Source organism: Aquarana catesbeiana, linkage group LG10 (assembly GCF_042186555.1).
Source record: "Aquarana catesbeiana isolate 2022-GZ linkage group LG10, ASM4218655v1, whole genome shotgun sequence".
NCBI lineage: Eukaryota > Metazoa > Chordata > Amphibia > Anura > Ranidae > Aquarana > Aquarana catesbeiana.
The window spans coordinates 139542872-139664767 of record NC_133333.1 but is presented as its reverse complement, the minus strand read 5'-3'; the positions used below and the strand labels follow the sequence as shown (position 1 = coordinate 139664767).

General features: G+C 44.3%; 1 protein-coding gene across 2 annotated transcripts; it reads right to left on the bottom strand.

Annotated features, from left to right (window-relative positions):
* Positions 1–13959: 13959 nt before the first annotated feature.
* Positions 13960–79164, bottom strand: LOC141110926 (uncharacterized). 2 transcript variants are annotated; one of them, XM_073602726.1, is made up of 6 exons: positions 78979–79164; positions 67431–67517; positions 62392–62755; positions 52591–53226; positions 29414–30748; positions 13960–18531 (listed from the first exon to the last, which is right to left on the bottom strand). In XM_073602726.1, the coding sequence occupies exons 3-6, from the start codon at positions 62720–62722 to the stop codon at positions 16691–16693; spliced, it is 4143 nt and encodes a 1380-aa protein (XP_073458827.1). In that variant the 5' UTR covers positions 62723–62755; positions 67431–67517; positions 78979–79164; the 3' UTR covers positions 13960–16690. The 2 variants fall into 2 exon arrangements, with proteins under 2 accessions (XP_073458827.1, XP_073458828.1); XM_073602727.1 differs by lacking the exon at positions 52591–53226.
* Between the last annotated feature and the right edge of the window lie 42732 nt (positions 79165–121896).

Below are 121896 nucleotides of genomic sequence, written 5' to 3'. Positions count from 1 at the left end.
CGGAAAATTTTATAGCCTGCTCTCAAGCTTTGTGTGTCGGAAAATCCGATGGAAAATGTCCGATGGAGCCCACACACGGTCGGAATTTCCGACAACACGCTCCGGTCGGACATTTTCCATCGGAAAATCCGACTGTGTGTACGGGGCATTAGAGTCAGGTAACTAATGTACTCCTTTCTTCAGAAAAGTTCTAAAGTGACTCACTAACTGCTGTGGCTGGTAAAGTTATAAACCAGCAATTACACAGGATTGAATATTTGAACTAATCCAATCTTCGTGGACTCCAATTTCTCAGCCTGTTAATATCTCCTCCAAACCCTGTGGATGATCTGATCCTAAGCCTGCAATAGCATGATGCTTTGTCTCTCTCCACTCTGCTGATTTTAATCTCTCCACCTGTCAGTTTTTCTCCCATATTGTACAATCGGCAATTAAGGGGAAGAGGAAAGGAAAACTTCCATAGTATAAGCTTGTTTTAAAATTTGTTACATTTATTTAAAACTTCAAAAAATACACTCACATGTATCAACCCGACACTAGGGAACAATCGCGTGTTATCATTAATGAGATCTTCTCCTCCTGGCTGTGTTCCAAAACCCCAGAGCCTGATCTCTGTGAAAAGCTTGATGGTGTCAGCGTCCTAGCCTCCTCCCTACTAGTTTCGTTATGTTAACGTCCTCACGGAGCGGCAGGATGCATGACAGCACCAAACTCACTTTTAAACTCAAAACTGGGTCAACCCACATGTTATAAATATCACAAATCATATAAAAACTTTATCTGCATAACCATAAATGTATAAATACAGTGCCACTATATAAACAAAAGTATAAGAAAAGGGGTACCTACGTCCTATTTGGAATAGAAAGATTTGTGTTTGAGGCTAGTGGACTTTAATGGTACCATAACAATTAAGATACATGATTATATAAAACGCATAAAGTTTTATTAGATTAACATCAACATATTTAAAACATACATTTTTAAGAAGCTCTGTCTATCTAGACATAAAAGGTGCAACTGACATGAATGGTAATACCAGTTCACCAAATCTCAATTATGCTTGCATTACCATAAATGTTGTAATCTCATTGTCAGCTGACCACATAGTGATTATTGTTGTGTATTTACTATTTTCAGCAAATGTCATTTTTTTTAAAAAGCCCTTCTTTCACTGAAGCAGAAATGTCGGAACATGATCAGTCAGTGCCGGCGGATATTCAGTGCCCAGCACCCACAGATCGGCTTCTGCTGTGAGTAATCACAGCAGAAGCAGCCCGCTAGCTGCGCACGCATACCCCCTAGGCGGTAGTAGAGAATTGCATATGTACACTTGATTCTGCGCAGGAGGGCCACCCTGTACCAGTAAATCTGCTATAGGGCGGTCCTTAACTGGTTAAGCTAAAATCTCCTTCAGATAAACCTTAAAAATACCGAAAAGGGGAAAAAAATTGAGGGATCTGCTGCCCTCTACTGTCTGAGTTTGTGACAGACATGTACTTCCTGTCCCTGCTAGCTGGGTCAGAAACCCTGATTAAAGGACTGTGATATTTTATATACAGGGGAGTTTTCACACCCAATATTTCTCTTAAATCGCTATTTCCCCGCTTTCCCTGCTATGCCACGCCTACTAACGAGGAGATCTACTAATTAACCTTCTAATTAAACGTCTTCTAACATAACTGAGCCATATGACTGTAGCTCCCTCTAGTGTGCTAGATTAGGTAGTGATAGGGTTTTTTGTTAGTGTAGGTAAAATGTTTGGCTTGGCTGGCAGCCAAGCCTATGTTAGGTTCTGGGTCAGGGTGAGTGACTCACAGGGTCTGGTATGACTCAGCAGGCAGCATTTCTGGTACTTCTCCGTACTTCTGGAACTTGACAGAAACTCCACAGGCATACTTGCCAACAGTCCCAATTTTCCTGGGACAATCCTGATTTTTGGACCCTCGTCCCGATCAGAGCTCATCTCGATTAAAATCCCGGGATTTTTCTTTTGTCCCGGGAAATCAGGACTTTTTTTGGCAAAAACGGCAGCGGGCTACAAAAAGATGGCCGCCACTGCGAGGAGTCTTTCCCCCGTGTGTTGAGTGGAGAGGGGAGGGCGGGCCAATCGGCTTCTCTCTTCAGTGTACAAGTAGACAGTTCTCTTGTAGACTGAAGCCAATTGGTTGCACGGATCGGAGGCCCCTCCCCTCTCCACTGAACACACGGGAAACAAGCCGGGAACTCATGCAGCTGCCACCAACCCTCTGCCCCGTGTCCGGCGAGAGGGGACACAGGACTCAGGCTCCGCTGATGGGTATACAGGACTCAGGCTCCGCTGATGGGGACACAGGACTCAGGCTCCACAGATGGGGACAACACTGATGTAAGGAGGGGCTCCGCTGAGTGGACAACACTGATGTAAGGAGGGGCTCTGCTGATGGGGACAACACTGATGTAAGGAGGGGCTCTGCTGATGGGGACACTGATGTAAGATGGGGCTCTGCTGCTGGGGACACTAATGTAATGAGGGGCTCCACTGCTGGGGAGTGAGGACACTAATGTAAGGAGGGGCTGTGCTGAGTGGACAACACTGATGTCTCCACTGATGGGGACACTGATGTAAGGAGGGGCTCCGCTGATGGGGACAACACTGATGTAAGGAGGGGCTCCGCTGCTGGGGACACTGATGTAAGGAGGGGCTCCGCTATTGGGGACACTGATGGAAGGAGGGGCTCTGCTGCTGGAGACACTGATGTAAGGAGGGGCTCTGCTGCTGGGGACACTGATGTAAGGAGAGGCTCCACTGCTGGGGACACTGATGTAAGGAGGGACTCCGCTGCTGGGGACACTGATGTAAGGAGGTCTCCACTGCTGGGAACACTGATGTAAGGAGGGGCTCCGCTGCTGGGGACACTTATGTAAGGAGGGGCTCTGCTGCTGGGGACACTTATGTAAGAAGGGACTCCACTGCTGAGGACACTGATGTAAGGAGAGGCTCCCCTGCTGGGGACACTGATGTAAGGAGGGGCTCTGCTGCTGGGGACACTGATGTAAGGAGGGGCTCCGCTGTCCCGTGCACTGATGTAAGGAGGGGTTCTGCTGGGGGCACCTGATGTAAGGAGGGACTCTGCTGGGAATGCCTGATGTAAGGAGGGACTCTGCTAGGGGCACCTGATGTAAGGACGGACTCCGCTGGGGGCACCTGATGTAAGGACGAACTCTGCTTGGGGCACCTGATGTAAGGACGGACACTGCTGAGAATGCCTGATGTAAGGAGGGACTCCGATGGGGGCACCTGATGGCAGGCGACGTGGCAGGTGACACACTCAGGGCTCCCACTGGTTCAGCATTATGGTAAGGTGAATGATTTCATTTTATATTACAATGTAATAATAGAAATAATGCGCTTCAATCCTCCTGACACCATAACAACCATGGTGTCGGGATGATTGAAGAGCTAACACCAGGTGTTTGGAGTATCTTTATCTGCTGAATGTCAAACTTTCTGGAATACACGTAATTCTATTGTGGTGTAGGATCTGGGCCTGCTGTCCCTCCATCCCTCTTTCTTTCCTTCCTTCTCTCTCCTTCCCTCCCTCCCTATCTCTTTCTATCTCTCACTCTCTCTTTCTCCCTCCCTCTTTCTCCCTACATCCCTCGTTTATCTCAGACTCTAACCACACACCCTTTGAGCCACGCCCCTTTAAGCCACACCCAATATGTCACTTAAACCGCTATTAACCTGCTTTCCCTGCTATGCCATGCCTACTAACGCATGCCCCACCCCTAATTATAATAAGACCTACAGGCAAAAAAGTGTGCCTATAATTTTTTTTAACAATTTTGGCAACTAGTTACAGGGAGGAATCCTTCCTGGATCCATGGGAGCAAGTGTGAGGACAGCAGGAGCCAGTGAGCACGTCAAGGAGATCTACTAATTAAACTTCTTCTAACATACTTTGAAGCGTCCGCTGCATGTTTATTTAAGCCATAACGATCCATAGAACCTCCCAGTATAAGCTTAGCTTATTTTATATACCTTTGAAAAAAAAATCTTAGGGAGAAGGCAGCCAGGTGGCTGGTAAGTGTGACAGGAGACTAATGAAATGGGCAGCTGCAGCCAGGTGGGCTTGCAGTGCCTGAAGAGGTGGTGCTGGGATCAGTAGCCACAGAATAGCTGTTCACTGGGACTTTTTCTACACACCAAAAAGGGGCCTGCGGTCCCTGCCTGTAATGGGCAATTGCTGGAACTGACAGAGTGCCCTGTCAGATCCCATCCAAACAGTGTTCCAGCTGGGTCTGTGATTTTGTTCTGCAAACAAGATTGTACAGGTGGCATAAGAGGAGATTATATAGAGACTGTATATAGTTGAGTCCCCTGAAAAAGTTTACAAGTCCAGTGGGCATCCCATAATACCCCTAACCCCATCCAAGTTTATTCCCCTTAATAAAACAAAAAAAAACAAAGCACTGGACTGTTTCCTGCCTACAGTTGGCTTGTGAAGATGCGGGGTGCCTGGCTGTGCAGAGTGGGGGATCCCTTTCTACTTAGGCTCCTTAGGGGGGGGTTGCTACATGGTAATGTACACACAGGAGCTGTGGCTGCTGTATTTCACTCAGACCAGAGCAAGTTTTCCTATGTTCTAATAGTTCCACTACAACTGCCGATAGCTTCTTGAATGTGTATCTGATTCTTGTGACAGATGTCCTATTGTTATTATCTCACATGCATAGTGCCAGATATCTAGGTTTGTGCTCCTGTATGTGTGTCACGTTTCAGTATATTGGTATATATGAAGAGCAAGCTAAATGATTGTAAAAGCACTGGAGACTGACTGCCACATCCCAACTATACCAGAAAGGAGGAAAAAAATGCCCCCGGGACTTTAGAAGCAGTTGTCAAACCAGATAAGGAAATAAGAGAGTACGGTATATAAAATTAGAGTATTTTATTGTAATATATTAAAATAATAATGGTCATCGCAGAACAAAGTTAAGAACAAACAAGTAGCATAGATATAATATACAGAACTAAAATCTGAAGCATACAGTTGGTCTCGTGGTAGGAGGCCAAACCACAGGCAATTACACAGAAGATCCTGATTTTATATACTCTTTTACTTATCTGGTTTGACAACTGCTTCTAAAGTCCCAGGGGCATTTTTTTCCACTTTTTTACCTTCTAGTATATTAGTAGGTGAACCTGTTTATTGCATTAGAGTTTATATGCAGCTCCTGTCATTCAAGTTAACCCTGTACCACATGGTCTGGGATTCTATAGCCAATTTGAGCTCAGAGCTCAATAACCAGCATAGGCTAGGAAATCCAACAGCTCCTTGGTAGTTAGATATCCAGTTGCATGGCAGATTAGAAGCTACTAGGAACTAAGATGCAGAGTAGACAGGCTAACTCTGAATTCCAGTGCCACAACATCGTTCCTGCTGGTGAAAAGCTGCATTTCAGGCTGGTTGGACAATGGCTGGAGGATGTTCCAATCATTGCTGATCTTGTCTTCAGATGTCTGACACCAGAACGAAAGCAACACTGTGGTCATCCTTAGGGGCCCCTGCAACCTAAGTTTGCTGCAACATTCATCTGGAGGTAAACAAAAATAAACTTCTGCACATTATATATATATATATATATATATATATACAGTATATATACTTACAAAACCAGGAATTTAGGCTCAGTGTAAACCAGAGAGAAACCTCATACCTAGCCACACTTCGTGGCCCTGAACTTACGCAGATGGCTTTCAATAACGTATCAGAGGTTGATGCGTTTTGAGGGTATACCCTCTTCCTCAGAGCTGATTGTGTTCTTTCCCTTAGCTCTCTTAAATACTACCATAGGCGTGCGCAGCCTATTGCATTAGGGTGTGCACCCCAAAGCTCAAACAGACAAAAGTATTGGGACGCCTGCCTTTACATGCACATGAACTATAATGACATCCCAGTCTTAGTCCGTAGGGTTCAATATTGAGTTGGCTCCGCCCTTTGCAGCTATAACAGCTTCAACTCTTCTGGGAAGGCCGTCCACAAGGTTTAGGAGTGTCTCTATGGGAATGTTTGACCATTCTTCCAGAAGAGCATTTGTGAGGTCAGGCACTAATGTTGGATGAGAAGGCCTGGCTCGCATTCTCCTCACTAATTCACCCCAAAGGTGTTCTATCAGGTTGAGGTCAGGACTCTGTGCAGGCCAGTCAAGTTCCTCCACCCCAAACTCGCTCATCCATGTCTTTATGGACCTTGCTCTGTGCACTGGTCCTAATCATTTGGTGGAGGGGGGATTATGGTGTGGGGTTGTTTTTCAGGGGTTGGGCTTGGCCCCTTAGTTCCAGTGAAGGGAACTCTTAAGGCGTCAGAATACCAAGACATTTTGCACAATTTTATGCTCCCAACTTTGTGGGAGGAGTTTGGGGATGGCCCCTTCCTGTTCCAACATGAGTGCACACCAGTGCACAAAGCAAGGCCCATAAAGACATGGACTTAGCAAGGGTGTTGGAAAATTACCTTCAAGTGCAAAAATTCACATTACAATAGTAACTAAAATATCTAAAATTAAGTGTAGTGATCTAAAAAATAAAAATTCAAAAGTGCTATAATGGTGGGAACCTCCCAACTAAAAAAATTTTCACTTGAGATTAATCTGTATGGTAAATAGCTATAGGAGGGGTTTCCACCATCCTTGCTAAGTTTATTTTTATACAGTATGTCTTATTCTCAGCTTGATGTGTATTATATGTGAAGTTGCGTATCACAGAGATCGGTGTTGTGATAATATTAAAGTTTATTGAGATTTCCATATATTAGAGGATTCCACCATTATTGTTAAGTTATTGATCAGTAAGTTAGCACTGCACTTTTCTTTTTTTTATTTTGTGGTGTGGGAACACATAACAGTGCTTAGTGGCCGGCCTTTCAATTACACTTTTTTTATTTTACCTCCAGTACTTTATTGTAAATAGTAGTGTGGTGATTACCTATTATACTAAAATCAGCATGTGGCATTAATAAACATCAACAGATTTCATTTGTGCCCCACCAGGCCGGCACACCCTTGGACAATGTGCCTGGCTGCTGAGTTCATCACCCCCATCCCTGCACTCAGTGCACTGATGGGCACTTATTAACAGCACTGATAAGCGGCACTGATTGGCACTGACAGGTGGTACTCATTTGCACTGGTGTGTAACTGACTGGCACTGACAGGTCGCACTGATTGGCACTGACAGGTGGCATTGGCACTGATTGGCACTGACAGGCAGCACTGGCACTGATTGGCACTGACAGGTAACACTGATTGGAAGTACTGATTGGCACTAACAGGTGGCACTGATTGGAAGCACTAATTGGCACTGACAGTCAGCACTGGCACTGATTGGCACTGCCAGGTGGCACTGATTGACACTGACAGGCGGCACTGATACTGATTGGCACCGAAAGGTGGCACTGATTGGAAGCATTGATTGGCACTGACAGGTGGCACTGATTGGAAGCACTGATAGGTGGCACTCATTGACACTGACAGGTGGCACTGATTGAAAGCACTTGGCACTCATTAGCACTAACAGTTGGCACTGATTGGAAGCACTAATTGGCACTGACAGGCGGCACTGGCTGGCACTGACAGGTGGCACTGTTTGGAAGCACTGACTGGCACTCATTGGCACTGACAGGTGGCACTGATTGGAAGTACTAATTGGCACTGACAGGTGGCGCTGGCACTGTTTGGCACTGACAGGTGGCACTGACAGGCGGCGCTTGCACTGTTTGGCACTGACAGGCGGCGCTGGCACTGTTTGGCACTGACAGTTGGCGCTGGCACTCATTGGCACTAACAGGTGGCACTGATTGGAAGCACTAATTGGCACTCTCAAACTGACAGGCGGCACTGACTGGCATAGACAGGTGGCATTAGTTGGAAGCACTGACAGAGGAGAGGGGGGGTTTACAGGGGCGTACCTAGAGCATTTGGCACCTGGGCGGATCATATATCTGGCACCCCCCACATTAAAATGTAAAAACACCCCACTGTGCTCCACTGGACCCCTTTACATTATTCAACCCCCCTCAGCACAGACCCCCCCTTCAGCACAGACGGACCTCCCCCTTCAGCATAGACCCCCCCCCCCTATTCAGCACAGACCCCCCCCATTCAGACATACCCCACTTCAGCACAGACCCCCCCCTTAGCACAGACAGACCCCCCTTCAGCACAGATGGAGCCCCCCATTCAGCACAAACCCCCCCTTTACCACAGATGGACCCCCTATTAAGCACACCCCTCCTTCAGCACAAATGGAGCCCCCCATTCAGCATAAACCCCCCTTCAGCACAGACAGACCCCCCTCCCCCCATCCCATTCAGTACCTCTGATCAGCGTGGCACAGGCACAGCAGGTCCCCTCCCCCTGTGTACACATAAACACTGGAGGGGGAGGCGGCTTCACTCTGCTCGCTGTGCCTGTGTGACATCCGAGCAGGACCGAGCAGCTTAAGAAAGGGGGCGGGGCTACATACACGTAGCGGCCCCGCCAGACTCATCCCATTGGCTGGTATTCGGTAGCTGCTCGGTCCCGCCCACCCCGACATCATACATGAATTCTGACAGGTCCTCTCTCTCTCTCTGTATGCAGTTATTATACAGGAGGACAGTGTCACACTAAGCGATCGGCAATGTTATACTGCCTCACAGGTGGTGCGGGGTACACATTGCACATCAGCCCAGGCAGATGTCAGGATACAGAGGGCATGCAACTAAACACTACTCAGGGGATTAGGGTGTGCCCAGGCACACCCGGCACACCCCGTGGGCACGCCTATGAATACTACTAGTGTGGTAGGACTGAGTGATTCTTCAAGCCCCCTATCAACCAGACATGGGGGTCAGCCAATCAGCACTGGGTACCAATGGTACCCAGTGCGGGGTACCATTGGTATCCAGTGACAGTATAAAACGGTATATTAGGAACTGTTATTATTTTAATAATTGGTGCCATAGATAGTGCACTAGGCCTGCACGTCTTTATTTGTTTTCTTTTATGTTGTTTAGTGTTATTTGATTCCTCTGGAGCTATCTCCATTAATAATTGGGTATGTATCCACAATTCTACCAGGACTCTTGCTGGGCCTTTGCTACTATAACCTGTTCGTAGGTATATGTACTATGAATATGTGTACTATGAAGCTATATAATTGCTATTTGTCCTCATTTTTAAAGCGGTTGTAAACCCTTTTAGGTGACTTCTACCTATAGGTAAGCCTTGAATAAGGGTTACCTATAGGTAGTGGAAATATCTCCTAAACCTGTGCTGTTTAGGAGATATTTCACTTGTAGTGCGCCAATGTTGTCATCGTCGCATGCGCTGTAAAGGAATGGACCACTGTACTGTTTCTTTCCCCAGCGTGTGCCGTGACTGATGGCTCCTGTGTGCATGCGCGGGAGTGACGTCACGCGACTCTGGCCAGAGCAAAGAGCCGGAGTCCGTGGCCCCCGGAAGGAAGAGGGGTGAAGATGGACGTGGCCTGCACAGGGGACAGCGCGGGCTTCGTTTGCAGGTAAGTGTCATATAATGGGCTAGTGTGCGATGCATACTAGCCCATTATGCTTTTCATTTGCTGGCCTTGCGGGGAGCAAAAGAGGAAGTAAAACCCATCAGTGTTTACTTCCTCTTTAATACACCAATGATTGGACATATACATTTAAACTTTTGTCCATAAAAAGAGTGTGTAGTAGTTTGTGTAAGCAGATGCAATTAGCTGGCTGCCCACTAGATGGCTCTGTTCCCATTACAGCCTGTATAGAGGAATTTTATAGGAATAGGCATGCACACAGGGTGTGCTAGGTGTGCCTAGGCTCACTCTAATCACCCCATGTGGTGCAGATTCCTGTTGTTTAGACCCCTGATACTTTACTAAAGCCCCTAATGGGGCTCCTAAAAAAAATTGTAAAAAAAAAAAAAAAATATATCAAAATTTATTTTTTAAATATTAAAAAATAAAATAATAAAAAGTATTGACACCATCCACTGCCTTACTGGCACCAGTCTCTGCCCTACTGACAACGTCCACTGCTCTACTGACACCGTCAGTATATATACATGCACATACATGCATATGTGTTTGAGCTTTGGGGTGCACACACTAATGCAATAGGCTGTGCACACCTATGGTTATAAGCAAGTGGTAGCTTCCCTTTTGGCTAGAGCCCTCCTGTACTGACATCATGGGTGAGTCAGAGCTCAAATATAGGCTAGGTTGGGAGTTGGGGCATGGGAGTCAGAGACGCCATCATTAGGTAGATGTAGTCAGCAAGTGGAGGCCCTGGACAGGGCTGGAGGACAGGAGGGGGTGGTAGACCTGAACCCAGAAGAGTTGGCTGTAGACTTCCTGACCCTTATTGTGGTGAAGGCTAGGGTGGACTTTTAGGTCAAGTATTCCCTGGAGTGAGATTATCCCCCTGGAGGACCTGGGAGAGGTGTACCCAGGTAGAGGGTCTGCAGTGATCTTATCCCAGAGGGACTATCTGTAAATAACAGTGAGTGGACACAGATAGCTTAAGGCGAACCAGTGAGTACTAATGATCCCAGGTGGAGGGAGACTGAGCTAGGGAAGATGGCTTGCTATATGTGCTGCTGGATACTTTCATGTGTGACTGCTGTGGATCATCTATTATATGCGATTGACAATAAACTGTTGAGTAACCCCTGATAGTATGTCGATGTGATGCGACTGTATTTGTCATCTTTTAAATACCATCAGTAAAGTGCGGCAATCCTATTTATGTGTGGACATTCCTTCCTTGGGGATATAAAGGAATGGCGGAGGAGACCTCTGTCATGGAGGGGGAATAAGATGGCAGAGGGTTAAAGCCTCATGTAGGTGGGTTGTTGTTCTGGAAGGGAAGGAGAGAAGGGTCTTGTGCTCTTGGCGCCCTTAAAGAGGAATAAACTCTGATAGGTTTTACTTCCACTTTAGTTCCCTGCGAAGTTAAAGCATAATGGGCTACTATGCATCGCATAGATCCCATTATGTGTCACTTAACTGAAAACGAAGCCTGCAATATCACCGTTGTCCCCGCTGGCTGGAAGCGTCCATCTTCAGCCCTCTTCCTTCCGGGGCCGCGGACTCCGGCTCTGTGACTGGCCAGAGTCGCATGACGTCATTGCAGTCATGACACAATCCCTTTAGAAAGGGCACAGTCGTGCCCTTTCTAAAGTGCGCATGCACTGATGACGTTGACGAAAGCGTATATTGTAAATATGTCCTAAACTGTGTAGCTTTAGGAGATATTTCCAGTACCTACAGGTAAGCCTTAAAGTGGAGTTCCACCCAAAAATCGAACTTCCACTTTTTGGATCCCCCCCCTCTCCAGTGTCACATTTGGTACCTTTCAGGGGGGAGGAGGGAGCAGATACCTGTCTACTACAGGTATTTGCTCCCACTTCCTGGCATAGATCACAGCGGTGATTGCAGTGACCTATGCCACTTCCGCCGCCTACCCAGTCCTCCCCTGCTGTATTCTGTGAGACACAGAATACAGCAGGGACCTGTGAGGACACGCAGCGCGGCTCGCGCATGTGCAGTAGGGAACCAGGAAGTGATGCTGCACGGCTTCACTTCCTTATTCCCTTACCGAGGATGGCGGCGGCGGCAGCAGCTGAGAGCCGAAGGACGGATCGGCTTCGGCTGCCGACATCGCGGGCTCCCTGGACAGGTAAGTGTCCATATATTAAAAGTCAGCAGCTGCAGTATTTGTAGCTGCTGGCTTTTAATATTTTTTTTCCAGCAAAACTCCGCTTTAATATAGGCTTACCTGTAGGTAAAAGTGGTTGTACAGGGTTTACAACTAATTTTAAATAACCATTCACAAGTTCCCTTTCAGTTTGTAACCAAACTTATTCCTGGCATTACTATGATCTAAATTCTAGTACATTAGGAGCAAGATGTACTCTAATTGGTTTTGCTATGACAGGGGAAGTAGCCCCAGAAATGCATTCCGAGACCTGACAGGAAGTGGATGAAGTCATAGATAGCAGTCAAAGTATCTTCTAGTTGTCAGCAGCTGTAGTACAAACCAGCAGCCACAGCTGGTTGATGTTCTTTATTCTGCAACCCTTGATGAGCCTTATCATTAAAGGCTTGCAAGTGCATTTTAATGCTTTTAATGATCCAAAAAGTTAAAATTTTTACACAAAGGAAGCAATGCAAAAAGAGCAGGATACTTTTCATACAAGTACATGGTACAGCAGACACATACACTATATTTTCAAAAGTATTGTGATGCCTGCCTTTACATGCACATGAACTTTAATGGCATCTCAATCTTAGTCCCATAGAGCGTGTCTATGGGAATGTTTGACCATTCTTCCAGGAGCGCATTTGTGAGGTCAGGCACTGATGTTGGACGAGAAGGCCTGGCTCGCAGTCTCCGCTCTAATTCATCCCAAATGTGTTCTATCAGGTTGAGGTCAGGACTCTGTGCAGGCAAATCAAGTTCCTCCACCCCAAACTCACTCATCCATGTCTTTATGGACCTTGGTTTGTGCACTAATGCACAGTCATGTTGGAACAGGAAGAGGCCATTCCCAAACTGTTCCCACAAAGTTGGGAGAATGAATTTTTTCAAAATTTCTTGGTATGCTGACGCTTTAGGAGTTCCCTTCACTGGAACTAAGGGGCCAAGCCCAACCCCTGAAAAACAACCCCACACCATAATCCCCCTCCACCAAATGATTTGGAGGGGTGGCCCAAATCATTTGTCAATATAGATTGGACGAGCGAATTTGGGGTCGAGGAACTTGACTGGCCTGCACAGAGTCTGGACCTCAACCTGATAGAACACCTTTGGGATGAATTAGAGCAGAGACCTTCTTGTCCAACATCAGTGCCTGACCTCAAAAATGCACTTCTGGAAGAATGGTCAAACATTTCCATAGACACACTCCTAAACCTTGTGGACAGCCTTCCCAGAAGAGTTGAAGCTGTTATAGCTGCAAAGGGTGGGCCAACCCAATATTGAACCCTACAGACTAATGCCCCGTACACACGGTCGGACTTTGTTCGGACATTCCGACAACAAAATCCTAGGATTTTTTCCGACGGATGTTGGCTCAAACTTGTCTTGCATACACACGGTCACACAAAGTTTTTGGAAAATCCGATCGTTCTAAACGCGGTGACGTAAAACACGTACGTCGGGACTATAAACGGGGCAGTGGCCAATAGCTTTCATCCCTTTATTTATTCTGAGCATGCGTGGCACTTTGTCCGTCGGATTTGTGTACACACGATCGGAATTTCCGACAACGGATTTTGTTGTCGGAAAATTTTATATCCTGCTCTCAAACTTTGTGTGTCGGAAAATCCGATGGAAAATGTGTGATTGAGCCTACACACGGTCGGAATTTCCGACAACAAGGTCCTATCACACATTTTCCTTCGGAAAATCCGACCATGTGTACGGGGCATATGACTGGGATGCCATTAAAGTTCATGTGTGTGTAAAGGCAGGTGTCACAATACTTTTGACAATACAGTGTATCAGGGATATGAAATGTTGGGTTTAAATACTCTTTAATATTTACTGCTGATCTTCTGGTTGCAAGTTTGCCTGACCTACAAGCCCTTAAATTAGTCTGATCCATGGAACATTTCCAAAGCAGCTGATCAATTTTCACATTCTTAGTCCTCCTACCGTTCACTGTGACTAACAATTGACCCTCTTGTTTTTTAGGGAGAAAAAGATGATCACTGATTGATCGTCAAGTTATAATCAGTACTTCTGGATTTTGCATTATCTTGGATCAAGAATTGACCTTCCCTATTCTATAGTTTTACCGAGTACCTGGCCTTGAGTTCTGGTAGAAGTCTTTGTTTTCAAAAATCAGAAGACCCAAATAAATTCAACAGCATAATTTTGCAAATCTGTCTCATAAAAGTGCACCACAAACACACACACAATTCCACACTTAAAACAGCATGAGTTATTTTATTAATGTAGCAAATTACGTTTGGCAGTTATTCCAGCAAAACATTTTACTTTTTCAATGAAATGCTATTTTTATGGTAAAGTTTTTAACTGTATTGTGTATAAACTGTATGCTACTACACTATAGTAGTCCTTCTTCAATACTATAATTATGTCAAATTTTAGAAAGAAGAGAAAAAGAAGCAATGAAATGCTCTAATTGCTGATGATGTTTTCTACCTGAGAACCCCTTCCTTGTCATTTCCTGTACAAATAGTAATAGTTACCGGTAATCCAGTTGCTAAATAGTACCTCTTAGCTAGCAACCTGCGAGGCCAGGGTGTGATGCCATAAGGCGAGTAATTAAACTCAGAGCCTCTCCATCCAGCCTGCCATGGGAGATGGGATGATTATTTCCCATTAAAGCAACGGGGTCTGAGGAGACAAGGAGAAGGACATGTGTAGGCAAAGAGGACCAAGGTTTATGCGTCTGTACAAGAAAAGTACGCTCCTGAAATATTGCATACAGGTCAAAACCACATAGGTATGATCCCTGAGTTAATCGTTAATGTCCCAACATATGAATGAGCTTCTCAGCAGAATTCACTCCATGTTGAAAGAATACGCACTCTTTCACAACTTAAAGTGGAGTTCCACCCCCCAAAAAAAAAAAATTAGTAAAGTGCTTAAAAAAAATAAAAAAACATTTGGAGAAAATTTTTTTTTACTCACCTCTAAATGCCTGTTGCTAGGGGGTCCCTCGTAGTCTGCCTCCTTCGGTGCCTGGGCTCCTGATGGCACTTCACTCGGCGCAGGAAGGGAGATCGCCTCTCCACCCTCCCTCTTGTCAATCATCTGGGACCGGTTACCAGGAGACAGTGACGGCGCGCAGTGCGGCTCACGCATGCGTAGTGGGTGCCCAGCTGTGAAGCCACAGCCGGGAGCCCAGTTAAAATGCCGGTGCCGCCAAGCAGAGGGCGGTGGACGAGCGGGGCTTCGATCCCCCGCATCGCTGGACCCTGGAACAGGTAAGTGTCCGATTAAAAGTCAGTAGCTGCAGTATTTGTAACTGCTGACTTTTAATTTTTTTTTTTTTTTTTTAATGGGAACCCCACATTAACTATTCATTTTACCTATCAGCTGCAATGGTTGACTTGTTTTTCTGATGACTAGGAGTTTCAGACACAAGGCCTTCAAGGGATAGATAAGCAGCTCATCTCTCTCATATCCATCTACTTCCCCTAATAATCCTTAGGAGCAGTCAATGTCATAAGAGAGCAAATGAAATACATTGCTGCCAGGCTGCAGGCCTTGTTTGAAACTGCCTATTAGCAAAACAGGTTCCCTTTGCAGCTGATATACAGAAGATGATGAATAAAGCAAAAATACTGAAAGTGCACCTATCCTTTAAAACAGAACACAATACCAAACAACAATATCATACTGTATCATCATGAAAGATAACATTTTTTTTTTTTTTAAGTAAGTAATAAAGAAAATAGTTCTGTCCACAGCCAGAGGGCTGTAAATATTCAAAACTTGATAAATGCCAGTACTATGGTAGGTCATCTGAAACCAGGAAACAGCACAGTGAAAAATTGAGGGTAAATATAATGTAATAAGAAACAATCTTACAAAAAAAGACAGAGAGCAATACTTTATCCAATCATCAGTGTAATGTACAAAATTGGGAAAACTGGGCGTGAGGCTTAACGTGGTTGTAAACCTCTGAAATGAAGAAATGAACACAGCATATCCCGATATAGTGTGTACTGGCCTTAATCCAAAGCACCAAGTGTATTTCCTGTCTCCTCTCTCTTCCTCTGCTATCGCATGAGTCACTTGTGACAGGCTATGCTGGTACCACAGAACCCCAGGAACAGCTCCACCCCTCCTCCAGCACACAAATGTTGATTGACATCCTCTGCTGTGCATGTTTCCCTATGGGACTGTGTGGAGGGGTGTGTGTCCTTTCCATCCACTCATGTCTCAGATTACACTCAACTCTCTTCTCTGTGCTGTGCAGTGTGTGACATGGGGTCCCAGCCCCCTGCCTCTTAAGCTCAGAGATGCTGTGTAAAATGTGTGCTTTGGGAGGCTGTAGAGGAAAGAGGGCTACAGATAAACAGGTACAATTTATGTGGGAGGATTTGTGTAATCTCTGTGTATAACCTGAGGTTTGTCATTTCAGTGAGTATATGTAACGGTTTACAACCACTTTAAAGTAGAAATGAAGGCAACATTTTTTTTTTCATTTTGGGTAGTGTATAGGGGGGTGCGCGTTATAACCCCTGTCAGATTTTTTACTACCTGTGTCCCATTGGGGAGATTTTTGTTCACTTCTTTTCCAATATCCAAAACAGGAAGTGAGGGAAAATCCCTCTAAAGTGAGAGAATTCTTAGTTGTCCCCAGAGCTAGTGTCCCCATTGGAAGGTTCCTCTTTTCCTTTTCAGGGGACAACCCAAAATTTGGGATTTTACTTTCAGAGAAAATGGTAAACAGGGCAAATTGAGAGGGTGAATCTCCCTAAAGGTGACACAGACAGCAATAAATACCTGACAGGTGCTTTAATCCCTCTCCGCTCTATCCAAAACAAAACAAAAAATGCATACTTTAACTAAGTCCATATTTGCTGACTTATTTTAATTAAATTTTACACCCTTCTTACATTTTTCAAAACCACCTAAATTCAGAAAATTTTGAGTTTATTTGGATAGACACTGTTGGGAAATCATAATATGCAGCAAGATTGATCACTATCTGTCTGCCATGATTTAGTGCTTTCATCCGAACTATTGTCTGAACTGTCCTGCTGGTTAGTTGGTGTAATCGGATGTCCAGAAAGAACGGAAGGAACGCTAGGATCCCAATGTGAAACATGCTGGTTTGATTTTGAAGTAAATGTTTTTTCCTGCTCTGGTGCTGTACCAGCAGTGCCATTATAGTACTTGTGTATTCTAGGTGAGGATCTGCTCTGCTCAATCGATGAACTTGTATGCGGATCAGGGACGTTTGGTTGTGTTTGGAAAGGTTCAGTTACTGTTTGCTCACATGTGTAACCACAGCCAGTATTAGCTTTCTGTTGAGCTGATGAAGGTGGCGTTTTTGCTCCAACAACCCCATCACTGGTTTGTAAATGTTCTTTTTTTTGCGTTTTTAAACTTTGTCCATTGACAGCATTAAAATCAACATCTTTGTGTAGTGTGTCTGATATAGGAGCTCCTTTGGTGTCTACAGAAGGGTTCATTGGCACTTGTTGAATTTGCGATACCGAAGAAAATGCTTGTCTACCATTGCTAGCTGTCTGTATCCCTGTAAGGTTCTTTTCTGTGGGTTCATGCTGAGTTCCAGCTTTAATTTTGGTTTTTGAAATAGGAACCTTTTCTGGGGACTGTGATTTAGGAGACCCAGTCAGCCCACTTTTATTATTCAGATTTGACAATTCCTGCTTTGATGGCAATGGTGTAGACCTTCTCTGTTCAAATTCACAAACGCTTTTGGAACTGGATGTTTCCTGTTGTCCTTTAGAAGGCATAGATACCATTTGCACACTGGAAGAGCTAGGCGGTATGCCTTGTGCCTGCAAAGATGTAAAACGTGTTTGTGCTTGTGTCACCTGTTGTCTTTTTGGGTCCAAAAATGAAGGATCAAAAATGCTATTATTGTTATGAGTTGGGCCTTGTTGTGACTGGGAATTGTTACTTTTCTGGTTTGGAGTTGAAAATCCAGAAGTCACGGGATGAGTGTCTGTTTGTTGTGGCACCTTTTTTGAATGTCTCCTAGCCTCTGGAGCAGCCATGTTGAAATGAGCAGGCTGATTCGGTTGTATGGGTGTAGCATGTGTATTCTTTTTTGCATCTATTCCAGAAAGCTCAAAAACTACTTGTGTTGAATCTGTGATAATGTTAGGAGGAGGACCAACCAAGCCCCTTTCCATGGAATTTTTTTCTTTATCTACTTTTGTTTCTTCCATCAAAAAAGAGAAGCCTGTCTCTTCCAATACAAAAGAAAAGCCTGGTTGTTGTATGGGATGAGCTAGATCTGAAGTCTGAGGCTCTTGTCTATCATCAATTTTGCAGTGGGTTTTAGATGGATCCTGGTGTGCTTTTAACAAGCTTTGTGCACTGTTGTCCTTCCCCTGAGGCTGGGATGTTGCAGTAGAATTCGGTTTGAGGCAAAGATCATTGTTTGGGATATTTTCAGGGAGTTGATCAGACACCTTGGCCCTCTGTTTGAGCTCTTTTAAAATATTCAACCTCTGAGGTAATAAAGGCCATTGGGCATCTCTGCTGTTTTCTGCATCTCCAGCAGGATGAAGATTAGCTGGATGTGAAATGGTTGTTGTGTCCCATTTATTGTTAACAATTTCAGTAGTGTGACAAAGGGTCTGTTTATGACTAATATCTCCCGAACTAGACATTGGAACGTGTCCCCCGGTCAACTCTGTATGACTATACTTAGAAGAGGAAGGCTGTTGCCTGGATAGGAGCACTGGTACACTGTATTTTTTATGCTCTGTATTGTTCTTTATCAACAAAAGACTTGAAACAGCAGCTCCTTGTGGTGTGGAGTCTGGAAAAAATAAATAATTTCAATGATTATGTTTTTTAAGAAGCAATCAGGGATGTACAGTAATTTACTACCACAACACTATGCAAATATGCCCATTTGTGCATAAAGCTGGCCATACAAGGAGCACATTTTGGCTGGTTTCTGATGAACCCGATATTCTGTGCCCTGTTGACTCCCTCCTGCTCTACATCTTTTGCTTAAAAGTTTGTAGGAGACAGAACAAACCGCACCTGAATCCATCAAATGCAGGCACTGTTCCAATGCTACCAGCTGTCAAGGCAGCTGATAAGGCAGTACTGCTGGCCCTTCTGTATTGGGTCCGAGCCCTATTAGTTCAAAAGGGGGGCCTGAGCACCTGAGAAGCAGGAGGGCCAGCGGTGCTGCCTTATTGCTGACTCTTGTGGATCCCCCCACAGTGCTGCTGGCTTCCACTCCTCTTTCTCCCTCTGGCTGCGCTGCAGGAGGATCAGTTCTAGGATCTGTGCCCCTTTCCAGGTAGGCTCTACGGGGCTCCATGATTTCTAACAGCAGCCCTGTGTCAGAGTACGGTGGCCGCTTTGGAAGATTCATCCATCCACATTGTTTAGGGTGGATGGAGGAATCTGTTAACATTTTTGTTCAGCCTACAGGCTGAATGAAAAAAATGTATGTGTGTATTCTCAGCTTAACTAGTTAAAGCAGAGGTTCACACAAAAATGGAACCTCCGCTTTTCGGAACCCTCCCCCCCTCCGGTGTCACATTTGGCACCTTTCAGGGGGGTGCAGATACCTGTATATTACAGGTATTTGCACCCACTTCTGGGCATAGATAGCCGCAGAATCTGCGGGTATCTACGCCCCCCCCCCAGGTGTCTGCTGGGAAACACACGGGTCCCAGAGACAGCAGGGACCATCCGGATTGGCAGTGCGACTCGCGCATGCGCAGTAGGGAACCAGGAAGTGAAGCCACAAGGCTTCACTTCCCGATTCCCTTACCGAAGATGGCGGCGGCAGCACCCGAGAGCTGAGTGACAGATCGGCTTTGGGTGCCGACATCGCGGGCGTCCTGGACAGGTAAGTGTCCTTATTTTAAAAGTCAGTAGCTGCAGTATTTGTACCTGCTGACTTTAAAAAAAAAAAAATATGTCAGCGGCACTCCACTTTAAGGACCGAGCCTGTTTTTCATACTTGGTGTTTACAAATTAAAATCATTTTTTTTTGCTAGAAAATTACTTAGAACCCCAAACATTATGTATTTTTTTTTCAGACACCCTAGAGAATAAAATGGCAGTTGTCAATACACTTTTTTGAATTAAAAAATAAGACAACAGTAAAGTTAGCCCATTTTTTTTATATTGTGAAAGATAATGTTACGCCGAGTAAATTGATACCCAACATATCACGATTCAAAATTGCACCCGCTTGTGGAATGGCGACAAACTTTGATCCTAAAAAATCTCCATAGGTGACGTTTAAAAATTTCTACAGGTTATCAGTTTTGAGTTACAGAGGAGTTCTAGTGGTAGAATTATTGCTCTCGCTCTAACGATACCTCACATGTGTGGTTTGAAAACCGTTTTCATATGCGGCATGACTTACGCATGCATGACTTATGTCGCTTCTGCGTGCAAGCTCGGCAGGACCGGGCGCTTTACTTTTTTTTTTTCTTATTTAATTTACTTTTTATTTTAAAAAATTATAATTTTGAATGTTTACATTCCTTGTAATAGGAATAAAAGTGACCCCAATTGTTTTTACAAGTATATCTAATAGTGTATGTATGTTTCCTTTGACATAATTATGATAAGTGGTTTAAGCGGTAGTAAAGTCTGCTATATAATTTTATTTTTAGGGCCCCCCCAGGTGGCATAATGTGCTAGTATGAACAGCATATTAGTAAATTATGACAGACTTACCTGCCAAACAAGCCCTCCAGCGCTTCCATCTTTGCCCAGTCTTCCTTACGGCTTCAATGCCTTTGGCCGTTTGATAGGCTGGGCCGCGATGATTTAACTCCCACGCAAGCGCATGGGAGTCACATCGCCTTGGCACAGATCAGGGTCATACATGTTCCCTGAGCTGCACATGGTATGGCACGGCTCATTGTACTTGATGGCTGACAGGCAAAAGGATGCATTTTTCGCAGAGGAGACCAATAGAGTCTCTTCTGTCATAAATACCCTGCTTATCAGCAAATTTTTGAAAAAAAAGACGTGTACTTCCACTTTAAATGTTAGTTTCAGTCTTTGTCTGCATACAAGGTAGATTTGATATTATTGAATTAGTTCAACTTTTTCTCAGTTTGAGATATGTTTATAAGTAAATAGAGTGGATTAAACTAATAATATATCCTAGAAAAATAATTTAAAAGGACAGTTACAAACATCCTATCTATGCAGGTAAGGGATGTTTGTAGATTTAAACAAATTGTGCAACTCTGGCTAAAGATGAAAGATGCCCTTGCTATAGGTGTAGGCCATTTACATACCTTATGAAGCTTGACTGGAATACTCCCAGGGACGTTGCTAAGTACTCCCAGGACATTGCTAAGTGGGGCTTAGTCATCAGTGCTCAACCCCACCATCTCAGGAGTGATGGATGAAGTGTTTTTTGTAAACCAATTAAATACTTGAACCTAAATGCCTTAAAGCAGAAGTGTAATCTACTTAAATTTTTTAATTAAAATGACAGCTACCGAAATATATAAATTGCAACACTATGGTAATAGTTACTATTATGAAATACAAAATATTCTGCTCCGAGAAGATGACGGATGATGAAATAGGGACGGGACAGGGACGCTGAAATCACCATGCTCATCAGATCATACCTGCAGCTTGAATCCTCGTCCAGGGACAAATGGTACCATAATCAAGCTGTACTTCCCTAGTGTCGGGTTGAAACTTTGTAAATGTGAGTGTTCTTAAATAATTTTATTAAAAAGCTTGTGCATTTTATGGATTCACGCTATGAGAGCCTTCCTTCCTTTTACTTGACCTACATGACTGATTGGGACCTGGATGTAAGGACCCACTGAGAGAGGATCCTACTGGAAGCCAGCATCTTGCAGTCTACTAGTCTAAAGGGATCAGTAATAAGCACAGTAGCTGGTTTTACAAGACCAGCCATTAACTCTGGTGAGTTCATTTAGGTTGATCGGTGAAGAATCTCACTGGGTGTCATCTATATTGTTTGGAATATAGCACTCTCGTACAAGATTGATCACTTTGAGGCACATGCGCGGTGTGCAAGATGACGGACACGTGAGAGCAGAGCTCCGGTCCTTGTCTCCTTGTCCGCAGCTCCTGCACTGCTACTATATCATCCTAAGCCTCAGGAGCAACCCCACCGACAGCCAGGCATCCTGTGGGAAAGACTGACTTCCAAAAAGGTATATACTGCGGATTTATCCCGCCGTCAAAGATCCGGCCCAGTCACCTCATGGAACGCTTCCTTACTCCAGGATCTGACTCACAACATAGCCAAAGAGGTGGGTAAAATTGCACACAAGCTCAGAGGGTTGATAGATCTACTTGGGGAACGCACTGATGCTTTAGAAAACAAATTTTATGAACTAATTTAGTATGTACATGTTTTAGAGGAAGACAATGCTGCCATGAAACACACGGTTTCACAACTCCAACTACAACAAGAGGATTTGGAGAATAGGGAACGCCGTCAAAACTTAAGGATTCGTGGAGTCCCTGAGTCTGTTAGTGACAAAGAGCTGCGTTCATACCTCCTGGGCCTATTTGTCACCCTGGCAACCCACATCCCAGACATCGATTGGTACCTTGACAGAGCCCACAGATCCCTGGCTCCCAAGCCTCCCCCCTGGCTCTAACCCCAGAAACATTATTGTCCACTTTCACTACTATGAAAGCAAGGAAGCTCTCTCTTTCGCAATCCGCAAGAAATCTTGCATAAACTTTAAACACGCTAAGATTCATATTTTCATCGACCTCTCCCCCATCACATTGGCTAAAAGTTGCAGTCTTCGTCCTGTCACCACTCATCTACAGAAGCATCAAGTACCCCATCGATGGGGTTTCCCCTTTCGTCTGTCTGCCTCTAATGATGGTGTCCAGTTCTCGTTGAGAGACCTCTTTGAAAGTGATTCCTCCGTCTGCAATTTGGGACTCCCACCCATCCCAGAGGATGAACTCCAACCTCCTGTCCCGAACCCCAAACCACTCACGACACCAGCCAAGATCTGGACCCCAGTTCATCTGAGATCGCAGAGGGCCTCTTCAACCCCTCAATGAGCTAACCCTTCCACATTCCCAACATGAGAACGTACCACCTCCAGCGTTTTTTTTTTTCACTACCATAGACAGACAACGATTAGTTTGTCTATGCCACTGACTCCACTACGGGAGTCAAATTCCTCTACTTAGAGGTTCTTCTTTCCAGCTGTTTTGAAGTATTTACAGTTCCTGAAATTTTTGAAGTTTTTACTATACCTTTACTTATGCTGGTTGCCTCCCACTGAACTTTGTTACCTACTATCTCAGAGGAGAAGGGACCCCACCGTCAGATCTTGCAGGCAGCCATGCCCCTCACCAACGTCCTAGGTTCTCGCCTTGAATCCCTGAAGAATTTTTTCTCTTCAGGCCTCTCAAAAAAATGTTTTTATATGATTTTTTTCAATTTTTTTCTTGGTTTAGTCTACCTGATTTTCCAGGTCTTTTTTTTACCTTCTTTTGGTTTTCAGTGCTTTTTTTTTTAGCACCATTTCAACATATACTCTTTAATGTCTTTGTAAAATAAGCAAGGATGCCATGCTTAGGAGTGAGATGAACTGCTGCCACCCTAAAACAAACTTCACAAAGTGAAATCTACAATAAAAAGGTACATAGAGAGGGAAATGGCACTGTTCCATGCAACAGCAATTGTGGGTAAAGGTAAAACTCACACATATGGTAGATCAGGTGTAATGGAATACGATACAAGGGAGAATTATCCCAAACGTAGGTGAGAAGCTAGGTAAACCAAGTGTGGCAAGCCTTGTATGGGCTAGTGTAATAAATCCAGCAAAAAACACAGTAAATAAAATAATGTGATGTAAAAAATAGTATGTAACTGATAATAGGGTGTGAGTACCCAGTTTCTGTGCAAACAACATAATCAAATGCAGAGAACAAATCAAAAATCTAATAGATGTGCATCAGACGACGTCTTATGACGAAACGCATAAGGCGGGACTCTTGGTATGTACTACGTCACTTCTGGCACTTCCTGTTTCTCTCGGTGCGGTCTATGGAATTCACGCTGTTCAGACCCGGAGAGTATCCTGTTTTACCCTGCATATCTGTTGGAGCATTGTAGCTCCCCACCCTGTTTTACCAGGCTATTGCCTTTATATATTTTTTATGAATAAAATATTTCTTTTTAATGGTGGTACGCTATGAGGGTCTGTTTTTTCTGTTAAATTACATGTGGATACCCAAACATCCCCAGCTTGCAGAGGAGAAAGAAGAAATAGCATTAGTGTTTTTACTAATAGCTTGCATATACCCCGTGTTACGCTACTCACCCCAGGAGGGACTAGGAGGGACCAGGACTCTATGCGGAGACCCGATCAGCTGTACCAGGTTGTGGAGGAGGATACACCCCGGGATTGGTCCAGTAGGGATAGGAGTATATCCCATTCATACGCCTTTCACCCCTGCAGTTATAAGGCGCTCTGGTGAGTGCAATTACGAGAGGGGAGCACAGAAAGTCTTTTTTATTTTTGGCACTGGAATTTCGAACAGGCTGTCACCATTTATATTTTTGAGTTTGCACCAGTCACTTTGGGATTTTTTATCTTTATAGTTATTTTTATCTTTTTCTGGCATACGGACATTAATTTGTGCTCCTTGCACATCTATTGGACTTTTGATTATGATACTTTGTTTTTTTGCATATGTTGTTTGCACATTAATTGGGTTATACTTTAGTATCAGTTATACATCACACCATTATATATTTTTGGCACATCTATTGGATTTTTGATTTGTTCTCTGCATTTGATTATGTTGTTTGCACAGTTACTGGGTACTCATACCCTATTATCAGTTACAGACCATTTTTTATATCACATTATTTTATGTACTGTATTTTTTGCTGGATTTATTACACTAGCCCATACACGGCTTGCCACACTTGGTTTACCCAGCTTCTCAACTACATTTGGGATAATGCTTTAATGTCTTTGTGTTTATTGCACCACCGATCAAAATCTGTTTGTTCACAGTCTGCAGCCCATTAGCTATATGCCTATTTGATGTATTATAGCTATTAAGATCTATTTTTGCAATGTGAAGGGCCTGAATTCCATCCAGAAAAGGTGGCAAGTTTTAATGGAATTTAGGTCCTCTAGAACGGAGGTGATTATGATTCAGGACACCCATTTCGGACATGGTGGCTCCTTTAAGTTTGCCTCCAAACATTTCCCTTCTGCCTTTATGGCTTCCGATCCCTCTGGGAAAGCTGGAGTTGCAATTCTCATTAAACGTGCCAGCCTAATACATGTCCTTTCTTCCTATCTGGATCCCCAATGGTCGATTTGTTCTCCTGAGTTGTAGTCACCAAAATACCCTGGCTAATATCTATGCTCTGAATGTGGGACAGATTGGTTTCCTTACAAAGGTGTTTGAGAAGCTGCAGTCCTTTTCACAGCCTTTTATGATAATGGGAGGAGACTATAATGTGTGCATGTCCCCGACCAAGGATAGATGTGCTCTATTTCAAGACACCCCACGGATCCAAACTCAGAAATGGTCTGCCTCCTTCCGTAAATCGACTAGATCTCACAACCTTTATGAAACCCTACTCAGAAAGGAATACACATTCTATTCTCCCCCTCATAAGCTATATTCTAGGCTAGACCATTTCTTTGTAACTGCCCCTCTACTATCCTATGCAGTCTCATCAAAGATAAATCCTATCCCTTGGTCGGACCATGCACCCATTGATTTAGATATTGTTTTGTCAGCCACAATGCCCAAAACCTGTCATTGGCGTCTTAATGAATCCTTAAAACGAAACCCCAAGATTCAACCCCAACTACAACAAAAACTGTCTGAATTTTTTCAATTGAATGAAGGTTCGGTTTCGGAGATTTCCACCCTGTGGGAAGCCCATAAGGCTTTTTTCAGAGGTAAGTGCAAATCTGTGGGTTCTCGTTTAAAACAGGACTCCACTAAACTGAAAGCTGAACTCATCTCCCAGCTGAGATCCGCAGAGATGCACCTACTTGAATCCCCCACTATGGAACAATTGAGAGTTGTTATCACGATCTGCAACTGCATTAAACAAGTAAAACAGGCGCGATGCAACAATACCTCTATAAAGTGTTCCTTAATAGTCCAGAGGGGCAAAGATAGATATATATATATATATATGAAAATATATATATATATATATATATATATATATATATATATATATATATATATATATATATATATATATATATATATATATATATATATAGACGAGTCTGGCAGGGCTGCCACCGAGAGGACCAGAAGCAAGGTTCAAAAAAATCTGAGAAGAAACAAGAAAAGGGGCGCCTCTGAATATCGCATTATAAAAAACAATATCCACTCACATGAAAGACTGCACATCTGCGTTCAAGCATGTCTCTGGATTGGAAGAGAGGAGAGGGACTGCAGGTCTCAGCAAGTCCACATGCGGCTGGCAGTACATCAAATCCAATGAGAATGGTGTGAGGTGGTGGGGCACAGCGGTTTCTCCTTAAACCTCATCCAAGTAGCACACCGAGCAGAGATGAGGTCACTGCTGAGATAGTCTTGGCCAGGTGTGGGTTCCGGGAGTGGGGGAAGTGGGACGCCCGGTCCTGTCACAGGCTGTGCCGTGATGTGTGTTAGGCTCGTCTGGCATCTAAGGTATGGAGATGACATGGCCGCTCGAGGGGAGCCAGAACGAGGCTTAGGAAGCACAGCAGAGCGTGATTAATCCTTCAAAAACTGATGCTCTAAACATTGACATCCCACCGGACCAACTCAGTTGTCTTCAATACAACTTCAAATACCGTTGGTGCACCTCCACACTTAAATACTTGGACATCCATATCACACCCTCTTACTCTTCCCTATATCAAGCTAACTTCCCCCCTAAGTTCACAGAAGTAACATGTCTTTTAAATCAATGGACCTCTCTCCCTATATCTCTCCTTGGAAGAATTAACGTAATGTCGATTCCCAAACTCCTATACTTATTTTAGACGCTCCCAATCTCAGTTCCAATGTCGCAATTGAAGGCTCTCCAAAGGAAATGTCTCCCCTTTGTATGGAATAACGCCTCCCATAGGATTGCAAGCTCAGTAGTCCTAGTCTTAAAGAATAGGGGAGGTCTGGCTGCCCCAGACATCATTAAATATTACTATGCATCTCATCTCCTGGATATCTAGGAAGGCCCCAAATAGATGGGCTGAGATTGAAAGGGGGGTTACCATCTCCGTATATCCATGTTACATGTTATGGCCCTCCTCAACCAAATACATGCCTCAACTAAGATCCCTATGCTTGGCTCCAATGCCTTTTACCCTATCTACTTGGAAGAAATGCTCGGAGCAGTTCTCCCTCTCCTCTCCCTGCCCTCCGTTCTTGAATGTACTCTTCAATCCGGACATCCTTGATGGACTGTCCTATGTGCGGATGCTCCCATGGACTCATGCAGGAATCTTTCAATTGCGACAACTTGTACACCCAGTGACACGTAGACTCCTGTCTTTTGCAGACCTCCAAGCGAAACATCAACTCTCTACATCACTTTTGTACTCATATATACAATTTAAACACTTCTTCCTTTCTAAATTCCCCTTACTATCTCTAGAGAAGCCCACGACTTCAAACTTTTATGCGCCAATGGACCATATGAAACCAAACTAATCTCATCCATATATAAAATCTTACACGAATCCCCCTTTAATGGAGTCCACCCATAACTATATGAAAAAATAGTCCAATATAGTACAACGGCAAATATCTTTAATAGACTCGGAAAAATTTGTGAGTCCTTGTCAAAAATCTGTGTAGTGCAGAGAGAAACTGCAATTAAGATTTTGCTTTTCTGGTATAGAACCCCAGACACGCCCGCAACCCAACCGCCCCTAGACAATGCTGGAGGTCTAATGAAACTACGGGCACTCACTTCCACATTTTTTGGGAGTGCTCTTCTATCAGCCCTTTTTGGATTCAAATCCAAGAGCTCTTGCAAAATTTATTAAACACCTCCATACCTCTAAACCCCATACACTTTCTATTAGGCCTTCCTCCTTCGGGTACCTCTAAAGGATTAGAGAAGCTAACTTTTTTCATTCTACTAGCTGCAAAACGAGCTATACCTAGAAATTGGCTGTCCATCTCACCCCCCACATTCCATCAATTTCTCTCAATAATGGCTGATATACGTAGGATGGAACACTTGACTGCAATGATTGAAGACTCATTACCCTCTTTTCATAAGATATGGAAAGCTTGGGATGAGTCTGAATATTCCCACGAAAACTATACATATTGAATGCCAGGTTTCACCTATACCACATGTTATATTTCTGATGACACTTGAATTTCCTGACCCTCCTGGAGCTAACTATTAGATATGTTGTCTTTCAGATATTCCACTTTCTTTTATTATTTTGTATGGTATAATAAATATGCGTAGTTGATTCAAGATGGAAAACTTTATTATCTAACTATACCATGCTCTTGATATGTCTCACTCACTTGCATATGTAATGCTCTTTATATGTTGAAATGCCTCACTTTATGTACAGAATTGTAACATTTCTAAAAATGTTACAAATAAACAAAAAAAAAAAAAAAAAAGACTGATCACTTTTTCTTTGAGTTTTTATAGGACTTTCTATTTTTCATCACTGAGGACTTAGATTTTTTACTTTATGAACTTTTTTGAATATTTTTTATACTGTAGTTTTGCACTGCATTAGCACTTTATTTTTGCATATATTGCACCTTATGATATAAGCATATTGCACATTTGTTATATATTGTGTCACATCAATTTGCATTGCACTAGCACTTTATTTGATTGCATATTTTTTATTTCATAATATTAGCTATTGCTATAGTGTTGCATTTTTATACCGTGTTACTTGCTACTCAAATGGTGTACTAAAATATTTACCAGTGCCCATGAAATGCTGCCTGACCAGTGCCCATAAAATGCAGCCTGACCTGTGCCCATAAAATGCAGCCTCACCAGTGCACATGAAATGCAGCCTGATCAGTGCCATGAAATGCAGCCTTACCTGTGCCATCTCCACCTCGCACAGACTGACATTCCTGTATGCATCCGCCTGTCATTCAGATAGAAGACAGAGCAGCCCGAGCGGCCGCCGTGGCCGTACTCCATTCGGCCGCTTGGGCTGCTCTGTCTTCTGTCTGTGGCTGAGTGACAGACCCAGCGGGAGATCGTCTGGTGCTCGCGGGAGACGCCCGCCCTGCCGCTGGCCCAGTATTGTAACATGGCGGCGGTGCCAGGTCAGTAATCGCTCCATAAGACGCAAAGACATTTTCCCCCATTATTGGGGGGAAAAAGTGCATCTTATGGAGCGAAAAATACGATATTTCCATAATTGTAATATTAATTTCAATAGTCACTATTTTTTGGATAGGTTTTTCAACAGGGATGGTTTGGTTTCATAACACTATCATTATTTTAGGGGGTGACCAACTAAGGGATCAGTCTTTAGCCAGTGCTGCTCTCCTTTTTTCTATGGTTTAAATACTGTTTTTTGACAGTGGATCCAAATCAGAGCAGCAGCGGCTTATAGTTTTCTTTAATATTAGATAGTTTGTAGGTTCTAGTCTCAAATACTACCGTTGGTGCTGTAAAATACATTTTTTCGCATGGTGCAAGTGATACTTACCACTACATATGTTTGCTGATGGATTGTCTTCTGAAAGTACTGGAAACACCTTCATTTGGACTCCTACTCCTTTTATGTTTGCTACATCCTCCATATTCTTCAAGATTTTTCTCACTGAAGCTCCCCGGCAAGCAAGTGGTTGTTGGAACTTAAGAAGAAATAATTTTTTCAGCTGGAAGATGGATAGTCCATTGGAATGAGACTTCAATAGTAGCTGAAGTTTATCTTTGATGTTGGAACTTTGCATTACATCTTTGGGCGCTTCCTTGTGATTAGGATGTGCTATTTTGGCAGCGTGAGCTTTCTGCACATTGAAGGTTGGAGGGCACTGTAGACTCTGCACATTAATCTGATTCATCCTCAAATTACTTGCACAGGCTGAAGCATAGGACATATTTGGACGTAATCCCTGATTCACATTTTGAGGGCTGTTAATCGTTGCATTCGTTATTGGAATCTGCCAAGCAGGTAGAAATATTTGTTGACGCGCATTTTGAGGGCTGTTTATCATTGCATTTGTAAATGGAATATGGTGAGTAGGTAGAGATAATTGTTGACTGGTTCCAGTGGGCCTTGTATTACTTGGTTTAGTGACAGCCTGATTGACCTGTGGGGTCTTTATTTTTACCTGAAGACTTTTTGTCACACCAGGGGTAGCACTAATTGGACATTTGACAGGTATGGTTTTAGTGGTGGCATTAGATTTACTGTTAGACTTTTTATAAACAGCCGAAGCAATAATAAGGTCTTTGTTTAAAACTTTAATGCCTGGTACCTTTTGCAACATGTCAACCATATCTGTAGAGCCATTTTCTTGGCTATATTTCATCAAATCAGTTTTGTATTGCTTTTTTATGTGTCGCCTTAGGTTATCAACTTTCAGCCCACAGGGAAACATTTTCAAAAAATCAACCATAAGTTTCTCAGAGAATTTGACTTTTTTGACTTGTTTAAGTTGTTCTTTAGATTTAGGAATATCTGAAGCAAAGAAAACATCACCATTTAAAGATGTGATGCCTGGTACTTGCTTTAGCATACTTTGCATATCATTATACCCAAGGTCTTTGCTTAATGCTTCTAAGTCAGTGTGATGAGTGTTAAGGACATGTTGCTTCAACTTTTCAATCCTTAGTCCTGAAGGAAACACCCTCAAAACATCAGCAACTTTGTTAAAGAAAAATAGGTCTTTTTTGGGTGGCTCCAGCTGTGAATTGTTGTACTTCTGGGTTGTATTAGGGTTATTTTTCGTTTCTGCATTACCATCAATCGTCAAGATAGGCGTTGGATCTTCCTGAGATGAGATAGGTTGTGTGTGGTTAACTTTCCCGGTAAACTCTACAGAGCAAAATATTATTAAATATTAGTAAGGTTGAAAAAAGATATACTACATGAATTTTACCATGTACATTATAATATCCAGTGTACACATCACATACAAATGCATCATGCGGTCTGCTGATCTTTATGTGTTTTATAAAAGGTAGCAGAGCAGGTTGAGCCAGATTTATCTTTCCTTGTTTTAAGATTGGACGCTAAAGCAAACTGTTTTAAATATATAGTTCAAACATTGTGTACTGGATTTTCCCTGGGGCATTTTACCTAATTCGATTTGCCTTAATTAGTTTTAAAGGTAGCTTTTCATGGGAGTATAAAACACCAAATCTCCTTAGCTGTCAATAGAACAGAAGTCTTTTGTCTCTTTGAGGTTGTCTTTTGCTAAACTACTCAATCACACCAACTGTCTTTATCCCCAAAGCATAGGCAGCCAAACAACTAGTAGCCTCATGATAAAAACCTGGAAGGGCTGCATAGAATCTTTGAGATAACATACAGTAGGTAAAGGGGACAGAACAAATTGATAGTTCTGATTTCCTGACAAGATCAACATTTCTTTTGCATTTAACAAATAATATCATAAAATACTTTACATTTTTAACAGAACAAACCAAGCAAGTAAGAGAAGTTCATTGTTAAGGTTTACATATACTTTGACATTGTAGTTTAAGGACAGCTGTCATTTTTTTGGTAAATTCCTCTAATCCACCACTCCTGAGTTAACTTGCACTAACACCCACCACCCCAATGTTTTACTAACCTCTGTTTTAGAGCAATGCCCTGTGCAATGTTTACTTCTTGAGCCATAATTCCTCTTCCGCATTTCTGAACATAGACTTGGACCTTCTTGGATGCCGGAGCTTCTTCTTGGGACTGTCCCATACAAGTCTATGAGAGCTTAGTGCCAAAGAAAATGACTGCCAGAGAAGACAAACTGGATGGACTTGTGTCTTTTTTCAACCTGACTAACTATGTAACATTTCACAGAACATGGCCCAGGTACAGAAGAAAGTAAAAAACTGGGGTTCTTACTTATCTTTGCTAATTTTCAGTACAAAATGGCAGTGCCTTCTAATAGCTTGCCTTTGCCAGTACAGCATACTTACCAGTCCAGGTTCCCTGACCATCTCCCCACTGCAGGAGTTCACCACAGATAAGCCCAGTGGTGGCACTTACCAGGATGGATGACGTCACTGCCCTGCTCACATAACATATTGTTTGGGCCTGGTGCTTGGCCAATCAGGTTGGAGCATTATCACATGCTTCCCCATAACTGTAAGCCTTGCTCTGTTAAAACAATGGAGCAAGTGGTCTGATAAAGTTGGGAGGTGGTACAGCAGAATGGTGAGCATACCTTGCTGGGAAGGTGTGGGGGGGTATTTTTTAGGCAGAAATTGTCAATTTGGCTTGAATAAGCATAGTAAAAGTGTCTCTTCAACTCTTGCATACATACAGTGCATTTATAAAGTATTCCGGCCCTTCACTTATTTCAATTTTGTTATGTTGATACTACAATTGTTTAAATACATTTTTTTCCTCATTAATCTACACTCAGTACACCATAACGACAAAGTAAAAACACAATTTTAGAATTGTCTGTGAATTTATTAAAAGAAAAAAAATGAAATATCACATTGGCACAAGTATTCAGACCCTTTGCACGCTTTAAATTTAGCTCAGGTGTCCCCCATTTCTCTTAATTGTTGCTAGGATGTTTCTACACCTTGATTGGAGTCCACCTGTGGTAAATTAAATTGATTGGACATGATTTGGAAAGGCACACACCTCTCTATAAAATGCCTCACAGCTGACAATGCATACTGTATCAAAGCCATTAGGTCAAAGGAACTCTCCGCAGAGCTCAGAGACAGGATTGTTGCAATGCACAGATCTGGGGAAGGCAACAAAAAAAATTATGTTGCACTGAAGGTTCTCAAGAGCAGGGTGGCCTCCATAATTCTCAAATGTTTAGCACAACTAGGACTCTTCCAAGAGCTGGTCACCAGGCCAAACTGAGCAATCGGGGGAGAAGGGCCTTAGTAAGAGAGGTGACCAAGAACCTGATAGTTACTCTGACTGAGCTCCAGAGATCCTTTGTGGAGATGAGACAAGGTTCCAGAAGGACAACCATCAATGCAGCCCTCCACTGATCTGGGCTTTATGGCAGGGTGGCTAGACAGAAGCCTCTCCTCTTGCACAACACATGAAAGCCTGCTTTGAGTTTGCAAAAAACACCTGAAGGACTCTCAGAATGTGAGGAACAAGATTCTCTGATCTGATGAAACCAAGATTGAACTGATTGGCCTCAATTCTAAACATTATGTCTGGGGAAACCTGGCACTGTTATGTCCGGAGGAAACCAGACACCACTCATTACCTGCCTAAAACCATCCCAACTGTGAAGCATGACTGTGGCTTTTCCAGCAGTAGGGATTGAGAGACTGGTCAGGGTTGAGGGAAAGCTGAATGGAGTAAAATACAGAGAGATCCTCAATGAAAACCGGTTCCACAGCGCTCATGAACTCAGACTGGGCTAGGGGCTCACCTTCCAACATGACAAAGATTCTAAGCACACAGCCAAGACAACACAGTAGTGAATTAGGGACAACTCTGTGATAGTCCTAGAGTGGCCGAGCCAGAGCCCTAACTTGAACCTTATTGAATATCTCTGGAGAGACCTGAAAATGGCTGTCCACCGAAGGTCCCCTTTAGGGGAGGACTAACAACTCATGGAGACCCCAGGCAATAGGAGATCATAAGGCTCCCCTGTGTCCCTGCCCACATTCAAATCACACCCTTACAAAGCCCCACCTACATATTGCACTGCCTACATTACATGCATTCTTGGCAGCCATCCTCTACATATTGCATCTCAGCTGTACAGAAGGACCTGTCAGAAAATGCAGAAGCTGTTGGCCCTCGTGTTAAGGAATGAGCCAATATCCAATTCTTGTCTGCAGCTTAGGCTCACAGAGACTCCTGTTGCCATTGCTGGGAAGCCACCAAACACCCAAACGGTTCACAGGTGGTGGGCTTCCAATGGCTTCCCAACCATGCCTCTGGAAATCTCTATGATCCTGATCATTTTGTTATAGCAGCTCAGCTGCATAGAGGAGGCATTTAAATATCTACCTGCAGCATAGCCTGCATGGCAGTTTCCAGTTCCTTTCTGTAGAAACTGCTGGGCACTTCCAGGTTTAAAGATGGCTGCTTTATGACGCAACCAGGGGCATTTTATGAAAGCAGTGGGCCTGTGTGCAAGATCACACATTGGGCCCTAATTACATAGTTACATATGCCCGAAAAAAGACACAAGGCCATCTAGTTCAACCAATAAAATATATATAGTATCTCACAAAATGAGTACACCCCTCACGTTTTTTGTAAATATTTTATTATATCTTTTCATGTGACAACACTGAAGAAGCTATCCGCTCAAAATAACCCGACACACAGCCATTAATGTCTAAACCGATGGCAACAAAAGTAAGTACACCCCTAAGTTAAAATGTCCACATTGGGCCCAATTAGCCATTTTCCCTCCCCGGTGTCATGTGACTCGTTAGTGTTACAAGGTCTCAGGTGTGAATGGGGAGCAGGTGTGTTAAATTTGGTGTTATCGCTCTCACTCTCTCCTACTGGTCACTGGAAGTTCAACATAGCACCTCATGGCAAAGAACTCTCTGAGGATCTGAAAAAAAGAATTGTTGCTCCACATAAAGCTGGCCTAGGCTATAAGAAGTTTGCCAAGACCCTAAAACTGAGCTGCAGCACGGTGGCCAAGACCACACAGTGGTTTAACAGGACAGGTTCCACTCAGAACAGGCCTCACCATGGTCAACCCAAGAAGTTGAGTGCACGCGCTCAGCGTCATATCCAGAGGTTGTTTTTGGGAAATAGACGTATAAGTGCTGCCAGCATTGTTGCAGAGGTTTAGGGGGTGGGGGGGGGTCAGCCTGTCAGTGCTCAGACCATATGCCGCACACTGCATCAAATTGGTCTACATGGCTGTCGTCCCAGAAGGAAGCCTCTTCTAAAGATGATGCACATGAAAGCCCGCAAACAGTTTGCTGAAGACAAGCCGATTAAGGACATGCATTACTGGAACCATGTCCTGTGGTCTGATGAGACCAAGATAAACATATTTAGTTCAAATGGTGTCAAGCGTGTGTGGCGGCAACCAGGTGAGGAGTACAAAGACAAGTGCGTCTTGCCTACAGTCAAGCATGGTGGTAGGAGTGTCATGGTCTGGGGCTGCATGAGTGCTGCCAGCACTGGGGAGCTACAGTTCATTGAAGGAACCATGAATGCCAAAATGTACTGTGAAATACCGAAGCAGAGCATGATCACCTTCCTTCGGAGACTGGGCCGCAGGGTAGTATTTTAACATGATAATGACCTCAAACACACCTCCAAGACGACCACTGCACTGCCTGCCAAGCATGTCTCCAGACCTAAACGCTATTGAACATCTGTGGGGCATCCTCAAATGGAAGGTGGAGGAGCGCAAGGCCCTCTACATCCACCAGCTCTGTGATGTCGTCATGGAGGAGTGGAAGAGGACTCCAGTGGCAACTTGTGAAGCTCTGGTGAACTCCATGCCTTAGGGGTGTACTAACATTTGTTGTCAGCGGTTTAGACATTAATAGCTGTGTTTTGAGTTCCTTTGAGGGGACAGCAAATTTACGCTGTTATACAAGCTGTACACTCACTACTTTACATTGTAGTGTCATTTTTTTCAGTGTTGTTACATGAAAAGATATAATAAAATATTTACAAAAATTGGAGGGGTGTACTCACTTTTGTGAGATACTGTGTATATATACACACACACACACACACACACACACACATATATGGGATGCACCGATACCATTTTTTTTTACAAGCACCAATACTTTTTTTTTAGTACTTGCCGATACCAATTACCGATACCTACAGCAACTGTTTTGTTTTCACTTCAGCTGTCAGCAATGGTACAAAGCATTGAAAAGTTATTTACAAATGAAATAAGTAAATATTTTTTTCATTTTGCGCTTTTTCAATGTGAAATGTGTAAATATATGTTAATATATATGTGTAAAAATATTCACTAACAAAGCAAACAAAAAAAAGTTTTAATTGTTTATCGTTTAGAAAATAGACGTGAACAAAAAAAAAAAAAGCAGGAAAATAATTAATTGGAGGAGAATAGGGAGTTAATTAAGGCTGATTAGAGTAAATTAGGGGTTTATAAGGGGTAAAACAGAGGAACATTTGTTCATCCCTTTGATCTGCAGATGAAGAAACAGAAAGATTCAAAAAGAAACAATGTACTTTTTATTTTAGTGTTTCGGCGGCTGAGCAATGTTGTTGATAAACATTGCCGGCTGCTTTTTTTTTGACAGCTCCAATTACCGGACTTCTTTAACACTTCAACTGTCAACAGGGGAGACCCCACTGACAGCTCAAAGAACAGAGCCTGAAAGTATCGGTTTCAGGTATCGGTGCATTTGCACGGGTACCGGTACTTGTGCAAATACTCAGTATTGTCACCGATACTAGTATCGGTGCAACCCTAATATATCTATCTATCTATCTATACACACATACACACACATACATGGGAGGGGAAAAAAATCCTTCCTGAGGCAATCAGATATTCCCTGGATAAACTTATAAATGATAGTATCCAGTTATATTATGTACATTTAGTAAAGAGTCCAGGCCTTTTTTTAAAACAATCTACTGAGTTGGCCAGAACCAGCTCTTGAGGAAGTATATTCCACATTTTCACAGCTCTAAGTGTGAAGAAGCCTTTCTGTATTTGGAGATGAAATCTCTTTTCCTCCAGGTGTAAAGAGGGCCCCCTTGTTCTCTGTGATGACCTTAAAGTGAATAACTCAACACCAAGTTCACTATATGAACCACTTATGTATTTGTACATGTTGATCATATCCCCCCATTAAAGCATTTGTTATGCTCCGTACACACGAGCGTTTTTTCCGACGGAATTCCGCTCAAGCTTGCCTTGCATACACATGGTCACACAAAAGTTCTCTGAACACGGTGACGAACAACACTATGACGAGCCGAGAAAATGAAGTTCAATGCTTCCGGGCATGCGTCGAATTGTTTCCGAGCATGAGTAGGAATTTTGTGCGTCAGAATTTGTACAGACGATCGCATTTTCGGATAGGAACTTTTCCCGACTGAAAAATAGAGAACATGCTCTCAATCTTTTGCTGGCTGGAATTCTGCCAGCAAAAGACCGATGGAGCATACACACAGTCGCATTTTCGGACAAAAAGCTCTCATCAGAGTTTTGCTGGTGGAATTTCCGATCGTGTGTATGCGGCATTACCCAAAAAAAATGATCCTGTGCCTTTAAAGCATGTTATACAGCACAGTGCTGTGTAATTTGGCCCCCTGTATCACCTGAAATACCTGGCTGATCCTGTCTGGTTCTGCCCTCCCCCTGTAAATTGACTACGGTTTTTCATGGCTGCTGAGCCCTGACACCGTGGTAAGTTCACGTGCCTCTTTCATCCACAGCTCTCCTGTATCTCCTCTGTCCTCCTCTCCCCCCTCCCTGCCTTTCAGCTAGTGACAGTGCCCACCCCTCCGCTCATGCTGCTGAAATAACATTTAATTTCTAATACAATCCTCTGTGTTTAATAATGTAAGGAGCCCCTGTGTCTGTGCTTTATAAAAATAATGTTACTATATACCTGATTTCAGAGCTCCGCTCAGCGTTCACATGGACGCGTCTCTAATCCTCTTCTCCGGACATCAGCGGGGGATTCTCGGCCCCTCCCGCTGCAGCTGTCAGATCCAGAGAGGGTAGAGGTAGCCGGTCATGTGAGCGCTGAGGGGCAACCTGAAATCAGGTATATAGCGGCATTATTTTTATAAAGCACAGACACAGGGGCTCCTTACATGATTAACCACAGAGGACGAAAGGAGGCAAAAAAGTGGCTTAACAACCACTTTAATTTCCTCTTCTCCAGCGAGAATAAATTCAGTTCCTCTAATCTTTCCTCATAGCTGAGCTCCTTCATGCCTCTTATCAGTTTGGTTGCCCTTCTCTGCACTTTCTCCAGTTCCCCGATATCCTTTTTATGAACTGGTGCCCAAAACTGAACTGCATATTCCAGATGAGTTCTTACTAATGATTTGTACAGGGGCAAAATTATATCTCTCTCTCTGCTGTCCATATCTCCGTTAATACAAAAAAATGATTTTGCTCGCTTTGGAAACTGCAGCTTGACATTACATGCTATTATTAAGCTTATGATCTACACAAAAAAAAAAAAAAGATCCTTCTCCACCATTGACTCCCCCAGCTGTTCTCCCCTTAGAATGTATGATGCATGCATATTCTTAGCCCCCAAGTGTATAACTTTACATTTATCTACATTAAACCTCATCTGTCACATAGTTGCCCAATTAAACAGTGCATTGAGGTCGGCTTATAAGTTATACCATAGCTTGGTGCAGGGGCGTACCTAGAGCATTTGGCACCCGGGGGGATCCTATATCTGGCACACCCCCCCCTCCAGGGGGGCAGGCTGTGCACCGCACGTCGATGTGCTGACGTCAGCATCAAGTGACGTTACGTGTTGTGCCTCCGTGAACTGCGTCCCAGAACCCGGAAGAATTCTCCTCCCTCAGGTGGCCAGGCCCCTCCTCCTCCTCTGCAAAAATGCTGACTAACCCGAGGATTGTCATTGGGTGACTGGTGCCAGACAGGAATACATGTAACCGGCAGTGGCACACTTATGTGCTACTGCCAGTGGCGTCATTAGGGTTGGTGTCACCTGGTGCAGTAAAACATGGTGTCACCCCCCCCCCCCCCAAAAAATTATTTCCTGTTTTCTGAAAGTTTTCTATACACAGCCCCCATACCTCTGGACCCCTTTACATTACACAGCCACCATAACTCTGGATCCCTTTACATTACAAAGCCCCCCACACTTCTGGATCCCTGCAATCCATGTGTGTTTCCCGCACGCATTCAAAATGCTCTCCAGTTGTGATCTGCAGTGGGTGTCAATGTTAACTTAATGACACCATAAACGCAGGTCCCAAATATAATGCGTTTACCTGCATTGGATCGTTTGGTACAGTAGTACAATGCAATCCAGTTCCTGTGCGTCTTCTAACTCTTGGTGTGGTCCAGCATGATTTCAGCTCATTCAAATGAATAGGTTGAAATTGTACTACACCTGGAAAACATGTGAATCGCACAGGAACGCACAGTGTGATCCTGTGTGATTCATCGTGTGAACTGGCTCTGAGTCCTGGAGCCCAGTGCTGGAAAAAGTTCTGCCACCTGTCTCCACTTACTTGCCTGGCAGGGGTGCACTAGTGAGCAGCTGGGGCGATTGGCCTGCATGTCTAGCGGGGTGCCCAGGGTCCCGGATGCCATGATTGTCCCCTGTGTAGCAGCCAGCATCTCTTTGAATCAGGGGTGGGGGAGAGGGCACTGCATGTGCTAGGGGGCACATTTTCCTAAAACGCCCCCTAGCACATGCAGTACCCCCACACCCAAATCACTGCAGGTGTTAATTTATATTAGCTCCCCCCGCACAAGTGTCATATAGTGTTTATGTGTCCTCGGCCTCCTCCTCCTGTATGTGTAAACAGAAGACATCAGAGCGGAGGAGGGGGGTTCATCGGCATTGCACTGATGACGGCTGCCATAAAGAGCTGAGCTGAGATCATGTGGGACAGCAAACACCACGCACAAGCTGTGGGGGGGGGGGGGGTGCCCACATTAGCGTGCCCCTCCCAGGAAAGTCACTGCTCCAGCAGGATTCAGCGTTCATTCACTGGCAAGTGAAGGGCGGCCAATCAAGAAGGAATGGTTGCGCCGACCCTGCTGACACCCCCCCCCCACCAAAGGTGTGGCATTGGTACACCACTGGCTTGGTGTCATCTGCAAACACTGAAATGGTGCTTTTAATCCCGGACCCGATTATATATATATATATATATATATATACACACACACAGACACACACACACACACACACACACACACACACACACACAGTGGGGCAAAAAAGTAGTCAGCCACCAATTGTGCAAGTCCTCCCTCTTAAAAAGAAGATGAGGCCTGTAATTGTCATCATAGGTATACCTCAACTATGAGAGACAAAATGTGGAAACAAATCCAGACAATCACATTGTCTGATTTTTGAAAGAATTTATTTGCAAATTATGGTGGAAAATAAGTATTTGGTCACCTACAAACAAGCAAGATTTCTGGCTCTCACAGACCTGTATCTTCTTCTTTAAGAGGCTCCTCTGTCCTCCACTCATTACCTGTATTAATGGCACCTGTTTGAACGTGTTATCAGTATAAAAAAAGACACCTGTCCACAACCTCAAACAGTCACACTCCAAACTCCACTATGGTGAAGACCAAAGAGCTGTCGAAGGACACCAGAAATAAAATTGTAGACCTGCACCAGGCTGGGAAGACTGTAAAACACAGAATAACTGGCGCTCAGAGTACCCGATGCAATGTCACAAAATCAAACAATTCAGATGAATAACTGGAAAACATAGGTATATGGGACAATAAATATATGGGGAACGTACAAACACAAAAGGAAGTCCATAAATCTAGGGAATGTCCAATGAGTAGAAATAATGAATGGTGGGCAAGTAGAAGGGGTTAATCCAACACGATATGGAGCTGTCAACAAAGGGCTGCTCTTCTCAGGAATGAAGCCGACTCGGAGTCATCAAAGAAAAACAAAAAGAGAAGAGCGCCTCTAAGTAAAACTGTTTATTCAAAATGAAAAGAGAAATAGTAGCCACTTACATTACAATACACAACGATGCTCTACACAGGTGGATGTGTGTCAAGGATGTGTGGTATTAGGCAAAGGCAAGTCCCCAAGAGTGTCTCTAATCCGTGCTGCAATACGGCGGGGAGCCGGGACGGACACAGCCGATCCTGCAGAGGAATAGAGCAACCAAACTCGTGGAAACTGCGTGTGACGTCAGCTAGTGAGGAGAACACAACGCCTTTCAGAGCATGCGCAAAGTCCGTAAGGCGCATGCGCGCTCCTTTCTCAAGTGTAAAGATAGGGGGATGGATAGAGCAGTATTTAAATGCACCATCAGCTGACTGAAATAGCACACAGCTGGCTGTGTAACGGAAACTATACTGCATGACACAATAAAAACTAAAAGATGCTAAAAGCCAGAAGTGTTTGGTCTATGTTTGTTCACAGATTAATCTGGATATAAAACACTGTGTAATTAATAAAAACTAAGACATGAAATGCTTCAAAGGAATAATTGCATATAAACAATAGCGCAACATGACCTCCTGTAGACCCATGTTAGTGCGCCAACCTAAAAATAAACAATTATTGTTATTAAGTTCCTTGTTGTAATAAAAAGGTACAACTGGCACTAAAGGACAGTTGTATCGGGATAATATAAAATATTAAATCAATAGATGATTATGAAAGTGGGAAAATTATGTATAAGATAGCTTATATAAAACTGGATGTATATGCGTCTATATAAACGCACCCACGTATACGTCCATACAAAAAAGGTTATATAAAACTGAGTGTATATGCATCTACATATACGCGCATACAGCTATCAATAAATAGAAATAATAATAAGAAGATAAAATTTGTAATGATGACCTATGACAATTCTAGGAAATAGGCAATAATAATTAGCCAGTATACTCATGGCGGGACAATCAAAAGGGGTTTATAGGATGGTGTTGACCTCAAGTTCCTCGTTGAGTCCGTTAGGTGCAAGGGTGTCCAAAGTGTAGATCCAGAACGTTTCGTGTTCACATAATCGCGAAAAACGCTCTGCTTCAGATAAGCTCCTAGGTATAGACTCAATTACCCACACCCAGAGGCCCACGGTGGACCAAGCATGATGCTCTAAGAAATAGCGTGGCACACTGTTTGTCACATCCCAATTCCACCAGACGGCGGTGCTTTCCAAACCGTTGTCTTAGTGGGCGGATGGTACGGCCAACATATAACATTTTACAAGGGCATATGAGACAATAAACTACATAATCACTGGAACAATTGTGGAATTTGTCAAATTTGTCATTGTAAGTAAAGCTCTTTTGTTCATGATTGACAAACTGGCAAGTCTTGCATAAAGGCTTGTTGCATCTATACATCCCTTTTAAAGGGAATAAGACAAGGGGGATCATCTTTCTTTATACATTTTAGCTTGCTAGGCGCTATTTTGTTCTTTGGTGTAGGGGTCTGCAGGTAGAACTGGTCTTCAAAATGAAAATAATTGTGAGTTAAACAAAAAGAAGTAGCGTCCAAAATAAAGGAGGCCTGTCTGGTATTGAGCATGGGATTCAACAGTAAAAAATGTTGCACTGCTAGTAACCCTACATTGTGTGGAATGGACGTATGTAAGGAGTTCACGTCCAGGGATAATCAGGAATACCCACCAGTCCAAGTGTTAGAAGACAGGAGTTCCATAAGATGCGTGGAGTCACGTATGCAAGACTGAAGGCCCTGGGCCAGAGGTTGCAAAAAAGAATCTACATATAAAGAAAAGCCACTGGTGACGCTATTCATAGAGGCCACAATCGGCCTACCAGGCGGGTGTAGTGCGTCTTTGTGCACTTTAGGCAAATGGTAGAAATAAGGCATACTGTAGAATTCTTTGCGCATAAAAGCTGCCTCCTTTTTGTCAATAATACAATCTATAGTGGCGTGTTCAATTAGGGTCTCGGCTTCAATGCGAAAGGAGGGCAAGGGGTCACTGGAGAATTTTTTTTGTTTTGGTGTCAGAGAGCAACCTCATAGCTTTGTAACCTCAGTCATATAAATGGTTCTGTCGTGAATAACAATTCCACCACCCTTGTCAGCTTGCTTAATGACAAGATCTGGATTATCTAAAAAATGTTTGAGGGAGATTTTTTCTCCAGAGGTGAGATTGTGGTGACAATATTTTTTGTTAACTGATTGCTGGCATAGTTTTTGAAAGTCAGCAAACACCGCTCTATAAAAAGTCTCCAGGTACGGTCCCATTGACTTAGTGGGGTAGAAGGAGGATTTTGGTTCTAGTAGTGTATGTGCTACTGGGGGAGATGTTTGAAGATGTTGGGTAAGTAATTCATTATTAAAATCAATTGTGGCAAGATCTTCAGAATCAATGTCGCAATCATAAACACTAATGGAGCCGTCAGTAGACTCTTCTAAGTCAAATTCTATTGAAGCTGAGATGGGTAGTGCAGAGGACTCTGATGTAGATACTTGGTTTTTATTTGATTGTATATGAAAAAACCTTTTTAGAGTGAGGTTTCTGATGAACTTATTAAGGTCCTTAAAAAGCTGGAAGGAATTAGGTTGTATGGTGGGAGAAAAGGTGAGGCCTCTACTTAACAGGGAAATGTCCTCCTTGGTCAACTTATGAGATGATAGATTAAACAATTTTATCGTTTCTGTAGTTTGGCGCTGGTGTTTATGTTTTTTGCATCCTCCCCTACATCCTCGTCTGTGTATTTTATTTTTCTTTTCTTTTTCGTCGATGTTTTGAGTGGAGACCCCTGTCTAAAAAAGGAGAAAATGAAAGGGAAGCAGAATGGAGGGGTATTTAACCACTTTGAAAATCATCAAGCAAAAGGTCAAGCGAGGAAGAGGGTGGGTTAATGTTACCACCATTACGACTAATGAGAGGTGCAATGTCAGAGGTGGTGAGTGAAGGGGCACTAGAACAGGATAAAGCAGGGATAATGAGTGGAGAGGTAGTGGAACAAGATGAAGCAGGATTTGGGGATGTGTGGGATATGGAACGTGTAGGTAATGTAACAGAGGATGTGTCAGTAAGGTCACAAACTAAAGGTTGGATATTATTGAGCTCAACAGGGGTGGTAACTGGATTGGTAATGGATGGATCTTTCGAAGGAGGGCCTAAGGGTCTATGTCTAATCCTAGATCTATGTGTGGGCAATGTTCTTTGGGGTAATGGGCTAACCCTATGTGGATTAGTATCCCTAATGGGCTTATTTAAAGAGTATACAAGACCAATATTGTGCGTGGATACTGGGAGAGGGCCCTTTCGTTGAATATTATGCGTTTTATTAGACACCCTAGAGAAGGGCAAAACAGACATGAGAGCTAGTATGGAGTTATGGTTTTTCCAAGAGAAAACTTTTCCCTTGGAATAATCATCCAAATCCCTGTGGAATTTTTTCAATTTAGTTTCAATAAGAATATTCTCTTTAAGTGTATCTAACCAGGTGGGTGGAATTTTCTGTTGATAGGCAATGATTTCCAATGAAAGCATCTGTATATGGTGAACCAATTCATTGTATTTAAAGTGGGGTTCCACCCAAAAAAACAAAAATACATTTGGATATTTTTTTTTTTTTTTATACTTACCTCTAGGTGGTCCCTCGTAGTCTGCCTCTTCCTTTGCCTGGGCTGGTGACATCACTTCCCCCTCGGCACAGGAAGGGCTCGGCTCTGCTCCCTCCCTCCTGTCAATCATCTGGGACCCATTACAGGTCCCAGGTGATTGAGCGGCCAATCACGGTGCGCGGTGCTGCTCGCGCATGCGCAGTGGGTGCCAGGCTGTGAAGCCACAGCCCGGTGCCCACAGTTGAAATGCCGGCGCCGACGAGCGGAGGGGGGGGCGATCGGGGCTTCGATCCCCCGCATCGCTGGACTCAGGGACAGGTAAATGTCCAATTAAAAGTCAGCAGCTGCAGTATTTGTAGCTGCTGACTTTTAATTTTTTTTTTTTTTTAATGGACCCCCTGGGTGGAACCCCTCTTTAATATGTCTCTGACAAACAAGAACTTCTAACCACTTTGCAGTACAAAATTCAGCTATACCTTCCCATTGAGCGTTATGGGAGGTATCTAGGTATCTAGGCTGGGAAGACTGAATCTGCAATAGGCAAGCAGCTTGGTGTGAAGAAATCAACTGTGGGAGCAATAATTAGAAAATGGAAGACATACAAGACCACTGATAATCTCCCTCGATCTGGGGCTCCACGCAAGATCTCAACCCGTGGGGTCGAAATGAGCAAAAATCCCAGTACCACATGGGGGGATCTAGTGAATGACCTGCAGAGAGCTGAGACCAACGTAACAAAAGGCTACCATCAGTAACACACTACGCCGCCAGGGACTCAGATCCTGCAGTGCCAGACGTGTCCCCCTGCTTAAGCCAGTACATGTCCGGGCCCGTCTGAGGTTTGCTAGAGAGCATTTGGATGATCCAGAAGAGGATTGGGAGAATGTCATATGGTCAGATGAAACCAAAGTAGAACTGTATGGTAGAGACACAACTCGTCGTGTTTGGAGGAGAGAGAATGCTGAGTTGCAACCAAAGAACACCATACCTACTGTGAAGCATGGGGGTGGCAACATCATGCTTTGGGGCTGTTTCTCTGCAAAGGGAACAGGACGACTGATCCGTGTACATGAAAGAATTAATGGGGCCATGTATCGTGAGATTTTGAGTGCATTTCAGCATGACAATGATCCCAGGAGTGGCTTCGTAAGAAGCATTTCAAGGTCCTGGAGTGGCCTAGCCAGTCTCCAGATCTCAACCCCATAGAAAACCTTTGGAGGGAGTTGAAAGTCCGTGTTGCCCAGCGACAGCCCCAAAACATCACTACTCTAGACGAGATCTGCATGGAGGAATGGGCCAACATACCAGCAACAGTGTGTGACAAACTTGTAAAGACTTACAGAAAATGTTTGACCTCTGTCATTGCCAACAAAGGATATATAACAAAGTATTGAGATGACCTTTTGATATTGACCAAATATTTATTTTTCACCATAATTTGCAAATATATTTTTCTTTCAAAAATCAGACAATGTGATTGTCTGGATTTGTTTCCACATTTTGTCTTTCATAGTTGAGGTATACCTATGATGACAATTACAGGCCTCTCTCATCTTTTTAAGTGGGAGAACTTGCACAATTGGTGGCTGACTAAATACTTTTTTGCCCCACTGTGTATATATATATATATATATATATATATATATATATATATATATTTATTTATTTATTAATTAAAAAGCAGGGGTACTAACACTGCTTTGGGACTGATATTTCCAAGCCTGTAGACTTTACTTTACACATTAGTTTGGGGAACTGTGTCAAACGCTTTGGCAAAATCTAAATATACTACGTCCACAGCCATTCCTTTGTCCAAAGTTTTTGCTCACCTCCTCATAAAAAAAATAAATCAGATTTGTCTTACAACTTCTATCTTTCATGAATCCATGCTGTTCTTGTTCCAGCAAGAACTCCTCTATGTGGTCTTTTATTAAACTCTCCAGTATCTTTCTGACTATAAAGTTAAAGTGATTGTAAAGGCTTGTTTTTTTTTTTTAAATAACAAACATATCATACTTACCTCCACTATGCAGCTCGTTTTGCACAGTGTGGCCCTGATCCTCGACTTCTGGGGTCCCCAGAAGCAGCTCTCCCCGCTCCTCCCCTCATCAGATAACCCCCTAGGAGAAGCACTCTCCCGGGGGAGGGTTACCTTGCGGGCGCACTCCCAAATCCAACATTTGCATCCATAGATGTGAATGCTGGACTAGGCCCCGCCCCCTGGCGCCTGCGTCATTGGATTTGATTGACAGCAGCGGGAGCCAATGTACACTGCTATCAAACTATCCAATCAAGAGCCGGGACCCCGTGGAGAGAGGGAGAGCGCGTCTCCGCCGACGGAAATATGGGGCTCAGTCACTGCCAGGTGTTTTTTCACCTTAATGCATAGGATGCATTAAAGGTGAAAAAAACGAGAGGGTTTACTACCCCTTTAAACGAACAGGTCCATAGCTACTTGGTAAAGACTTTGATCCCTTTTTAAATATAGGCACCACATTGGCCCTACGCCAATCCAGTGGTACTATTCCAGTCATTAAAGAGTCCCTAAAAATTAGAAACAATGGCTTTGAAATGACAGAGCTCAATTATTTTAGGATCTGTGGGTACGGGGCATTAGAGTTAAGTGTTTTTATCTTGCCAGTATGTGTTTGTTGCTTACAGCTAACATTAAATGAAATCAGTTTATGGTCACTGCTACCCAGATGTTCTTTTATATATACACACACACATTAGTAATAAGCTCTGCATGGTTTGAGATTACCAAGTCCAACAGAGCATCATTCCTAGTTGTGGCCTCTATGAACTGTACCATAATAGGTTTATACAGTTTTACCCTTTAACTGTTCCAGCAGTGCCATTACTCCAGTCAATATCAGGGTAGTTAAAATCCCCCATTATTATCACCGTCCCGGCCCTTGCAGCCTTTTCCATCTGTGCAAGGAGTCTTCACCACCTCATTAACACTGGATGGCCTATAACAAACTACAGTATAATGATTAATTTTGAACTACGCACATCTATATGCAGTTCCGCCCATAATGCTTCTGTCTTGTCACACTCTCCATCAACTAGGTCCTCTTTCACACTCACTTTGAGATCACTTCTCACATAGAGACAGACACCGTCACCTTTCCTTTTTACCCTGTCTCTTTGAAAGAGTGCATAGCCAGGAATATTAATAGCCCAGTCATGTGAAGGATGAAGCCAAGGTTCAGCCATATGGATTAAATCATACTTCTCTTCATGCACCAAAGATTTCAACTTACCTATTTTGCTTGGCAGACTTCTGGCATTGGTGAACAAACACTTTAGTGCATTATTACATTTTTCTCCTGTGTTTTGCATAACTTTTTTAGTAGTACAAATAGCACTATAATATCCAATTGTTTTTTGTAACATGGGAACCTTCTTGTCACCTGCCATAACCCTCCCCCCACCTATCCCCATTCCACCCTAAATTAATGTCTGGCCGCACAATGGACCTGTCTGCCTGATTGAATTCTAGTTCACCTTCCCCCTCCATCCTATTTTAAATACTCCTCCAGCCTTCCCATAAACCCTTCCCCCCAGCACAGCAGACCCCCTTCCATTTAGGTGTAAGCCATCTTTAGCATATAGGTTGTACCTCAATGAAAAGTCAGCCCAGTGCTCTGGAAACCCTAACTCTTCCCTCTTACACCAGGTCTTTAGCCATGTATTCAGTTCTCTAATCTCCCCCCTGTCTTTCCTGTGTTGCGCATGGCACAGGCAATATTTCAGAGAATATCACTTTGGAGGTCCTTTCTAGTTCTTTAAACTGATTCTTAAGGAACTTCCACTTTTCATGTATTCTGTCATTGGGTCCAATATGGACCAAGACAGCTGGGCTGTACCCAGCCCCTCCCAGTAATTTATCAACCCGGTCCACCACACGCAGAAACCCTGGCACCAGGGAGACAGCAAATTATTTGGTTGAGGCGATCCTGCCGACAAATTATTCTATCAGTCCTTCTGATTATAGAATCTCCTATTACCACCAACTGTCTAAGCCTACCTACACTACCCCCACCACTACTACTAGATGGGCTGCTTTCCCGGCTGTTAGGGATAGCATTGACATCCAGGGCTGCCACCTCTGTGTTTGCCACCTCCACATCTTCACTCAACTTGGCAAATTTGTTTGGTGCTCAAACACAGGACTGGCCTTCATTTTCTATGAGCCTCTACCACTCCCTCTAACTACATTAGCCCACCTTCCTACATGATAATCCTGACTTGCCCCTCCACATCAACCCTACTAACTACCTGCTCAGTGAGCAGAGGACCCCTTTCAAGCTTGTCCTTTCTGCTCAGTGTTGCAACTTGCTCCTCCAGATCTCTAACGTGATCTTCCAGAAGGGCAACCTGCTCCCATCTGTCACAGCGGTATCCATCCTGGAGCTGTTGCACCATTTTTGCATACACGTGGCACACTGTGCATTGAGCAAAACCTTCAACCTTGCTAGCACTCATTTCCCAGTTACAATATAATTACTTATAGGAAGTTTAAGATGTTACATACAGGTTGAAAGACTTCTCTCTTAACTACTGTTTTCAACTCCTAGTTATAAACTCTCCACTTTAGTTCAAAATTCCACATGCAAGTCAGCATTAGCAGGGAGCCAGCTCAAATGTGAGCTGTATAGAAATGTATACACACCTGTAAACAATGAACCACTCCCTTTAATTAGTAGACTGAGACTAATGCTAGAGAAAGAAGTGCGGCATGCGCAGCTCGCGGCAGCAAATATTGGTTGTGGTTTTGGGGGGGCTGTAGGTAGCGCCTGCTGGTTGTATAATACAGCAAAGATGCTTCATGATTAAGGGGTTAAATGCCTTGTGAAACTGACAGAACAGAGAGAGGGGTGAGAATGAGAAAGGGGGTGAGAGAAAGAGGGGGAGAGATAGGGAGGGGTGAGAGAGAGAGAGGTGAGAAAGAGGGGTTGGAGAGAGGGGCGAGAATGAGAAAGGGGGTGAGAATGAGAGAAAGGGAGGGGAGAGACAGAGATGGGGTGAGAATGAGAAAGGGGTTGAGAGAGAAGGGGGGGGAAAGAGATAGGGAGGGGTGAGAGAGGGAAGAGAGGGGAAGGGTGAGAGAGGGGGAGGGGGAGAGAGGAGGGGTGAGAGAGAGGGGGAGAGAGAGGAGAGGTGAGAATGAGAAAGGGGGTGAGAGAGATAGTGAGGGGAGAGAGGTAAGGGGGAGGGTGAGAGAGAGGGGATGAAAGAGAGAGAGGGGGGAGAGAGGGGGTGAAAGAGAGAGAGAGGGGGTGAAAGGGGGATAAGAAAAAGAGAATGGGGTGAGAGAGGAGGATGGGGGGTGAGAGGAGGTTTAGAGAGAGGGGGTGATTGAGATGAGAGAGAGAGAGAGAGAGAGAGAGAGAGAGAGAGAGAGAGAGAGAGAGAGAGAGAGAGATTCAGTATGCATGCTATTCACAATTATGGCCCCAGGTTGCTCTCCCCTAGGCTCAGGCAGCCAGGATCTAGAGCTGCTGTGTTAAATATGCCGCCTCCATAGCCCCTTTCACAGCAGTGTGTGCACTGTACAAGGGTCCAATATTTTTTTATGCAATTGAACATACTCCATCCATAAACAAGATCATCTCCGGATAGTCCAAGCAGGGGACAACAAAAAAAATCAATGGGAGATCAGGGCTGCAGAGCCGGGTCTGTGAGCCCGGTAGTTGAGCAGCAGAGAAGGGGCGGGGCTTGCCATGCACGGGGCTCTCCACACTGTCTCCATCCTGTCCACAGGTTAAGGGTTCCGTGTGTGCAGGGAGGAAGATCACATGTCACTGATCTATAGTTTGATAAAGTATGATTGGTGCTCTGCAACAGGTAGCAGTGCAGTGGTGGAGCCTCTCATGGGGCCCCCTACTGGCTCCGGCCCTCGGGCAGTGCCAAAGTGCCCGAATGGTCAGTCCGTCCCTGGTCCCCATCCAACTTGACTGAGTTTGAGAGGATTTGCAAAGAAGAATGGCAGAAAATCCCCCACTCCAGGTGTGCAAAGCTTGTTGCATCATACCCAAAAAGACTGGAGGCTGTAATTGCTGCCAAAGTTAATTCAAAGTACTGAGTAAAGGGTTGAATACTTAAGTACATGTGATATTTCAGTTTTTTTCTTTTTAATAAATTCACAGACATTTCGAGAATTATGTTTTCACTTTGTCATTATGGGGTACCGAGCATAGATTAATTAAAAAAAAAAAAAAAAAAAAAAAGGATTTTAACAACTGTAGTATCAGGCTGCAGTAGAGCTGCACGATTAATTGTCAAGAAGTGTTATCACGATCCTGACTAAAGTGTTTCACAATTCTTTCTATGCAAAGAATTCTCTCTGCTCTTCTGAAGCCAAAGGTCAAAAGAAAGGAAGAGAAAAACTGTATAAACATTGTAACAATTTGTCAATTGAATAGACTTTGTGTGTAAGTGAAAAAAGTTTAACCACTTAAACACTAAACCTTTTTCTGACATTTGTTGGTTTCAAGTTAAAATCATTTTTTTTTGCTAGAAAATTACTGAGAACCCCCAAACATTATATATATTTTTTAGTAGACACCCTAGAGAATAAAATGGTGGTTGTTTGCAATATTTTATATCACAATGTATTTGCGCAGCGGTCTTTCAAATGCAATTTTTTTGAAAAAATTACTTTAATGAATTAAAAAAAAATAAAACTAACCAGTAAAGTTAGCCCATTTTTTTGTATAATGTGAAAGATTTTACGTTGTGAGAATCGTGAGAGAATCCTGATATTTTTATTCTGAGCAAAAAAATTGTGATTCTCGTTTTGGCCAGTATCGTGCAGCTCTAGGCTGCAGCATAACAAAATTGAAAAAAGTGAGGGGGGGTCTGAATCAGAGGCGTAACTAGAACCTTCAGGGCCCCGGTGCAAGAAACCATGATGGGCCCCCTGCCCCCCCCTCCATCCGAGCTCGGGCTTCCAATTTTGGAAGGGTGTCCATGGTCATCCTCCAGAACCCTGCCTCCCGTGGCCCTTGAGACATGCATTCAGCACAATCACAGCGGCTCTTTACCATGTGATCAGCTGATCACATGTAAACAGACTTGCCGGTTATCTGCAGCCCTTTCCTCCCACGAAATTAACGAGCTCACACCTCCCATGGAGCACACACAGGAGAGGGGAGGGGGGAGAAGACAGAGCAGATCGGCTGTGTCCTGTCTCATCCAGTGCGAGAGAGGACGGACTGAGGACTGACACGCTCTCAGCTCAGAGCCGTGCAACTAGCATAGCAACCCGGCTGGGGCCCCCGGACGGTGGCGGAATGCCAGGGCCTCATTGCAAGTTCAAATGTTGCGACCCTGGTAGTTCTGCCACTGGTCCGAATACTTTATGAATGCTCTGTATATATCAAGCATTGTAGTCATTTAAAAGGGTTGTAAAGGTTCAGGTTTAAAAAAAAAAACCAGACATGTCATTCTTACCTCCGTTGTGCAGTTGGTTATGCACAGAGTGGCCCCGATCCTCCTCTTCTGGGGTCCCTCCGTGGCACTCCTCGAGTGCTCAACCTCTTCTCGAGTGTCCCATTGGAGAAGCGCTCTCCTATGGGACACCCGTGCGGGCGCGCTCCCGTGTCCTGCTGCTGCGTCTGTTGACACAGACAGCAGGAATCAGCTCCGTCCCCCCAGGCGCCCGCGTCATTGGATTTGATTGACAGCAGCAGGAGCCAATGGCTGTGCTGCTATCAATCTATCCAATCAGGACACGAGACACTGGCCAGCGCTGGTGTGCTCGTTCCCGTCACGGGAATTACAGGGCTCAGGTAAGTATAAGGGGGGCCCCCGCCCGAACAGAGACAGTTCCCTATAGGGGTGTGCGGGCAATGGGGTAGCCAGGTTTGTCTCTATATGACATGTACTGCCCCATTGGTTCATAAGAATACATGATGTCCCTGGCTTCATAGCGGCTTTGGAGATAATGGGTTTTTGCCCGTTAATAGCCTTCCCCCTATACAACTACAGTTGTCCATCGGCACGCAAATGTTTATTTTTAGAGCATTATAAATACAAAAGTTATGAAATTGAATACTTGCAGTGTACTTGTCATTTATATTTCTGCTTTGTTGTAAGATTTTGATTCCTATTGTATGTAACTTTGTAACACTGTTATTCATGCCTTTGTTATTGTGAAAAATTTCTATAAAATCTTTGGGAGAAAAAAAAAAAAAAAGAAGTATAAAGGGGGGGGGGGGGGGGGGGGTCTTGGTGGTGCTGCTGCAATAAAAGGTTTTTCACCTTAATGTATAGAATGCATTAAAGTGGAAACCGCAGAGGGTTTACAACCCCTTTAAATCAGTATTGTTTCACTAGTCTTAAACTAGTAAAAGAAAATAAGATTGGTTACAATCATTGCCGTTTACCTTTATTTATTAAATACATCCGATATTTGATATGAGCTGATCAGTGAGAATTATTCTTTTTTGCAGCATTTTCATTTCTTACCTGTCTTAGAACCGGGATCATGTAAATACGCAGTGCAAATCTCAGAATTGATGATGGGGTTGTTTTTCTGAGATGGACTTGCTATACTTCCTAAATGTTCTTGGTTAGCATTTTTCTTTTTGCTGGAAACATCAGGTTGTGCTGAATGTTTAGCTGATGATGTTAAGCTTGAAGTGGAGGAAGGACCAGCATTACAAAGTTTTACTTTTGCTGAAGGCAGATCCTGATCCTCAAATAGATTTGATTCAATTATAATCTTTTTTCCTGAGGTATTTCGAAATTTAATGACTGGTATCTCTATCAACATGCTCAGCATGTCTGTATATCCCAGCTTTTGGCTATAAAGTTCCAAATCAATCTTATGTTGTTCTAGTATGTACTGTCTCAGTTTTGCAGCTCTCAGTCCTTTATGGTGACTTCTCATTTTTTGGGAAATTATTTTAACAATTTCATTTGACGGCATTTGCTTTTTTGTATGGCATGTGTGTTTGATACAGGAAGCTTCACTGGTCGAATAGTCCTCAGATTGTAGAGTGCTTTGTTTTGCAGGAGGCAACAACTTGTGACATCTTACTCCTGGTTGTTTTGGTTTGCATGATGGTTGCTCTTTCGGAAACTCATCAAGTTGATTATCCCCTGTGTGGAGTATTTGTGTATGGTTAGCTCTGCTAATCAGTTGAATATCTACAGACAAGTGTTATTACAAATGCCATTTTTTTTACATTTTCTCAATAAACTACTTGGATAGCTTGTTCAAAAAATAAACCTAAAATATGTTTGTTTTTATCTTGGTTAAAGCAGGGAATGGTTAAGACCCCTGTTTTTGTCATCTGGGGAAAATACCCTTTTTTTAATGCCCTGTAGATACAATAGGAAATAAGCAAAAAAAAAAAAAAAAAAAAAAAAAAAAAAAAAAAAAGAAAAAACAGTCCAAAGAAAGGGAAATCCATTTTCAGATAGTTACTTAAACAGGTATTGGAAGGTTTCTTCTCTATTCCTTTTCTGATAACAATGCAAACTTTTGGATTCTGCGTTACTTTTATTCCTAGTGACAATGGTCATCAGGGAATATGGAAAGAATGAATCAGCAAAAAAACAAAAACAGTGGTTCTAACCCACCTTTACCACTATATCCGAAACTAAACAAAAACAAAGTTGTGGATTTTACATTGTAATAATAAATGTTATCTTACAATTCATATATACAGTGGGGACGGAAAGTATTCAGACCCCCTTAAATTTTTCACTTTGTTATATTGCAGCCATTTGCTAAAATCATTTAAGTTAATTTTTTTCCTCATTAATGTACACACAGCACCCCATATTGACAGAAAAACAATTGACATTTTTGCAGATTTATTAAAAAAGAAAAAAACTGAAATATCACATGGTGCTAAGTATTCAGACCCTTTGCTCAGTATTTAGTAGAAGCACCCTTTTGATCTAATACAGCCATGAGTCTTTTTGGGAAAGGTGCAACAAGTTTTTCACACCTGGATTTGGGGATCCTCTGCCATTCCTCCTTGCAGATCCTCTCTAGTTCTGTCAGGTTGGATGGTAAACGTTGGTGGACAGCCATTTTTAGGTCTCTCCAGAGATGCTAAATTGGGTTTAAGTCAGGGCTCTGGCTGGGCCATTCAAGAACAGTTACGGAGTTGTTGTGAAGCCACTCCGTTATTTTAGCTGTGTGCTTAGGGTCATTGTCTTGTTGGAAGGTATACCTTCGGACAAGTCTGAGGTCCTGAGCACTCTGGAGAAGGTTTTCATCCAGGATATCCCTGTACTTGGCCGCATTCATCTTTCCCTTTCGATTACAACCAGTAGTCCTGTCCCTGCAGCTAAAAAACACCCCCACAGCATGATGCTGCCACCACCATGCTTCACTGTTGGGACTGTATTGGACAGGTGATGAGCAGTGCCTGGTTTTCTCCACACACACCGCTTAGAATTGAGGCCAAAAAGTTCCATCTTGGTCTCATCAGACCAGAGAATCTTATTTCTCACCATCTTTGAGTCCTTCAGGTGTTTTCTTAGCAAACTCCATGCGGGCTTTAATGTGTCTTGCTCTGAGGAGAGGCTTCCGTCAGACCACTCTGCCATAAAGCCCTGACTGGTGGAGGGATGCAGTGATGGTTGACTTTCTACAACTTTCTCCCATCTCCCAACTGCGTCTCTGGAGCTCAGCCACAGTGATCTTTGGGTTCTTCTTTACCTCTCTCACCAAACCTCACCAAAGCTCAGTTTGGCCGGACGGCCAGTTCTAGGAAGGGTTCTGGTCGTCCCAAACGTCTTCCATTTAAGGATTATGGAGGCCACTGTGCTCTTCGGAACCTTAAGTGCAGCAGAAATTTTTTTGTAACCTTGGCCAGATCGGTAGCTTGCCACAATTCTGTCTCTGAGCTCTTCAGGCAGTTCCTTTGACCTCATGAGTCTCATTTGCTCTGACATGCACTGTGAGCTGTAAGATCTTATATAGACAGGTGTGTGGCTTTCCTAATAAAGTCCAATCAGTATAATCAAACACAGCTGGACTCAAATGAAGGTGTAGAACCATCTCAAGGATGATCAGAAGAAATGGACAGCACCTGAGTTAAATATATGAGTGTCACAGCAAAGGGTCTGAATCCTTAGTGATCCATGTGATATTTCAGTTTTTCTTTTTTAATAAATCTGCAAAAATGTCAACAATTCTGTGTTTTTCTGTCAATGTGGGGTGCTGTGTATACATTAATTAGGAAAAAAATGAACTTAAAATGATTTTATCAAATGGCTGCAATATAACAGAGTGAAAAATTTAAGGGGGTCTGAATACTTTCTGTCCCCACCATGGATTTGCATAGAAGAACAAGGAGGATGGTATGATCAGCAGCATTTTGGTAAATCAGAACCCACTTTTCTCAAATGGCCAGTAGAGAACCATCCCCAAACCAAAACTCGCCAACCTAAAAAGCCAGTGTGCCGCCCATAGTGCAGACATAAAAAACAATACACATATATTAGCATGTATCAGTCGGTCAGCAGTGAACATATACTTTACAGCAGAACGAATAACCTTAAAAACATTTACCCCACAAGGGAGCTACAAGTATCAGCCAGCCAATGATAAATTGAGGATGGGGCATTACCATAGCAACCCTCGCATGCCTGGGATGGCATCATACACTGGTGCCCTTGGCAATGCTAAGCTACTGGAACAACAACTTTGAAGAAGCAGGAAGTATTAGAACAAATTGTAACGGCAGTAGACAATAATACATAAGGGATCAGAGCATGGAGACAATAAAGAGAAAAATAAGCTAGGGATTAACCCAGATTCCGAAGAAGTAAACAAACACAAGTGTACAAAAAAAAAGGGAGAAAGCAGTAAAACAAAATAGAACAAAGAATAACAGAAACAAATGACAGTAAATAAATGTATGATCTGAGGGAGGCATACAGAATTTGATAGAGCAGCATTAAATGTACATCAGAGGTGTCCAACCTGCTGCCCAAGGGTTGCCTGCAGCCCAAGATGGCTATGAATGCGGCCCAACACAAAACCCTAAATTTATTGTTGTTTTTGATTTTTTGGGGGAATCGTTTTGTAAAAATACATTTACACTTAGTGAACACATGCAGCAGAAGAAAAATTTGACACTGTCCCTTTACTGGACTTTTATAAGTTTAATCTTCCCAAAGAAAAATATCCCACTCTTCACAATCGCACCTTATTTATGTTATCAGTTTTCGGCAGCAACTATTATCAAGGATGAAGCACACAAAGGGCAAAATTAGAACCAAAATATTTGATGAGCGCCTTGATAATTCATACTAGAACCAAATATGGAACCAGATATGGATACGTTAACAGTGTCAAATATTGCACTAGTTTCATGCGATATTTGAGTTATTGAGTTTTATTACTCAGATAGGTACATTATCTATATCAGTGATCTGTCCAACTTTTTATTGCTCATCAGCTATCCTTATTGTTAGTGTATTTTATGTTGGGCCAAAGAAAATTCTTCTTCATCCAATGTGGCCCTGAAAGGTCAAAAGATGGGACACCCCTGGTTTAGATCTTGTGATGTGGCCTGAGTCAACTGAAATTTAGGTGGATTTTTGACTGATCAGCTACAGATGGTTGCCATGCCAAGGAACTTTAGAAAATCAGAATTCCTGGGAATGGGAGTGGAGTAAGGACAGGGTTAACACTGGCACCCATAGTGCACTGGTACAATGGTGTGTGTGGCAAAACTGTCCTAGCAGTGGGAGCAGCTTAAAATATGAGTCTACATACAGAGTGCAGCAGTTAGACATATGTAATATACAGTATCTCACAAAAGTGAGTACACCCCTCACATTTTTGTAAACATTTTATTATATCTTTTCATGTGACAACACTGAAGAAATTACACTTTGCTACAATGTAAAGTAGTGAGCGTACAGCTTGTATAACAGTGTAAATTTGCTGTCCCCTCAAAATAACTTAACACACAGCCAATAATGTCTAAACCACTGGCAACAAAAGTGAGTACACCCCTAAGTAAAAATGTCCAAATTGGGCCCAATTAGCCCTTTTCCCTCCCTGGTGTCATGTGACTCTTTAGTGTTTTTAGGAGGTGTGTTAAATTTGGTGTTATTGCTCTTACTCACTCATAATGGTCACTGGAAGTTCAACATGGCACCTCATGGCAAAGAACTCTCTGAGGATCTGAAAAAAAGAATTATTGCTCTACATAAAGATGGCCTAAGCTATAAGAAGATTGCCAAGACCTGGAAACTGATCTGCAGCACAGTGGCCAAGACCATACAGCGGTTTAACAGGACAGGTACTCACTTTTGTTGCCAGTGGTTTAGACATTATTGGCTGTGTGTTGAGTTTTTTTGAGGGGACAGCAAATTTATACTGTTATACAAGCTGTACACTCACTACTTTACATTGTAACAAAGTTTAATTTCTTCAGTGTTGTCACATGAAAATATATAATAAAAGATTTACAAAAATGTAAGGGTGTACTCACTTTTGTGAGATACTGTAAATAGTGCAGGGGTCTGGGGAGGGTAACATACATAGTGCAGGGGTCAGGTTTGTTATGTATGGGGAACAGAAGTGGGTAATACACAGAGTGCAAGCGGCAAGTGTACGTAACGTACATACAACATCATACACCCTGCATAAATATACACGCAAATACATATGCACTGCATACACATACATGCAGCATACACAGCCTGCATACACACACACACACACACTATATACACATACATGCAATATACATTCACACTGCATGCACATGCATACAACATACATAAACCCTACATACATGTATGTATGTGTATACAGTGTAACATACATTCACACTGCATACAACATGCATAAATACCATCATACACTGTATACACATACATACATTCACAATGCATACAGCACACATAAACTCTATATACACATACACTGTATACACACACATACATTTAACATACACATGGCATAAACCTGCATACAAAATGCATACACACTGCATACACAAGCACTTACCTAGTACCTCAGTTTCAACAATGTCTCCAGAACAAGGAGACAGAAAATCACCTCAACAAGGACACAGGCAGTAAAAAAAAAAAACCTGACTCCTAACCCTTAGTTACAAAATGATTTGGCTGGAGGTCCAATATTGCAGTGCCAAGTCTAACCTTTCTATCTAGTTGATAGGAATCAGCCCTTTTATTGATAAAATGTTCAACTGAACGAACACTTTTCAGTCTAGGTCGGCAGGGAACATGGGTCACTGGGGATCCGGGCACAGGTGACACCAGATTTCACTTGCCAGTGACTGACTGAGGTCATACTTAATCGGCCAGCCACTGAGTGACACGTGAGTATTTCTCTGTCATTGAGTATGTCGACCCTGTTGGTAATTAGTTGTCGGCTATTGTGGCTCTATGTATATTAGGTATGTGCAGTAGGCCATGACAACCCATCTCTTTGACATGGCTGATTCAATAGCAAAATCTGATGGATTGGGGTTTTTTTTGCATTTACTGTATATATTAAATGAGCCCTAATAACTGTTCCAAGAAAAAAACTCTAGCTCACTGTGATTCACACTGCAATGCTGTACAAAAGACAGAGGCCACACACTGGTGAGGTCACTTCCTTCACAGATCTTTATTTAGCCAAACAGTGCATGTGGAGAAATTCTGCCTGGAGACCCACCCCTCTAGCTCATTTTTACTTCTTTTTTTTTGTGTGTTTTCGAACAACTTTACTTTTTTTTTTTTTTTTTTTTTTTTATTTCCTTTGATCACCATTTTCCCTTTTCTTCTTTTCTTTCTTCTGTTCCTTCGTAACAGATATTTCATTTTCATATTATCTTCTTCTCATTATTTATGTGTTACACATTTATGTATCGAGTCCTTTTATGTTTATTTAATAGGATTTTTGGTTCCCACGGAAAGATTTTAAATTATACAGTAGTTTTTCTGTACCTTTTTAACATGGGAGGAAGATTTTAATAATGTAAAATATGGTAAACTAGATTTTATGTACACAGAGGGGATGAGACAATCAATGGTAGTGATAGCCATAGTGGCTTTCAGTGCCTTGAAAAAAGTATTCATACCCCTTGACATTTTCCACATTTTGTTATGTTACAACCAAAAACATAAATGTATTTTATTGGGAGTTTATGTGATAGACCAACACAAAGTGGCACATAATTGTGAAGTGGAAGGAAAACGAAAACAAAACAAATAATAATCTGAAAAGTGTGACGTGCATTTATATTCAGCCCCCCTAAATCAATACAGTAAAACCTTGGTTTGAGAGTAACTTGGTATGAGAGCGTTTTGCAAGACAAGCAAAATTTTTCATAAATTTTGACTTGATATACAAGTGATGTCTTGATATACAAGTAGCGTATGGTCACAATTGAGTATAAAAGAGAAGAGAGGCGCCTCTAAGTGTAGACAATATGGTTACATTTAATGAAGGTACAACATTTAGCAACTCACATGGTTGATGATTAAAACAGGCACATCTAAGTATAAGGGCATCCGGGCTAAAGCTGTCCACATAAACCGTCCTCCTCACCACCATCAACGTCATCCCTTCCACACTGCGCTTCGTGAGTGCTTCAAGCCACGCTTTCAGTTCGCTGTACTGCAGGGTAGCCTTCCCGATCACGATTATAGACAGCGGTGAGAGCCGGCGGTGCGGGGGATGGTCTATGTGGACAGCTTTACCCTGGATGGCTGCATACTTAGATGTGCCTCTTTTAATCATCAAGCATGTGAGTTGCTAAATGTTGTACCTTCATTAAATGTAACCATATTGCTACACTTAGAGGCGCCTCTCTTCTCTTATATACTCTGTAGCTCCTGATGGATTTTGCTTCTAATCCTCTTGTGGAGGCTTCCATTTGTGGATGGACATTTTATTGTTATACAACCTATCACCATAGGTGTGCGCAGCCTATTGCATTAGGGTGTGCACCCCAAAGCTGAAAACACACATGACTTTCTCTGCAGCCTCAGCTGCACAGGGCAGTAAAATGAATGGGAAGTGCTCTGTACTGCGTGGCTTCCTGTTCAGTTACAAACTGGAGCACAGTAAACACAGTTTATTATGCTTCAGTTATGAATTGACACAGTGAGTGAGTGTGTTCACTGTGTTCATTTAGAAAAGGAAGGGGCTGGTAAATTACATATTTACTAGTCCCTTCCCTCACTCTCCATCCTGAATCATCGCTGCAGCCAGGGGGAGAGAAGAGGAGGGAAGACAGCAGCACTGCAGGGTGGGGGCCAACAAGGGGGAGAGGCCGGGCTATAGGCAGAATCTGTACTGCACATAGTACATAGGGTGTGCCCATTCACACCTGGCACACCCCCTGTGCACGCCTATGCCTATCACATTTTGCAATAATCTTTTTTATGGACTATAAACTGAAGGACTTATGAATAAATGGTTGTGGAATGAATCATCTGAGTTTCCTTTATTTCCATGGGGAAAGTCGCTTTGATATACGAGTACTTTGGATTACAAGCATGTTTCCGGAACAAATTATGCTCGCAATTCAAGGTATTACTGTACTTTGTAAAACCACCTTTCGCTGCAATTACAGCTAGTCTTTTTGGGGATGTCTCTACGAGGCTTGCACATCTAGAAAGTGACATTATGGCCCATTCTTCTTTGCAAAATAGCTCTGTCAGATTGGATGGAGAGTGTCTGTGAACAGCAATTTTTAAGTCTTGCCACAGATTCTCAACTGGATTTAGGTCTGGACTTTGACTGGACCACTCTAACACATGAATATGCTTTGATCTGAACCATTCTATTGTAGCTCTGGCGGTGTGTTTAGGGTCGTTGTCCTACTGGAAGGTGAATCTCCACCCCAGTCTCAAGTCTTTTGCAGACTCTAACAGGTTTTCTTCTATAATTGCCCTGTATTTGGCTCCATCCATCTTCCCATCAACTCTGAACAACTTCCCTGTCCCTGCTGAAAAAAAGCATCCCCACAACATGATGCTGTCACCATCATGTTTCACAGTCTGGATGGTGTGTTCAGGGTGATGTGCAGTGTTAGTTTTCTGCCACACATAGCGTTTTGCTTTTAGGCCAAAAAGTTTGATTTGGTCTCATCTGACCAGAGCACCTTCTTCTACATGTTTGCTATGTCCCCCACAGGGCTTCTTGCAAGCTGCAAACAGGACTTCTTATGGCTTTCTTTCAACAATGGCTTTCTTCTTGCCATTCTTCTATAAAGGCCAGATTTGTGGAGTACACGACAAATAGTTCTCCTGTGGACAGATTCTCCCACCTGAGCTGTGGATCTCTGCAGCTCCTCCAGAGTTACCATGGGCCTCTTGGCTGCTTCTCTGATTAATGCTCTCCTTGCTCGGCCTGTCAGTGTAGGTGGGCGACCAAGTCTTGGTAGGTTTGCAGTTGTGCCATACTCTTTACATTTTCAAATGATGGATTGAACAGTGCTCTGAGAGATGATCCAAGCTTAGGATATGTTTTTATAACCTAACCCTGCTTTAAACTTCTCCACAACTTTATCCCTGACCCGTCTGATGTATTCCTTGGCCTTCACAATGCTTTGTTCACTAAGGTTCTCTAACAAACCTCTGAGGGCTTCACAGAACAGCTGTATTAAAACTGAGATTAAATAATTTACTAATTAGGTGACTTCTGAAGGCAATTGGTTCCACTAGATTTTAGTTAGGGGTATCAGAGTAAAGGGGGCTGAATACAAATGCACGCCACACTTTTCAGATATTTATTTGTAAAAAAATTCAAAAACCATTTATCATTTTCCTTCCACTCACAATGATGTGCCACTTTGTGTTGGTCTGTCATAAAATTCCAATAAAATACATTTAAGTTTTTGGTTGTAACATAAAATGACAAAATGTGGAAAATTTCAAGGGGTGTGAATACTTTTTCAAGGCACTGTATAGTTACCTAATGTTTTTTACTGTGTTGGTATGTCTATTTAAATAAGTTGATGTGGCCAATTGGTCAATGCATTTTAGCACTTTGCCCCTGATCACTGTCATCTCTACAACCAAGCCAGGATGGGTAAAAGGCATTAGAGAGGCAAGTCTCCAGGAATTCTCGATATGTACTGTTTGACTGAATAAAGATCTTTGAAGGAAGTGGTCAGTGATGTGCTGCCTCCATTTTTTTGTACAGCGTATGCATGGATCAGGAACAGGCTCCAATGACCAACACCCCCCACATATGAGGATAGAATCAGGAGTTTGGGACCAGCGAGATTTCTGGAAATTCTTTATGTAATGCTTATAAAGTCTTACCTGACCGAGACAAGCCTTTATTTGATGATGCACTGCAAGGCTCTGTCACGAAAGGTTCATTTTTCTGGGATGAAATATCCATGCTCGGAGCTATCACATTAAGTGGACAAGGTGGTCGATATTTTATCAGTTGCTGTCCATTAACATTCAGTATCTCAACTTCATTTTTCATGTCATCCAGCACGTTTTTTAATGATTTGTACCCATAGTTTTTTAGCTTAAGCTGGTATCCATGGACCTGGTGGAAGAGTCCAGAAAATTCTCCAAAGGAAACTCCTTCTTCTTTTTCCATCACTACAAGAATAACCTCTGACTTGAAAATCTCATCCATGGCTCAGCCTAAGAAATTCCCCAAATCAACGCCCTGTAAGTGTAAAGACAGACATTTAAAACAATACACGAAATATAGGAACAGTCTGTACTAAATTTAGAGGCCAATAACTGTGATCAAAGATCACTATTCTTGTTTGTACATAATAATAAAAAAAAAAACATTTGCGTACTGTAGAGAATTGAAAACCTTTGTTAAATTTAAATCATATGAAAAAAGAATCTACAATACAAAAGATATTTTATTAGAAATCAATGCATAAAGTATGATACATTCGAACAGCCAATCAGATCTTTCTTTGTTTATGCTGTTCAGAGGTGGATTCTATAGTTTTCCACACTTTTACTGCACTTCAATCCCAAGTATACATTTTCCCCTTCTTTCCTTGTCCAATGGGTCATCCCTGTACATTTTTATTCTTTCCCCTCTTAGTTTGCTGAGTTGTCCTCAAAAAACCATACTCACACACTCAATGAATGCAGCGTTGTCCTGCTGTCATCCACCAATCTGTTGCTGTATGCTGGGTCTCACCCTGCCAGTTTCCTTTCGGACACCATCAGTAGGTGGTTGTGTCTTCTGGCTTCAGGCAGCCACCCTACTAATGACACGCCATTAAGTCTGCCCTTCTCCATCTGCTGTGTTGAAACTGATGCCTCGTGGGATATGTGACATGTATATCTTTGTACGCTAGAGGAACAGAGGACAAGTCTGTGAGCAGGTAGTGGCTAACGCTGCCCCAGCCCAGAAGTTAGAAGTTGGTTGTGTTTCCCGGGTTTTTCTTGGCTGGTCTTTCCTGGGTCCGAACCCCTGGTCCTGTGTGTTATTAAAAAGGATGGCGGTCCAGATCCTAGGAGGCCCTTGGGGGTTTTCTTGTTGCTGTTCTGCTGGTTCTGTTCCGGCCTGTTCATTTGGTTAGACCCAACTGCTGCTGTTACCGTAGTTGGAACCAATGCGCGTGGTCGGCGGCCGCAATGTCCGCTGTCCACCCAGGATTGCTCCACAGAGAGCCAGAATGGGGATCTGTCAGTGTAAACAGACAGATTCCCGTTCTGACAGGGGAGTAGAGAGACATCTGCTGTTCCTAGTGATCAGGAACAGTGATCTCACTCCTCCAATCAGGCCCATCCCCCTTAACCCCTTGATCGCCCCCTTAGTGTTAACCCCTTCCCTGCCAGTGACATTTATACAGTAATTAGTGGCTATTTTTTAGCTCTGATCGCTGTATAAATGTCAATGGTCCCAAAAAAGTGTCCGATCTGTGTGCCGCAATGTCGCAGTCCCGTAAAAAAAAAATCGCTGATCGCCGCCATTACTAGCTTATTGCGATTTTAAAAAAAATATGTAGAAGAATGCATATTGGCCTAAACTGATTAAGACTTTTTTTTATTTTATTTTTTCGATATTTATTACAGCAAAAAGTAAAAAATATTGTTTTTTTTTCAAAATTGTCAATTTTTTTTGTTAAGCGCAAAAAATAAAAACCGCAGAGGTGATCAAATACCACCAAAAGAAAGCTCTATTTATGGGAAAAAAAGGACATAAATTTTGTTTGGGTACAGTGCAATTGTCAGTTAAAGCGACGCAGTGCCATATCGCAAAAAATGGCCTGGTCATTAAGGTAGAAAAGAGCCCTTAAGTGGTTAATAGTAGACTCTACAATTAATCTATACTTACTTTTCCAATGCTCCAGTACTGCCCCCAAATAAGTCCAAGACTTGCAACTGTCACAGAGTCAAACCTTGCTTAGGGCAATGGCTGATCTGACAGAGCACTGCATCAAGGCAGTATGGGGTGGTGTCACATATTCCCCCTCCCCCCAGCTTCAAGTGAAATTGTTACTACAGCTTGCTTTAAAGCGGCGTTCCACCCGCTCATTGTACTCCTCCCCCCCTCCGAGGAGGAGGGGGCAGGATACCTGTCTTTCACAGATATGCTTTCCCCACTTCCGGGAGCCTCAGTGATTGACATCACGGCTGGGGCTCCCTCCTCCTCCCCCTGTCACCGGGCCAGTAGGAGAGGGGAGCAGAGCCTTGCGCATGCGCAGTAGGGTTCCCGGCGTGAAGCTGAAAGGCTACACTTTCGGGTTCCCGTACTCGCAATGGAGGCGGCATGCACCCGACAGCTGAGGAAACATCAGCTGCAGTGCCGACATTGCTGGACTCCAGGACAGGTAAGTGTCCGATTATTAAAAGTCATCAGCTGCAGTATGTGCAGCTGCTGGCTTTAAATTTTTGCAGTGGTGGGCGGACCTCCGCTTTAAAGTGGAACTAAAGTCCTACTTTTAAAAACTGAGCAGGCAGGCTTTTATTGCAGAAGAGACATGCAATGTCTCTTTTGCAATAAAGGAAACCTACCTGTCTGCTCACAGTGTTCTTTGTTATGTGCCATTTAAAGCATATCTAAACCCAAAAACAAAACTTTACTATATTGCAGCTTGCCAGTCCTCAGATAGCTGTATTTGTTTTTTTTTTCCAGATCTTTATTCCTGGTTATCCTGCAAATAACTCACTTCCTGTCCTAAGGTAGCTGTGATCATTCACACCACTGAATGTGTTTCAAAAGCCATGATTTTCACACTAGGCTGCTCTGCAGATTTGGATTGCAAACTCATCTTGCTGTCTCAAAGTGGTTGAAACTCTGTTACACCACTTGTACCTACAGGTAAGCCTATAATAAGGCTTACCTGTAGGTACTGTAAATATCTCCTAAACTTGCACAGTTTAGGAGATATTTACTATATGCGCTGCTGCCGACGTCATCGGCGCATGAGTACTGAAGAAACGGCCCGCCCGTGCCAGGGGATGGGTGCTGTGGGGCGGGGGGGGGGGGGCTGCACCCCCCATGTTGATGAGGACAAGGGCCTCCTCCGCACAACACTGGGCGGCGGTTGTGGAGGTCTGCGGTTTATCGGAATCTGGAAGCCCCCTTTAACAAGGGGGCCCCCCAGATCCCGGCCTCCCACCCTATGTAAATGAGTAAGGGGTACATTGTACCCCTACCCATTCACCCAAAAAGATATCAAAAATAAATAAAATCAGCACACAGGTTTTTGACATAGTCCTTTATAAAGGCAGCTCCAACGTGTCTTCTCCCCTCTCCTGTTCTTCTCCCTCCTCCGCTGATGTCTTCTCCCTCCGTTGTCTTCTTCTGCTGTTTTCTTCCTCTGGTTCTTCTGCTGCCTTCGAATACAAAACCAAACAGGTTCCTCTGTGGGACTTTCTGCTGCCTTCAGGTCTTCTTCCTCTGAAGTCTTCTCCCGATGCTAGCTCCCACTGTTGTGTGCCGTTACTTATATAACCATGGGGCGTGGCCATCTGGAAACCCCACCCCCATCATGCCGCAGGTGGTGGCCAATGGCTCCAGCTGCTATTATTCTGTGCAGTGAGGAGGGACAGAGCTGGGAGAGCAGCTGCTCTCATGCACATAGCTGGCTTGGGATCAGATAAGTATAAGGGGGTGAAGGGGGGACATGTGCAGCACAGAAAGTTTTTACATTAATGCATAGAGTTTGCTTGTTGCCAAGGTAAGCTGTAGGCACATTGAACTCCGTGTAACAAAAGACAGACCCCAACAAAAAAGATTCAAAGCATCTCTGACAGGGGAGAACCTCCAACAGTTTGATTTTGTAAGGCGGAATGTGGAGACAACAAATCTGTCATAAACCTGGGAGAAAGTGAAACAAATTACCCCACAGAAGAACTTAAAGCCTTAGGCAGCCCATACATTGTGCATTTTTTTTTGTTCAACCAGAGGCTTTAACAAAAGAAAATGCCTCGATTCTCCTATCCACAGATTTGATGGCTATCACAGGCTCTCATCAAGTGTGCCCGACTATGCCCGCCCTTTCCGACCAGTTGCTCCATTCAGAAACCTTACTACAGCTGGCATGGCATAATCGGGCTCTCTTGATGAAAGCCTGCAACAGCTACTTTAGGGACCTTTCACACGGGCTGTTCGATCAAGGTCCACCTGTCAATTTTTCAGGCAGACCTGATCGGACCTTGCGATCTCCTCTATGGAGCAATGGATGTCAGCGGTGACATGTCTGCTGAAATCCGCTGCCACCCAATCAAATCCTGTGCACAAAATCCAGACAGATGGTGGTCCTATTTTCCATCTGTCTGGCAAATCGAATTCTATAGGATCAGATGGAAATGGACAGGTGGTCCGTTTCAATCCGATTAACTCATAGAGGAGAGTGGGACTGGGTCCGTGTCTAGGGTTGCTCCTGGATGGCAACAGATTAGTGTGTGACTAATTTGGTTACTTGGGGAGACACAGCCCGGTCTGAATAATGTGCCCGGGTTTCAGTCTGCCTGAAACCCGGACACATGATTCAAAATTTGGACTGTCCAGGTGAATCCTGAATAGGTGGCAACCCTATCCGTGTCTGCTCTGCACAGTGGAGAAGACCGGTCATCCAACTGCTCAAAGGGGATCAGCTGAGCGATCCAGACTGTGTGAAAATGCCCTAACTGTATTAACCCCGAGCACACTGAAAAACTGGATGACTGAATGCAGGCATACCTTTTTCACCCAGCTCCTTTGATTTTTCAATCAAAGGCTGTCAGGCGAGGGGTGAGATGGCAACCCATGGAGCCAATTTTGTCCAGTCCACGAGGAACTGGTCGAAATATACCCAGTGTATGGCTAGCTTTATTCAGTAAGACAATATAGAAAGCAAAGACAATGTGAAACACGCACTTACCAAATACAAGAAAGCACAAATCCACTTCACTCACTGGAATTGCCAGTATTTCAACTTGAAAATAGGACACAGGGTTTGATGCATCATCTGTTCATAATTTAGGGAATAAAATGAAGAAACTCACTTTAAATATTAGCAAGCATGCATACATTTAACACACAGATTTTGCACATGATAGTTTCCTTGTTTGGCATGGTAAGGAAAGTGAAAGAAGACACCATGACTTCAGCCAACCCTAATAGTGCATGGACACCATCGTGGAAATAAAAACTTGTTACCAATATAATTTTTAAAGCTCTTCACATCAATGCAATTTGTTAGAAGGCAATGTACTGTGTTTTTAAAATAATAAGAGTACATTATTGTCAATGGCAGCGCATGGAAAAAGCACTGAAAATGCACTTAATAAAGGGAGTTGTAAACACCCTTTCGAATTCTATCTGGGCGCAGCAGCAAAAGTGTTGGTGCTTGAGTCTGACTCATGTGCTGCCAGAGCCAAATGTGTGAATCTGTCCATGTCAGCACTGAGGGGGGAGTGTCCATACTGAAACCTCCTTCCTCAGTGTACTCCCTCGCTTCCTGACCACTGCATCCGTCACACTGACAAGGCATGGCCAAGGAGTTTCAACTAGAGCTGGGCTTAGCCTGAAGTGGAACTGAGAGATTAGTTCCCCATTAGGTCTGCTTTACTTTTGATTGACAGAGCAGGCAGTGGGTAGATACATAGCTGCTATTTAGTCCAATGAAGGCTCTGGTATCTACCCACTGTTGTCTGCAGTCAATCTCAGGCAGGGTGGACCTGATAGAGGACTACACTCAGAGTTCTTATCAGGCTTCACACGCCCAACAGGTGCAGCATTGTGAATTTGAGTTGTCAAGTGGGGAAGCCTGATAGGGAACTCTGAGACTATTTCTACATCAGGTCCGCCTTGCCTGTGATTGACAGCGGGTGGCAGTGGGCAGATTCCAAAGCTGCTTTTGGACTGAATAGCAGCTATGGATCTGCTCACTGCCAATCACAGGTAAAGCAGACCTGATGGGGAGTGGTAATGCTGGAGTGGTAATTCTTTTAGAATTTGTTGCAGCCATAGTGGTGGATTTTGAACGTGGCAGTAGTAAGAACTACTTGAATCTGGTTGATGTTGCATGTGTTGGTATCTGTGCTGGTGCAAGGCTTTCATGAAATAAGCAGGGGTGGACTGACTTCTTATGGGGCCCCCCGGGCAATAGGAGATTATGGGGCCCCCAGGTTTACAGATGGCCGCCACACGGCAGCCATCTTTTTTAGGGGAGGGGCACCAAGCTCGGCGACATGCAGAGTGGCAGGAGACTTAGAGCTGGTGACCCAGGAAAGGCACCAGGAGCCTCTCATGAGCAGTGCCACCTTAACAACCTCATGGGCCCCTGGGCAAAATACTGCACAGGGACCCCTACCAGGGAGATGATGACCTGCGGCATGCATAGATCACCATGGTGAACAATGGGCATGGCCAGTGGGAGAGTCTTAAAGGAGGATTGAACAGAATCTGCACCTGCTGTAGACAATACAAACATACCACAGACTTTATACCACAGACTTTGTACCCATAAAATTCTAATTACTGTCTCGCGACTGATAATCTCACAGACACACATAAATCTCTGTCAGGATCATTTGTTTTTAAAAATAAATGTTTCCATTATATATGTTTTTTTATGCACAAAAAAAAGGATATTTTTGTCTTACTGAGGCAACCTTACAGAAAAACTTAATTAAAACCAGCAACTGTTAAGACAATGAACACCTTGGTCAGGTCTATGTACAGTATAATGTACAGAGTATGTGGGTCAGGAGTAAGTAACAAACAAAACATATAGAGTATAGCAGTCAGGATGAGTGCCACGCTCACATCAGAGTCCTCTCTTACATCAAAGTGCCAACATTCTCCCTATACATCACAGTCTGCAGAGTCTCACCCTATGACAGAGCCCCCAGAGTGCCACCTTATGGCAGAGCCCCATTTGTGCCACCCTACGGCAGAGCCCCACCCTGTGGCACAGCTCCTAGAGTGCCACCCTACGGCAGAGCCCAACCCTATGGCACAGCTCCTAGAGTGCCACCCTACGGCACAGCCCCCAGAGTGTCACCTTTCATCAGTATCCCCTTACACACCTTTGCACTTTAGTGCTTGGTGTGGTAGGCAGCTGGCGGGAAAAGGCTTTTTAAAAAAAAAAAAAAAAAAAAAAAAAAATACACGTTTCAGGCTCTGAACTGCGCACGTGCAGTCTTAGAGCCAGCGGAATAGTGAACTGCTGTGGTTGGCCTCAGATCGGGCAGTGGGACAAGTGAATAAAAGTCATGCTTGATGTGTGCCATGGTATCACTGCACAGGTGTGCACCCAGACCTGCTCTGCTGCCTGATCCGAGGTCGAGCTTAGCAGTTCACCATTCAGCTGCCTCCAAATGTCAACAAGGGTATTTTTCATAGGCAGGGGATTGTACTCGGAGTCAATCTGTGGATAGTGTAGGAAAGGAACAAAAAGCAACAGAGAACATAGACCTGAGTTATGCCTGGGTCAAGTGGTCAGTATGCCTGAAAGGGGGCAAAAATGACCAGTAGGATGAATATGATACCAAATTATTACCCACTGAAAATGCGTATGATCTACCAAATTAACAAACGCTTGTGGTATCTCAAAAAGTGGCTCTGGGCCAAGCCCAGAGAAACAAGATGACCTCCACCTGCCCAATACGGGCTGGGATCCCTGGCACAAATATGCAGAACCTGCTCCTATCTCTTGTGACCCAAAAAGCCGGGTATAGGCCTGCCTTGAGCACCGAGCTGGTACCCAACACGAAGGAGACCATGAGAATGTGATAGATACGACATGGAAAATATGACCCATGATGAGAAGTCTGCTGATCACAGCAGGAGGGCTACTCAACAGGAACCCTGAAGATGGCTTAATAGAATGCACAGCAAATAAAGAAAGATCTGTCGGGGTCTACCAACAACATGAAATGCTGAGTCCAAACCAGATACGCCCCGACAATGCCGAGCCGATATGAGTTAAAAGAGGCCAAAAACCGAACCAAGTAGGAAGACTACTGAAACTGGCCTAGCGACTGAGAAAATTCGGAATCCACTGAAGCCCCTGAGCCCGCAAAGGCCACTGGAGCTACCAAGGATGACTTACCAATACTTCCATGCTTCTGCCAACCCTAGCCAAATGTAGCTAGGAAATAAAAGGTCGAGTGCATTACGACAGGGAAGAACCGCAGTCCCCTGGGTAACCTACTCCGCGTAAGTGACACGCCACTGGGACAGCAACATGAACTAGGAGAAAAACGTGAGCATACTGAAAACCTGCGCCAGGAACGTAATCTGCGTGAAGGAACAAAACACATGTATTGCGCAAGCTGACGAAACGTGAGCAGCCTAAGCACCGAGGCTGCAAGAACCTGCAACTACATGAGAAACACCGGTAGCACGAAAACGTGAATTGATGAACAGCGTGAGAAACATGAGAACGAGAGTAACCTTGGGAAAACATGAGAACCCTGGAAAACGAGAGAAACATAAAAATGTGAGTTTATCATAGAAACAAATTGCAAGAGACACGTAAATTGCATGAGAAACGTGAGTTTGTACGAAATACATAAACAGCGTAAGAACAGATGAGGAGACTTGCCACCGAACAGTCCAATTAAAAACGAACACCTCAATCTGTCAACCCATAGACGTGATGGGTAATCTGCAGTGGTAGAACATGAACAACCCAGCTGTTTGAAAGCAACCAGATAACATTACAGACAACCAGCCCAAGACCTACCACCCCTGGTATCTGACAAGTATGATGAAGTGTGTGCAGAAATGACAAGACCAATAGCGCAAGAATGTGAACCTAATGATGGCACCCCCCTACTGTATGCAGTGAGCGAGCCCGAGCAACCTGCAGCGCCAGGACAGGAAATTAAAAACGAACACTCAGGGCTAAGATACCCACAGACCGTGGTGGGTAGAAGTAAATGTGTAATGGTGAACGTGCACGTATGACGTATGGAAAACAGGAGAGAAGATTGTGGGACAACAATCAATTAAAAACGAAACCTCAGCCCGTACGGATCTGTAGACGTGACAGACCCTGAATGTGAGCACTAGCTAACGGAAATGCAGCGAACAAAAAGCTGTGACATAAAAACATAAGACATGAACATAAGACACATGAGAAACCCGAGAGAAGCATGAGGAAAACGAGAGAAGCATGAGGAAACGAGAATCAAGGGAAAAACGTGAGAACATGAGAAATGTAAGAAAAACATGAGGAATGTAGGAAAACATGAAAAGGCATAAGAAGTGACACATTACCTGAGAACTGTAATTGCATGAGAACACTGTGAAATTGCATGAGAAAACGTAAAATTGCATGAGAAAACGTAAATTTTAATGAAACACTGTAAAATGCATGAGAACCCATAATTAATATGAGAAACCGTAAAATGCATGAGAAACCATTAATTGTATGCGAAACTAACATGCATGAGAACCGTAAATAGCATGAAAAAAAACGTAAATAAATGAGAAATCGTAAATCGCATGAAACCGTAAAAACATGAAACCATAAAATGCATGAGAAACCGTCAATTTAAATCATAAAATGAATAAAAAAACGTAAAATGCATGGGAAACCAAAAATTACATGAGAAATCGTAAATTGCATGCCCCCAAAGGACCCCCACAGAAAATAATGAGATGACAGGCAATGAGCAATCTCCTATGCCATCTAGAATGAGATGGATCTTCAGGCTGTCTCCTGCCCACACTATATACCTCCATGTATGCTCAGTATACACTCCCATGTATGCCCAGGACCCGCACACACACCCGGAGCCCACTGACACAACCCACGTGCACTAGTACAAAGCACGAATGCTGGAAGCTGATGGTGTGAATGCTCAGTCCAGTGCGATCAGACAGAGACACAATACCTGGGTGGCGGAATCACTGATGGTGTGTCCGGGCGGGTGTACGGTGTGTACAGGCAGACTCGGATCGCATCGCCCCGGGAGTCTTCCATATCATTTGCCCATAAAGGAGACAGAGCATCCCACTCTCTCTCCTTTACATCCCATCTGCCGTCTAACACTGTCCCTTTGCAGCCCCCCCCCCCCCCAGCCCAGGCCAGCACCTGAGCGGGATGGGTGGCATCTGATGTGGATCCTCCGTTGATGCCACCCGCCCACACCTACCAGAACCGCGACCACCAGGAGAGAGATCCAAAAGAGAACCTTGCAGCCGACCATGCTGCCGCCCTGCAAGCCGAAAACAGGAAGTGATCTGCCGTGACCTGCCCTAACCCGGAAGTGACCTGTCGACACAAGATCCTATGACCACAGGTAGGAGAAGAAGGAGGGCAGGCTTTATGCAGCCTGACTCCTCCTACAATTACAGGCTGACCTGCGGTCAGCCTTACACTTGTTAGATCGACTTCTGTTGAGCGGCAGTGGGCACACATGGATCATACAGTATACGCATGTACAGTACACACACACACACGGTACACACATATGGTACACACATGCATGCACAGTACACACACACATACACAGTATACACACGGACGGACGCATGCACAGTACACACACAGGCACACGCATGCCAAGTACACACATGCATGCAAGCACAGTACACACACACAGATGCACAGTACACACAGACACACGCATGCACAGTGCACAGACGCATGCATGCACAGTATGTACACAGACACACTCATGCACTTTTCACCAAAAAATCAGCCTGATGGAACACACTGCTGCTGCCTCCATCTCCTAGCATGCTGGGACTTGTAGAGCTCCAGCAGCTCACAGACACAGGAAGTAGTAATGCAGGGGAGAGGGGTAGTGGCATAGCCTGGGTTGGCAGGGCAAGAAATTTGCTCTACTAACCCACAGACTTTTAGCACTCCCTGAGTCCCTTCCACTAGTACAGTAGTACTGACCAACCTGATTCCTACACCAAACTACCTGACCACTATACTAACCTACCTGATTCCTATACTGACCACTACACTGACCTACCTGATTCCTAATACTGACCTACCCGATTCCTACACTGACCCCTATACTAACCTACCTGATTCCTATACTGACCACTACACTAACCTACCTGATTCCTACACTGACCTACCTGATTCCTAAACTGACCACTACACTGACCTATCTCATTCCTATACTGACCACTACACTGACCTACCTGATTCCTACACTGACCACTATACTAACCTACCTGATTCCTATACTGACCACTACACTAACCTACCTGATTCCTACACTGACCTTTCTCATTCCTATACTGACCACTACACTGACCTACCTGATTCCTATACTGACCACTACACTGACCTACCTGATTCCTATACTGACCACTACACTGACCTACCTGATTCCTATACTGACCACTACACTGACCTACCTGATTCCTATACTGACCACTACACTGACCTACCTGATTCCTACACTGACCACTACACTGACCTACCTGATTCCTACACTGACCTACCTGATTTCTACACTGTCCACTACACTGACCCACCTGATTCCTATACTGACCACTACACTACCTGATTCCTACACTGTCCACTACACACATCATTATTGCTCACCGATTGGTTGCTAGACGATACTGCACATAATTACCACTTACCCATTGGTTGCTAGAGGTTACTGCATATCATTACTACAAACTGATTGGTTGCTAGAGGTTACTGCAAATTATTATTGCCCACTGATTGCTTGCTAGAGATTACAGCAGATCATTACTGTTCACTGATTGCTAGAGGTTACTGCACATTATTAATGCTCCCTAATTGGTTGCTAGACTTTGCAGCACATCATTACAGCTTACTGATTGGTTGCTAGAGGATACAGCACATCATCTCACTGCCTGCACACCACAGACTGTGAAAGTGACAGGACCAACCAATAGACAAAAAGAAGAACTAGAACTAATTATTAGCAATGAGGGTTGAGGGGTGTGCTGTGTATGGAGTGCAAGGTTGAGGGGTGCACTTTGTACGGAATGTGGGGTTCAGAGGTGCACTGTATATGGAGTGCAGGATTGAGAGGTGCGCTGTGTACGGAGTGCAGGGTTGAGGGGGTGCGCTGTGTGTGGCTTGCAGGGTTGAGGGGGTGCGCTGTGTGCGGCTTGCAGGGTTGAGGGGGTGCGCTGTGTGCGGCGCTGAGGGGGGTGCGCTGTGTGCGGTGTTGAGGGGGGTGTGCTGTGTGCGGCGTGCAGGGTTGAGGGGGTGCGCTGTGTATGGTGTGCAGCGTTGAGGGGGTGCGCTGTGTGTGGCATGCAGGGTTGAAGGGGTGCGCTGTGTGTGGCATGCAGGGTTGAGGGGGTGCGCTGTGTGTGGTGTGCAGGGTTGAGAGGGGTGCGCTGTGTGTGGTGTGCAGGGTTGAGAGGAGGGCGCTGTGTGTGGCTTGCAGGGTTGAGGGGGTGCGCTGTGTGTGGTGTGCAGGGTTGAGAGGGGTGCGCTGTGTGTGGTTTGCAGGGTTGAGGGGAGGGCGCTGTGTGTGGCTTGCAGGGTTGAGGTGGGTGCGCTGTGTGCAGAGTGCAGGGTTGAGGGGGGTGCGCTGTGTGCGGTGTGCAGGATTGAGGGGAGTGCACTGTGTGCGGCGTTGAGGGGGGTGCACTGTGTGCGGCATGCAGGGTTGAGGGGGTGCGCTGTGTATGGTGTGCAGGGTTGAGGGGGTGTGCTGTGTGTGGCGTGCAGGGTTGAGGGGGTGCGCTGTGTGTGGCTTGCAGGGTTGAGGGAAGGGCGCTGTGTTTGGCTTGCAGGGTTGAGGGAAGGGCGCTGTGTGTGGCTTGCAGGGTTGAGGTGGGTGCGCTGTGTGTGGAGTGCAGGGTTGAGGGGGGTGCGCTGTGTGCAGGGTTGAGGGGGGTGCTCTGTGTGCGGCGTGCAGGGTGGAGGAGGGTGCGCTGTGCAGGGTTGAGGGGGGTGCGCTGTGTAGGGTTGAGGGGGGTGTGTTGTGTACATCCCCCCAAATACAAAGCTCTTTCCCACAGATCCCAGTTCGGAGCTCAGCCCCCCCTCCCTCCGGCTGCCACCATCCCGTACAGAGCTTTCCGCTGTAGAGGAGTACTCAAAAAGTCAGTGCAGGCTGCCGGTGAGGAGGGGCTTCTGTCTGTGTGGATGATGCCTCATCCTCTTCCTCCTGGCCTGGGTTTCCTTCAGTCCTGGGGTGGTCGGTGCAGGGTCAGCGTGCCGGGCCACGTAGCAGCACACTGACAGGCACAGGCAGGACTCAGGAAAAGCGGCAGCGGAAGTCCGGGCTGTGGGGCAGCTAAGTGGACGGACAGCACGTCACACGAGCAGGATCCTAGACCTCGTGTGTGGGGAGTGGCATGTAATGGAGAGGATGCCTCACGGGTCGCCTGCCCTCCTCCTAGTCTCTGCAGGTCACAATCCCTGGGATCATCATGGATGGTCTTCAGTGTTTAGTTACTCACTGCGGTGTCAGTGTCACCGCTGGAGCCTAAGCCGGGATTGCACCGCAACTTCTTCCTCATAGCGAAGAGGAAGAGCTCACAGTCTCCTAGAGTGCACAGCGCAGGAGAAGAGCTGCAGGTAACCTGCGGCTGTGCCCCTCTAAATGTTGCGCCCAGGGCAACAGTCCCCCTGGCCCTCCCACGCTATGCCACTGGAGTGGGGACTGTGCCTGTGTACTGGTGGGCAGGTAATGAGTAGGGAGGTGTAGTAGAGATTGGGGGAGACATTCAGGGCATGTCCTTCCTCCAGAAGCAGTGCACTTCTCACACAGAAAATCAATCTAACTGCTTAAGAGACAGGAGGAGCCATGCTAGAGGAAACACAGCCACCCCCCTCTCTCCTGCTCACCAGAGTAAACCACTGATAAGAATACATTCAGCTCAGTTAGCTTACCTTGTATCAGACTGCAGGCTGTCCCCTCCTCCCTCTGCCAGCATCTCCTGCTCATATCTCAAATAAGCCGATCTGGAGAAAGGGGCGGGTACACTGTTCCCATTGGCTGAGGAGGCAGTGGAGAGGCAGGGCAGCTACAATCTCAGGATTTTTACATCAAAAGTATATCGGTAAGGGACCTTTTTAGGGACAGATGTAGAAAAACAGATTTTTTAATATATTGTACCTGGTTTTACTGAGGCTGGCCACCCTGATGGGGCCCCCTAGTGGCCCGGGCCCTCGGGCAGTGCCCGAGTGCCCGAATAGTCAGTCCGCCCCTGGTCTTGTGTTGTGTTACATCTTATCGCAATGCATTTAAAATACTCTAAAAATGCATTATGTCCTTTTTAGAAAAACACATGTATGTTTTCTAACTCAATGGTCTGAGTCCTTAGGCTGGTGGCAACCTTATGCTTCACTAACCTTATTATAGGTTGGTTGCTACTGGTTACAGTACATCCCTGGAATTCATAAAGAGCGTCATAGACACTCATTACAAATCTGTCTCTAGTCTGTGCAACAAATGGCGCAAATTATGACAGATTCATGTAATTGTTACAGGCAGTCCCTGGGCAACAAACAAGCAGGTTCTGTAGGTTTGTTCTAAAGTTGAATTTGTATGTAAGTTTGAACAGGTACATTTTTTGAGTAGAACTCCAGCCAAATTTTTTTTTTTTTTTTTTTACGTTTATTGGATAGTATAGACAGGGACTGTAGGTTTGTTCTTATGTATAATCTGTTTGTAATTTGGAACAGGTACATTTTGTAAGTGTAGCTCCAGCCAAAAAATCTATTTTAAAGCTTTTTGGAAAACATAGGGAAGGGTTAACACCCCTGTTCCATCTGTTTTGCTGTCTGTGCTCCTGTTCAGAAGATTTCACCTCACTTTCTATCCCAATGACAATTGGATTTTGAAAATTTTGGGTTGTTGTGGAAACAAGGATCGGTGTTAAAGGGGTTGTAAAGGTAAACGTTTTTTCACCTTAATGCATTCTAGAGACAGCCGCCGAGGGACCCCAGAAGACCAGGTTCGGGGCCACTCTATGCAAAACTATGCGAAACGAGCTGCACAGTGTATATCTGTATATGTATATAAGTATAACATGTTTGTTATTTAAAAAAAAAAAAAAATTATCTTTAGTGATCCTTTAAAGCTTACAGGAGTGAATTTCCCTTTCTAGGGGTAGATTTCCTCTCACTCCCTGTTGTCTCCCTCCATTTGTAAGTATGAGACTTATGTAAGTCGGATGTTTGTAACTCGGGGACTGCCTGTAATTATACTGTATGTACATTATTTGAGTCTATTCCGGCACAGTCCCAATGCATGACAAGGCATGCACTACTTTTTTCAGAGCAGCACACCGCAAGGCAATCCACTGCCACACACAGAGCGGTCGGCAATTTAACTTTATGAGATGTCTGTGTGACAACTCAAAAAAGTTTGTTAAAAGAAAAAAATATTTGAGTTGATTTTAATAAGATTTGTTTTTTTTTCCTCACCTATTTAATGCCATTTTTTTATGTGGCTCATATGAGCATCCTGCTATACATGCCTTACTAAAGCAATCTTAAAGTGGTTGTAAACCCTAGAAACAAAAAAACCCCTCAAGACAAAGGCATAATGAGCTAGCATGCATAGTATACTAGCTCATTATGAATTACTTACCTGAGATCGAAGCCCCCGCTGCGGTGTCTGTACACAGCACCGGCTGGCGACATTTCTCCCCGGAGTTACCTCCGGGTATCGCGGCTCCGGCACTGTGATTGGCTGGATTACGTCACTCACGTGCATTCGCGCGGGAGCCCCCGGTAACGGTACAGTCTAACTGAAGCAACAGCACGCACTGCTGATGATGTCGGCACATGCAAATACAGGGGATACCTCCTAAACCGTGCAGGTTTAGGGGATATCCAGTGTAGCTACAGGTAAGCCTTATTATAGGCTTGCCTGTAATAAAAAGTGGTTGTAAAGGGTTTACAACCACTTTAATACTATGGTACATTACCTTAGTACATTATTCTTCCATGCTTTCTTGACTAAACATAGTAATATCTCCAAAATTAGATATTATTTTAGTACTGGAACCTTTTGAAACAATAAATAGGAACATATATTGGTACTTGTACCATCAGATTGCTTTTTATAGCTTCTTCTTTGTAATTGTATTAGATTTTATTTTATTTTTTTGTTTGCTTATATTACTTTGTAATTTCCTGGAAAAAAAAAAAAAAAGAAACAGTGCGAGGTGCTGAGACCAGTACATTATCACTGCTCTGATCTCGGCAGCGCTGCATCGCACACCAGCCGCAGAGTTGGAATGCATTGGTTGGTGTGAACAAGCCTTGACTGAATTTGTCGCAGCCATAGCACCAGAATGTAAACATGTCACACATAACAACTTCCTGAATTTGTCGCATGCATCAGAAATCGCATAGCTTTTATCATTTTGGTTCAGAAGTTTCTAACACGGTTCTTGTCATAAAATTTACTGAATCGTGTATACCTGTACCCTGTTCTATTCCTGCTAATATCACCGTGCATCTAAAAATCATACATAAGTAAATTGAAATTTCAACTTACATTTATCACATCGTTACTTGTCTTGCTATCAGCGATGAGCACTTCTGGCTTGTCAGACCTCCTTTTAAAGACTGGTATTCAGACAAAGGTTGCCCGTGTCTATGAATCTTGTTCATTTCCTCTTCTTTAGCTTGGGTTTCGTTTCATGAACATTACACGAGATCACATGTTACATCCAGCCAATCACCATGCTACTTCCGTACACAAAGACTCACAGCCTCAGCTGACAGCAGCACTGGGTGTGATCTTCCTCAGCACATGTCCTTTTAAATAAAACTGAACACAATCTAGATGCATTGAAGAAACTGAAACAAGAACTGTCTGTGTTGTACGTTGGTAGTTTGATAGTCCTTTCACACCATACTATACATGGAAACGCACTGCGTGTGCATAAATATGCATTTTCATGCCATTTAGTTGGGGTTGATTTTCTAAAGGCAAATAGATTTGCAATCTGCAAATGCAGTTGCTCCAGAGCTCAGTAAATGAGATGAAGCTTCATTTTGCAATGAATATCCAATCACATACAAGGAAAAATAAAAAACAGGATTTTTGCTTGCACATGATTGGATGATGGAAGTCAGCAGAGCTTTCCCCAATTTATTATGCTTTGGAGCAACTCCACTTGCAATGTGCACAGTCTATTTGCCTTTAGCAAATCAACCCTATTGGGTTTTTATGAGCATAGGCATTAGAGCTGCACGATTAATCGTTAAAGAATCAAGATCGCGATTCAACCCTCCTCGCGATCTTAAAGTGGACCTTTAGTCATTTTTTCAACTTTCTATCTATTAAATCTTCTGCTCTTGTTGTTTTAACTTTGGATAGTAAACTTTTTTTTTCTGCCAGTATATACCTTAAACAGCCCACTTTCTGTTTCTTGTCTGGTAAAAAGCCTAGGCTTATGAGATCATGCACAGCTCTCTCTTGAGAGTTTGCCAGGAAGGGAGGGAGGATGAGTTATAAGAGGGCCAATGAAAGCTGCAGAGCTGGGGGGTGTGCATCTGTGTAAATAAAGAAAGTGAACAGACAACAACTTCAGCTGCCCACAGTTAAAATGGTTGCAGCTAGCCTCAGTGGAGGGAGATTTCTGCAGCATATTTGGAAAGTACATATAAAACATGCAAAGTGGTTGGAGGGAAGCTTCAGAATGGCAAAGATGTTTTTATTTCAAATTATGTGAGCAGACTGAATTTCCTCTTTAAAACAGCATTTCCTAGATTCAGTGCAGAGAGTTCTCTGCTCACAGCTGACAGCTGTAAAAAAAAAAAAAAAAAGAAAAAACAGGCAGCCTGCCAAATTTATCACAACATGGCTTAGATGAAGATATAGAGAAACATTGTAACATTTAGTTCTTTTCGATCAAAGGAATGAACTTCCGTCTGTAAATTAGGTCAGTTTAACCACTTAAAGACTAAACCAGGGGTAGGCAATCTTTTGAGCATGGTGTGCCAAAAAATGTTTTCAAAGAAATTGAGAGTGCCGGCTACATAAAAATAAATGTCAACTTCACACGCTCAATCACGAAAAGGTATTTTTATAAAGTAAATACTGTGAACTACTTAATAATAAGAAATGAACACACATATAAATAGATCCAAATGCTGACAGCATTGCCAAGACTACCCTCACCAATTTTTTTCACCTACACACCTCGAATCAGTGCAAATCCTGTACCTTAAGTTCTCATGTGAGCCCCAATGCATGCACTATATCACTTCAGATCAGCCCCGATTTCTGCACCTTCACACCTCATATTAGCCCCAATTTCTGCATCTTCACATCAGACCCAACTTCTGCACTATCACACCTCAGGCCAGCCCCAATTTTTACACCTTAGATCAGGCCCAACTTCTGCACCTTCACACCTCAGATCAGCCCCAATTTCTGCACCTTCACACCTCAGATCAGCCCCAATTTCTGCACCTTCACAGCTCAGATCAGCCCCAATTTCTGCACCTTCACAGCTCAGATCAGCCCTAATTTCTGCACCTTTACAGCTCAGATCAGCCCCAATTTCTGCACCTTTACACCTCAGATCAGGCCCAACTTCTGCACCTTCACACCAGAGAACAGACCCAATTTCTGCACCTTCAGAACTCAGGGCAGACCCAATTTCTGCACTTTCACACCTGAAATCAGGCCCAACGTCTGCACCTTCACACCTCAGATCAGCCTCAATTTCTCCACCTTCACACCTCAGACCAGGCCCAACTTCTGCACCTTCACAACAGAGATCAGACCTAATTTCTGCACATTTACACCTAAGAGCAGCCCCAATTTCTACACATTCACACCTCAGATCAGCCCCAATTTCTGCACCTTCATATCTCAGATCAGCCCCAATTTTTACACCTTCATATCTCAGATCAGCCCCCGTACATGCACCTTCACACCTCAGATCAGGCCCAGCTTTTGTACCTTACCACCTAAGATCAGGCCCAGCTTTTGTAGCTTAACACCTCAGATCAGGCCCAGCTTTTGTATCTTAACTAGGGATGAGCTTTATGTTCGGGTCGACTGTTCGCCGAAAACTGAACATTATGGGGCGTTTGCGCCAAATTTGAGCGCCGCGTAACGCCCCATAATGCACTGCGGGAGCGCAGTGCATTGCTGTATGATGATTGGTCAAAGCATGCACCATGACCTGCATGCTTTGGCCAATCCCAGCGTCCTCAGCTAAGAGAGCCATAATTGGCCAAAGGCAGGGTGCCTTTGGCCAATCATGGCTCAGGGGGACTAAGTCCACGCCCCACATTATATAAGGCTGCCTGCACGTCGGCCCTGTGTAGCGTGTTGTTGGTAAGGATGAGCCGAACACCCCTCGGTTCGGTTCGCACCAGAACTTGTGAACAGACCAAAACTTTGCAAGAACTTTTGAACCCCACTGAAGTCTATGGGACTCGAACGTTCAAAATCAAAAGTGCTAATTTTAAAGGCTAATATGCATGGTATTGTCAAAAAAAGTGTTTGGGGACCTGGGTCCTGCCCCAGGGGACATGGATCAATGCAAAAAAAAGTTTTAAAAATGGAAGTTTTTTCGGGTGCAGTGATTTTAATAATGCTTAAAGTCAAACAATAAAAGTATAATATTCCTTTAAATTTCGTACCTGGGGGGTGTCTATAGTATGCCTGTAAAGGGGCGCATGTTTCCCATGCTTAGAACAGTCTGACAGCAAAATGACATTTCAAAGGAAAAAAAGTCATTTAAAACTACTCGCGGCTATTAATGAATTGCCGGTCCGAGTCTCCCGACAATACACATAAAAGTTCATTGATTAAAAACGGCATGGAAATTCCCCACAGGGGAACCCCGAACCAAAATTAAAAAAAAAATGACGTGGGGGGTCCCCCTAAATTCAATACCAGGCCCTTCAGGTCTGGTATGGATATTAAGGGGAACCCCGTGCCAAAATTTAAAAAAAAATGATGTAAGGGTCCCCCTCAAAATTCATACCAGACCCTTCAGGTCTGGTATGGATTTTAAGGGGAACCCCGTGCCAAAATTAAAAAAAAAATTGGCGTGGGGTCCCCCTAAAAATCCATACCAGACCCTTATCCGAGCACGCAACCTGGCAGGCCGCAGGAAAAGAGGGGGGACGAGAGAGCCCCCCCCTCCTGAACCGTACCAGGCCACATGCCCTCAACATTGGGAGGGTGCTTTGGGGTCCCCCCTAAAGCACCTTGTCCCCATGTTGATGAGGACAAGGGCCTCATCCCCACAACCCTGGCCGGTGGTTGTGGGGGTCTGCGGGCGGGGGGCTTATCGGAATCTGAAAGCCCCCTTTAACAAGGGGACCCCCAGATCCTGGCCCTCCCCCCTGTGTGAAACGGTAAGGGGGTACAAAAGTACCCCTACCATTTCACAAGAAAACTGTCAAAAATGTTAAAAATGACAAGAGACAGTTTTTGACAATTCCTTTATTTCTTCTATCTTCTTTCGTCTAACTTCTTTCTTCCTTCACGCTTCGGTTTCTTCCTCCATCTTCTTCCTCTTCTGGTTCTTCTGGTGTTTTCGTCCAGCATCTTCCTACGTGGCGCCTCCTTGTCTTCATCTCCTTTTCTTCATCTTCTTCTCGGGCCGCTACGCATCCACGATTGGATGGAAGGCTCCCGCTGTGTGACGCTTCTCCTTTTCTTATATATAACGGAGGGTGGGGCCACCCAGTGACCCCGCCCCCTCTGACGCACGGGGACTTCCCTGCGGTATTCCCTGTGACGTCAGAGGGGGCGAGGCCACAGGGAAGTCCCCGTGCGTCAGAGGGGGCAGGGTCACCGGGTGGCCCCGCCCTCCGTTACATAAGAACCGTCAGAAGAGGAGAAGAGTCACACAGCGGGAGCCTTCCATCCAATTGTGGATGCGTAGCGGCCCGAGAAGAAGATGAAGAAAAGAAGATGAAGACAAGGAGGCGCCGCGGAGGAAGATGCTGGATGAGAACACCAGAAGAACCAGATGAAGGAAGAAGATGGAGGAAGAAACCAAAGCATGAAGGAAGAAAGAAGTTAGAAGAAAGAAGATAGAAGAAATAAAGGAATTGTCAAAAACTGTCTTTTGTCATTTTTAACATTTTTGACAGTTTTCTTGTGAAATGGTAGGGGTACCCCCTTACCATTTCACACAGGGGGGAGGGCCGGGATCTGGGGGTCCCCTTGTTAAAGGGGGCTTCCATATTCCGATAAGCCCCCCGCCCGCAGACCCCCACAACCACCGGCCAGGGTTGTGGGGATGAGGCCCTTGTCCTCATCAACATGGGGACAAGGTGCTTTAGGGGGGACCCCAAAGCACCCTCCCAATGTTGAGGGCATGTGGCCTGGTACGGTTCAGGAGGGGGGGGCGCGCTCTCTCGTCCCCCCTCTTTTCCTGCGGCCTGCCAGGTTGCGTGCTCGGATAAGGGTCTGGTATGGATTTTTGGGGGGACCCCACGCCAATTTTTTAAAAAATTTTGGCACGGGGTTCCCCTTAATATCCATACCAGACCTGAATGGCCTAGTATAGAATTTAGGGGGACCCCCACGTCATTTTTTTTTAAATTTTGGTTTGGGGTTCCCCTGTGGGGAATTCCCATGCCGTTTTTATCAATGAACTTTTATGTGTCTTGTCGGGACCGGCAATTCCTTAATAGCTGCGAGTAGTTTTAAATGACTTTTTTCCTTTGAAATGTAATTTTGCTGTCAGACTGTTCTAAGCACGGGAAACATGCTCCCACTTACAGGCATACTATAGACACCCCCAGGTACAAAATTTAAAGGAATATTACACTTTTATTTTTTCACTTTAAGCATTATTAAAATCATTGCTCCCGAAAAAACGGTCATTTTTAAGACTTTTGTTTGCATTGATCCATGTCCCCTGGGGCAGGACCCGGGTCCCCAAACACTTTTTATGACAATACCATGCATATAAGCCTTTAAAATGAGCACTTTTGATTTCTCCCATAGACTTTTAAAGGGTGTTCCGCGGCTTTCGAATTTGCCGCGAACACCCCAAATTGTTCGCTGTTCGGCGAACAGCCGATGTTCGAGTCAAACATGAGTTCGACTCAAACTCGAAGCTCATCCCTAGTTGTTGGCGTGGACGGAGCGAGAGCGTCATTTAGATTGAGAAGGCAGGCAGATTATTCAGTTAACTGCAATGTAATATATATATATATCTATAGATCTATATATCTATAGATCTATAGATATATATATCTATATATAGATATAGATATATATCTATATATAGATATATATCTATATATATATCTATATATCTATATATAGATCTATATATATATCTAGATATATATATATATATATATCTAGATATATATATATAGATCTATATATAGATCTATATATAGATCTATAGATATATATATATCTATATATATCCACTGCATCCAGTTTAGCTATATCTGACTGCAGGCCGTTCCTGGTGTACTTTTTCTAATATACTTCAGGCAGGCAGGTTATTCAGTTAGCTGCAGTGTATTTAATATATATATACAATCAGTCTCATATATATGTCATGGTTATGCAGTAATGTGCGTCTTTCAGCTCACCTTTCCTTCTGTGTTCACCTTTAGAGTCCAGCCACCCTCACCTGACTGTTTAAATAATCTTCTCTCAGCATAGCTCCACCCTGGTCTCTAATTAGGAACACTATATTAACCTGGTCATTGCATGCCAACCTTGCTGATCAACCATTGTGTGTTAGCTCTCGTGTGTACTTGCTGTGTTTCCTACGTCTGATTCCAGTTACCGACCTTGGCCTTTTCTTGACTATCCCTGTCTGCTTGTGACCCTGATCTTTGGTGTGTTATGTTTATCCTTGTCTGCTAGTCGCCCCAACATTTGGCTTACCCCTTACTTTCCTTGTTGTTCCAGCCTGCTGCCTCCTACCTCTTCTCCTGTAGTCTACTGTGAGCGTGAGCTGTGAGACCCTGGGGGCCGCGACCTGGAGCCAGACTGTGGCGCAGTCCATCCTCACCACTAGAGGCTCTGGTGAACACCTGCTGGCTCTTAGACTCCACGCCCTGGGGAATCTATGCTCTAGCTCCCAGTGGGATCTGTGTCAGTGTTCCAGTAGACCTGCTTCCTGAACCTCCCAAGGTTCAATCCACAGCAGTCAGTCCTAGGGACCACTACCTTAGCGGTGAACTCCTTAATTCCATGGAGTGCATCTGTCACCTGATCTCAGGTGACCCGACAGTTTGATCAGCCATGGACCCAGCTGATGTGCAGCTTCCTGCAGATGATTCATTACAGGGCATAGTCCGCAGACTTGAGACCCAGGAATCCCATCAGACCCAGGTGATGCGAATCCTTCAGGATTTGGCCTCTCATTTTGAAAAGGTTCAGGCCTCATTAGGACCCACGGTTCAACAACCTCAACCGCTATCTGTTGCTGCACCTATCGCACCAGTCGCAGCCACACATTCATTACAACTGCCAGCTCCGGCCCATTTCTCTGGGGACTCCAAGGCCTGTAAGGCGTTCCTTAGCCATTGCACAATTCATTTTGAGCTTCAGCCCCAAAACTTCCTGTCCGATTGGACAAAGGTAGCCTATATTATAACCCTCCTGTTCAGCGAGGTGTTAGCCTGGGCTGACCCTCTGTGGGAACTGAATGATCCAGTGGTTTCTAGCCTGTCTGATTTCTTGAAACTTTTTCGGAATATCTTTGAAGAACCGGGTCGTGTCTTCTCAGCAGCCAGCGCCCTTTTACGTCTCCGTCAAGAGTCTGCTTCGGTGGGACAGTACGCTCTTCATTTTCGTACTTTTACTGTTGAGCTGGAATAATAAGGCCCTAGTTGCAACCTTTTTACATGGCCTCTCTGATAAGAGTTTAAGGATGAATTAGCAGGAAGATCCCTCGCTGCTGATCTGGTGTCATCACCTTGTGTAACCAGATCGATATTCCTTTCCGGAGAGGGCCCTGGAAAAAAGACGCCAGCACTCCCAGTTCTTTAGGCAGCCTGAGCTCCATGTCCCTTCTCTTCGTTCCGAGGAGCACCTCCTGCCTGCTGCCTGCTGAGGAACCTATGCAGCTGGGCCAGACCAAGTTATCGCCCGAAGAACGCGCTAGGCGCAGAACTCTGGGCCTGTGCCTCTACTGTGGGGTCAAAGGTCATTTTCGTGATACTTGTTCTCTTCGTCTGGAAAAACGCTCAGGGCTAATACATCTGGAAGGTGGAGTATTGGACCCTGAAATATCACCTTCACCTTCTCCTTTCTGTGTTCCTTCATGTCGGCGCTTCCCCTCGTTCGGTCTCGGCATACCTGGATTCCGGAGCCGCTGGCAATTTCATGGACTGGGGAACTGCATCTTCCATGAGACTTACCCTTTTGCCTCTCACAACGCCATTGGTGGTCTTGGCGATTGATGGCACTGTTCTTCCAGGGGGTCCTATCCGCTTCCAGACCCTCCCTATTAAGATGTCGGTAGGGACACTCCACAAGGAGTGGATATGCTTCCTTGTCTTACCTAAGGCTTCATCTCCTATCATATTAGGTCTTTCTTGGTTACGGCTCCATTCTCCACATGTTGACTGGACTGTTTGACAGATCTTGACTTGGGGTTCCTCCTGTTCCTCCTCCTGCCTACTCAAGGTTACCCCAAAAGAGAAACTTCCTGTTGCCACCATCCCAGTATCTTCTGCTCTTCCCGCTGCATATAGCGATTTTTGGAATGTCGCCTGCAATAGTTGGGCTGAGGCACTCTGGGTCGTGTGGCACTCTGGATGAGGAGCCCACCTGTGAACCTGAGCCGATCATTCACTCCAGTTTGCATGGCCATTTCTCTTTGTCTGTCCCTGGACCCCCTTGGACACACCCAGGCTGACTCGTTCACCAGTTCCACAGTCGCTACGCCCTTGCGATGCAATTCTGGTGGTCGCTGCACCTGGCGATGCTGTTCAGTCGGCCTCTGCACCAGTCCAGCCTATGCCCAGTGAGCTTCCTGATTCTTGTTCAGGACCTTCTGTAACCTGGCCTCACCCTACTGCTACTACGTCCGTTTAAACCTGTTTAAGAGGCTCAATCCATCCTTTGGATAGACTGCCTCATTCGGCCAGGTGGGGTTTTCAATCTCTTTTTCAGGGCTCTCTGCATTCTGTTTGTGTTTCAGCTATCCAGCTTAACTCTTGTGACACGTGACCTTCTAACCAACCTGACCTCAGGGATCCACTGACCTCTGCCCAGTCTGATGGTGCTGTGTTGGATGTCCAGATCATCTTTAAGGGTCTGGGGGACCCTGCTCAGACTCCTGATGGTCTTCTCGTGCCCTTACCCATTCCTAAAAAGCCTTTAGTCCTCAATAAGTCCTCTCGTCCTCTCCCTACCTTGGTTCCGGTCTCTGAGGATAATCTAAAGTACGAGGTTAAGTTTTGGATCCGTAAAGGCATTCTTCAGTACCTCGTACATTGGAAAGGGTTTGGTCCTGAGGAGAGGCCTTGGATTACTGCATCTGAGGTCTTTGCCCCTCGTCTGTTGAGGAGGTTCCATCTGGAATTTCACTTTAAGCCTAAGAAAAGGCGTGGGAGGGGGAGGCCTCGTAAGAGGGGGGGGGGGGTACTGTCATGGTTATGCAGTAATGTGTGTCTGTCAGCTCACCTTTCCTTCTGTGTTCACCTTTAGAGGCCAGCCACCCTCACCTGACTGTTTAAATAATCTTCCCTCAGCATAGCTCCACCCTGGTCTCTAATTAGGAACATTATATTAACCTGGGCATTGCAAGCCAACCTTGCTGATCAACCATTGTGTGTTAGCGCTCGTGTGTACTTGCTGTGTTTCCTACGTCTGATTCCAGTTACAGACCTTGGCCTGTTCTTGACTATCCCTGTCTGCGTGTGACCCTGACATTTGGCGTGTTATGTTTATCCTTGTTTGCTAGTAGCCCTGACATTTGGCTTATCCCTTACTTTCCTTGTTCCAGCCTGCTGCCTCCTACCTCTTCTTCTGTAGTCTACCGTGAGCGTGAGCTGTGAGACCCTGGGGCCAACGACCTGGAGCCAGACTGCGGCGCAGTCCATCCTCACCACTAGAGGCTCAGGTGAACACCTGCTAGCTCTTAGACTCCGCACCCTGGAGAATCTATGCTCTAGCTCCCAGTGGGATCTGTGTCAGAGTTCCAGTAGACTGCTTCCTGAACCTCCCAAGGTTCAATCCGCAGCAGTCAGTCCTAGGGTCCACTACCTTAGCGGTGCACTCCTGACTTCCACGGAGTGCATCTGTCACCTGGTCTCAGGTGACCCGACAATATATATATATATATATATATATATATATATATATATATATATATATATATATATATATATATATATATATATATATATATATATATATATATATATATATATATATATATACCGTCCAGTTAGCTATATCTGACTGCAGGCCGTTCCTGGTGTACTTTTTCTAATATACTTCAGGCAGGCTTCTCAGTTATCTGCAGTGTATTTAATATATATATATATATATATATATATATATATATATATATATATATATATATATATATATACACACACACATACACAGATAGTCTTATATATATATATATACACAGTGGGGACGGAAAGAATTCAGACCCCCTTAAATTTTTCACTCTTTGTTATATTGCAGCCATTTGCTAAAATCATTTAAGTTCATTTTTTTCCTCATTAATGTACACACAGCACCCCATATTAACAGAAAAACACAGAATTGTTGACATTTTTGCAGATTTATTAAAAAAGAAAAACTGAAATATCACATGGTCCTAAGTATTCAGACCCTTTGCTCAGTATTTAGTAGAAGCACCCTTTTGATCTAATACAGCCATGAGTCTTTTTGGGAAAGATGCAACAAGTTTTTTACACCTGGATTTGGGGATCCTCTGCCATTCCTCCTTGCAGATCCTCTCCAGTTCTGTCAGGTTGGATGGTAAACGTTGATGGACAGCCATTTTTAGGTCTCTCCAAAGATGCTCAATTGGGTTTAAGTCAGGGCTCTGGCTGGGCCATTCAAGAACAGTCATGGAGTTGTTGTGAAGCCACTCCTTCGTTATTTTAGCTGTGTGCTTAGGGTCATTGTCTTGTTGGAAGGTAAACCTTTGGCCCAGTTTGAGGTCCTGAGCACTCTGGAGAAGGTTTTCGTCCAGGATATCCCTGTACTTGGCCACATTCATCTTTCCCTATATTGCAACCAGTCGTCCTGTCCCTGCAGCTGAAAAACACCCCCACGGCATGATGCTGCCACCACCATGCTTCACTGTTGGGACTGTATTGGACAGGTGATGAGCAGTGCCTGGTTTTCTCCACACATACCACTTAGAATTAAGGCCAAAAAGTTCTATCTTGGTCTCATTAGACCAGAGAATCTTATTTCTCACCATCTTGGAGTCCTTCAGGTGTTTTTTTTTTAGCAAACTCCATGCGGGCTTTCATGTGTCTTGCACTGAGGAAAGGCTTCCATCGGGCAACTCTGCCATAAAGCCCCGACTGGTGGAGGGCTGCAGTGATGGTTGACTTTCTACAACTTTCTCCCATCTCCCAACTGCATCTCTGGAGCTCAGCCACAGTGATCTTTGGGTTATTCTTTACCTCTCTCACCAAGGCTCTTCTCCCCCGATAGCTCAATTTGGCCAGACGGCTAGCTCTAGGAAGGGTCCTGGTCGTCCCAAACGTCTTCCATTTAAGTATTATGGAGGTCACTGTGCTCTTAGGAACCTTAAGTGCAGCAGAAATTTTTTGTAACCTTGGCCAGATCTGTGCTTTGCCACAATTCTGTCTCTGAGCTCTTCAGGCAGTTCCTTTGACCTCATGATTCTCATTTGCTCTGACATGCACTGTGAGCCGTAAGGTCTTATATAGACAGGTGTGTGGCTTTCCTAATCAAGTCCAATCAGTATAATCAAACACAGCTGGACTCAAATGAAGGTGTAGAACCATCTCAAGGATGATCAAAAGAAATGGACAGCACCTGAGTTAAATATATGAGTGTCACAGCAAAGGGTCTGAATACTTAGGACCATGTGATATTTCAGTTTTTCTTTTTTAATAAATCTGCAAAAATGTCAACAATTCTGTGTTTTTCTGTCAACATGGGGTGCTTTGTGTACATTAATGAGGAAAAAAATGAACTTAAATGATTTTAGCAAATGGCTGCAATATAACAAAGAGTGAAAAATTTAAGGGGGTCTGAATACTTTCCGTCCCCACTGTATATATCCACTGTATCCAGTTTAGCTATATCTGACTGCAGACCATTCCTGGTGTACTTTTTGTTTTGTTTTTTTACTTCTGTTGGTGTACACAATACCGTGCACCCCTTATGCCGTTGCTACTACTTTTCTGGTGGTGTACACAGTACATACAGTGCACCCATAGTTGCTATTAGACTTCTGGTGGTGTACACAATACCATGCACCCCTAGTGCAGTTCCTACTACTTTTCTGGTGGTGTACACAATACATACAGTGCACTCATAGTTGGTATTAGACTTCTGGTGGTGTACACAGTACCGTGCACCCATAGTGCAGTTACTACTTTTCTGGTGGTGTACACAATACAGTACACCCATAGTTGTTATTACACTTCTGTTGGTGTACACAGTACAGTACACCCATAGTGCAGTTGCTACTACTTTTCTGGTGGTGTACACAATACATACAGTGCACCCATAGTTGTTATTAGACTTCTGGTGGTGTACACAGTACCGTGCACCTGTAGTGCAGCTGCTACTACTTTTCTGGTGGTGTACACAGTACACAATACATACAGTACATCCATAGTTGTTATTACACTTTTGTTGGTGTACACAGTACCGTGCACCCATAGTGCAGTTGCTACTACTTTTCTGGTGGTGTACACAGTATAGTATGGTTTTGCTAAACAAAATTTATAGCATGTCCGGAAGGCCACCAAGGAGAGTCAGATGATCACAGGCCACTAAAAGAGGGCCAGCAGGCTCTGTGTCTACAGTGCTGGTCGTGGACACGGTGCATCCTCAGCACGTGGCCGTGGGGCACGCTTGTCCTTTTTTTTGCAGCTGGCCGTGTAATTAAGCCACAACATGCAGAAGAGTTGGTGGAATGGATAACAAAGCCGTCCTCATCCTCCTCATTCTCTATCACTCAGGCTCAGAGTAGTTTGCCTGCCAATGCAGCTGCCAAAGCGGCCTATTCCACCAGCTCCATATCAACAGTCACTCCTTCCCTAGCCCCACCATCATGCACGGAGGAGTCCCCCGAACTATTCCACCACAGTGTCGGGTATATGCTGCAGGAGGATGCGCAGCGATTTGAAGGCTTCAATAAAAGGTACCCAGGTTGAGGAATGGAATAACATGAGCCTAGAGATGCCCTAGGGTGCCCAAAAATGTCAAGAAACTGGCAGTCATGTTCCCCCAGCTGCAGCATGCTACCATGTTTGCTCCAGTGATGAGGAGGGAGGAGATGATGAGGTCACTGACTCTACTTGGGTGCCTGATAGAAGAGAGGAGGAGGAGGCACATCTCCAACGAGGCAGGATGCCCTCCAGGGGTCAGCTTAAGGGTAGCATCACACCGCAGAGCTAAGCAGCTGCAGGGCGCTGCTGACTCCACACATATTTTGAAAAGTTCTTTGGTGTGGGCCTTTTTTGACACGTGCAGCAGATCGCACCGTTGCTGTTTGCAACATGTGTCTGAAGCGTTTGAAGCGTGGCCAAAACAGCAGGTGATTGGGCACCACATGCTTGACCAGACATATGATGACCTCCCATACAGTCCGTTGGCAACAGCAAAGAACAAGGCGGACCTCTCCTTGCTCCTCATCAGCTGGGATCTCCAACCCCACTATACCTCCAGTCCTCTCAGAAACCTGCGCTGAGAGGAATGGAGGTAAAGAAATAGGTGTCCCAAGTACTTGCGGCCAATCTGCTAGCGATACACCAACATCCGATTTTAGCAGGCAAATTTCCCTACCCCAGTTGCTAAAGCATTGAAAGAACTTTGGTCCCAGCCATCCACATGCTCAACGTCTGAATGCTAGCTTGGCCAAATTGCTGGCACTGCAACTGCTGCCTTTTGAGCTTGTAGACTCTGCCCCCTTTCGTGAATTTGTGGAATGTGCGGTACCTCAGTGGCAGGTTCCCAAACGCCATTTCTTTTCACGGAAGGCCATTCCGGCTCTCTACCAGCATGTGGAAGGCAATGTCTTGGCCTCGTTGGACAGGGCGTTCAGCAGTAAGGTGCGTATTACCGCTGACTCATGGTCCAGCAGGCATGGACAGGGATGTTACCTTTCTTTCACGGCACACTGGGTAACTCTGCTGGCAGCTGAGAAGGATGCAGGACAGGGTTCAGTATTGTTGGAGTTTATTCCGCCACCACGCCTATGGCCTCTTCTTCTGCAGATTTGTCCTCTGCACCAGTGGTGCTCCATAGGCATTCAAGGGGCTATGCAAGCACTCAGGCAAAAAGATGCCATGCGGTGCTTGAGTTGGTCTGCTTAGGGGACAGGAGCCACACTGGGGCAGAGATTCGGGCAGCTATGCAAGGGCAGGCTCAGAGGTGGTTGATGCCACGCCAGCTTCAGCCAGGAATGGTTGAATGTGACAATGGCACCAACCTCCTCTCCGCCTTCCGACAGGGACACTTGACCCATGTTCCCTGTTTGGCTCAGGTCCTGAATTTGGTGTAGCGGTTCTTGAGCAGGTACCCCGGCTTACGGGATCTCCTGAGGCAAGCCAGGAAAGTCTGTGGCCATTTCCGCCAGTCATATAATGCCAGTGCTCGGCTGGCTGATATTCAAAGATGAATGCAACCTGCCCAAGAACCGCCTCATTTGTGACATGCCCATCAGGTGGAACCAGTGGCGGAATTACCGGGGTCGCAACAGTCGCAGTTGCGACGGGGCCCGGCATTCTGCCACTGTGGGGGGGGCCCAGCGGGGTTGCTCTTCACAGTGCTCTGAGGCTAAGCGTGTCTCTCAACAGCAGAGAGACACCGGCATTGTTTGTTTTATTAACCTGCTCTCCGTGTGTCCTCTCTCTCGCACGGCATGACAGGACACACAGCTGATCTCCCCCCTCCCCTCTCTGTGTGCTCCGCGGGCAGTCAAGTGTGAAGCTAAGGAGCTCACATTTCCCGCGGAGAACACAGAGAGGGGAGGGGGGAGATCAGCTGTGTGTCCTGTCATGCCATGCAAGAGAGAGGACACACGGAGAGCAGGGAAATAAAACAAAAATGCCGGTGTCTCTCTGCTGTTAGATGAGAGACACACAGGCGTACAGCGGAGCAGACCGAAGCCGCCTCCCCATCCTCTCTGGTTACGGAGGGGGAGGAGGAGGAGTCCGAGGGAGAACACTGTTCTGAGGTCTGTAAGTTTGTATTCAGATAGACATGTGCTGGGGGGAACACTATGGGGTGGGGGTCTGCATTGATGAGGTGGGGGTCTGCATTGATGGGGTGGGGGTCTGCATTGATGGAGGGAGGGGGGTCTGCACTGAGTGGGGTCTGCATTGATGGGGGGTCTGTACTGAGGGGGGGTGTGAACTGATGGAGGGGGGGTCTGCAATGAGGGAGGGGAGGTCTGCACTGATGGAGGGGGGGTGTGAACTGATAGAGGGGGGGTCTGCAATGAGGGAGGGGAGGTCTGCACTGATGAAGGGGGGTCTGTACTGAGGGGGATGTGAACTGATGGAGAGGGGGTCTGCACTGATGGAGGGGAGGTCTGCACTGATGGAGGGGGGTCTACACTGGGGTCTATAGTGATAGAGGGGGGTCTATACTGATAGATGGGGGTCTGCACTAAGGGGGTCTACACTGATAGTTGGGAGTCTATGCTGATAGAGGGGGCTATACTGATAGATGGGGGGTCTGTAATGAGGGGGGCTATACTGATGGATGGGGTCTGTACTTAGTGAGGAGGATCTATACTGCGAGATGGGGGTCTGTACTTAGTAGGGAGTCTATACTGAGAGGGGGGTCTGCAGTTAGTGGAGGGGGGTCTGTACTGAGGGGGTGCTATAGTTGGTGGAGGGGGGTGACACCAATTTTTTCCTCACCGGGTGACACCAACCCTAGTGATGCCACTGGAGAGACACGCTCTCTGCTCAGAGCCGTGCTGTCCTGAGAAGACAGAGGACTCTGATAGAGGACTCTGATGGGCACTGATAGGGGGCACTGATAAGATTTACTGATGAGCACTGAAGGGGAGGCACTGATAGGGGACACCGATGGGGGGCACTGATAGGGGACACCGATAGGGGACACCGATGGGAGGCACTGATAGGGGACACTGATGGGCACTGAAGGGAGGCACTGATAGGGGGCACTGATGGGAGGCACTGGTGGGCAATGATGGGGGCACTGAGAAGGCACTAGGGGGCACTGATAGGATTTACTGATGAGCATTGATAGGGGGCACCGATGGGAGGCACCAATGGGATTTACTGATGAGCACTGAAGGGAGGCACTGATAGGGGGCACTAAGAAGGCACTGATAGGGGCACTGAAAGGGGGCACTGATAGGCTGCACTGATAGGAGGCATTGATGGGCATTGATGAGCACTGATAGGCAGAACTCAAAGGCTGCACTGTTGGGCACTGAGGAACACTGATAGGCAGAACTAAGGCAGTATTGATGGGCACTGATGGGCAGTATTGAAGAGTACCGATAGGTGGCATGGATGGACGCTGCAATAATGAGCACTGATAGGTGGTGCTGATAGGCAGATTTGATGGGCACTAACAGGCAGCATTAATGAGCACTGATAGGTAACACTTGTAGGCGGCATTGATGGGCACTGATACATGGCACTGATGATTGGGGCACTGATTATCAGTGTAAACAATTTACTGACATTCTTGACAGTTAATGGCAGTCCTTTCCTCACACAGACATAGCACGGGAGGAAAGGGCTGCGGATAACCGGCAAGTCTGTTTACATGTGATCAGCTGACATCACATGGTAAAGGGCCACTGTGATTGCGCTGGATGCACGTCCCAGGGGGAATGCGGGAAGCACGGTTTTGGGAGGATGTCCATGGATGCCCTCCCAAAATTGGAAGCCTGGAGCTCGGATGGAAGGGGGGGCCATCATTGTTTCTTGCACCGGGGCCCTGAAGGTTCTAGTTACGCCTCTGGGTGGAACTCAATGTTGTTAATGCTGCATCAGCTGCACACACAGCAGAGGGCCATCAATGAGTACCTGTGTGAGTATGGCACCAGGACAGGGTCAGGGGAGCTTGGCTTTTTTTCGCCACGCCAGTGGCTACTGATCAAGGATGCATGCACTGTCCTGTCACCATTTGAGGAGGCCACGAGGATGGTGAGCAGTGCATGCATCAATGATACTGTCCCTCTTGTCTTCTTGTTGGAGCACACGCTTCGTGGAATAATGGACAGGGCACTTGAGGCAGAACAGCGGGAGGAAGAGGAGGACTTCCTTACCTCTCAAGGCCCCCTTTATCCAGATAGTATTCCTGCGGGACCGCCGATCACACAGGAAGAAGAAGAGGAGGAGGAGGATTGTGTCAGCATGGAGGTGGAGGATAACACTCAGCATCAGCAGCAGTCTTCAAGGGATCGTTTTCAGTCCCCAGAAACCCATGGAGTTGTACGTGGTTGGGAGGGGGTGGTTAAGGATCATGTGATCCTTAGTGACCCAGAGGACTCAGGATCGAATGCCACTTCGAACTTACGCTGCATGGCCTCCCTGATCCTGCAAAGCCTGCGAAAGGACCCTAGGATTCGTGGTATCGAGGAGAGGGATCATTACTGGCTGGCAACCCTTCTTGATCCACGTTACAAGGGTAAGGTTGCAGAACTTATCCAGCCTTCACAGAGGATGAAACATCTTCGGGAGGCCTTGCAGAAAGGTTTGTGCAATGTGTTTCCAGAGCCTGAAAGGTTACAGTTTCCTGGTGCTGGACAACATGTTGCTGAGGCTTTGTTCAGTCACAGAAAGAGCGGTGGAGAAGGTGGCCGTCTGACCGATGCCTTCAGACAATTCTTCAGTCCTCAGCGCCAAGGTCTGATCGGTTCCAGCAACCATCGCCAGCGTCTGAATTACATGGTGCAGGAATGTCTAGGGGCAAGATCAGACTTGGAGACCTTTCCAATAGAACATCCACTGGGTTACTGGGTCTTGAGGATGGACCACTGGTCAGAGCTTGCTAAATATGCAATTGAGCTACTGGCCTGTCCTGCATCTAGCGTTCCTTTTGAACGCACATTCAGTGCTGCTGGAGGCTTTGTAACCGATCACCAGAGACCTTCAAAATGTGCCATTTATTTTTACAAAATGTGGCACTAAAAAATGTGGCAATATGGCAGTTATTTTGGCCAAATGTGGCATTTATTTTGGCCAAATGTGGCATTTATTTTTCAACTTTCCACTCCCCTTCCCATCGTAAAAGGGATATTAAATCATGCAACTTGAATCATATTAACTACTTTATTACTATTTACAGGTATTTACAACAATTTTAGTTTTAATTATAGTATAATTTTACATGAGCGACTATGCTCTCCATAGAAAAATTGAGGCAACGGTCGCTGAGGATGTACTTTAATTTTGAAAAAGTCCTCTCTACGCCGGCTGATGTTCCAGGCGCGTATTTCATTGCCAGCACGTCTGCAGCATCCCAATCTTCTTTCAGCGGGGATTCCTTTCCTTGGAGATTCACAGCCACGCTCCTGACTTCCTCCCAGCCACAATTCCTGGTCAGGACAGCCTGTACTTTGGCCTTAATCCTCTTTCCAAATGGCTCCTGGGTAATCTGTGTTGGCAATTTCCTTCATCTTCGCCACAGAGGTCGTCAGGAGAATCTTCGGAGACTGAAGCTGCTCGATGACTTCTGGAATTGACTTGAAATTGGCCTCCAAAAAGAGAAGCTGCGGGAAGAGGGCCGGGTCGTCTATGAGGTCTTTTGCCTTTTTCACCGCACCAAAATCGTCTTCCAGCTCCTTCACCACGGTTTTGAAACCTTTAAAATGCTTCACATACCACGATACTGCAGACAACCAGGTACCCCACCTAGTGACAACAGGCTCCGGAGGTAGTGGCACGCCAGGCAAATGTTTCCTGAATACCTCGACCCTCTTTGGTGCCTTCAGGAGTAATTTTTTCCCCGCCAAGATGAGTTTATTGACTTTGGGGTGCTCTTCCCGTATGGCCTCCACAACACGATGTAGTCCATGGGCCAGACAGGTCTCGTGGATAATTTTTGGGTAGATAGCCTTAAGGGTCCTCCCCACGCTCAGCATGTATGCTACACTATCCGTGACAAGTAGTAGCAAGGGTCCTGCCGTGTTGGGGGCTCCTTGCCACAGCAGTCCTGAAACAAATAAATAATTGTAATATTAGCATGCTCTATATAAGCACTAAAAATGGCACCGTGACAGACAAAAGCTAAAATTATAGCCTGAAGGGTGCTGGCTTAGTAGTAGTAGTAGTGTGGGAAAAAAAGGCACTAACTCAGGGCTTCCTGGACAGTTTGGACGATGGTTGAAGCATTGTTTTTTTCCAACTGAGCCATGTGGATAAGATGACCTTTTTGGGCATTGTCAGGATCCAATTTTCCCACAACGACATTGGCGATGTATCGTCCGAGTGAGTCCGTTGCTTCATCTACGCTGAGCCAGATCCTTGAGTCACCAATGTCCTTGCAAATTTCCTCCAAGTTCTAAGAAATAAAAATATATACACGTATACAGTCTGCACCATTTAAAACATGAACATTTTTCTTTTTATACCTACACGTAAACATGTTTGTAAATTTTTACTCATTGATCTTAATTTTTGCACAAGGTATTGTTGCTCAACCAAAGGTATGCGTGATTTGAACATAAACTATCATTGAACGTTGCTTACCTTTTCACACAATTGAGGTACCATTCGTCTTAGGGTGCTCATGCTTGGCAATTTAACGCTACAGGTACTTGTCAAAAATGTCACGCAGGGGACCCTTCTCCAGTTTGTGTAACGGAATGCCTTCTTTAAGTAAAAGCCTTGGTGACGTCTCTGTAAAATTCCTGGACCTCGGGCCAAAATTCCCATGACACCACATCTCTAAGGAGTTGCTGCTGCTTCCGATCAGTACTCTGAGATTTGTCCCTCGCCAGGTGCTGCTCGCTTTTCTTGTGCACGTCGAATTGCCACTTCTTCCTAAACTCATACTGTAAATTAAATACAAGAAAAAGTTTTGTATTCAGTACCGGTAAAAATTCTCCAGTAAAAGTATGTTTCCTAGACAGGCCAGAATAGATCAGTTTCGGAACGAGGACTAAGGTGAGGACAGAAAACAGTTTTCAACTATAGAAAATTTTGACACTTGAGGAGCATTTCAAGGCTACTTGGGGTACAAGGCTGTTGGGTACCATAAAACGAACGTTAGTGGCCATGACTTCAAAATATACAGTGCTTGTGGAAGTAATAGAAAAAGATGACATTCTCTCGAAAAATGGAAAAAGTAAGAGAAATGAGAATGATATAGGTATAAGATGAGTTCTCAAAGAAAGCTGAATAAAAACTTACCGATTTCGTGCACAACTGGCAGAATATCTTCCCATCACGGTGAAATTGCTGTCACCATTAATCCACTTCTTGAAAAGGGTTACGATTGAATTAGCAACTTTAGGCATATTGAATTAGGAAAACACGAAAATGTAAAACACGACCGATGACTTCAGTAATACACTTCAGCTTGGTATGAATGACGTGGGAAAGGGAGCTGATATACTGTATATACGCGTTTCCCTACGGTCCTCCCCCTGCTAATCGATTTTTACATACAGTGTACACAAAGATATACACTGTGGGACAATCCCCCCTCCCCTTAGCAGCCAATCCACATATACATCCCATAATAAGTTTATCTTAAGGCAGACAGAACAATGTGAGGTCATTAACATTTACCAATGAGACAGGCACAATCCACATTCCCTCCCAATACACAAACAATAGGGAAGTCTGCCAATGACAGTCTGTGTGTCTCTCTCACAGACAAGCACATGGAATACGCTGTGTAAGATGGTATTAAATCTTCATAGTTCTATATGAAGACATTGCTGACAAATATTACTGTCCCACCTGAAGAATATTAGAATATTTTTATTTTTTCTTGGCCCAAATAAGGCAAAATATGGCACAAAATGTGGCATTTTCCCAAAAATTGGCGAAATATGTCATTTCACCGAAAAATGGGCAAAATGTGTCATTTTAGTATGGCGCCTTGGCAATGTGGCATTTGAAGGTCTCTGCCGATCACAGAGTGCGCCTGTCCACAGACTCTGTTGATCGGCTCACATTCATAAAAATGAATAAGTCTTGGATCACCAGCTACCAAGCACCTGATGCTGATGTAACCGATTGATTTTTCCACGGATGTGGGATCCCTTGAAGACACCATATGCTGAGTGACTATCCTATTATGCTGAGTGACTATCCTATTCTTCCTCAATCTTCATGATAATAGCTTCTAAGAATATTTTTAGTTCAGGGCACCACCCCCACTGCCTAAGGCCCAATTTTTCTGCCCCTGTTTAACAGGGGCGCGTAATTGCAATTTTTGATCTAATATTTAACAGCGGGGCTTGTTCCTGCGCTCAACAAGAGTATCTGTGAGGGGTTGCAGTGTTGTGGCACCACCACCACTGCCTAAGGCCCAATTTTTATGCCCCTGTTTAACAGGGGCATGTAATTACAATTCTTGATATAATATTTCACAGCAGGGCCTGTTCCAGTGCCCACCAAGAGTAACTGTGAGGGCTTACAGTGTTCTGGTACCACCAACACCTAAGGCCCAATTTGCCACAGAGTATATAGGGCAGGCCATATCGTATATACAAGTGGTCCCCTATTTTCAACAGGAAGTGGGAGGAAATCTACCCCTAGGAAGGGAAATTCGCTCCCGTAAGAGTTAATATGGGAAAAAGGTGTCTCCACTGATGCTTTGTCACCAATCCTTGTTTCCCTAATAACCCAAAAATTTCCAAATCCAATTGTCATTGGGACAGAAAGTGAGGTGAAATCTTCTGAACAGGGGCACAGACAGCAAAACAAATGTTACAGGGGTGATAACCTTTCCCTATGTTATCCAAAAAGCTTACAAATAGATTTTTTGGCTGGAGCTACGCTTACAAAATGTACCTGTTCCAAATTACAAACAGATTCAACTTAAGAACAAACCTACAGTCCCTATCTTGTTTGTAACCCGGGGACCGCCTGTATACTTCTGTTCAGAGTATATAGGGCCTGGGGGCCCAATGCTTTTTTTTTGTAATTTGGTTGCAGGGTTCCCCTTAATATCCATGCCAGACCCAAAGGGCCTGGTAATGGGCTGGGGGGGGGGGGCATGCCGTTTTTCAACATTACACTACAGCCGCAAGCAGCCTGACTTTTATTCCTTTAGAAATGTCATTTTGTGCAGGGACTGTTCTAAACACGGGAAAAATGCGCCACTTTACAGGCATACTATAGTCACCTCCCAGGCACGATATTTAAAGGAATATTCAAAGAATGATTTCAATGATTCTGCACTCCTATTGAATGGCAGTGCAGAATCATTGAAATCATTCTTTGTATATTTGAATAACAATGATAGAGGCATATCCCTGTCTTATGTCACAAGCACTGATAACATCAACTTTCTGGACCTGGAAATCAAAATCAAGAACAGACTGTTTGAATTTCAAACACACTTCAAACCAACTGATCGTACTGGGTTTATCCCACTGGATAGTTGCCTTCATCGATCGTGGCTTGATTCGGTCCCACATAGTCAATTTCTAAGATTACAGAGAAATTGTACTGATACTGAGACTTTCAAAGTACAAGCCAACATATGAAAAACTAGGTTTCTTGATAAAATTATAATCTCAAAAATGTTGACCGTGATTCCAACATGCTTTGGAAGTAAACAGGGAGTCCCTATTAGAAGTTAAACCTAAACAAGACTCTGATAACAACTGTAAGTGGGCAATGTTTACCTCATTTTCTACCCAACAAAGACAAGTTAAAGCAATCTTTGCCAAACACTGGGGCATTCTTAAGAATGATCACATTCTTAATACCTCCTTACCCGGTCAGGCCAAAGTTATTTTTAGAGGAACCCCTACGCTACAAAGCAAAATAGCTCCAAATATCATCAATCCCCTCATTCGCCAGTCTTTTTTCCACGAATTGAAAGGTTTTTTCTCGTGTAAAAAATGTATTGTATGTCAACACAACTCTGGTGTGGGACGTAAAACTGTAGCTTTTACATCTTCTGTCACCAATAAGCAATACTCCATTAAACAGTTTTGCACATGCACCACCAGTTACATTGTTTATCTGATTACCTGTCATTGTGGGAAACAATATGTGGGTCGCACCATTCGTTCCTTTTCAGTCGGGGTTGCGGAACATATCGCTTTGATTAAAAGTGGTGACACTAAGCATACCGTCCCCAGACATTATAAATTACATAATAACCGTAACTTTGTGGTGATCGACAGGTATATCCCTCCTTGGAGGGGTGGGGCTAAGACCAGAGGTGTCTCCCGATTGGAGACCTTCTGGATCCATGAGTTAGTCATATTTTCCGTTCGGCTTGAACGTCGAACTAGATATCAACTATTTCATTAATAAAGCTTAACAAATCTAGGCCATTTGGGTTTTTATATTATTTTCTCTCTCTTTTTATGTTTTCGTTCTTGTGTATTATATTGCATCCCAGCTTTTTGTACATGACCCCTCATGAGAGTCCATTCCACATGTGTATATACAAATACGGTTCATTCATCTTCAGAAAATTATATGATAGTACTTATTCTATTATTGTCCCTTATTTAGTGCCCTTTCGAGACATAATCATTTTTTTGCCCTATTTATATTATGGAAGTTTTAATTATACATTAACATTTTTTAACATTTTTTTACATTTTTTATTTTTTCACTATTGTTTACCATTTGCAAAGGGTAAATAATGCTAAGGATTGCGAGGTATACCATTTGCAATTTTTGACATTCCTTTTTGAGTACATTTCATTTAGGAGGCCCTTAGAAGTCTGTGGGCCGTTCCCCCCCTTTTTAAGAAAGGTTTATTTTAATATATTTTTTTGCCTTTGTTCTCATTAATTTTCCTTTGTGATTCAGTTTTATTTAACAATAAATGGTCTTTTTTATGCGTGTTCCCCAGTCCCTTATCTCATTATACTAATATTTGTTACGGTTTTTAATCGGCTTGTTTCATATGTTTCCGGGGTGTGACATTATCATGTCATATCAATTTTCCGGCTTACCATCACTGATCTAACCTCTTGTCATCTATAATTTAAATACTAACGTAGATCGTATTGTTTGTTATTCATAACGTAAACCTGCAGCGTTGTTGACGTGGAGGCTGTCATCACTTGAACATGTGCCTTTTGGTCATGTGATTCGACGTGGTACGGCACACCAGGAGGATTTGTTTCTCTGTCACCTGGAAGCTCACATTGCCGCTGAGGCGCATGACGTCATCGCGCTGACGTGCCCTCCGAGTGGCATTGTCTGGCAATGCGCGCCATGCCTCTTGTTCCTCACATTGAGGCTTGGCACCCATACAGCCACTAATGGCCCCTCCTGTATATTGAAACTAGAACAGTACATTCAAAGCCCATACTGAGGCGTGGAACGCATGCGGCTCCGGACTGGAAACATTATAACCAGTACACTGTGAGGAGATTATACACCCTTTAAACTGAGGCGTGGAACGCATGGCGGCCATCTTTCCCATAAACCGAAAGTAGTATTACCTACACGTGAAACACATTGGGGACTTGACTCTTATGTTTGGGGACACATTATCTATATATACTTGGAGGGCTGCAGTGGAGGGATACCCCAGACGATGTCTATGGAGACAAAATGCATTGGGAAGGACTCTACTGCCGTCATTTGTTTTTAAGAAAAGCGCTGTTTTTAATCTGCTAAATGTAAGTTTTCCTACTTTATTAAATGTTTTACATCTTTAACGGAATTACGCTATGTGGTCCTTTTTGTTCTCCCTATTTTAATCCATCCACTGCATCCACGCATACCTTGTTAGGATTCCTATGAGAAACACCAGTATAACCACCCACCATCCTGAGGACAACCGTGTGTTCCTGTTGGAGCCATCTGAGAATTCCAGTGTCCAGTGCCATTGGTTGTTCACACAACACAAGCTTGTTTGTCCCACAGAACATATGTTCTTGTGTGTTCAAACGTAAGCCTCCCTACTTTCGGTGGTGGCATTCCTCACTTCAATTACACACCTTGCTCACCGCTATGATTTTCACATGAAGTTTTTGTGTTTATTCCATATGGGATTTTGAACTATACTCTGTTTCCTTTTTTTTTTCACTTGGACTTTCCTCGGACAGTCATCACTAGTCACAGGGTTTATTGCATTTGTATATTTTATGTGTGTGTTTTTTCCCATTAGCGATTATTGGGAGTCAGTATTATTTTTTCTTATATTTTTTATTTGACATTTGTTGTTGTATCACGTTTCACACATAAGCGTTACACCTTTTATATCCATCTTCTATTGCATTTATCCAATTTGCTGTGTTAGCTGCTACCTTTTCCTGGCAGCGCAGGATTATTTGTTACACCAAGAAAAAAAAATCCTTAATATCCCCACTGGAAATGTAATTAGAACTTCTATTAATGTAAGACTGGTTCTCATAGGATTTCATGGGAATGTGTGGGTTCTCATGCAGTTTTTGCACGTTCCCATGCAGTGTGTTTTGATAGTCAATTAATTTGAATAGGCTGCAAAATGCACCAGACCGTGCAAAAAGTAGTGCACTGGACCATGCAAAAACGTACTGCACCAAAACCACATGGTAATGTGTTTGCAATCTGCGTTGCAATCTGGGGTGCCATTAACAATACACTGGCTCAGTGGCGTCACTAGGGTTGGTGTCACCTGGTGCAGTAAAGGACTCCCCCCCCAGGGGGTGACACCATGTTGTCCAGCTGCTGCTCCTCCACATCAAACACACCACAAACCAAAAACACAATTTAATTCATTATTTAATTCAAAGCAAACTCCCCCATCTATCCATGTTTCCATGCTTTATTTTGTTGAGAAATCACTTTGAAAAACACCCCCCTAACATTTCTGGCTGTGGCCATCTTGAACAAGGGCAAATTATTCATGCAGCATTTACTTCCTGGAATCCATCACCTTTAGCTCAAGCATGCATGTGTTTCGTCAGATTTGGCGACCCGTCAGAATTTGTAGCGGAAGTGACGTTCCGTCACTGCCATCTTGCTACACCCCGCATTCTTCCACAGTAAGGATACAGTGAGAAGGTGGCAAGCGGAAACCCACTGGAGTCTGGCATTTCACACTTATTTTAACCACTAAACGGAGCTTATATAGTGACAGTCAGTGTTTTTAAATCCGCCTGACAGTTTTGATGTTGAATTGTAAAAACAGTGGTAAGTCTGCTGATCTCACAGGTTTGCTGATCTGAAAGAACAACGCTGATTTTACAATTCAACATCAAAACAGTCTGACAGGTTTCTAAATACTGTAATTTACTATACAAGTTCTGTTTAGTGATAAAAATAGGTGTGAAATGCCAGACTCCGGTGGGTGTAACAAAATGTCCGACTGCCACCTTCTCACTGTATCCTTATTGTGGAGGAGTGTGGGGTGTAGCAAGATGGTGGCGAAGGAACGTCATTTCCGTTTCAAAATCTGACGGAACGCCTAATCTGATGAAATACATGCAGGAGAGTGTGATTAGCTGAGAAAAACCCTCCTCCTCTCCTCCCCTCCTGAAGACTCCTGGGATGTATGACATCATTTGCCTAGACAAGAAACCAGGAAGTAACTGAAGAAATGTAAAAAAAAAATTGTAAAACAAGTAAATGTGTTATACTTTCCTATCTATTTACTAATGCTAGCAGCATGAGGATAAAAATGATCAATGTTGATTCGGAGAGTGAAGTTCCACTTTACCTTTATTGAAGTGTCACAAAATGACACTTAATTCAAGTCCATGCAAGGTGGTGACACAGCGCACTGCAACTCACCATTATGGAGTGAACAAGGCACACAGGAAACAATCGTGTACTGTGAACAAGCCCTATACAGATTTTTGCTTCTTGGAAAACTTTCCCCTCTCTTGTGCAATAGGATCAGAACATCTTTCTTGTTTCAGAGATGTATTCATTAGTATTATATATGTTTTGGGGTGGTCTAACTAAAGGCAAATAGACTGTGCACTTTGCAAGTACAGTTACACTCTGCAAGTGCAGATAACCCAGAACTTATTCAAGGAAATAAAGCTTCACTTTACAAGGAATACCCAATCACATGCAAGGCAAATAAAAAAAATGCATTTTGCTTGCACATGATTGTATGATGGAAGTCAGCAGAGCTTCCCCTCATTTACTAAGCTCTGGAGCAACGGCACTTGCAAAGTGCACAGTCTATTTACCTTTAGTAAATCAATCTCTTTGTATATGAGACCTTTTCTAACATATAATACATTGTAATTTAATGGGGCTTTGCCCTTTGTATAAGGCTGCCATGTCTCTGGTTTTGTGTGGGCATCCAGTTCTGTTACCCTTCTTTCAATACTAGGCCTCATTCACACAGGGCGATCACATGCTTGCCCCGTGCTGTGTTTTGCTGGCACAGGGATGCACGGGCATTTCCTGTATCCCCTGCCAGAGGTCCCATTGTTGTCTACTAGGACACAACGACTGCGCAGACACAGTGGCTGTGTCCCAATATGACATCCATGTGGGTGCGTGTGCTCATTCAGAGTGCGTTGGGGGTCCTGCAACCACACAAATGTCATATTGGGAACAGTGGCTGTGTTCTGCTCAAAGGCTTGATCCACACATGATGTTGGTTTTAGCAAACATTCAAGTGCGCTCTCTCATGGGGGGGCGTGACCGGATGTTGAGGTGAGGGAGAGAGACACAGCCGGACCCAGTCCTACTCTATCCCCGCTCCTATGCTGTGTGCCTCGCAGTAAAGCAGAGAGGGAGAAGCTGCTAGCCTGTCCTCGTGGTGCCAGCCAGTCTCTTTGAGAGACGGATGCCGCGCAAGGAGGGAAGGAGAATCACAGGACCGCCAGCTGCCAGAGGAATCTTGCACTCGGAGCTCCCCCGGGAGGACTGTCAGTGGCGCGCCGCCTGTGTGAGAGAGAGGGGAGCGCGTCCACCAGAAATCAAGCGGGAGTTGCGGGGGTAGCCGTGTGCGGAGCCGACCCGACTCACACTGTGACAAGACTTGGACTGGAGGGGTGAGTGACTCGCAGTGGCGAGTGTTGAGATGTGTGGGAGGACTGTTGCAACCTTGTGAGAAGGTCTGGGTGGCAGCAGGAGCCCCTGTGTGGGCGCAGGACATTGGAATTGCATAGCCATTGGAGGAGAGAGGCTGCAGTGGTCCTTGCTGAGGGATATATATATTTGTGGGCGCACACAGTGCATAACGGATTCGCTATGACCAGAAAAAAGGGGCTGGAGGAGACATCAGCACAGGAGGGTGCAGGGGCCCTAGCACAGCGTAACCCCAAAGAAAAGGGAAGTCAAGTAGCTGCCAAACTGGAGCGATTTGCTCACACACCAAACCAGCATGCAAGCACGACACCTAAAAAGAGCAACCATATAGGGGGGACTCAGCATCAAACCAGCCAGCTGGGAAGGAGAAGTCTTGCCCCGACGGGGGGTGCAGTAGCAAACGCCCCATTGGAGTTGGGGGTGAACGGTATGGTGGAGGGGGGTTTTGGCTTGGCCACGGAGGTGGGGGATGGCGGAGTGGCATCAATGGCTGGAAGGAGCCATCACTGAGAGACATCTTTCTAGCAGTAAATAGTTGTAAGGTATCTATTTCTGCCCTGTCAGCACAAATGGAAAGTTTTAAAAGTGACTTATTGTCAGTAAAAAGTGATTTGCAAGTAGTGCGCACTCGGACAGCAGCTTTGGAAGACAGGATCAGTCAAATGGAGGATGATGTCTCCCCTTTAAGACAGGAAGTCTCACTTATGAAAAAACAACTTAATGAATGCATGCAAAAAATGGACAGTATGGAAAACAGACTACGTAGAGAGAATTTGAGGGTGTTGGGCCTCCCAGAAGGCTGTGAGGGCAATAACCCTGTTAAATTTATGGAAGATTGGTTAAAGGAGAGATTCGGGAGGGAGTCACTCTCAGAATTTTTTTCCATTGAGCGTGCGCATAGAGTGGCCACTAGGTCATGGGCTCCAGGAGGTCACCCAAGACCACTGATTTTTAAGCTATTATGCTTCAGGGATAAAACCACCATCCTTCGGAAGGCAAGGGAGATGAAGAACATTCAATATAGAGGTGCAAGGGTCTCAATATACCCGGACTTCTCTCCTGAGCTTCAAAGGCAGAGAGCCAAATTTTTGGAATGCAAGCGTAAGCTGCAGCAGTTAAAAATTAACTATGCCTTATTATATCCAGCACGCTTGCGCATCGCGGCACTGGGGGAAACTCAATTTTTTAATACACCCACCGAAGTCACAACTTGGTTAGAAGAAAACAAAGGAAGAATACAGCGAGAAGAGGAAATATAGAAAAGGCAGGAGATCGGGAAATCAAGAGAGGACTTTTTTTTTATTTTTTTTATTTTTTTTTGAAGGGGGAGTGGGGAGGGAGGGGGGAACACGTAAAATTTGTTGGTTTATAAGCACAATGGAAATAATGGGGATAGCTCCCCTCTTACTGGGTCCGGGGGGGGTAGGTTTGTTTTTCTCACCTTGAAAAAATGTGTCCGGTCACTATAGAAGCCTCAGGGGTAGGCCCAAAATTGGGCAACAGGGGTAAAAATAGTGGGGGGGTAGGGGGAGGGGGGAGGTGGGGTGGGGGGAGGAAGGGGAGGAATACGTGTGCGAGTGTGTGTGGGAGGGGGGGGGATGACTTTGGAGTAAGGGGAAATTCATTTTATAAATATTATAGAAGTCACATAAAGAGGTGGTTTAACTTTGCTAAGGGTCACAAAGAGATAGGACCCACAGATGTATGGTAGTGGTGGTTTAGATAGCACTTGGAAATTAAAAAAAAGTTTACTATATGTTCCTGGAACGTTCGGGGGGTTAAAGATGATTTGAAAAGGCAGACGATCCTCTCTATGGTCGATAAGGGGAAGGTTCAGATACTATGTCTGCAGGAGACGCACCTGGATAAGGAATCAATTAGGATAATGGATCATAAAAAAATTTCAGATGCAATTTCATTCCACTCACACTCCGTATTCAAGGGGTGTGAGTGTTTTGATAAAATCAGGGATAGCTTTCTCCTGCAGCCATAGTAAGGTGGACACAGAAGGCCGGTACATTTTTCTCTATTGTACAATTGAGAACAGGAAATGTGTATTAGCTAACATCTATATTCCTCCCCCTTTTGGGAGGGAGGTTCTGGATGATCTAACTGAATTTATGGCGAACCTCCCAGGGGTTCCGGTAGTGGCGGTCGGGGACTTCAACATGACCATGAATAATGAGGTAGATAGGTTCCCTTTAAAAAATCTGGGTAGGGGGAAACCTAAGAGTCCGCTTCTACAGTATTGTGAGGAAGTAGGATTGGTGGACATCTGGAGAGAGAGGCACCCTGGGGTGAGACAATATTCCTGTCATTCCAGGACACATACCACCCTGTCCAGGATAGACCTGGTTTTGGGTAATGAGGAATCGCTGGGCATGGTGGGAGAAATAGTCTACGAGCCAAGGGGGATTTCGGACCACTCACCAGTGATAGTTGACTTAAAGGGTGAGAGAGGCATAAATAGGGGTGACTGGAAAGTAAACCCCTTTTGGCTCGAGATTATTGAGGACGCGGGCACTGTGATGGAGAGGTTGGTGGAATTTGTTGATTTGAATATAGGTACAGCTCCATTAGGGATAGTTTGGGATGCCCTGAAAGCTTTCCTCCGGGGGATCCCAATTCAAAAAATATCCCACACTAAGAAAAAATCACAGATAGAAGAACTAAAAGTCAAAGAGAGTGTTATAAGAGCGGAAGAACGGTACGTTGAGGACCCAACCCCATCCAGATATAAGACGTGGGTAGAGAGACAAAACGAGTACAGTAGAATAATCCTGGAAAAGACAGAGGAAAAGGTTATTTCAAAAACGAACGTTTGCCTGTGAGGGGGAGTGTGTCGGGAGGACCCTAGCCCTGATCATAAAGGCCAATGGCCTTCCGAATTCCATACCAGCGATAGAAGGAAGAGAGGGAACAATAAAAAATACTAACCCAGAAATATAAGAAGAGTTTAGGGAGTACTTTAAAAATTTATATAGCTCGGCTCAGGAAGATGTGGCGGGGGAAATGACAGCTTTCTTTGATCAGATTAAGTTAACCCCACTCACGAGAGAGGATAGGGAGATGTTGGATGCCCCCCGCTGATACTTGGGGAATTACAAAGGGCTGTGGCAGACATGGCGAACCAGAAGGCCCCTGGTCCCGATGGTTTACCCGTAGAAATTATCAAAAAGTATGGGGAGCTTTTGCTCCCCATGCTTTTGGAAGTACTAAACTGCACTGGGAAGGATGGTAATTTGCCAGTCTCAATGACAGAAGCCATTATAATTGTATTGCTGAAGGAGGGGAAAAACCCGTTAGAGATGGCATCATATAGACCGATATCACTGTTATGTTCGGACGTGAAGATTCTGGCAAAGGCCCTGGCAACAAGGCTAAAGAAAATAATTTCTAGAGTAATTCATATAGATCAAACCGGGTTTATCCCGGACAGAGCTACAAGTACGAACATAAGACGAGTATATTTAAATATGCAGATCCCCACGGCGAATAGCGGTAAGAGGGCACTCCTTTCGTTAGATGCCACCAAGGCATTTGACTGCCTGGAGTGGCATTATATCTGGAAGGTGTTGGCGGAATTCCAGTTTGGCCCTGGCTTTATTCATTGGCTAAGCCTCTTATATGACAGGCCAAGAGCAAAGGTTAGAGTCAATGGAGAATGCTCAGAATGGTTTCAATTAAGAAGGGGCACCAGGCAGGGGTGCCCTTTGTCGCCCCTCCTGTTTGCTCTGGGAATAGAGCTGCTGGCTGTGGCTATAAGGGAGTCTCAGGGGGTTCAGGGGTTTAAAAGAAGGAGGGGAGAGGAGAAAATAGCAATGTAAGCAGATGACATTCTGTTATTCCTAGGGGATACGCAGGAGTCATTAAGGACGGCCATGGGGATGGTCGAAGACTTTGGCCATTTCTCCGGGTTAAAAATTAATTGGGAAAAGTCAGCAATATTACCTATAGACCCCCTGACGGAGCCCCTTCCGTATCAAACCACACAAATTAAGGTAGTCAATCAGATGAAATACCTGGGGATTAATATCTCAAGGGAGCCGGAACAATATATTGCAGAAAATCTAGTCCCATTAATGAAAAAACTTAAACAGAAATGTCGGGTGTGGGGACGGTTGCCCCTGTCGGTCGCCGGGCGCTGTAACCTGATAAAAATGGTTTGGATGCCGCAAATTTTATATATTTTGCATAATTCACCTGTTTGGATCGCTAAACGATGGTTCAATAAAATGGACAGCTTATTTAGAGAGCTGATTTGGAAAGGCGGTGCAGCAAGGATCGGCCTGCAGACGCTCCGGCGAACGACAGAGGAGGGAGGACTGGGAGTGCCGGATCCGGGATGTTACTTTTTGGCATCACAGGTACAGCATATGGGAGGGTGTAATAGGCCCGGGAAAGAGGTAACAGGGAATAAAGTACTCCTAGGCGATACTAACCACGACACCATAGTAGAAGCGTTGGAGGCGGACTCCTTTATCACCAGATGTCCCACTACCCAGTTGATGGTCAAGAGCTGGACCAAGGTCAAAAAAATAATGGGCTATGTAGATTTCTCGGAGTTTTCCCCATTGTGGGATAATAGCAAGCTTAACGAAGTGAAAATAATGGGGAAGATTGAAGAGTGGGATTGGCGGGGCATCCATTATCTCTCACAGCTTTATAAAGCCGGGAGATTAAAAACATTCCAGGAACTAGCGATTGAATTTGCGATCCCTAACCGTTCATTCTACAGATACTTGCAGGTTAGGCACGCTCTAGACGCACAATTTACCGGTAAGGAGCCACTATGGAGCGACATGATCTCTGTGAGAAAACTGGTCGACTCAGATTCCACGAAAGGTCTGATATCTGATATGTACAGCAGTTTAAGAATCTCGATACAGGGGGTTAGAGCGGAGGACAAAAATAGGAAGAAATGGGAGGATGAGATTGGGAAAATGTCGGATAGTCAATGGGAGTATGTGCTGTCATTAGGGCCCGGGGTTTCCCTCTCTCCATCACAGGTAGTGTCGCATTTATATCTGATATACAGGGCGTATTTTACACCATTAAAACTGTTTAGGATGGGGAGGAGGGAAGACTCGGGGTGCCAGAGGTGCGGAGGAGAGAGGGGAGATCTATTACACATGTTCTGGCGTTGCCCAAAACTGTATAGATACTGGAAAAGTATTGTGGACAGGATAAATTGCATTTTTAAGACATCACTAAGTATGGGTGCCAAGATCTGCCTACTAGGTCTAATGGAGGAGCAACAGCCTGTGAGAGATACACAGACTGCAATAGTCAGGTGCCTGTTTCAAGGGAAAAAGCTTATAGCCAAGAATTGGCAGAGAAAAGAAAGATCCCCCGACGTTCCAAGAATGGGTGAAAGAAGTGAAGGAGGAAGTTAGTAGAGAGAAACTTATATATAAGAAAAGAAGTAATCACAAAAAATTTGAGAAAATATGGAAGGATTGGGTGATGTGGGAGAAGCACGGGGCGAATGGGGAGGGAGAATGAGGTTTAAGGGGGTTGGGGGGATGGGGGTGTGATAGGGAGTAAAAAGGGGAAAAATTTTTTATGTCCCTCAGGTAGAGGAGGGTATTTTACCGATGTTCATGTGCCTTGCTTTTTCTTTTTGTGGACTGCTTTACAAATACGGTAAAAGTTGAGGACTATGCAAATACTGGTTATGTCAGTCCCCAGAATGTGATTTTATCTGCTTTTTCTTTTTTGTGAACTGTTGTTTTTCAATAAAGAGGATTTAAAGTGAAAAAAACATTCAAGTGCAGTTTGAAATTTATGAAAGTTTTTCCTGTTTAACCTCCTTATTTATGCTTAGTTAATCAGTACATGTAAAACCAAAAACTAAAATTAGTTTTAAAATGTTTATGTCATTTTAAAAGTAATTTAAAGTGGTTGGAAACCCCAGACATGAAATATGAACAAAGCATATCCCTCAATAGTGTGTGATTGTCTCAATCCAGAGCACTAAGTGTCATTTCTGTCTGCTGCTTCATTCCTTGGGTATCAGCGTGAAACATTTCTGACACGTTTTCCTGACACCAAGAGAAAAAGGTGACAGAGGAGGAACCTCCAGTTGATTGACAGTTTCAGCTCTGTTTGTGTGCTCTGTGTGAAGGGGGTGTGCCCCTCAAATCAGCTCTCCGAGCTCTCCTCACCAATGTAACTTCAGCTCTCCATCCCTGCTGAGAAATCCTGTGTAAATCCTGCACTCTGATTGGATGTAGGGGAAAGATGGCTGTAGATAAACAAGTACAACTTAAGTAGGAGGATTTGTTTCATCTCTGTGTATCACCTGAGTCCAGTCACTTCACTGTGTATATATGGGGGGTTTACCACCAATTTAAGGGCCCATTTAAGCTTAAAGTGTATCTAAAAACCCAATAACAATAATTTATAGTACTGCGTCTTACCACTTTGTAAATGTAGTGGCTAGAATCATTTTTCTTTTTTCACGCTTTTTTTTTTCTTTATTTTAACTGGTAATCCACCAATAACTAAATTCCTGTCCTAGAGTGACAAACGTACTGAGCAGCATTGCTAACCTAAAACAGCCCAGGGGCAGAAAGTACAGGAAGTTATCAGCTCATAAAATTTCTGTCTGGATGAACAGCTATTTTTTTTTTTCCAGATATAATAACAGATATAAAAAAACAAATATAATAAAATGCTTTCAATGGTATATTTAACAGACTAAACAGGAAATTTATTGGCAGAGTTTACATGAACTTTAAGCAGTGTGTTATTAAAAAACAAAAAACAAATGCATTATGACATGTTAGCATACTTTGTGTTAAGACAGCCCATTCATTATGAATGGGCTGCCAACGTACATGATCCTTTTTGAAAAAAAGTGCAGCTTCTCACAATGCAAGATATATGTGTTGTGATGCATTTCAGTGCATTATGCTCTCTGGTACAAGGCATTGGGGTACAAATCACAATGAATGGCCCCACAAAGCACAAAGAGCAGGTACATTGATATGCACTGTGCATTAACCGATGCCTTTTAGTGCATGCTGCCACAACAAAGTGTGCATAGGCCCTCATTTTTTTAAACTATGCAGCCCCATTCATTCTCCTGTTGGAATGCTGGGGACATGGATGAATGTGGCATACCCATAGAACAAATAGGGTCTTGGATTGGAGTGATAAAACTCAAGCAGTAAGGACATTTGCAATGAGTTGCACCAGTCCAAAACTGTATTTTAGGATATGGCATCCCACTTTTATTCAATAAATAAAGTTTACATGTACATCAGTTGCCCACACAGGGGAAAATGCTGAGCCACCTGGCTCAGTTGTTGGCAGCACTGCTGCTCCTCTTACCAGTTCCTTTTGACCGTGTTGTCCTGGTCTCCTAGAACACCTGGCACTCTAGGCTTTAGTTGCAGCGCCCTGCTGCACAGCCCGCCTCTGGCCTATGGATTGGGGTTCTCCTGACTAGGGATGAGCTTCGAGTTCGAGTCGAACTCATGTTCGACTCGAACATTGGCTGTTCGCAAGTTCGCCGAACAGCGAACAATTTGGGGTGTTCGCGGCAAATTCGAATGCCGCGGAACACCCTTTAAAAGTCTATGGGAGAAATCAAAAGTGCTAATTTTAAAGGCTAATATGCAAGTTATTGTCATAAAAAGTGTTTGGGGACCTGGGTCCTGCCCCAGGGGACATGGATCAATGCAAAAAAAAATTTTAAAAACGGCCGTTTTTTCAGGAGCAGTGATTTGAATAATGCTTAAAGTCAATCAATAAAAGTGTAATATCCCTTTAAATTTCGTACCTGGGGGGTGTCTATAGTATGCCTGTAAAGGGGCGCATGTTTCCTGGGTTTAGAACAGTCTGACAGCAAAATGACATTTTGAAGGAAAAAACTCATTTAAAACTACCCGCGGCTATTGCATTGCCGACAATACACATAGAAGTTCATTGATAAAAACGGCATGGGAATTCCCCAAAGGGGAACCCCGAACCAAAATTTAAAAAAAAAATGACGTGGGAGTCCCCCTAAATTCCATACCAGGCCCTTCAGGTCTGATATGGATATTAAGGGGAACCCCGGCCAAAATTAAAAAAAAAAAATGACGTGGGGTTCCCCCTAAATTCCATACCAGACCCTTCAGGTCTGGTATAGATTTTAAGGGGAACCCCGCGCCAAAAAAAAAAAAAAACGGCGTGGGGTCCCCCCAAAAATCCATACCAGACCCTTATCCGAGCACGCAACCTGGCAGGCCGCAGGAAAAGAGGGGGGGACGAGAGTGCGGCCCCCCCTCCCTCCTGAACCGTACCAGGCCACATGCCCTCAACATTGGGAGGGTGCTTTGGGGTAGCCCCCCAAAACACCTTGTCCCCATGTTGATGAGGACAAGGGCCTCATCCCCACAACCCTGGCCGGTGGTTGTGGGGGTCTGCGGGCGGGGGGCTTATCGGAATCTGGAAGCCCCCTTTAACAAGGTGACCCCCAGATCCCGGCCCCCCCCCTGTGTGAAATGGTAAGGGGGTACCCCTACCATTTCACGAAAAAAGTGTCAAAAATGTTAAAAATGACAAGAGACAGTTTTTGACAATTCCTTTATTTAAATGCTTCTTCTTTCTTCTATCTTCCTTCATCTTCTGGTTCTTCTGGCTCTTCTGGTTCTTCCTCCGGCGTTCTCGTCCAGCATCTCCTCCGCGGCGTCTTCTATCTTCTTCTCCTCGGGCCGCTCCGCACCCATGGCATGGGGGGGAGGCTCCCGCTCTTCTCTTCTTCTTTTCTTCTCTTCTTCATTTTCTTCTCCGGGCTGCTCCGCAATCCATGCTGGCATGGAGGGAGGCTCCCGCTGTGTGACGGCGCTCCTCGTCTGACAGTTCTTAAATAACGGGGGGCGGGGCCACCCGGTGACCCCGCCCCCCTCTGACGCACGGGACATGACGGGACTTCCCTGTGGCATTCCCCGTGACGTCACAGGGAAGTCCCGTCAAGTCACCGTGCGTCAGAGTGGGGCGGGGTCACCGGGTGGCCCCCCCCCCGTTATTTAAGAACTGTCAGACGAGGAGCGCCGTCACACAGCGGGAGCCTCCCTCCATGCCAGCATGGATTGCGGAGCGGCCCGGAGAAGAAAATGAAGAAGAGAAGAAGAGAAGAGCGGGAGCCTCCCCCCATGCCATGGGTGCGGAGCGGCCCGAGGAGAAGAAGATAGAAGACGCCGCGGAGGAGATGCTGGACGAGAACGCCGGAGGAAGAACCAGAAGAACCAGAAGATGAAGGAAGATAGAAGAAAGAAGAAGCATTTAAATAAAGGAATTGTCAAAAACTGTCTCTTGTCATTTTTAACACTTTTTTCGTGAAATGGTAGGGGTACTTATGTACCCCCTTACCATTTCACACAGGGGGGGGGCCGGGATCTGGGGGTCACCTTGTTAAAGGGGGCTTCCAGATTCCGATAAGCCCCCCGCCCACAGACCCCCACAACCACCGGCCAGGGTTGTGGGGATGAGGCCCTTGTCCTCATCAACATGGGGACAAGGTGTTTTGGGGGGCTACCCCAAAGCACCCTCCCAATGTTGAGGGCATGTGGCCTGGTACGGTTCAGGAGGGAGGGGGGGCCGCACTCTCGTCCCCCCCTCTTTTCCTGCGGCCTGCCAGGTTGCGTGCTCGGATAAGGGTCTGGTATGGATATTTGGGGGGACCCCACGCCTTTTTTTTTTTTTGGCGCGGGGTTCCCCTTAAAATCCATACCAGACCTGAAGGGTCTGGTATGGAATTTAGGGGGAACCCCACGTCATTTTTTTTTTTAAATTTTGGCCGGGGTTCCCCTTAATATCCATACCAGACCTGAAGGGCCTGGTATGGAATTTAGGAGGACTCCCACGTCATTTTTTTTTTTAAATTTTGGTTCGGGGTTCCCCTTTGGGGAATTCCCATGCCGTTTTTATCAATGAACTTCTATGTGTATTGTCGGCAATGCAATAGCCGCGGGTAGTTTTAAATGAGTTTTTTCCTTTGAAATGTCATTTTGCTGTCAGACTGTTCTAAACACAGGAAACATGCGCCCCTTTACAGGCATACTATAGACACCCCCCAGGTACGAAATTTAAAGGGATATTACACTTTTATTGTTTGACTTAAGCATTATTAAAATCACTGCTCCTGAAAAAACGGCCGTTTTTAAAACTTTTTTTTGCATTGATCCATGTCCCCTGGGGCAGGACCCAGGTCCCCAAACACTTTTTATGACAATAACTTGCATATAAGCCTTTAAAATTAGCACTTTTGTTTATTCATGTTCGTGTCCCATAGACTTTAACGGTGTTCGCGTGTTCGAACGAACTTTTTTCCTGTTCGCATGTTCTGGTGCGAACCGAACAGGGGGGTGTTCGGCTCATCCCTACTCCTGACACCTCTAATAGGAGTTCATCTGACTCCTGGAACTGAGACCTGCTGTCTCCTGGCTTCAGGCTGGGCCCTCTGACCTCTTGATTAGACCTCTGTCTCTTTACTTTTGGCTGGGCCCTCTGACCCCTCTATGAGATCTATGTCTCTTGGTTTCTGGCTGGGCCCTTTGACCCCTCAATGAGACCTATGTCTCTTGGCTTCTGGCTGGGCGCTATGACCTCTCCATGAGACCTCTGTCTCTTGGCTTGGCCCTCTGACCCCTCAATGAGACCTCTGTCTCTTGGCTGGGCCCTCTGACCCCTCAATGAGACCTCTGTCTCTTGGCTTCTGGCTGGGCCCTCTGACTCCTTAATAGGACCTCTGTCTCTTGGTTTCTGGCTGGGCCCTCTGACCTCTCAATGAGACCTTCCATCTCCCAAGCTGGGAGTGGTCTCAAAAACTTGAAGCTCTGAGCTATTCTCAGACCTCAGAGTATAGCACCCTGATGTTTAGGCAGGGCTGCTATCTAATTTAGTTGCCAGGCGATAGTTGCCTTGGCCAATTGTTAGGAGATCAATTGATTTCCCCCTAATTCTGGAATTGCTGCACTTTTCTCTTCTGTCACTAGGTGGCATTGTAGCTGGTGACATTAGATAAGACAAGGGCATAGCAAGGACAGATTAGGAATGAATGGGGTGTCTCAGTCAATGGGCAGGGATTTTCTTGGGTGCCTTGGCCTACTGCGAGAGCCTATTTATTTGGGTAGAGTCAGGTGATCAGGGTTCTGCGCCACCTGGGCGGCTGTCTGGGTGGACGTGTGTTATGCTGCTCCGGGCTGCTAGGCCGTAAGCCTGAGGCCTATCCCGGGGACATCTGGCTGCTAGGCTGTCTGAGGGCCTATCCAGAAGCAGGAGAAGCAGCGTAGGGTTGGGACTGCAGGCTTGTAGTCCAACCAGAAATAACAGTTTTGCCGGCCGGGAACCAGTTGGAGGTAGAGGGGAAGTTGTCGCCGCTAAGGGGCCATCCACCTTGTTACCACTGTGATTAAGCTGAGGCCAGTTTCTGCATAGTATATTGCCTCTAATAAATGCTGATATTATGGCCAAGTATTTCCTCCATTTATATTCCTTTGCGTTGATCCTGTCAGTTTAAAGCTGTCTCTTATATTTCTGCTAGGGAGCGCTTTTCAGGCATTATGGCCACCATTTTGCACAGCACAGGGCCAACAACACAAATGCAATTGAAATAGTTGCCTCTGTGTTGCCAGCCCTGTGCTGTGCAAAGGGTATTCAAGCTCCTCCCCTCTGGCTTGCATCCTACGTCTGTGCAGCAGCTTACGTCCTGCTGTGACATCGTTCCCAGGAAGTCAATGACCACTGCCTAGAGAGGAAGAGAAGGTTCATAGTCACGTGACCACAGATAATGAATTGAAAAAGGGTATTTAGAGGTCTGTTTTTACATCAACATAAGAGACTAAAAAAATGAATAGAGTTGCTATAGGGCTGTTTCCTATTTGTAGCCTTTGCATCTACTTCAAACAAAAAAATCCAGGCATTCCAAAAAAAAAAAAAAAAAAAAAAAAAAAAAAAGGGCGCTGTTCTGTGGGCAAGGAGGAGGAGACGGGATTTGACTATAGAAGATTTACACTGTTATACAAGCTGTACACTCACTACTTTACATTTACATTGTAGCAAAGTGTCATTTCTTCAGTGTTGTCACATGAAAAGATATAATAAAATATTTACAAAAATGTGAGGGGTGTACTCACTTTTGTGAGATACTGTGTGTATATATATATATATATATATATATATATATATATATATATATATTTATTTATTTATTTATGCTGGTACATATAAATTATCCTTATAAAATAATTCATATATAATACATTTCCACAGGCCTCATCCTTATATTGTCATTTCTTTTGTATATGTGTATATTTGTGTATATCCAACACAGGGAAAATAATTATATTATTTTTATCACATATCACAATAAAATATAAGACGACTGGCAACTATGTTGCATTTCACAGCACAGAAAAAAAAAAGCTTCTACAGACAATTATTGGAAATACAGAATTAAAAATAAGGGGTGGCACAGTGGTCTAGTGGGTAGCACTCTCACCTAGCAGTAAGAAGGGTTGCTGGTTCAAATCCCAACCACGACACTACCTGCCTGGAGTTTGCATGTTCTCCCTGTGCCTGCGTGGGTTTCCTCCAGGTACTCCGGTTTCCTCCCACACTCCAAAGACATGCTGGTAGGTTAATTGGATCCTGTCTAAATTGTCCCTAGTATGTATGAGTGTGAGTTAGGGACCTTAGATTGTAAGCTCCTTGAGGGTAGGGACTGATGTGAATGTACAATGAATATGTAAAGCCCTGCATAAATTGACAGTGCTATATAAGTACCTGAAATAAAAAATAAAATATATAAATACAGTAAATACATGTTTATATATCATGTATTTATCATCAAATATTAACATTGCCATATATTGATATATTCAAGATTGTGCTTACATAGAGCTCCTATGAATCTCCTTTAAAAAATGAAGATTTCCCCCTTTGGGATTGCAGGGGGGACAACAAACTATAAGGCATCTGAGATAACAAGACCTGGCAAAAAAATACAATATCCTTTACATCACAAATCTTTTATCTACCGCTGCATAAAACCATAACATGGTCTGTGTTTATAATTACCTCTGAAGACTATATCGGGGGGGAATAACACTATGTTACCCATTTATATGTTATATTTACTATGTTACCCATTTATATATTGGATGTTTTATTGAGCCTAAGTTTCTGTGTTCATTTTACCTTGATATTGCATAGATTGGTAATGATTCTTTTTGGCCACCAGGGGTCAGATTCCTATTATTATTTCCAAAATGATAATCTGTCAAAAGGGTAATCAATAGATTCCCATTCTTTTAGAAATAAAGTAAGGAAAAATTCTCCAGGTCTGGCTCCGGTCGACTTAGTGTTGGGTAGACTATTGCCCTTAAATATTACTTCAGGTTACCGTGAACAAGTCCTCGGTCTATAGGTGCAGGGAAGGGGGCACCCCTTATGTTTACAGTTTATTTTTTTTATTTATTTATTTAATTTTGTTCTTGTTCTTATTTTGTTCTGTTTTGTTCTGGGAAATGTGAGCTTGGTATGTTGCTTGTATTCTTGTATTATTTCGCTCATATATGGTATATTTTGTGTGTGACCCTGAGCCTGAGATTTGCAGTACTTGTTAATTTGTGAGTGTGGACTCTCTCCTATTGTATCGTTCTAAGCTTGTATGATTTAATGTTATTTCAATAAAGACCTTTTCTGATTAAAAAAATAAGATAAAGTAAAATGCATGGTAGATCCAGATTAATCAACCGTTTATCATCTATACCTATATGTACACATGTATGCACATTCATCCCTCTATAGGTCTGCACATGCATACACAGACACACAGACATTCATTATCCAAAATACATCACGAAAATTCTGTTTACCTCTATAGTAGTCTATGGGTGAACACATCCACTCAATAGTCCCATTTCTTCTATTTTTTTCTTCTATTTGGATAAAAACCTTAACGTGAGGTAAAATACATATTCAGATACTAGATTATTCCATATTCTGAATGTTGAAAGAATAATTCTCAAAGCTGCTTACCTTAGCAGGTATTCTCTGTATGCTGCCCCACCCCAACCCCACTGTGATTGTCACGGCCCGTCAACAAGAAGGAAGGAAGACAGGATAAATACAGAAACTTTTTTTTTTTTTAAGACCACAGACAGAAATGTTTAAATCCCGATGCATGGGATTGGAAAATATCAATAGGTGCCAGTTTATTAGGTTGTCAAAAAGTTTATAACCAAGCACATATAAAGTATTTACACATAACTTTATTAAAGCAGAGTTTCTCTAAAAAAAAAAAAAAAAAATTAGATGTCAGCAGCTACAAATACTGCAGCTGCTGACTTTTAAAATAAGGACACTGACCTGTCCCGGGGTCCAGCGATGTCGGCACCCGAGACCGAACCGTCCCTCAATCCTCGGGTGCTGCAGCCGCCATTCTCACTGAGGGAATCAGGAAGTGAAGCGTTGCGGCTTCACTGCCTGGTTCCCTACTGCGCATGCGCGAGTCGCGCTGCGCGTCTACACTGGTCCCCGTTGTGTTGTGGGAACTGTGTATTTCCCACAACACAACGGGGGTGGGTGGGGGGTTTGCGGCTAGCTATACCCGGAAGTGGGTGCAGATACCTGTATTATACAGGTATCTGCACCCCCCTCCCCCCTGAAAGGTGCCAATTGTGACACCGGAGGGGGGGAGGAATCCGATGAGCGGAAGTTCCACTTTAGGGTGGAACTCTGCTTTAAAAAGTAATACAAAAGGGATATTTTGGAGTAAGAAATTTCAAGGGATGCAAAAAATGAATATTCAAATAGTATAAAAAGTAGCCCTGCGCTGCCTCTATGCAACTAGCAGCTAACACGGCAAACAGATATTTGGCTGTGAACAGGAAAAATTATATAGTGTAGCGCTAAATGTCCAAGTCAAAAATTACAATGACGACCAAACTATGTGAATAAATATTGGGATATAAATCCCTGAATAATGATATTCAATATAAATGTGAAAACAATATCATATATTGGTGCAAAACAGAACATGTGAATGTTTTTTCAAAAGTCCATACAGGAAACAGTTTAAGTGGGGTTCCACCCAAAAAAACAAACATACCTGAAAAATTAAAAAAAAAACAAAAAAACATTTGGATATTTT

What these genes read in the sequence shown, in the direction of transcription:
- LOC141110926 (XM_073602726.1), bottom strand. Translation starts at nt 62,722, where the DNA reads ATGGATGAGATTTTCAAGTCAGAGGTTATTCTTGTAGTGATGGAAAAA. An exon ending in TAAAGGCTTGTCTCGGTCAG is followed by an intron (nt 53,227 to 62,391) that starts GTAAGACTTTAT and finishes TACTCCACACAG; the next exon opens with GGGATAATCAACTTGATGAG. An exon ending in TGATCCCGGTTCTAAGACAG is followed by an intron (nt 30,749 to 52,590) that starts GTAAGAAATGAA and finishes TTTGCTCTGTAG; the next exon opens with AGTTTACCGGGAAAGTTAAC.